Raw genomic sequence first — 122,724 nt, 5'->3', positions numbered from 1 at the left:
AAAACATTTCCTGTATGTGTTTGATTGCTGTATTCATCATAAAACGAAAGGGTGAGTGAAAAATAGAAAAATAAATTTGAAGCTATATTCTGCTTTTTGTATTCAAAATGCCACCATAGTTGTGAGGTTACATGACTCAAGAATTTAACTTTGCCTGAGTTGTTAAATGGATACTATACATCCTTAAAGATGCAGTCAGAACTTTTTTCAATGTTCCTGTGATGGGGTACTGTGTGTGTTTTATATTATTTTGTATTATTATTATTTAAAATGTATGACTTAGTGTGTAAAAACACAATGTTTTATTAATTATTTTGCAGCATGGATGGGGTTAAAATTCCCCATCCATGCTAAACTTGTGCAGAATGTGACCGTCTCCAGTTTGATTAATTTATTACTTATCAGGAGACGGTCACATAACATAAGAAAGTTTACAAACGAGAGGAGGCCATTGAACAAAACTTTTAACCTTGTAGGGGCAGCAGTGTGGAGTAGTTGTTAGGGTTCTGGACTCTTGACCAGAGGGTCATGGGTTCACTCCCCGGTGGGGTACACTGCTGCTGTACCCTTGAGCAAGGTACTTTACCTAGATTGTTCCAGTAAAAACCCAATTCTATAAATGGGTAATTGTATATAGAAAAACAAAACAAACAAAAAAAATAATGTGATATCTGTATAATGTATAAAGTGATATCTTGTAACAATTGTAAGTCGCCCTGGATAAGGACATCTGCTAAGAATTAAATAATTATAATACTAAGTTCTGTACTGCACATATAAGCACTCCTAAAAGAAAATAAACACATAAAACAGCAGAAAAGCAAACGAACATAAGCTATATTAGAAACTATATCTACATAAGTAAAGCATAATTTTAAAACGGAGGTATCCAAAGCAAGGTCAGCCACAGAGAGGGGATGCAATACTTTTATCATTCACAGAAACACATGCACACCTACTGTGTGTTTAAAAAAACTCTCTAATTGTGACAGATTATATTTTATATTATTACTTCTACAACTGTAATTGTGTTAAGCGCATGGTTTAACTTACTCATCTTTTACATACAGTACATAGTGCACATATACCCTTTAATAAAACAGTGTATTGTGACTTTGTCAAGCCTCTTTCTTTTGAAGTTGTTGGGTTTATTTACTAAGATTTAAAAAATATGTTTACCAAGAAAAAAGTTATGTGTGTCAGCTTGGAGCTAGGGCAGGGTGAAAGGAAGAGGAAGGACTTGGCAGTCACAGCGTAAGCAATACATTTGATCCACACCAGAATGAAAACACAGATGGCAGCTGACTATTAGAACAGCTTTATTGTCAATAAATGGCTGGCTAGGATTTGTATTGTGTAGTCAATGGAGATTTGAGGAGAGCCAATGGAAACATTAGATAAACATGTTCAGTATAATGCTCTCTACATTGAGAAACTTGAAATGGTTTCATTTGCTTTGTTATGCTTTATGGGGATCTCTGTTAATTTGGCTTTACAATGCACCGCTGTGATTGGAGGCAGACATATGTCACAATTATATGTTTGCATAGATCTGGAGAACTTGGTATTAACATGATTTAGATGAAGTTATTGAAAGTCTGTCAGTCCATCATCCATTGGTACGTCCCAATTACATTTTTGGCATGCAGTACCAGAGTTTGTTATAAAAGAGAATGAAGTACTAAGGGAGCTAGCAGCACTTACAATAAACAAATCCCCAGGGCCTGAAGGAATCTATCCAGGAGTCCTCAGGGAAACTAGATAACAGATTTTTAAACCAATATGTTATATATTCAAGATATCTATAAGTAAAGGAGTGATTCCACTGGATTGGAAAATTGGCAATACTGTTCCTATATTTGAAAAGGGAGATAAATTTGATCCTGGGAACTACAGACGTATACGTTTAACATCAATCACATGTAAAATCATGGAAATTAATGAGGCCCAAAATGGAGAATATTTATATAGTAACACGATTATAGAAAACCTGCATGGCTTTAGGAAGGATAGGTCTTGTTTAACTAATTTTCTAGATTGCTTTCAGGAGGTGCTTACTAGAGTCAACAAGGATAGTGCATATGCCATAATCGACTTAGATTTTCAAAAAGCCTTTGACAAAGTACAGCACGGAAAACTATACCTAAAGATTAAATCACTAGGAATAAACAGTAAAGTAGCAGCATGGATTCATAACTGGTTACAAGATAGAAAGCAGAGAGTTATAATTAGAGGCCAAGCATCAAGCTGGAGTAACGTAACAAGTGGGCTACCACAGGGATAAGTATTGGGACCATTGTTATTCCTAATCTATATAAATGAACTGGACCAAGACATAATCAGTAAACTATGCACATTTGCAGATGACATAAAACTGGGAGGGGTAGCCAACTCCCAATCAGCAACTTTAATAATACAAAGAGATTTAGACAAGATTCAAACTTGGGCTGACATGGTAGATTACATTTTATGTGAATAAATGCACATAGGGCGCAAAAACATTTGAAGCAAGTACATGAACAGTAATGAAATAGAGGAAACTATGTACAAAAAAGACTTGGGGGTAGTAGTGCATGAAACTCTAAAGTGAACTCTACAGTGAGGACAAGATATAAAAAAGGCAAATAGAATGTTAGGTTATATAGATAAGACAGTTGAACTGAAATCTAGATAATAAGTTGTATTAAAATTATGTAATGCACTGATATGACCACACCTTTAATACTGTGTGCAGTTTTGGTCCCCATAAGAGTTCTTGGAAAAACTACAGAGGAGAGCAACACAATTAATTCCAGGATTAAAAGGCATGTCATTTGAAGATAAACTGAAACAGCAGAATCTATATAGCCCAGAAAGGAGAGTCAAGGGGTTTAACAAACAACAAACTGCTGAGCATTTTTTTTCACAGGTCACAGAGAACAGAACCATGGGCCAAGGGTGGAAGCTGAAGAAGGGTATATTTAGAACTGAGGGGAGAAAGAGCTTTTTCACAGAAGGAGTGGTGAACCATTGGAACAGGCTGCTGGACAGAGTTGTTAAAGCAGAGACTCTCAGATCCTTCAAGAATAGTCTGGAAGCTGTCATGAACAATATTGTACATTATCGTAACCCTGGTTCCCAGAAATCAAAATGTACCCATAACCCTTATAGTCTGAATTAGTCCTTTAGAGCCCTGTACGCGTCAGATGTCGTCTCCGCCACCAGGAGATAAATACGAATGACGCATAAGGCTTAGCACCATTGTCTTTTCAGGCCTGCTGCGTTGGAATGAACGCAGTGACCTTGAAAGGTAATGGTTAAATTTCTATTTCAGAGAACCAGGGTTATGATAATAACCTAACATTCCCTTTCAAGTACGAAATGTAACCATTACCTGATGGGATAGAATACCCAAGCTGTCACAAATGAAGGACTTGCAGCACCGGCAGATGTGCTAAAAAGGAAGATAACTGCTTTGAGCATGCTGGCTGAGGACCAATGAGGATCCATGGCATATATTCCACAGTACAGTGAGGGAGGACCCTCATGCAGTGTATATGCTGCAAGGTTACACGGAGTAACCTCAGCCTCAGCATTTGACACCAGAAGTCCAAAAAAGGGTGTATGGCTACCCCAGGACTTAAAGTGAAACATAATAAACATTTGTTAAAAAGAAGAATGAGTGGCTGCTTTTAACACTCTGGGCCCCAAACCAGGGTTCTACTGATCTATGACATTTAGTCAGTAGAACCTGGTAAAAGTATGAGGCGTGGCCCATACTGCAGCATTGCAAATATCAGATGCGCACCTGGAATAATGCCCAAGAGGTTGCGAGGTCTCTTGCGGAGTGACCAGTGACCTTTTCTGGTGGGGCAGGTTGACTAGATCATATGCATTCCTGACCGTGTCTGCAATCCACCTTGACAGCCACTATTTAGACAGGGCTTGTCCATGGAACTTAGACCCAAGGTAAATAAATAAATAATTGCTCTGATTGCCGCCAACTCTGGGTGTGGTCAACATAATATCCCAGTGCCCTAACCGGGCAGAACATATGGAACTTCTCTCCGTCAGACTGGAAAGGAGGTGGATGGAAGTCCTCAAATTCCACTGACTGGTTGATATGAAAATAAATGCTTTTAGGGAGAAAAGCAGTATTGGTGGGCAGAGTAACCTTAGTTCTAGCCTCTGCAAAAAACAAACAAGCTTTCGTGTTGAAAAGGCTTGCATTTCACCTGCCCGCTTAGCAGAGGTAATAGCAAGTAGGAAAGCTGTCTTTAATGACAGGAATTTCAGCCTTGCTGAATGTAGGGGCTCAAATGGCAGTTCTGTAAGTGCATCAAGCACTACATTCAGTCACCAGTGAGGAACAAGGTCCTTTCTAGGGAGTCTTAACCTCCGAGCGCCCTTCAAAAACTCCCGCCAGGAAGTGTGCTCCTGGGGAGACTTACTCAATTTTAATATGGCAAGGTGAGATAGCTGCCAGGTAGACCTTAAGCATGGAGGGAGATTTCATCAAAAAGACCTGCAAAAATTGCAGTATATCTGCCCTGGGGCAAGTCGTGGGGTCCAGATCACATGACTGACACCACATCAGAAATACACCCTATGTATAGCCATACTGGGAGCATGTAGATGCTGCTCTGGCATTCTGAAGCATCTCAATGACTTTGTCAGATAACCCGAGATGGCTCAAATGTCTCTGCTCAGAGGCGATGGTGGCAGCTCCTCCCTTTGGCTCTGGCGACAGAGGGCTCCTGCCATCCAGCTCTGGAGACGGCAGCGGTGAGTCCCCGTTTGGTTCTGGAGATCTCAGTGGCTCCTCCCCTTTGGCTCTAGAGATGGCAGCAGCTCCTCCATCTTGAGCAATCAGGCAGGCAGCTTCGCCTTCTCGGGCATTCGGGCTGGCAGCTCCTCCTCTTGATATTGGAGTGGGGATGCCACCATGTCTGAACTCCCCACAGGGTCCTCCAGGTACCTGAGGAGGGTGTTTAATCCGCCAAAGGGCTTGGGATGCATAGGAGTCCTTCTCTTGCTGTTGGGCAACCAGGCAAAGCCACTCTTCCAGAGAACCAACCTCGTGTTTATGGTACGCCTTCTTCATATGGGTACTCTTCTGTATGGTGCCCAAACTCTAGACAAGCTCTACAAAGTGGAGCTCTTCAGCTTCCCATCTTCTTTGTTCTTCGTGCCAGTTGTCATTTAGGTCCATTGATTTTATTTATTTTTTCAACAGCAGTCCCACTGCTAAAACCATGTGTGACAGGATAGCGTCACGGCCAAGGCTGTTAACAGGCAGCAGGGAGACCCAGAGACAGAGAATTAACCCCATTCCTGCCAAACTTACATTCCAAATAATGTACCTTTATTTACTATATATATATATATATATATCGCTTCTGCCCTGTCACAATCATATATTAATATATTAATGATTTATTAAACAATATTAAACAACCAGTGGCAATGTGACACTTTTTTTTGCCTAGCCTACATTCCCAGAGAAACCTTTCTAAATAAGCACATTTGTTAACAAAGACCCAATCTTAACAGGAAACTGTAAATGGAATGCTGGTGATATGAGGAAGGATGTCTATCAGTTCTGGGTGTACTCAATTGACAGGAAGTAGCACTAGATCTCATAATCAGTTATGTTTTTAGAACAATTCAGATGTAGGGGTGAAGGCTGAATCCTTATAAAAGTGTACCACAGTATACGTATAGCACAGTTTAACAAAGCATAGTGAAAGCATGGTAAGGCATAGATAAGTATTGCATGGAACAGCAAGGTATGGCAAAGCATAGTAATAAACAAGGCAAACCAGGGTAAACTATGGTTTAGTATAACTATGGGAAAGGCATGGTAAAACTGCAAAAATATTGTGCAAAAATACCATGACAAACTATTATAAGGGAAGTCACTTCTGGGAGAATATCTGGGAATGCAAGAACATACTAGCTGTGGTTGTTCTGTGGTTATTCTGCTTCTTTTTGTTTAGAATCACTTTGTATATCACTTCCTTTTTCAGTAATTAAATCCTGCATGTAAAACACTACTATAATGGCCTTTATATGGCTGTGTGGCAAAGTGGTTAACTGTGTGCAGGTGAAGGTAATGCAGCAGTGATTAATAAACAGACAGACAATTATAATCCAGGTGCAATGTTGTTTAATGGTTTTTAAATCCAATGGCCTGATGGCTAATACAGTAAATAATAACAATGGTAATGAAGCAATACAGCGGCGTGTATTGCTTATTTGTAATCTGCAGGTTGGCCCCGAAATAATAACAGCCCCCTTTTTTAGTTTACCCACACGTAACACATACACAAACACAAACACCAGTCCACAGTGCATGCTCTAGTGCTGTGGTGAATAGTTCTTTAGTGACAACAAAAGTGCGGGTTTAGTGATGGCCTTTGGCGACAGCTCCGGATCGTGTTACGTCCCGGATCACTATGTCACCTTTTTATATTGTCACCCATGACCCCTTGGTCAACGAGCGCATCCACTCCTCCAATCCGCGGATGCCACGCCGTTTCCTGTCCGGGTCACTGAGTTTGAGTACCGTAGCTAAGCCCCCTTTCTAGATAGTCGACTTCCACCTAACAAACTGTCGTGCCATTTAGTCCAGGGTACTTTGTTCCTTTTACACAGCGCCCTTGCAGGTCGGGAGAGAGATCTAACACCAACAGAATCATTCGATCTCTGTCACAGGCTGTCAAACAGTTCTTCTCTCTATATACAGCATGTGCATCAAGGTGTAACCATTAACCCATTTCCCTGAAACACTGTGACCTGTGTATGTGTATGTGGTACTATCTCTTTCTCGTGAATTTGTTCCATCCACTGGGGGAAAGTGTTTCAGGGGGGCATGGGGCAGGTTTGTTGTTACACTCTGATGTACCATCTATACTTGGAGAAGACATATTTGCAAGGTCTACTTCGGCCAATGGAGTCACCAGGATAAGCGAAACAAGAAGAGGAATTTATTTGTAGATAACTGTAACATTTAATATCAATACCAAGTTGATATGAAAATACCAAGGTTCTACCAGAAATTATAGGTACCATAGATAAATAGATATTTCCTCAGTCCATAATTCCATACTTCACAACAAACCCATCATACACTGTAAATATGGTAAAAATATACAATATACTGGGCTAATACATGGGGGGAGGGCTATTAAGTAGGGCAGAACGGGCTGAACACCATCCACACTACCTGAACATAGAGACCGAAATATCTTGTTGAAATCCTCCTCACGCTGTGATGGTGAACCGGGATCGGAGCCAAAAGTAGAAGCCAAAACCGTGTAGCCGGAGTCTGGGTTTGTAAAGTAAACATTAGTTCGGGGATGGTAGATCTCCATACATTAGGGAGTAGCGAACGCCGTTTTTACTGCATATTTTATTTTATAGTTTTTGTACAGTGTTTTTGTTTTGCTTTACGTACATTCCCCTGTATGTCCTCAGTACGCTACCATTGCTGGTAGTGTCACGTGAGCTGTTCACTGTGTGTGTGTAAATAAACCTACGCGCCTGCGGGGCGTGTCAACTTCAACCTCCGTCTAGAGCTCCTGCCTGTCACTCAACAGCGAATGCACGCACCCACATGCCAGCAGCGCATTATACCATCCAATAGCAATTGGTAGTCTCTCAGCAGATCTATGGTGTTTGGCTAATTAAAACTTAAAAGGCATACCAATCACAGGAAGTGCTCTTTAAAAATAAAAAGAGATATATCATCAAAGGGTAACAAAGGATGATGTCATAAAAAAGTGGTATAAACAACTTAAGTGTTGTGTTGTATTGCTGCAGTGCGTTGATACTTTAAGATGTTCTACTTATTTATCCAAACAAATATATAATTGTTGTAAGAATAACACATTTTAGTAATGTAAAACAATAATTCCAGTGTTTTTTGTTAATCGTTTCTCAGTTAACTGGGAGACTGTTGGCAGTTGATAGCATATTTAAAAAAGTGACAGTAAGTCAGATTTTACTACAAACAATGCATGTTTTGATCACCAACATATTGAGCCGATTTACGGACGTTTAATTGTAATTTTTTCCAACAGCAAGTTTGGACTGTAGCTTTGCTAGTGAACAATGGTCTCATTGACTAGTTCTTGCCCACCCATTGCCAATTCTAATTCTAATGGTCATTGCATGATGCATTTCATTCTGCTAGAAAAGAAGTGAAGCCTATATAATGGCACTTTGTGTAGCAGACTTTCAATCCCTTATTCACTTTGTCATTCCTTTGAGATCCCTTACAGAACATATGGTACAGAAACCAACTATAGAATGTGTTGTTAACATGTGTAGCTCTCGACAATAGTGGAGAAATACTGTGACAATCCAACTATATTTATGGGGATCAGCCACGAACACTTAAATTGCTAGACTTCCCGAGTCTGCATTTTGTGATTATTGACTGTTAAATTCAAGATGTTTTTTTTTTCTGAAAAAATCGATCTCCCCTTAACCAAATGAGAATTCCTAAAAGGGTTGACCGATTTTGTAATAGTTTAAGCTCCATGCACACTAATGTCCAAATTGTTATGGGCAAATGTCCAGCGTCCTGATGCATAGAAAGAAAATCTCGATATTAATTCATGGAAATTCTTCACAGCTCTAAGGTGTTCTCTCTTGCGCCTGTAGTGCTTTTGTTCTTTTTTCTCTGCTTTTAGGGGCTGCTGATCCTTGTGCACTGCATTGCTTTGCAGGGATTGTGTTCACATGACTCAATCACAATTTTATTAGTATGCCATATCCAGTCATATGGAAAAGCGTATTGTTTCCTCACTGCTGCTGCTACATATATAATTTAGGAAATTGACTGGTGTCCTGCTGAACAGTTTCTAAATGTTGGCAAGTATGTTATGGTATGTCTTTGGGTGCATTTCACAATGGGTGGTATTTTTAAATAGTTACAAAACTATAAGGTGATATTTAGTTATTTTTGCACCCTTTAGCAGAACTGTTTTTAAATTTGATAGGACGATATGCAGGAGTAAATCTACAAGCTAACTACCCTGGCCATATCCTGTATGACACAGGCAATCGCATATTAAATGTAACCTCATTCCTATGTCATAAATAAGATATTGTAGAATCTAGAGGAAATTTGATGCACATGTATGCTTACAATTCAGTATATGCAGATCACTGGAAAATAGTGAAACACAGCATTTAAAACGATATACTGTGACAAAGTGACCCACATCTGAACCTGTGTCCTGAAATCCTTACTGAAATATGCATATGTGTGGTTACTATGTTTTACTGCTGTACCAAACTTCACAGAGAGATCATACAATAGACTAGGAAAATCAACTCACCTCAGCACTTCTGCAGTACATTAAAATACAGTCAAGTTTGTAAAAAAAAACCAACATTTATTCAGTAACGTAACAGCATACAAAGTTTACCTCCAAATTACTGTTACAGTACAATTTTATTTAGATTTATTTAAAAGGCAGTCAGTGCCTTTTTTGACTGTTAGTAGGAAGACTATTGATTTCCATTACACTTTTGTTCTTTTATTAAAATGTAAAATTTCTTAAAATTAAAAAAAAACATTTACAGGTTTAAAAAAAAAAAAAAAGAAGAAGATCTTGTAACCTATTTAAATCACAGCAACGCTTTGTTAATCTGTATTATCCAAAATAGTTGCCTTATGAAACACACATTTTAGAAAAGGCAATAAATATGTGTTTTTATGCAGGGTAATACTGTTCCTTTAAAAGTAATTCCCATGATCTTACACCATGACAAATATTAAATTTATTAAACTATGTGTTGTTTGTTTTCATTAGATTATGTGCTGTTAAGGTATAAATAAAAGCCATCTTTCATGTAATTAGACCTTCACAGACTACCCTTGTGTTTGCAACACAACCAACTGAACTGGAACACTTTCACAATTATCCAGATAAGTCCTTTGTGGGTCAGGTAGACTCTCAAAATATAAAATAGTGAATGCAGTGCACATAAATTGACTGGAGCCATGAAGGGGATGAATTTCTCTTACCAGAGAACGCTCCTTACAGTATATGCCATTAGCTTAGTTCTAGGTCAGTCATGATACCTGTCATTTCCCATAATATATTAGTTTGTCTTTATATGGGAAAAACACACAATTATAACAGAAGTAAACAAATAGCATACACGTAACTCCCAAGCACCCACAGATATTTTTGTTTTAAATATGAAAGGAAATGATGAGACTATCCCTCTGAACCCCACAGGTGCTGTTTGTCAAGATTATAAGGGTAACCGTTCATGAGCTCCATTGTGCCGTGCTGTTACCATACCAACAAAAAGCACATTTTGCTGGTTTGTTTCCTTCATATGAGACTCAAGGGTTGTTTGCTGAGGTATCTTTTCTTTGGCGTCTTTTCAGCTAATTGTATGTGGGTTGAACAATATCATCAGTAAGAAATATTTACATCTTTCAAAAAGTTGCACTTTAAAATAATAACTTTTTTTTTCTGATGATACTGTGTGCCTAGTGTTTGCAAGCAACTTTGAGTTATTTTCTCCTATGGTCATGCACGTAACTGTTCTCAACACATAAAACAATGAAGTTGTTGGAGCAGCTGCGTGTGTGTTGATCTAATAGTCTCCCGCTCTGCAGCAGGGAGGCCTGCCCTGTCACTGCCATGTCTCCTGCTCGCCAGGCTTCACAGTAATTGGAGGTCTGTCGAATTCCATTCCTATTCGAGCCATGCCATATCATTTTTTGAGGCCTAAAAAAAAGAAAGAAAACATTTAATCATTGTACTTTATAATAATTTTATTTCAATACCATTAGAGTTTCAAGCCATTTAGAGTTGCCTAGTACTTCCCTTATAAAAGTTTACCATAGTAAAAGCATAGCAAAGTGTAATAAAGCCTAGTGAAAGTATGGTAAAGCATATGTGAGCATTGTAAAGAATAACAAGGTACGGTAAAGTATATTAATAATATTGGCAAACCAGGGTAAACTATGGTAGATGTCAGGACTCCACATCAGCTGTATAATGGGTGTTTTACTCACTGAAAAAATATGAATTAGGCATTATATTTAAATTGAATGCGTAAAGAATGTGCATACAATGTGCATGTTATCAAGCTTCATATACTTTGTTGGCTCCTGGCGTCTCAATGGTCCATTGTGAATATACTACATGCTGTAGCTAGAGAATGGATCTGGGAACTCTCAGAAACACATGAACAATAATTATTTATTTTTTTCTGAATCCACTCCCTTGCTTTGTGATGGGTGATTAAGCGACTCGATTCTTTGGCACTGTCTTAGTCCCCCTCAACCTAAGCTACCAATTTGCCTATCTGTCAACCACATTTTTGGAAGGTACATCTATACAATATTCTGTGTTTGTAGACAGTCGGAATACTTTATATTATCAGGCAATCAATAAGGAATACAATATTAGTGCAGTATGGGTACATCTTATTTTTCAAATATTATAAATATATTGTATGTGATTGCAAGCCTTTTATTATTATTATTATTATTATTATGTATTTCTTAGCAGACGCCCTTATCCAGGGCGACTTACAATTGTTACAAGATATCACATTATTTTTACATACAATTACCCATTTATACAGTTGGGTTTTTACTGGAGCAATCTAGGTAAAGTACCTTGCTCAAGGGTAAAGCAGCATTGTCCCCCACCTGGGATTGAACCCACGACCCTCTGGTCAAGAGTCGAGAGCCCTAACCACTACTCCACACTGCTGCTTTTGTTAAGTATATTCCATCTGCAGCTTTGGAATAAAAAAGAAATCTGTTTATTTGCTTCACAGCTATATTGTTTGTGGTCAATAAAACAAATAAAAATCATTGTTGTTTTTGTTTTTATTACAAAATAATGTTACAGTTAAAATGTAAGGCTGTAGTTAATGCATACCCCATTAGTTAGCATTAAAGTATATACAGTATTTATTGAACTCATGACTAAGGTAATGTTGCATTATCCTCGCCCAAAATAAATTACTCAGTGACCCAAAACCTTACCTGGAGCGCTGGTAAATGCACAGTATAACCATGGGAAAAATACTGTGGTAAACTTTATAAGGGTGAGGTTGTATAGATATTTATTGTATTTTGTAGCAGCTATTTATTAATTAAATTATACATTTATGTAGCTGGTTTTAACCATTTTTATCAGCACTGTCAATTGTCCTTAAACAAATGCCACGCACACTGTTATGTGTTACTACTCACAATTTTGTTAAAAAGGCATATGAGAATGTGTGTGATTGTACAGGCTAATCTACAGTACTGTTAGCGATCCCTGCTACTTGTGTAGGTCTGTGTTTAATTCTATATACTCCTTATATTATTATATTGATCTTAATGTGGCGGGTCGAACATGCGCATTAAACAATTAAACAATTAAAAGTCACTTGAATGGATAAGCATGGTCGCTAGGACCAGAAATACACTCGCTAGTTTTCATGCAAACGTCGAATAAAATGTCGCTGTGAGCACAACATAAAACCACCTCTGCCGTGCAAGCTAGTCATGCGAGTAACAAGTCGAATAACTGTTTTCCACACCGTTTTTGGGTGAATTTGCTTGTGTGATAAGTTTTAGCGTATTAAAGTTTAGCAGAAAAAGAGCTAGTGTCTTGGTTGTGGGGGCAGGGGTTGTGGGAATGGTGCTTTTTGAAGCTCAGCTGAGCAGCGACGATTAACGTGGCCTGTTTGAAGTGATGGATTTTCTCACCCAGGCCCGAATTATGTATGAAGACATTTATTTATTTGTCTAGCTGCTCTGTCTCACTGTGTTTGTTATGTGTGGTGTCTGCTTTCGGAGCTGTAGTATTTGCTGCTTCCTGTTCTGAGTCCATTGTTTTGGTGTCATTCTCAAATTGACTCAGTTACTCCCCAATTTTCATTCTAATAGGTTCTAGGTGTATTGTAAGCATCCCAATCATGCTTAAAATGTTTAAAGCGAATGTTAAATAGTTTTGTGCGGTGAACAGACTTCTATTGTAACTAACCCACCGACAAGCATAACGAATGTTATATATACTGATCCACAATGAAAACGCAACAGCCTAAGTTTTACATCAATAGCTCATTGGGCACATACATAATGTTATTTACATTTTAAATAGTGAGCAGATAGGTTTGTTGATTGTTTCAGTAGTATTGTTCCTTGGGATAACAAAATACTGAGCTCAAGTCATGTGATTTCTTAAAAACGCCAGATGCTCAGTGTTTGGTACTTGAGTTGAGTTAAAATTGCCAAAATGAATTGATTAAGAATCTGTATAAATAGCCATTAAAAAAGACATGATTTTAATTAACGCAAGAACAGCGAAATATATATACGACCATGCCCCGCTTGAGAAAATGAAGATCGCCTGGTTGCTATCGGCATGATTGAAGGTGGACTGTCTGTGAGAGAAGTTGCCCGGAGAATGAGATGTTCCGGCTATGTGAGGGACAGGCCACGTCCTGGAAGGTAGAGGGTCACCACACCGGCCCAGGACTGTCACATCCGACTGATCCATCTGCGTAATCGTTTTCAGACTGCAGTGGCTACAGCACGAGAAATTCCAGGAAGAAATAACCTACGCATCAGCAGAATGACTGTAGCTCGCCGTCTGCATGAAAATGATTTGCATGCTCGGAGGCCGTTCAGGGGTAACATATTGACAGCTGAGAGATGAAATCGCCATCTTCTGTGGGCCAGAGAGCATCTGAGGTGGTGGCAGAGAAAGTGGTGGAGTGTTTTATTCACTGATGAATGCTGTTTTGACCTTGACAGACCTGACGAAAGACAACGTGTGTGGAGACGTCGTGGTGAGCGTTATGCTGACTGTTGCATTGTTCAAGCCAACTGGTGGGGCAGTGGAAGTGTGATGATGTGGGGAGGAATCTCCTTTAACACAAGAACACCTTTGGTGCAGATTGAGGGCAAACTTACTGCTCAGCGACACATTGACGAAGTCCTTGAGGCAACAGTTTTTCCGTTCCTGCAAGCCAATCCGGAAGTGTTGATTTTCCAGCAAGACAATGCAAGACCACACAGTGCTAGGATTACAATTGCATGACTTCAAGAAAACAATGTTGAGGTCTTGCCGTGGCCAGCTTTTTCTCCTGAACTGAGTCCAATAGAACATCTGTGGGACCAAATCGCCAGTGTCATCCACGGGAGACAACCGCAACCAGCCAACCTTCTTCTGGCAGCAGAAGAAGAGTGGCGGAACATCCCACAGCAGTCTATCCAGAGGATGATCAGGTCTATGCGTCAACGCTGCCAGGATTGTGTTAATGCTCGGGAAGGTCATACCCAGTACTAACTTTGTAATGTTTTCATTTTGCCAGTGTGTCACATTTCATACTGAATACTTATCATGATTCTTTGATCTGTATTTTTGTTCACATTATCTGTGATTTTGTTTGATATCTGTGTTTAAAATATTTGATTAAATCCATTAGACCCAAGTGTTGCGTTTCTTTTGTGCATCAGCATATATGCATTTTTCCATATTTTAAAAATATCTTTTTGGCATTATAACTAATCATTTTCAGCCAACCAGAACTCAGAACTTACTTAACTAAGGTTAGTACATTTGGTATATTAAACACCTACCATGAAGGATCTGTCATAACGTTTCTGCCATCAAATGAGTAGATGGGTATCTGGGGGTCAAACTGGCCTCCATTGCCAGAAAATATTGACATCCAGTTGTTGAAGAGCACTTCTCTCTATAAGAAACAAAACAGCCTGGTTGAGCAAGTATAGCACAAACATGTTTGGCACTTAATTTTAAAATGAGATAAACATTTGGCTAGTGCCTTCATTAGAATCCATCATTGATTCAAAGCATTTCCCAATTAACAGACTTGTAGCTCAGCCAGTAAGCTGCCAATGCAGTGAATTTGTATGCATCATTAGGTAGTTTGGGTATGGATTTTAATTACCTTAAGATTGACAATAGGCATGTTGAATCTATCGCCTTTCTTCACGATTGTGGCTAAATCCTGAAGGTGAGAAGAAAGGAAGGCCCTGTATGTAGCCATTAGCCCCATGGCCCGCGCTTGCTGGAAGCACTGGAAATCAGCTCCACGTATTCCTCGCATGTCCCCGGAAAACGGGGCATTCAGTGCAACTAGATGGAGCTGGAAACGACAGAAGCATGTCCACAATTTCAAGCATGGTAACATATGTGCAATAGCTGCAGATTTGTAGTCAATTATTTACTTACTCCAGGTTGTGTATGAACTGTGTGTGGAAGAAGATTGTATCCAGGAAGGAAACTCTGAATCTCCTGGAAAAAAAAAAAAAGATTAGCATTTTACTTTACTTCATAATTATACCACAATACAAAATAACAACAAACTTATGCAATAAAAAAAAAAAAGTATAGCGCTAAATTATAAAACATGTTAATGTATATATGTACTGTATGTTTCTACTGTAGCAGGCAATTTAAGATGACAAATTAACAAGCATTCACAACTCTTCAATACAAATTATACCAGTCGGTATCTAGTAACCTCCATTACTTGCATAGGTACATAAACTATTACCAGAGTCTGGTAATACAATATGTATTTAAAATGTTCAATTTAACTTACAAGGCCTGAAGCAGCTGGGGGTGGTGGGATTTCACTTGGGAAAGGAATTAGTTCACCTAGCTAAAGACAGAAAAAGGTTTTTAAAAGCATTAAACACAAATCAAACAACTGAACCTAGTTTGTTCTTCATTTAGAAAAATTGATGATCTTTCCAATATTTCCCAGTATGCATGGGAATTTAAGCATTTTCCAGGTATATTACATGGTTTCACCACTTTATCATTATTACAGCACACAACAATGTACACCTATAAAATCTAGTAAAAAGGAGACAGCAGCAGTATAAAATATGTATTCAATACAGCACATTTTTGGCAGTGTAAATATTTACCAGGACTTTTCTCCAGCCTTGTCGCACTCGGATGTAGACTTCACTCTTGTCTGTGACATATACCATGGTGCCCTCTGCTGTACGATATGTTTCCTTCTGCAGAGCGTCAATGTTTTTGTATGTGGATGTCTGTTTAGGGGTAAGGAGTAATTACTTATAAATAAAGTGAGAAAACAGATAAAAACTTTTGCCAGTGTGTTCTTTTTTTTAGGTCTGCTGGGTGGGTATTGGTTGGGAATTAGACAGGTAACACAGACAACAAAAACAAAATAACCGAAAAATGCACTTGAAAGATGTCCACAAAACACATATATTTTTTATAAGACATAACAATCCTCAGAAAACAATAGGAATACAGGATTCTGTTCACAAAGTTTCACAAGAACTCCTGAGACTGTTTTCAATAATAATAATAAAAATCCCCCATTTAAATTGTTTCATGTTTAACTTAAAATAACACATTAGTTAGAACTTGGTCCAAATTTTATATCGTGCTGTTTCGTTTTGTTTTTTCACTTACTGGATTACCAACTCCAGTTGGCCCTGGCTGTCCAGGAGGTCCCGGAGGTCCTGGGATTGCAACAGCTGACAAGAGAAACATCAACACGATGTGATTTATTTATTATAGTACGAGATCAGGCCTAATTCATAAATAAATACATTAAAATATACACTTCAGACGTTATGCACTGGTAACATGGTTATGATGTCTGCTCCCAAATGAAGGCTGTTGCTCACCTGAACCGAATATGGGGGGTGGTCCTGGAGGCCCTGGAGGGCCCGCTGGTCCTGGTCTTCCAAACCCTGGTTGTCCCGGCACACCTGGCATTCCTGGAGGCCCTCTGGGGCCAATAACAGATTCGCCTTTGGGCCCCTGTGAGGAATGAGATGTCATTATACAAACACAGAACAGCATGCTCTACAGTCTAAAGCCACCAATACAAAAAATGCTACAAAAAGTGAAAGATGATCGTAGTACAACTAAAATATTTCATTTATTTCCTATTTTTTTGTATCCTGTTAAAGGGTACATCAGCACTACATGAAAAATAAACTATACACAAACTATCCCACCTTGCTGTTCCGAATGTATTTGGTCATTGTATAATAATCTGTATGCGCCCAAACATCTGCATAATGCCACACTGCTATGTCCAAAATCACTGTTCTCGAGCATCTCTTCTGAGCTGTTTTTTTTTCTTAGATCATTATTTATCATGTTTAAAAACAAGTTTAGCAAAAATGCAGCTGAAAAGATGGGGAAGCATGTACAGGTAAAACATTGCTTAATAAAAGACTGTACAACACTGAGATGCTTCCCTGCCTCATTTCAAAAACTTTGGAGTCTTTAAGATGCATTTTTGCTGCCACAGTTAGAAAGCACAGAAGAAAAAAAATGTCATATGCACACATGGAAAACAACAAACCACGTGGGCCAAACAACAGTAGACTAAGAATGATTTGAGGGATAAAACAACTGTAATGGTAGACTAGCAATAAATAACTTCATTTCTGTTAAAATATTGTTTTGAGTAGTCTCTGTCTTTGCACATGCTTTAAATTATGGCCCCAATTCTACATTTATTTTAAGATAATGCTGATTTCAGCATCTCCTGCAGGAAAAAATGACTTACAACCAATCCAGATCTTCCAGGAAGGCCAGGAGGTCCAGAAACACCTGCTTCACCTTTCTCCCCTTTATCACCCTTATATCCGGAATCTCCCTTCTCACCCTGAAAAGTTGACAGTTGTCAGTTCCAAACAGATATATACACTACAGTACATACTATATAAGCAGGAAAGACAAACATTCTATAAAGAATGCAACATACCTTAAACTCGTCAGGATTCCACCAGCCTGTGAAAGGATGAACACATTTTGTAAAATGTTTTTAATAAAAATGTATACATCTGTCCAATGCTAATGGAAAAAAAAAAGGTTTTGCCAGTTCATGACATCAATATCAGAATCTAATATCAGACAGTAAATAAAATTAGTTTTTGGGGGATAATGAAAGGGGAATGGCATATGAGACCAATTGGTTTGTAAACAGAATTAAATAGCTCTGTGAAAAAGATCTGTATCATTCATATGACCAGAGGTTAAAACTTGTGGCAGTGAAACTATGTGTAAAGTATTACTGGCCAGCCCTGGTAATGAAACTCGACTGAGAAAAGTATAGAATACAGCTGTGCACCCAACATTAAGAAACTGGGCTATTCTGCTATTTTTCCAGGCCTTTAAAATCCCTGACATGTACAGCTGTTGAAGATTGAGAACTTAAGTCATAGTAAAGGTAGTGTAACAAAGTATTGTGAACAGCAATGTTACAGTCAGTTAAGTAGTTTACATGCTTCTGTTTTAGCATTTTAAATAAGACAGCTAATAGGAAAAAGAGGGTTAGTATAACAAAGCAAGCAGAACTAGAACAACTGCAAAATACAATGAAATGAGGGTTCTGATTTTAGGGCGGTAATATTATGATCCATGTTTAGATCATTAAAATAGATTGCAGTGACTTTTAGACAAGCTTCATCCATTAAGCAAAGTCATACACAAACACCACTACACATTACCTTTTGGTCCAGGTATTCCAGACAAGCCATTGTCCCCCTTTTCACCTTTAGAGCCAAACAAGCCTTTTTGTCCTTTCGGTCCTATGTAAGTAGGAAAGTTTAAAAAAAAAACAAACATGTTAATAAAAACTATGTAGAGGTTTTTGTATGATGTCAGTGGCTATAAGGGCAGGGCATAAATAGGCAATTATTACTACTGTACCCATTATATAAAAAATAAATTAGACTCTTGGCACAGGTGTCTATTACATAGGACGTTACTTTGACTTTTAAATGCAATGAATGTAAAAGAGAGCCGGGCTCCCTTGCAGCAGCAGATAACGGGCTTGTGTCTTCATGTTTTAGATTGTGTCACCTACCAGCCCTGACTCCTACCCCTGTGCATGCTACATTGTTATTATTATTATTAGGCTTCCAGGCCTATAGGGCTGGGAAGCCTATTGCTATTGCTAGGATTCTTCTACTTCTTCTTCTTCTTATTCTTTCTGCCAAAAGTTGCTCGAAAATTCGGTAGGATGGTAGATGCTTATGGGAAGTTGGTAAATGTTAATTGAACATATGTCGTAGGTCACATGGTTTGGCCGCCATATTGGATTGAAAAAGAAACATTTTGCCTAAATGTAAAAATCTGTCTTTCGAAAACGACTTATTGCAGAGTTTTGAAAGCTGGTGAACTTGCTGAGAGATAGTCCAAGAGTAACTGGTGTTCGTAAGAAGATGATAGGTTGTGTGGTATGGCGGCCATGCTGCATGATGTAAAAATTGCACGGTACAGACGTCATAATCACAAACTACAAAGATCTTCTCCCAAACCGTTAGTCCGATTGAATCAAAAATTGGCACACAAGATCCTAGTATGGTTCTCATTAAGATTTGGTCAAGGGAAGTTGCTACAATAAAAAACATGGCGGCCACGCTGGATGACATCATCAACAAAACTGGCTAATAACTCCTCATAGAGTGCAGATAGGGCCATGGTTACTATGGAACCCATATAAAGCGGCTGTAAAGCGGTAGCACAAATCTGGTACGGATACCTCCATAACAAAGAACGATTAAAAAAAAAAAAAACAGCACTGCGAGGAAGATTCTGTGTGATTTAAAGGCAGAATAATTTGTGCTGTGTCATGATGAATATGGAGAGTAATATTTTACATAAAAATTTAATGAACAAACCAAGAATTACAAGAAGTATAACGAATCAAATAAAGAAAAACTGCACTTTCAATGTTCAATTCATCATCTATAAAATCGAGTTATTATTTTTTTTATTTTTTTTTTAATTAATGCAGTTTTGGTTTTATTAAAAAAAAGTTACATGGAACTATTTTTTCTTAGCTCAGTTTTAGGTGGAAGGATCTTTAATAAAAATGACTTTTTTGTTAATTAAAAAAAATGTTTTTACTTTATTTTTTTCAATTTATATAGTTAACCCATTTTATAAGTGCTATAAGGAACTTCAGTGTGTGTGACCTGCAACGCCCGGGTGGGCGTGGTGATATTAGAGTATATCGCACACCCTGTTGTGCCTTATTTCTTACGTATAAGTCATCCTACTGTTATGAATTCTGCAGTCGCTGAGTAAGATGAGTAATGTAAAGCTACCTGTGCCAACCTGGAGACTGGGTTCAGTCACAACCTTCTGATGTGACTTCACAGAAGAACCTGACACAAGCCAACTGAACTCTTCAAGCTATTAGCTTGGAGTTTCAGGAACCAACAACATTCAAACATGAGTTTGACAAACAAAAGTGGAGAAACATTACTCACCATGGGTAAATGTGGGTTCATGTTCCGTTTCTTTATTTCCATTTACCTAGCAAAATACATAATCATAAATAAATAACAAGAATATCCAAATACAGATGTCAGTATGTCACTATAAAAGGTATTTTGTTTTGATCTGAAAACCCAACAGAAAATTCATACCTAGCGTTGCAGTCATGTTACATTTTTATCATGCAATTATAATAAGCAACAGATGCGCTGCATTTGATTCATGTTACAAATCAGTTATACAATATGATTCTCTATAGTCTAATACTGTTTTTTTATAAAATGGAGAATTATGTTGGTCTATAATTTGCCGAAAGTAAGGTTTTTGTTTTTAGAACCTCTGGATAAAATGTCAAACAGTTGTGTTTTCATGTGTCTAGTGCAATATGTGTACCATGACAGAAAAGTTTCAATTTCATTTCTTAAAAGTTCCTTTATTTATTTATCCCAATTTATCACACCCAATGATATCAATGAAAGGTATCACAATAATATAAGAGGGAGGACTGACTTGCTAAATCTAGTACGTCCACATAGTTTTATTAGGAAATGTCCACACTAATTATATTACTTACATATTTACTGAATGTTTCGATTGTTTTAAAGTACATACAATATAAAACAAAACAATGATTTTAAAACCATTACCTTATGCAATGTAACGAAAATTACACTTTTCCTTGTGTTAGTTTAAACTGCACTTTAAGGATCTGCATATGGCATACTGTAGTATTCTGTTCAGTTTATATATATATATATATATATATATATATATATATATATATATATATATATATATATAATGTGTGTATATACTGTTCATCATGCGTCATGCTTCTAAAATGTGTTAAATCATGCCTTTGGTTTAAGATCAAATGAAGCAACAAGCTTGTCTTTCCATTCTTTACTTATCACCTGCAAGGAGCAAGTCTGAATGTTCAGATAACAGATTTTAAGCTAAAACTGTGAATAGCACCTTAGAACATGTTTTCAATAAGCTGAAAACGTGTTCTAAGGATGTGTGCAGTACCCTAGCCCTTTTAAACAGACAATCCAAGCTACACTTTCTCATCATCCATCTTGATACAGGACAAGATTTACAATGCAGATACATGAGAGGATCTGGATGAATCTTATCAACGTTTTTTTTTTTTTTTTTTTTTGTTAATTCAGATAATTGCATTTGTTTATAAATACATTATATAATAAAACATATAATTTGAAAAATATGTTTTTGTACGTTTCACAATTTTCCCTTAGCATCTGTTATCTGCCCAGACATAATCGTGCCTCCTAGATTTAAAAGATGAAAAGAGAGAAAGAGCAAAGCAAAGAGACACACAGGCACAGAGAGATAAGAGATTTCCTTGAAAGTAATGCACTTGCAAACGTAATGTTGATATAACAGAGCGCCCCTTTAGACTTGAAAGGGTTCACTTTCACTTACGGGAGTTTTGCAGTGAGGTCTGGGAGGGACTGGAAAAACTGTCTTTAAAATTGAGGAAAATGATTGGTGAATAAAAGGTGAATCAAAAACAGAACACAAATAATAGGCTCTGAGGAAATAAAAGGTCGTAGACAAAGACAACAGCCACAGTCAACAAGGAACATAAAACTTACTCCTTTAATGGTGATTGCTGGACCTGGGGGTCCAGGTGGGCCAGGCAGGCCTGGAGGTCCCTAGAAATGGACAAGCGAATCACATTATTAAAAACACCGATACACTATTGTCTGTACTTGTTCATAACATATTTCTGAAACTCTATTGCCATGTTGAGCAGGTTTAACCTGAGTTGTATATGCTCATATATAATATTTACTTTCCAACTGTTTTGTATTTCCTTCAGTAAGATGCTGGTCTCTCATGATGGATTCACTGCACACGGCTCCTAAGAGGCTTTCATGCATATCATGGTTCATACTAAGATTGGACATCATTGGCGCAAACCAGGAAATTAATAATTCAAACTATTTGTAGTAGGTATTAATTTGAAACCTGCATAATTAGTATTCATTGTAGTGTATAACACATTGTACCATCTTGTGTTACTAGTCTAACAGCAATAAACCTCTATTATTTAGTAAAATGAAGCTGACCGACAATAATGTATTACCCCAATCAGGGGCGGGGCTCATCTTTCATGCCTGGGGGCACGCGAGTCTTACTCTAGGGGCCCATTGTTAAAATAGATGTCTTATCATTTACTGGTGTACTGATCGTATATCGAAGCACACGTAGCAGAAGTGATGATTTACTGTAGAGTGGAGTGCTGGTGTGCATAAAATAGACATTTATGCACTAAAATAAAAGATTTGGTACATAAAATAGTTGAAAACACAACAGGAGATGCAAATATTTGGCTCTAATTAATGCCCACTATTGAGGTACTAAGAATCCAGCAGTGTTTAGGAATACCATTAATGTAAACAGTGAAGGGTTTATTGATGAAAAATACAAGGACATTGAAAAGAAATTGGTTTTCCTCCAACTCCTTTAGACTCCAACTCACTCCCCTGCCAGGACTATTTAAAAAATAGGTCCCCTGGGGGGGCCTACGGTATTCAAACTGTCTTTGACTTTATGTCAGACACCCTGCAATGCACACATTTTCATGAACATGAGAGGAACAAATTAATGGCAATATTATATCAGAAGGATCTATTTAATTAAAAATAGGATTTGATATTAAATATGATTGGCAAGCAAAAAACTAAAATGCAAGATGTATTGTTATGAAATAATAATAACGTTCTTCTGGCTAGATAAGAGTAGTAACTGCGTTAAAAAAGAAAGAAAAAAACAGCCAGCGAAAAAATCCTCTGAACTGAGTTAATGATAAATTAGAAATAATACATTATAAAACTAAAGGTTTAACCTCAACCACCGTGTCGTTTCCTTGTGTTGAGGGGTGAAGGGGTAGCGATAATAACTAAATAAATTAATACACAAATTAATACATCAAACTGCCTCCATATGCATAACTGAGGTTGTATTTTTGTAAATGCATTTTTATTTGATGTTTTATTTTTTCCTAAAATTGAGGGTGGAAAATTTGGGCTGCGTCTTAAATTCGAGGGCATCTTCAATTGAGGGTGTCTTAAATTCGAAGACATATTCAAATTCTCATAGACGTAAATCAAATTAAAGTAAAAAATGGCTCAAAAAAGACAGCCTGTCAGTAACATACATCCTTGTCACAGCTCTAAATTCTAAATTAGAGCTATCGGTATAAAGAACAAGCGGACGAAATGCTTGTGTAAGGTGGTATTTAAGACCTTGGTGTAATCAGGTAAGCAAATGAGGAGTTCGTATCATATAAAGTATATTAAATTGACTGATTTACAGTATTTGGAATAACTTTTAGTTTTTTCAAGACACGTAAAAATGTAAGTGTGAAATACAGACCACAGAATGCACAGACAGACACCTCCCTATATCTCCACAATCTGGTATTCAAGATAACTTCTACTAAATCATTTTAAAAGCAGTTTTCATCACAATTTAATAAGCCTTTTTTCAGATACATATGTATGTACGTCCGACTGCCTCCACTATACCGAGGACTTCACCCCTGCGGGTGATAGGTACAAAATAAAATGGAAATGTTTAAAAAACTACAAAGAAACAATACGTGTGGGAATGTTAAGGAGTGTGATGACGTTTATTCATGAAATATTCGTACCCTTTTCAAAAAAAGCCTTTGCACTTGCTTCAAGATAAGCTTTTAGTTTTACATTTCTATACAGTTTGAGTAATGATTTATACAATCCAGTCCCTGGCAAGTTCACATCTGTTCTCTCAATGCAGAAATAAAACCAACATTTAGAAATGCAGAAGTGGCTGTAGTTTAGACAATACCAAAAGCAATTTCGATGGCTATTTTAAAAAATCTTTGGCAATAATTTGTTAAAATTCAGAATTTTAGTGCAAGCCCACACACACAAGTTACACATCCAATAAGACACTATTCATTAAAATGTGAAATTCAAACTTGTGCCTTTATAGCTCACTTACTGGTAGCGTCACAACTTCTCCTTTCTCACCCTTCTTTCCAGTCATTCCTGGACGACCCTATGAAGAAGAAAAAAAATCTTAATTGATTGAAATATTTTTAAAATACATTTTAGAAAGTTTGAACGCTGGAACATGCATGTTTCTGAAACATGGGGGAAAAAAACCTTGTTTCTTACTCCTAGGACTTTGTAAACATCTCAGATGTCTATAGCACTACAGTTATACCTCTATTATCCAATGTAATTAGATTCAAGGGGTGTTCATAAAATCAAGTGGTTGTATAATTAAATTACTGTAAAATTGATTCTATGACATTATTAAATAATAAACCTCCCTTACATTTAAAAATATGTTTTTTACATTACTGTACATGAATAGAGGGCATGTTAGCACATTTTTATGACTGGGCTGTTTGGATGTGAAAAATCTAGTTTTTGTTTTTACTGCTTTTTAATTGTTGTAGTTGCTTAGCTGCTTCTTTATGTGGAGAAAGTGTGACACCTGGTGGCCAAACGTAGAATCAGTCTGGCCTGCAAAATCCAAGTGTATGACAAACACAGCAGACCCAGTCACAGGATCAGCACTGATCTTTTTTGCTGTAAAGTCTTATTCCCAGCTCAATAATATCATCTTATTTGTCTTACAGAACACATGTTCCCCAAATGAGTTGAAATTTAAACATCTGACTCAAATATGTAATGTATATATAGTAAATATGGACTGGAGAGGAGGGCTATAGTGGAAGATGATTAACCCGAGGGAAGACTAGTGTTACCGACAGGGGGTATAATGTCCACAGGCTGAGGGCATTGCACCCTGGAATTAACACTAGTCTTCCCGAGGGGCATTTAATTTTCCACTATTAGTTGAGTCTGCAGTATATATTTAATATACGAGTCAGACAAAATAATATGAGGCAAGATTGGATAGTAAATATGACTTTAAATACTGTAAAGCCATACATATTTGCAAGCCTTTTTTTTATGCATTTTTCGCGTATGAAAAAAAAGGTAAGCATTTTTAGCATGAATATCTTAGTGCTGTACATATAATTAAGTAATACTACTACGACTACTACTACCAGTGCAACAGGTCGCCAACATTTCTGGAGCAAAATAGGTTTTATGAGTGTGATTCGCAAATATTTTGGTCGCAAATATTTATGGCTTTACAGTATTTAGTTTAAATATAGCTGATACGTCATCAGTAATAACTAAATAACAGAGATAAATAACAGAATATGTTTGTGAAGTTCATACATTTCTTTCTTTTGCAGTATGTTTTGTAATTGATTTTCTGTTAGGTCACAGAATCGCCATTCAGCAGTTTTTTCATGCAGCCATTTTATCTTCTTGTTTAGGAGCGGAGGTGGAGGGCGTTCCTTTGAAAGGGGGCGTGACTGACAGTGATGTGAACCAATTGTCCGGTGGTGTAAGAATGTGAGGGCAATAGTTCAATCTAATTTTCCTCCTGTGATGAGGTTTTGACCAATCACAGGCCACAATTTCCAATCACTGATATATTTGCATGATATAATTAAAATATAAGTTTATATAAAGTAGTGTTAATTAGAATTAATACAGATTCAAAGATAGAAGTAAAAATGATGTCACAATATATAGAACACCATTACATCATGTAAGAATAAATCATGAATTTGAATGTAAACAATAACAAGTAGTTGTCATGCCGTCAAAAACCTATAAATACCTCCAATGTTTGGATTCAAACACAGGCTCCCTTGAGAAAGATATGTACAACATATCGAAACGTTGGGCAGCTGGCTCTTTGAGCTAATATATATATATATATATATATATATATATATATATATATATATATATATAAAACACATTCTGTACTTACAGGACGTCCAGGGAAACCAAATTCTCCTTTTGGTCCAAGTGGTCCTTTTGGCCCCTGGAAAAAATAAATAAAACATTTACTTTAGGATCTAATGGGTACCTGCTCTGCATTGTCATTATATGTTCCTATTGACCGTTTCATTTCTATCATAACACAGAAGAAATGGTAGTCTAAAGGTCTTTGTCTTTTGTGCAAAAACATCTTCAAAGCACGTATACAGACGATTAGCTTATAAGTGTTTGAAAGTAAATCATGAAAATGTTCATGTAGAAGTGTTTATTTCTTTAACAAATTATTTAATGTTTATATATTAATTATATATTGTAAAAATGACACTAAGAATGAACAGTTTAATTTAATTATTTATCTAGAGGAAATCTATTATGTCTGGCTCATAATACATTGTACTCAGGTCAAATATATTTAAAAGCTATACCATTGGTCCTTGAGGTCCGGTTGAGCCTGGCTCGCCCTAGGGAGACAGAAATAATACAAGTTTAGAATAGACACCACCCAAAGGGGAGTACTTTGGGGATAAAGGGCAGAAGGATTCACATTTATAGTCACCTGAATTCCTTTTGGTCCCTTTGGTCCGGTTAATCCTGCCATCAGAGATCCATCAGCTGCAATGATAGACCCTGCTTCACCCTTTTCACCCTGTAAAAAAAACAATACTACTGATAAATAAATAACTAAAGCTGCAACAATGAATCAATTATTTATCACCATGGCTTTTATTTTGAGAGCCCCAATTAATCATTCATTTATCGACTAATCACCATGGCGCCACGTGTGTTTGAACATTTTTGGGAAGATATATATATACGTTTTTGTTCAAAAGAGCCAACTTCCCAATGTTTTGGTATGTTTAACACACCTTTGTTAAGGAAAGTGTGCTTGAAAACAAATAGTGGAGATACTTACAGGCTAATCGTTTTTGTACTTTGGGCCTCTTCTTTCCTCAATCTATCTCCTTCATAGGATTTTTTTTTTAAAGGTTCACACAAGAAGAAAAATAATTGATAAACTGAAAACTCACTATTTTAATAATTAGCTACTATATCTATCTATCTATCTATCTATCTATCTATCTATCTATCTATCTATCTATATATATATATATATATATATATGATATCTTATTGAATGCATGCATATGAAGTGACTGTTTGTTTATGATATATTGTGTACTTATTTAAATTAAATCCTAAATCTAACCATTGGCAGGTATTTTAAAATAGAGGTAAAACTAGAGCTAAGTTAATTAGACAATCAGTAATGTGTCAGCAGTTAATAAGGTTTGAAACGTTTGTCTTTGGGAAGGTTTGGTCAAGTGCTGACCGTTTACACAAAAAAAAAAAAAAAACATTTCTAGGAATTACCTTTGGTCCTTGTACGCCTGGAAAACCTGTAGCACCTTTTGGTCCCCTTGGTCCCTACACATAGAAAGGTTTGTTTATATTAAGAAATCATTATTGTATTTCAGAGAGAATGAACACAATTACCAAATCAAATGGCTGCCCATTGCTGTTTTTTTTTTTCCAGATTTAAATATGGCCAATTATTTTACCCTGATTTTCTCCCCAATTTAGAATGGCCAATTATGTTACCTCACTGCAGCCACATTTCCCACATAGCTCAGGAGAACTGAAGGTTCAGTTGGTATCCTCCAATCAAGTCAATTTCCTCTTTTACACCCAGGAACTCGGGAGCGGATTTCAGGAAGCTACCAGCCTCTGCAAGTGTCCCCCTTAGAGCTCACTGGGCGCCTGGCCAGCAGGGTTCGTTTTTTTTACGTATACAAAGACACTGCAAAATCAGTGTACCTCCACACATGTATAAAATCAACCAACATTTTATTATAGTGTTCTCGAATGCTATCCAAAAGGTTTTGAGAAGGTTTTGAGTCTAGTAAACATGTCCATTATACTGAATTACAAACATAAAATGCTCTTTATTTTCTCATTTTTTAAAAGTCTTGTAGTTGGAGCTCAGGATAGATATTTACTGTTTTCGTAACTCACCTTTTGGTTAATAGAAAAACAAGAAATAAATGCAGTATAAGAAATAGTGGCAGTATAGCATTGCACAGTATAGTACCAATGATCTGTAAGCAAGGCATGACATTAGTCTGAGGTTCATAGTAAGTACATACTGTATACTGCTGGCCACTTTATTAGGACCTGGATGGCTTACGGTATTCGTTAGACCTTCCAGGGTGATGCCAAATCCAATCAGGAAGTCCTAATAAAGTGGCCGCTGTACACTGCACTCCATTTTGTGGTTGATCTTTGAACTTTACAAACATAGTGTACGGTTTGAAGCCTGAATGTAAAGATACATTTCATATATAATATGAAGGGGCGTGTTTTGAATTTGATTATTAATTTTCTGTGGTTGTTTGCGATTTAGATACTCGGTACTATAACGTTTTATAAGGTTTTGTGATAAAACATTTAAAACAAGCTTACAGGAAATCCTGCTCGACCAGGCATGCCTTCAGGACCCTGTGACATGCAGAAGATAAAGAGAAGCAAGTAGAACAGGCAAATGGTTATGTTAAAATGTCTGTACTATTACTTGAACAAATGACCTTTACATGCATATATGGTCCATCTACAGGGCTGTCTCTATGAAGTTCCAATGTACAGATAAAGCCATGGCAAGCTTTTTTTTAGTTACTTGTTTAATATATACAAAATTGTGTGGATGTCCAGAAAAGGGACTTGACATATGTTCAAAAACTGTCGTAGAGATACATGAACGACAGCCAATCAGATTACAGGGATTATACTTGCAGTTATACAATCAAACTAAACTGACTTGTTCTTTGCTGCAGAATGGTATATATCCATACTTAAAGTAACATGCTGCTAGTTTGTGGCTTAACTTGAAAAAACATAAATACGTTTGTGACGAAAAAAATAATCATTCCTTTAATACAGAACCAATGGCAAGCTGTGCAAAATGGGCAACGCATTGGTGTTTTTGGGGAAGCATGCAGTCACAATTTAAAAAACATTAAATGAAAAAAATGTTGTGTGACCAACATGCCAGCACTCATGTGAACACAATCTGCTTTTAAGGCTACTTTACATAGCTGGGTACTCACAGGTGGTCCTCGGATGTCAGTGAAGTTAAATATTCCTTCAGTATCATTGAACATAAGCTGGGGGAAAAAAAACAATGTTACTTTTCGATAACTTTCCAGTTTCTGAACAGAAGTGTTGTAATTTTACGAGTACCCAATGTGCACTTGTGTATGACACTCATAACCAATCTTTAGTTTAGTTACACCTAGAAAGAGAGCAGTGGAGTAGCATTATATCATGTACAATAATATAGATTCCAGTAACAAAATGAGTTACTTACATCTTGCAGGGATATTATTTGTCCTGGTGGTCCGGGTAGGCCGGGTGGGCCTATTATACTCTTTCCATCCTGCCCAGGTTCACCCTGCATAACAAAAGTAAAGGATGTTGTTCAAATATCCCCTCTTAAATTATTTTAACCAGAGCAATGAAAAATGTAAATAAAAGGATACCTTTGGTCCTATATCTCCTTGTTCTCCTTTTTCTCCCTGTGTATAGAACAAAAACACAGTTTGGTAGACAGCACAGGTGGGGACAACAATCACTTCTGTTGCCATAGTCAAAAGATTTTTATTTGTAAGTCGCTTTGTGCACTTCATTAGCCACCATACACACTTGAAAACCTTCCTTACTTGTCCTTACAATGTGAAATGTTTACGGCGGAGTCTAGTCCCATCATGTGGCGTGTTTCAACCAAAGGACTGCTGTGATACCAACAATTTATGTTTATGCCCCCCCCCCCCCCCACCCCCCCTTAAAGAGTAAGTAGTGGGCTTCCCCAGGTAAATTATTTAACTGTTTAAATAATGTACCTGTAATTTTTCTTTTCATTGTTAACATCCTGACAAATGTTTACACTTATATCTTTAGGCTGTTTTAAAGCTCTTTTCAAAAAGGTTAACCTAGAGCAAAGGGGTTTGAGATCTGTCCTCTAAATCATTGCAGGAAGATCGATTTAAAAAAAAAACATAACAACAAGTGTTTTGGCTTTTCTGTTCCATACCACATCATGGATCGTTATTGCTGTGCTACCTGTTTGACAACGTGGGCAATAATCCTTACACTATCAGTGCGCTAGATCGGCCATTTCGGAAACAGCTTTGAAACAAACTTTAAAATCAGAAGTGTAAAAAGTTGTCAGGATGTTAACAATGAAAAGAAATTACAGGTACGTTATTTAAACAGTTGTAGCAACACCTGGGGACGTGTAACGCTATATTTTTCAGAACACCGCTACTTACTCTTCAAACTTAATAGTACCAATTCTGAGACAACACTGACTTTATCTGTGGTCTCTGGCTATTACATTTTACATGCATATGCTATACATGCATATGCTGCACACATTTAATCCTTGTTACAAGGTAGGCCTGAGAGTTACATAAAAAAAAACTACATGCATTAAGTTAAGTTTAGAATTTTAAAACAAGCCTATATGTAATTAAGAATATTTACCTGTGTAGCAAGAAGTTTAATTTTCCCCCCAGAAAACCTTAGGCTTTTTTTTTTTTTTTTTTTTTTTTTTAACAATAATTATATCTTTCTATGGAACAAAAGTATAAAATGAAAACGTGTCTGGTATGCCTTGAAATAAGAACAGGATTTCGTAAAGCGTATCCAACTTCTGCACAATTGGATTGGTGTAGGATAAGAATAAAAATACTGTTGTAATACAATTACCAGAAACTGCGTTTCTGACTGAAACACTTTTCCAATTTTAAAATGAAATAGTTTTATATCAGTATAAGAGAGGTGTGTATAAAAAAGGGAACAACTGATCATTTTTATCGTAGCGATGACAGCTAGGGTTGTGAGTTTTTGCACATTTATTTGAGTTTTCAATTGTTTCTTTTAACTCTTAATGGTATATTCGAGAAATTTCAGTCTGGTTTTTGTGCTGCACGTAGCATCGAGACAGCCCTGATAAGCTCCGATTCAGGCTTTCCATCAGTATTAATTCTTGATCTCAGTGCTGCCTTTGATACTGTAGACCATTCCATCCTACTGAATTGTCTTGAAAGCACAGTAGGACTGTCTGGCCTTGTCCTATCCTGGTTCAAATTTTATCTGTCTGATAGGTTTCAGTTTGTCTCTATTGGGGAGGTAAAATCGGCATTATCAGAAGTTGTCTGTGGTGATCCACAGGGCTCCATTCTAGGGCCCTTGTTGTTTTCATTATATATGCTACCGTTAGGTGACATTATCCGCAGACACGGAGTGAACTTCCATTGCTATGCTGATGATACCCAGCTATATTTGTCCCTAAAGCCAGGAATTTCATCTGCCTGGGTGTTATTCGCTACTTGCCTTACAGACATAAAGCATTGGATGTCACAGAATTTTCTAATGTTGAACTCAGATAAAACAGAGGTTATGCTAGTGGGATCACAAAACCAGCTAAAAGGAAATATGGGATTACATGAGCTTGACCCTTGCAGTCTCTCATCAAAACATAAACTAGAAATTAAGAGTTTGTGGGTAATCTTTGATCCTGAACTATCATTTGAGACTCATATTAGGGAAGTTACTAAAGTATCTTTTTACCATTGGAGAAATATAGCTAAACTTAGACCAATTATTTCTGTATCTGATGCAGAGAGACTAATGCATGCCTTTGTTTCATCTAGAATTGATTATTGTAATGCACTTTTTTCTGGTGTCCCAAAACGTGTGGTATCCTGCTTGCAGCTTGTTCAGAATACCGCCGCTAGAATTCTGACTAAAACCAGGAAAAGTTAACATATTACCCCTGTTTTGGCCTCTTTACACTGGCTCCCTGTGCAGTATAGAATTGATTTTAAGATTTGGCTGTTAACTTACAAGGCCCTGAATGGATTAGCACCTAGTTATTTGCAGGAGTTACTGACCCGGTATCTTCCAAACCGCACCCTGAGATCATGGGATGCGGGGCTGCTGGTTATTCCTAGGGTCAATAAAAGCAACATGGGAGGCAGGGCTTTTTCTTGTAGAGCTCCTAAATTTTGGAATGCTCTGCCTTTATTGTCAGGGAAGCTGGGACCGTTGCAGTTTTCAAGTCAAGACTAAAAACGCAGTTTTATAAAATGGCTTTCTTATCTTAGTGGGTTTTAATGTAACTTTAAAATTGCTGCTTTTGTATTAGTATGTGTATACTGTTATTTAAATGGTCTGATTGTGGCAGTTGTATGTGTGACATGCTATACAAATGTATTGTGGTTTGTTCTTTTTTTCTGCTATGTACTGTACAGTGCTTTGCGATACTTTTGTATAAAAAGTGCTATATAAATGCAATAAATAAATAAATACATTTTCTTAATCTATTTGCTGCCCATGAGGGGTGTATAGATAACTAATATAAAGTGGTCCCATAAACTTATATAGTTCTAAATGATGCAGATTTAACATTGATTTTATATACAAAGCTGCATTTTATCTTGTAAATTAGAGGTTCAGATGTTTTCATGTAACAGTACTACATAAAGGGGTAGATGTAAGGATATGTTTAGCAGCTGTAAAGTCTGATTTTAGCAGCGTATGTAAAGAATGGTGTTCACATTTGCACTTTGCGATTAATCCATTAAAATGATATTGAAATGCATTCAAATGAAGAAAAGAGCATGGAATAGGGTGGGATCTGGATACTAAGCGGGCGCAAAAATTATAACGTGATTTAAGGATTTTGCCTTGCACTTAGGCAATTGCTGACTCTCCAAAAACTTGACACCTCTTCTTACAGGTGCAAAATATTGTAGAAGCCAGTAATTAAGAGCTGTATAAAAGCACACACCTGCAGAGACCTGCCATTGGCTTCAGGATGGCTGCTGTGGTACACTTCCTGATGCGGTGACACTTGGCTCTTGTTGAGGAGAGGCAGGAAAACGTTCAGAGGAGGGCAAGACCCCACATATTCACTTTGTTTGGGATGCCGGAAGATGCGATGCTAAAGCGTTATCATCTCACTCTGCAGGTCAACCTAGACCCAATAGCTGAAGTGAGGGATGAGCTACACCCCAGCGTCAATCTAGGGACTGCTATCCCTGCACATGTGAAAGTGCTGTGTTCTCTGCACTATTTAGCCTCTGATTCCTTTTAGACCACAGTTGGAATGTCTGGAGAGATAGCCCAATCTTCCTTTTCCAGAGTGCTAGGCAAATTTCTGGATGTCATGCTGAAAAGGGCAGGCCAATACATATAATTTCCTAAGCATACTAGCATTTTTTTTCTTTTCAGTGTGCCAAGGACTTTGCTGCCCTTTCTATGACATATATTTTTTTTGGTTTGTATTTTCATGCTCCACAAATGTCATACTGCGCCTACTGCTCTCTGTACTCCTAACTCCGTCACCTCTGGGCTGCAAGTGCAGCCGTTAAATAGATCATTTGGGCGAGCTGAGTAATTTGAATTGCTCTTAAGCTTACATAGGGTGCAATTATTTGCACTGTGCCTATACTTACTCTTCTACCCCAAAATGTGTGCAGGGCTAGTAGTGCTATTGTCTATCCCTGCTTTAGTGAGCTCATATTTCAATGACATATGAAAATGTATCTTTTGTGGTTTATATGTCATGAACATAAGTACAAATGTTTTTTGCTTTAAAAATATCCACATGGGGGGGGGCTCTCGAGTGGCGCATCCAGTAAAAGCACTCACTAGAGCGCAGGATTCGAACTTGTGACATCCAGGCTATTCCACAGCCGACTGTGGACGGGAGCTCCCAGGGGGCAGCGCTCAATTGGCCGAGCGTCGCCCGGGGGGAGGGAGGGTTAGGTCGGCCAGAGTGTCCTTGGCTCACCGCGCACCAGCGACCCCTGCGGGTTTGCCTGTAAGCTGCCCAGAGCTGCGTTGTCCTCCGACACTGTAGCTCTGATGCGGTTGCACAGTGAGTCTGCAGAGTGTAAAGAAGTGGGCGGCTGACGGCACACGCTTCGGAGGACAGCGTGTGTTCATCTTCGCCCCTCAAGAGTCAGCGCAGGGGTGGTAGCGGTGAGTTGAGCCTAAAAATAATTGGGCATTTCAAATTGGGGAGAAAATAATAAAAACTAATTGGCAACGACTACATTTATTTAAAAAAATATATATATATCCACATGGTGACCATTAAATTCAATACTGAGAATAGGGGTCCTTCTTGCCAGTAAATCATTCAGTATCTATATCTTTATCTGCAGTCAGTATAACTGAGTTTGACTCCTGATTGCAGGCAATGCTCTCTTCTTTTTCTTTCTTAATTCAACATCATTCACTGAAATTAAAGTGTATTTAGTGTCATAGTCCATTAACTGTCTGGACATGTACTATTGTACTACTTTTAGAAGTTTACAAAAATACAACTAAGTGAAATATATAATTATTGGAGGTATTTATAGGTTTTTGACAGCATGACAACTACTTGTTATTGTTTATATTCAAATCCATGATTTATTCTTACATGATGTAATGGTGTTCTATATATTGTAACATCATTTTTACTTCTATTTTTAAATCTGTATTAATTCTAATTAACATTATTTTATATAAACTTATATTTATATTATCATGCAATGCTGGCTCTGAGGATCAGTCTAGATTTGGCCTCCCCAACACATCAGCATGTACAACTTTTGAATGAATTTTGTTTATTTATTTAAATGTTATATATTTATTGGAGTTAATTAGTTCATTCTTTTCTGTTGAGTCCCGCTGGCATAATCGTGTTCAGTCTATTTATCCATTTACTTTCTTTTATTCTTCTATATGTCACATTGTCTAATTTTAGCTGTTCTAAGACAAACTTTACATCATTTATGTCATGTCCTTGACTGGTGAAGTGCTGTACTATTGGTTCAATCATTTTTTTATTTCTAATTAATGAAAGGTGGTTCTGAATTATTTTATATAAAGTTGTTCCAGTCTCTCCAACATATTTGATTTCATCACATTTTTCACAGGCTATTCCATAAACAACATTGCTATTTTTACAGTAGGTATTAGTTTTTAGTGGATGTGGTGTTCTTATGTTTAATTATATTTTTGCTTTTGTCCATGTATTTACACACTTTACATCTACTGGTGCACATGTTCGTAGAACCTATTTTGTCAATTATTTTTTTATGTTTACTGTGAACTAAAATATCACCTAAATTAGCTTCTCTTTTGAATGCTACAACTGGGGCCTTAAGAAATACTTTTTTTTTAATTTTTCTGAATTATGTAGAATCCGCAAGTGTTTCCAAACTATCTTAGAAATATTGGGCAAAAGTTTAGAGTAAGTCATTACTGATGGGACTCTTTTGACCTTTTTATCTCTATTTCTATAATCTAGTAGATCATCTTTTTTTATTTTATCCACTTTTCTTAACTCCGTAATTGGTTTTTAATTCATTTCTTTGTTTTACATAGTCACTTTCTTTTGAGCATATTCTTCGTATTCTTATTCCTAGACCCTTTGGGATTGCCCTTTTAGTGTGTATCGGATGTGCAGAGGACATGTGTAAATACTGGTGCATGTCAGTAGGTTTACAGAAGAGGTCAGTCTCAATTGAACCTTCTTCAAGTTTTACTATGGTATCTAAAAATTCTATTTCTTTTCTTGTCCATCGAAGGTCCACCTTAATATTACTGTGTATTTCATTTGCCATTTTATGAAACTGGAAAAGAGATTCTTCTCCATGTCTGATTTTCTAAGTAATTGTTCTTCCCATTTCCCCATGTATGTACATAAGAACATAAGAAGAACATAAGAAAGTTTACAAACGAGAGGAGGCCATTCAGACCATCTTGCTCGTTTGGTTGTTAGTAGCTTATTGATCCCAGAATCTCATCAAGCAGCTTCTTGAAGGATCCCAGGGTGTCAGCTTCAACAACATTACTGGGGAGTTGGTTCCAGACCCTCACAATTCTCTGTGTAAAAAAGTGCCTCCTATTTTCTGTACTGGCAAAATGCATTCCTAATTTAGATCCTATTGCTGTACCATCGTTTTGTTTGTAATTCTTATTAACAAATGTAAAATAACTGTTTTCTAAAACTACGTTGATCATGTTCAGCACTTCTGCCGTGGGTATTGATTTATCTAGTCTATTATCTAGTGCTTTTTGACAAGCTTCTAAAGTTTCTTTACGAGGGACACTTGGGTACAAGGATTTTACATCCATGCAAAATAAAATTGTATTCTCTGGAAGGTTGTGCTTTAGTGATTCAAGTCTTTTTAAAAACTGTGTTGTATCTTTAACATAGCTTGGTAATTTCTCAACGTGTGACCTAAGTTGTTTTTCTGCTATTTCAGCTATTATGTGTGTTGGATTATCAATCGTGCTGACTATCATTCGCATAGGGTGATTTTCTTTGTGCATTTTAGGATTTCCTCTTGCTAGGCCTGTTCTTGCATTATGTGGCTGCATGTATTTTTTTTTATTCTTTTGATATAATTCCTTTATTGTATAGTCTCTCTGCAATTTCCTTAACCTCTTTTATCTATTTATTGATCTTATTGCTTTTAACTTCTTCATATGTATCTGTATTATTTAATTCACATTCTACAGATTTCATATAGTCATCTGTGTTCATTATCACTATTCCTGAGCCTTTATCTGCGGGTCTTATCATTATATCATCATCATTTAACAACTCTTCTTCAATATTGGTTAAATTAAGTTTACATTTTTTCTTTAGTCCTACTATTATTTATTGTTTAAATACTTCAATATACATATCTAACCATTTATCTCTTCCATCCGGAGGAGTCCATGTGCTTGTACTATTAACCTTAATCCCATGCTCATAATTACCCTCTGAATCTGAGATATTTTCAGTGAAAAAATATTTTGCTAATCTCATGTGTCTCTCCCACTCCTTTAATTCGGTGTCCAGTTTATCTTTATCTATTTTTAGTTGGTATAAACTTAAGTCTTTTACTCAGTACTGCTTTTTGGTATGTGCTTAAAGTTGTGGTTAAAGTTTTACTTGATAAATTAAATACCATTTCCATTTTCTTTAGTGCATTTGGTACCATTTCTATTTTTGGGTCTCCTATCTTTCTGTTTTGAATTCTCTGTCCTAGTCATGTTTAATTCTCTATTTTGCATTTTATTATTTACTTTAAACTGGTTTCTTTTTACTGTTTTAGATTTATTTTGATTATCTTTCTTATCTTTCTTAATTATGCCACAGTATTCCGATTTGGTTATTGTTGTACAAAAGATTAATTGGATCGTTCTTATTTTTAATAGTTTCTATTGTGCCTTCGTATTTAAAACAGTCCTTATTCTTTAAGTCTATGTATACGTGTCTGCTAAGAAATAAATAATAATAATAATATTTAGGAGGTCTACAGCTGCCAGAACTTCTGCCTCTGTAGCCCAAGAATCTATACTCCTGTCACTTAATTTCATTTTTTCAATATGGGTCACTGAGTCGATGTACATTTCATATTGTTTTATATTGCTTTCCATTAGTTCTGTTATATCATGTCTAATTGTTCGATGGTCATTTTGTGAACCGTATAAAACCACACCTAAACATCTAAAGAAACAGTTCCCGTCCTTCTTTATTTGAACTATGTTGTAGCCGTCATAACTCTTATACTCACATTACTCAAGCAATCTAATCGAAAGTGTTTCAGCAGTGTTTTCTTTATTTTCGGATTTGTTATGATTTGAAATTTTAATTTTTTCTAGACCTATTCTATTTTGTAATCCCGGCTGACCTATTAATTTGTGTAATTTCATTAACTTTGTGTTGTGCAAATGTTCTAGTTTTTGTTCTCAAGGTTTTCTACTTTACCAAGTAACTGTCTCATTTCTGATGGAGGGAATATGCAATTTATGTCATTTATAACTATCTCAATTTCATTATTTATTTCTCTAATTCATCTTGCCGATGTCAATTTAGCTTCCTGCATTACCTTAAACGAAGTCTCTTTCAATATCTGATTTACATTTAATCTTTCCACTTCATTAGTCTTCATGTTTACACTTAGTTTTATTTTAAAGCCAGCTGGAACTACTGCATTATCTATACAATTACCTATAAAGTTTAGATGAGAATTATACTTAGCTATTTAAAAAAAAAATTATATTCTATACTGATATTGATCTAAAATAATAAAATATCAGTTTTAGATCCACATGGTCATTTATGGGGATAATATGGGGACATCATCATTTTGTGTTCAGCTTGTATCATGATCTTATATCTCTGCAACCCTGCTTAGTACATACTCCCATCTTGTGGCTGAATCTCGTCATTGCATTTTATACATTCTTAAAGAGAATTCCAGTCTTTCTCTTGAAGGGGAAGTGTTTACTTTCATCTCAACGTCATTGTCACTGGTGAATAACACAGTGCAATAGCTCATATTGCAACAAATAGTACCACAACAGGAAAACAGCCAACCAACTAAGATGTAGAAACACAACTGACCCTTTGCCCTGGAAGTCCAGCCACTCCCGGCTGCCCTTGATTTCCAGGCAATCCTGCATCACCCTGAGGGAAAAAGAAGGGATGATTAAGACTGGGACTCAACAACCTGAGTGAATTAATAGAAATGTTCCTCTGTATTCCATTACTTAGAAGACCTCCGACACTCATTCACTCATTTCGATGCACTTAATAGATCTGAAAAAACAATCTAACACTTCTTAGAGTGTTGCTCTGGTCACAAATAAGACATAAGAAAGTTTACAAACGAGAGGAGGCCATTCAACCCATCTTGCTCGTTTGGTTGTTAGTAGCTTATTGATCCCAGAATCTCATCAAGCAGCTTCTTGAAGGATCCCAGGGTGTCAGCTTCAACAACATTACTGGGGAGCTGGTTCCATACCCTCACAATTCTCTGTGTAAAAAAGTGCCTCCTATTTTCTGTTCTGAATGCCCCTTTATCTAATCTCCATTTGTGACCCCTGGTCCTTGTTTCTTTTTTCAGGTAAAAAAGTCCCCTGGGTCGACATTGTCTATACCTTTTAGAATTTTGAATGCTTGAATCAGATCACCGCGTAGTCTTCTTTGTTCAAGACTGAATAGATTCAATTATTTTAGCCTGTGTGCATACGACATGTCTTTTAAACCCGGGATAATTCTGGTTGCTCTTCTTTGCTCTCTTTCTAGAGCAGCAATATCCTTTTTGTAACGAGGTGACCAGAACTGAACACAATATTCTAGGTGAGGTCTTACTAATGCATTGTAAAGTTTTAACATTACTTCCCTTGATTTAAATTCAACACTTTTCACAATATATCCGAGCATCTTGTTGGCCTTTTTAATAGTTTCCCCACATTGTCTAGATGAAGACATTTCTGAGTCAACATAAACTCCTAGGTCTTTTTCATAGTTCCCTTCTTCAATTTCAGTATCTCCCATATGATATTTATAATGCACATTTTTATTGCCTACGTGCAGTACTTTACACTTTTCTCTATTAAATGTCATTTGCCATGTGTCTGCCCAGTTCTGAATGCTATCTAGATCATTTTGAATGACCTTTGTTGCTGCAACAGTGTTTGCCACTCCTCCTATTTTTGTGTCGTCTGCAAATTTAACAAGTTTGCTTACTATACCAGAATCTAAATCATGAATGTAGATTAGGAATAGCAGAGGACCTAATACTGATCCCTGTGGTACTCCACTGGTTACCTCGCTCCATTTTGAGGTTTCTCCTCTAATCAGTACTTTCTGTTTTCTACATGTTAACCGCTCCCTAATCCATGTGCATGCATTTCCTTGAATCCCTACTGCAATTATGACATGAAATTAGATACTGTATGGTTTACTGTATAAATCATACAGTATCTAATTCAGACTACACATAGTACACATAGCGGTTTACATGACAAATCTGAATACATATTATTTATTTATTTCTTAGCAGACGCCCTTATCCAGGGCGACTTACAATTGTTACAAAATATCACATTATACATTATTTTTTACATACAATTACCCATTTATACAGTTGGGTTTTTACTGGAGCAATCTAGGTAAAGTACCTTGCTCAAGGGTACAGCAACCGTGTCCCCCACCTGGGATTGAACCCACGACCCTCCGGTCAAGAGTCCAGAGCTCTAACCACTACTCCACACAGTGCTAACATGTGCTGTTGTATGTTGTATTTTCAACAATTTATTACTAGATCAACTCAATATACCCTATCATTTTGGAATAAGGGTTTCCAGAAAATGTTACAAGGAAAAAGCACTATACTGTATTTAATTTGACATTTATGTTTTAGTGGTATAAGGAAAAAGACTTACCTTTTCGCCCGATATACCTGGAAGGCCAATAGTACCATTTTCACCCTGCAACAACAACAAAAAAATGACAACCATACTGATAAGCAAAATTAAATGTGTTTTTACTGATTTTAGCTTAAAGACCAAACAAAAAAGAATGTCTTTCTTTGCAATTTGCACTAATGTAATTACCCAATTCTTTAATTTTACAGTGTGCTGAAGTTAGATCCAACTTCGTTGTTCGTCATTTGTTTTTTGAATAATGAAAAATTAACTGGTATGAGTTTTTTTCAACTTTTGAATAAAGAAAAACAAACAACAAACCAGTTTGTTTTCCGTTGTTCGTTTTTCATCTGTTGAAGAGCAAAACTTGTTTTTTTCTCCGTTTTTTTTTACTTTTGATTAACAAAAAATGAATCGGTTCTTTTTTCATTTTTTCAAATTTTGAATAAAAGAAAACAGAATGGTTCATTTTAATTTTTTCTGTTATCAACTGTCAAATAATGTAAAACAATCTGGTTACAACTTAAAATGACAAGTGCCCCTGGGACAGGAAAGATATTTAAACACGTGCTCCACTTGTGACTGAGAGACTGGAAGAGAGACAGAGACAGAGACAGGTTGATTTTTGTTATTCAAAAGTTGTACAAGGAACAAGGAACAAGGAACACGAAAAAACAACATGGTTTGTTGTTCGTTTTTTGTTATTCAAAAGCTGAAAAAAAAAACTTAGATCTAACGTCAGGCTCCCTAATTTTACCTACTACTGTCACAAAAAGGATTTCTCTATCCAGTCCTACTGACATTACAATAATGTACCTTGCACACACAAAATCATTACCTATCTTCATCTGTCAAAGATTACTTGATAATTACTGCAGCAAGAATACACTCCTTGTTAGCTGATATATTAGTGGTTACAGTTTTAGTGATATGAATGTTTTTACCTTGGGCCCCATTGGTCCAGGTTTTCCCACAGCTCCCTGCACAACAATTAAGTTAGTATGTGTTTACATTTCAGTCAATTATATTTTATATTGTAAGTCGTTTTAAATATTGATGAGTATTTATCATACCTATTTTTGCAGAGAAAATGTGATAAAAAAAAAATGTTTGTGTGAATGACTATTCACACAAACTAAATAAACATTGAATTGAATTTATGTACACAATTATTCAAAAGAAACACATACTGTATTTAATGTAAAACAGTAAATAACCATATTATATTTATGAAGGTCACACTTCTCAGTATAAAATCATTTACAGCTAATCCAATCACAATGAACAGAATATGACTCGGTTCTTCAGGTTGCAACTAAATGTACTCACTGGCGGTCCTCTAGGCCCAGGTTCTCCGAATGTCCCAATTCCTCCAGATCCTTCCATATCCTGAAAAAAATAAAGACATATATTGTCAATCCTCAGGTTCAGAACTGCTATTATTGGTTTAAATAACTGTAATATTACACTATTGCAGTAAAATAAAAATAAAAAAACAACTTACCACAAATCCGGAGCTGAAGCCTTTCCCTGGAGGCCCTGGGGGGCCTGGTTGCCCTGGTAATCCGGGTATTCCAGGCTGGCCATCAGAACCTACAGCACCAGCTGGTCCAACTGGCCCAGTGTCTCCGGCATCACCCTGCAACAAAATAAACGGTCTGAATTTTTTTTTTTGCTTTACGCAAATTACAGTGCTAGACTGGCGCTGGTATCTACTCATTAGTCCAAAAGATATCTGATGAGGTCCAAAAGCCTTGTAACCCTCCCTAGTTCACTTTCCTGAAATGCATGTAAATAGGACAGGAGGCAGGGCAGATGGGTGAAGGCAGATCAAGGGGAAGCTACCAAATGTGACTGGCATGATGGTGAGTAAGGGTGAGTAACAGCAATAATAAGCTGAATAACATGAACTGTAATATGAATTGAATTGCTGCTCTTCCTATGTGATCTCATTGGAACAAAGGGATTTACCAGTATAGCTATGGTATATAGAATAATCATATATTCTAATGTATACATTAACAAATACAATTCAATTTCAATCATACAGGTATGTTTTTAGTACTGTTGGGTGTTAGTCTAAAGCATACCTTCAGGCCAGGAAGTCCTTGGTCACCCTGTAATTAAAAATACAAGATTATCAATGTACTTGTTTACTCAATCACTGTGATTACAATAATGGGGGGGGGGGGGGTCTATTTCACCCTTTATGCCCATTCAAACCATACGTGGAGTATGAGACTGGGATGGTGGTTATATGAACAGCAAATATGCTGGGAATTGGAGTGAGCTGCCTGTAAGTTGTAAGCTGCCCGAGAGCTGCGTTGTCCTCCGATGCTGTAGCTCTTGGGTGGCTGCATGGTGAGTCCGCAGTATAATATATTGTATAGATTATGTAAGTATTTAATAAATCTAACTGGGATTTTTCAAGACAAAATCTTTGACTTCCAGCTGTGAGAGCAAGCCAGACCTCAGGAATTGATCATAGAAGATATGTGCTTATAACGTAAGAGTAAGGAGATTTCTCTCGGCTTGCGCGAAGCCACCCTTGCGGAGGTGAGACCAAACCGTTTGGTCTCCAAGGCTGAGAAGAAACCGATACTTCCCCCAAGGGGGATCTAGAGGAGAGAATGGGAAGATGACAGTAATAGTTAAATTTGGCCGGAGGTCCCCCTTGACTCGTGGAGAACCTTCCTCGCGGAGGACGGATCCAGTGGCGGCTGGTGCTTCTAAGCTTCATTTACCCCCAAGAGGGAGACCATTGCAGAGGAGGAAAATGCAAGACAGAGAGCAAACTCAAGGTTTGGGGTTTAAATAGAGGATTAGCAGATGTTATTGGTAGGAAGGAAGTAGGGGGAGGAGCCCTCGTTCACCCCCCCCCCCTCCAGTTTACAAATGTATTCATTATCTTGTGCGATACTTGGGCATATTATGGCGTGCACTAAATTTACTGCTTCACACTATGGTAATCAGAATGCATATGTGATTTTATGGTAATGCATATGGTATGGTAATGTGTTTAAATGAGCATAGAATAATGAGATGAGCTGTATTCACATGGTATTTACTAAAGGGCGTTAATTTTATGGCGGGCATTAATTGGTGCTATGGAAACCAGGCTTTGATAGGCGCACTATTTAAACCTATTTTTCTGGTCTGAAAGTTTGATTCTTTTTACTGACTCGATTCGTTTGATTCATTCAGATTAGTGAATCAATTCAACAGATTTGTTCATTTGATTCCCTGATTCACCAACGTGAAATAAATAAATCTTGCTAAATTACTTGGTTATGAAAATTTGTTTGAATGGAAATAGTACAGAAATGATAATAGATTGTCTAGGCAGTTGTGCTTACACATGAAATGGTATACAGTTAAAATAAAATAAAAAATACTACATTTTAGTAAAAATCCTTAAGGAGAAAACTAAGTAGTAACCATTTATTTGTCATTCAGCTTTAGCTGCAACCTATTTAATAACCTGCAAAAAAAAAAAAAACAGCTATGAAATAACGAAGTAATAGTCAATTTCTTAATTTCCTTTTTATACAGGATTATAGAGAGGATCGCACATAGCAATAATATGTGTTATTTATTCTGCCAGCTGCAATTAAGTACATAAAGATCTTTATTTATGTGTCTGTCGCGGAGCAAGCGAGACTTCCAGGGTTCCAATAAATTTGCTATTGATTGTACTCATACAGCACTGTCACCCCGATCCATGGAGGCTGCTCTGCAGGGTGACAATGCCGACAAGGAAGAGAATTGAGGCTACGTCTCATCAATTAATATCACTTTTATTGTACCGGGTGATTAAAAAGTAAGTTTACCACATCAATGCACCATACATTGATGTGGTAAACTTGATTTCGAATCTCCCTGTGTATGCATTAAAGGAGAAAGGAAAAAGGCTTCTGTTCTTTTTTTTTTACATCAGATAAGGAATACATGTTAAAATTAAAAGGTAAGCAGTGCAGCTTCACTTTATGTTGCTTCTGCCTGTCCCCTGCTGAGTGCTGTGTCTGTTGATCGCTAATATCCGGTCAATGTAAGCCACCTTCACAATAAGCTACTGACCAAAATATACGCTTGGAATGCTGGGGCTTTTTATATGAAAGTGATCACGTGTAGTCTCGGACATTACCGTGTGCATTAACTTATTGCTCACAGTAAATTTAGCATGTAAATGATCCAAATAAATAGTGTGCACATAAATTAATCCGTTCTCTGTTCGTAAATGGGGCAGTAAATTTTGATTTATCGCGCACGTTAGGTTCACTACTTTATGCTCGCGGTAAATTTAGTAAATGAGGCCCTTAGTGTCTGTCAAGATTGTCTTTCAAAAGAGATATGTATTGGAGACTTTTGCCATTCAAACAGAGTAACAGTGCCCTCTGGTGGATGAAGGACAATGAATCAGTGAAACGCTTTCTTCAGGGAATGGGAAGAGCTATGGATCAAGAAAAACTACCCACTCTGTTTTTTCTAAACTGCCCAATCATGGACACACAATATGAGAGTTATAACCGAAGAGCGTTATAAACGGGGGAGGGGGTGGGGGGCGCCGCGGGACACACAACACGCACCTGACTAAAATACTAAATAAAATCCCTCTCTATAATGCACATATAATGAAGCAAAAATTAACTTTCTGTGAATTAATCATGCATAAAGCACCATGTAATCAACGGTATATTTTTTTTTTTACAAAAAACAAAACAAAAAAAAGGTAACATTCCTACTCGGATCATTTTAATTAGCAGTTTTTAATTAGTCTGGCTAAACGGCGGTCAGGAGTTCAGTTCAAAGCGACAGACAAGCAAACCAAGTGTGAGAAGGAGAGCTGAAGAGTCTCGTCTCCTGGAGAAAGCTGCAGCTCCTCTCGCAGCAAAAAAGTAAATACATTAGGAAAGATAACCGCGTAATAGGCCTAATATTTATTTAGTTATAAAACAAATGCTGAATAAGATGTCTGTGTTATAAAGTGCCAGCGCAGCTTTTCTTCAGTTCAGATACTGTATCAAAAGGGAGAGACAGAAACGGAAGTTAGACTGAGAAGTTGTTTACAGTTTGAACAACACCGGTACTGTATTTACTGTAGAAATATTGCATGAATCACAAGTATAGGGAATTAGGGCACATGCTGTAGGAGCGTTATATGCGAGGCGCGTTATAACCGAGAGCCTTATAGCGAGGGAGCACTGTGCTAACATCTGTGTTTAACTTGATTCACCCTATATAATCAATATTAAGTTATGCATATCCCCCACACTGGTTACCAAGGAACCAGCAAACCAGCAGTTGCTGGAATGTTCAGTAGAAGAGGGCTGGAATGGAGTGGGTGAGCAGGTTGCAAAGGGTTCATTGCAGGAGCTGTCTGTGCCATTCATTTCTTCAGGAAATTCGTCTGGACTTACCTTTTCGCCTTTCTCTCCCTGTGGCCCAGCAGCCCCGCCAACTCCTGGTGGACCTTGAGGACCCTGAAAGTATTAAGAATACATCAAATACTGCTCTGATAATACTGTTTAGATTACTTCAATGTTTTCACATGAAAGTGGACCTCAATTATGATGTGCAAACTACAGGGGTGCTACTCTTTGTCTCTAATCAGGGACAGGGTGTACAGATTCAGTTGTATATTTGGTGTTTTTAGAGCTAAAACTAGATGGTAACTATTCACAGACACTGTATACTAATTTCAAGCATTTCAACCTGTTGTCATATAAATAAAGTAACGGGGCAGCAGGTCATGTCACATGGAGGTCCTGTTTACTTAACACTTATACCCAGTACTGACTATTAACATCCATGCTTCACAAGCTACAATTAATAAAGTGAGGGGCTATTCAGTGTTGTGTCATAGACTGTAGAACATCTTCAAGTGAAATAACGTGATGGCTGTAAATACATAATATTATATCTATATAAACTTCAAAAATATAAACAACACAGATTGATACAAATAGGCTAAATGCCAGTTATGCATTGAGCAGTTAGTAGAAGCCACTTCCCGTACTCAAAAAAGGCAGATTCTATCCAACAATGCATTTAACCATGTTTAAAAAAAACAAAAGCTTTTAGCTTACATTTAACTTGCTATTGCCAGAAATCCAGGTCCAACAAGTTGCTTGTTATCTGGTTCCAGTGCAGTAGGTATTTAACAAAGCTGCTAAAGTCAAACCCTGTCTTTTCAATTCATTCCAATTGAGTTAGTAATGCAGCTCTGGCTGTGTGTGCTCATTTAATCACTAACAACCAGTTTTCCCCTCAGCAGGAAGCTCATTTTTAAAATAGTTGCCTAAGTTCAGGATAATTAAATAGAAATATTCAGTCATGTTATCCACTGGAAGAGTATTCTCTGTTTAATTACTACATAGGTTTTTTGTCCTCACTGTTTACGATTTAGACCACAGAGCAATTTGAAATTCATCACGTTAAAAAATAATTCAGAAATGTTTGCTTGAAACAGACAGTTCAGGCACTGAAGGCACATCAAACCATGGTGGATACTCCAAGCCAATTCCAGGTCTGACTTCTGAAACTCTCAATAATTAGGTATTAATGTTATTATTATCTGCAAATGTAAGCATATAGAACCCAGTAGTTCTAGCTGTATGGGCTACTGAAGACCACCAATATGGTATATGAGATAATAAACCTACTCGTGTATCGATGCAAGATCAATTTCAGAGGTCTTATTAATATGAATCTGCTTGTGTGCTGTCAATTCCACAGCAAAGAGTTTAAAACAAATAAAAAGCAAAAGCAAAGATTCTTGAGATCTGTCAATGAAGTGTACTTTTATTACCACTTATTATCAATGCTTTTTATGGCACTTATTATCAATGCCTTTTAAGTGGTATACATAACCCTCAAAGTCGTGCATTTGTTTTTTGCTAAAACTAAAATTAACCACATCTGAAATCTAACTGAGATGAACTGAATCCGTAATAGATATATTTTTGTTTCTACAGGCAGAAATAAAATATGTTCGCTTATTGTCCAAGCATTTACGCCAACCTTTAGTTAGCTCCTGTGTTTTTGAAGGAATAAAGTTTATTATTAATGTAACAAAACTGAGAAACCAACAAAAACAATTATTGTTTGGTAAACTCTTTGAAAATATGGCCCTGTGCCTCATAACTGAAGTTAATGTTGTTAATATGTGGCATTTTTAACTTTCTAAAATGAAAAAGTTCTGTATTTAAATATTTACAACCTGATTGACAAATCCTTTGCAAGAACCCATACTGCTACACGGCCCATTTTATAGAATTATGAACTGTAAATGAGGCTTTGCAATTAGAAACATGGTAGCTTTATTTGTTGGAGGAAAAATACTGCCTTTTATAGCCTACTCGTAAGACCACTGTAGGGTCCTGAACGAACCAGTGCAATACCTCGCCAGAAACACTAAATCCCACATCAAACACCTGTAAAAGGTCGAGTCAAAGCATGTCAATTATAAGAAACAGTGGAAACATTAGTACATATAAACAATTATACAATTGTATATTTACTGCATTTACTCCAATTAACATTTTAAAACTCTACTGACCTTAATGGAGATTTACTTCACCTATGTTACTGAGATTTGAAAATAAGGCCCTATGGGTTAAGACAATTCTTAGTAGTTCTTATTGCTAGAACTCATGTTCTGTGTTACTGTGATTTGACAAGGAGTTCAGGAGCTGCTTTTCAGTACCAGTTGCCTGCCATAGACATGTGCAATGCAGGCTAGCTTAGCAAAAGTGTCTTTATATCAGTTAACACCTGAATCATACAGAGCATACCAGTGTAAAGCCAGCAAAACTAAAGGAAACTTAGCTGATCACTAAAGACAATACAATACATACACATTTATTTTGTATAGCACCATTCACGCCATGGCATCCCAGAGCGCTGCACAAAATTAAAAACAAAACAAGAGGGCTCATATGTATAATACACTCCAGCTACAACCAATTAAATAAAAGCCCATTCAAAAAAGTATGTTTGTAATTTAGACTTAAAAGAATCACATTTTTTAACCTGCCTAATGTCAGACATAAAAGAGTTCCACAAACGAGTAGCACAACAGCAAAAGGCTCTGGCTCCAGTTGAGACAATTTTTGCAACAACTAAAACTTCAACATTTTGTGATCTCAAGGATCAAATAGGAATATACAGAGTTAGTAGTTCTTGGAGACAGGATGGCCCTCATCCATGAAGGACCCTAAGTTATCACAGCAACTTTAAAATCAATTCGGTAACTCACTGCTGGTAACCTATGTAAGGGCATAAGCACTGGAGTAATACGTTGAGAAAGACGAGTTTGAGAAAGCAGTCTGGACAAGTTGAATCCTTCCAAGTTCAGTGACAGGTATACCAACAAACAAGGAACTGCAATAATCAAGATGAGAGGTTATGAATGCATGTATCAGCATCTCTGAATACCTCATATCCAGTAGAGACTTCAATTTGGCAACATTTATCAAATTATAGAATGCTACTCTGATAACAGAATTGAGATCAAAGGAAAGGAAAGCTCAGGGTCCATGATAACACCCAGGTTTTTCACTCTAGTAGAAGAGAAGATGGAATTGCCATCAAAAGTAATACTGATGGGATCACATTTTGCTAGCCCAGTTTAGAGCCAATTAACAGAACCTCAGTTTTCATCTGGGTTTATTTCCAACCAGTTTATAGCATCCATGATCTGATCTCAGTTAAACACTTTGTAAGAGTATTTAGTGCCATGTCTGCCTGCGCTGGAAATGATGCATAGGTTGGTGTATCATCAGCATAAAAATGAAAGGCAAGATTGTTTCCTAATAATGTCCTCAAAATGGCACTTGCTCTTACTTCTGTAAAAACTTTTGGCTGATCCAGCCTATGTTGCAGAATATTTATGTCAGGTAGAATTGAAGAGCAGCTTACAGACTCATTTGAAAGCACTTTTCACATTTTCATTAAAAAAAATGTATTTGAAACAATTGCAACATGAACCACCCAGAATGATTGCAAACATCATAAAAAGGAAAGGGCACTAAACTAGTTAAGAAGATGTCATTGATGTAATTGCCAAGGGCACTAAACTAGTTAAGAAGATGTCATTGATGTAATTGCCAAGGGCACTAAACTAGTTAAGAAGATGTCATTGATGTAATTGCCAAGGGCACTAAACTAGTTAAGAAGATGTCATTGATGTAATTGCCAAGGGCACTAAACTAGTTAAGAAGATGTCATTGATGTAATTGCCAAGGGCACTAAACTAGTTAAGAAGATGTCATTGATGTAATTGCCAAGGGCACTAAACTAGTTAAGAAGATGTCATTGATGTAATTGCCAAGGGCACTAAACTAGTTAAGAAGATGTCATTGATGTAATTGCCAAGGGCACTAAACTAGTTAAGAAGATGTCATTGATGTAATTGCCAAGGGCAGTAAACTAGTTAAAAAGATGTAATTAGGCCAGTTTACATGTTGGTTTGTTTCACGTGAATGGACAATGCGTGTGAAACTTGGCAGGGAAAGCTCGTGAAAAATGTCCCAAACAATGTTCTCAGTATTTTACCGTGAAAGTCTCAATTTCTTGTGATTCCAGGAAATGCTCTTGAAATCAGCAAAATCAGATCTTTAATAACCATTTAAGTCACACACAATGACAGGTAGATTCTTTCTCGTGAAACTGTTCTCTGCTCATGTAACAGTATTTTGGGGACTTTCACGGTTAACAGCACGAGAATCTAAGTGGGCTGTCAGCATGGCTAATTTAAATCTGCCCCCCCCCCTCTCCTTCATTTGCATAGCGTTCAGGGAAAAGTAGGCATTCCAAAGGGAATGAGAGGCTTTACATGTAAAACACAAAAAGGCACCATGTCCACGTTTATTTCACGAGAAATGGATGTCTCGAGAAAAGTCAAACACTCATGTAACGTGGGCCTAGTTAAGAAGATGTCATTGATGTAATTTACTTTATGCTGGATTGGCAGCTAGAATCCTCTCTGTTTTTGTATAGAGCAACATTTCTCTGCAAGCTTACCTGCCCCGGAGAGACAGCTGACATCCTCTCTTTATAAAACTACCGACAAAGGTCAACTGTTCTGTGTGGCGGTTCTTAATACAGCCCACCAAAATCTAACTTTGACCTAAATCAGATTTAGACCCAGGACTAAAAGGCTTGTGCATTAACCCACAGGGCCACCTACCTTGTAACTATACGAAACATATTCAAGCAATATTTTACTTGGTAAAAACTTGATGGCGCTTACATTAATGAGAAATGTTTTCTACTGACTATTTGTCTCAAAACCAGACTGCTAATCCTATTAGGATACTCACAGGCAATCCTGGATCTCCAGATCCTCCGTCCTTGCCATCCTTTCCAGGCAGGCCAGCAGGGCCGGGTGGTCCTGGGATAAGTCGCTCTGCTGCACCGAGGGGGCCACTCGGTCCAGGAGGTCCTGGCTGTCCTGCAGGACCTGGGGGCCCAGGGGGACCCTATAAAGACAGTTACAGTCATTGCAGGGTGCACAATGATTTAAAGAAAGGGGAAACAACTTAAATTACAAATACTTCCAATAAGTGTAAGTGTAAAGCATCAGAATGCTAGAACTGAAACCTGTGCCTTTGTAATAGGTCTGTTACAAAGCAAACAGGGCCACCTAGTGGCCCGGTGATGTAATGGCTTTGTCTTTGAATGTGTTTCTTACAAAGGATAAAATGTAATAGTTGTTTTTTAACATAATTATGATAGCAAAAAGCTGTTGGCCAAAAAACTTTACTGGGAAGTCCAATTTGAATTAAGACCGGTAAAATGAAGACAGCTTTTACCACAATATTGTAAAGGAGCATTTTTGGTTGTAGCTACTTACTCTAATTAGTTCTGCATCACTGTCAAAGTCCCCAGAGCCTGACAGATAAGCATCATGCACATTCTGAAAAAGAATAGTATGTTGGTTTATGTTGACATGACGACATTACAAATCATTCAAAAATCTGTCAAGATCATTGTGCTCTTTTGTATATAAACATACCGGGTATCGTGAGGGCCCAGGCGGGCCAGGGGGCCCAGGAGGTCCAGGGAGCCCAACTCCAAGGTCACCCTGCAGCAATAAGAAACATTACTCATTTACAAGTGATGCTACTTTGCCAGGTAGATTATGGAAGTGTATTTAAATAATAGCAATTGTTGTATTAATCTGCAGTGAATGTGCAGTTATAGATACTCCACAGTAGTCTGTGGGTTAATTAAAGCAAACCCAGTTAAAAGTGACTTGCCCAAGATCCCCTAGTCACTGTGTTAGTTCCTGATTTTGGATCCTAGCATGGGTGAAATGGCACTTTCCCGATATGCATGTCATGATATCATATGTATCATTATACATGTTATGGAGCTGATACACTTTGCATTTAGTGTAAAAAGATCAATTCACTGATACATAATGAATCATCGTTACACCCCTAGATCACGCTCCACAATCTTATAGCTTACAGTAGCTAGCATTCTTACCACTAGACTGCACTGCTTCCCTTACATCCTCTTGTGAAGAGCAGCACAGTTTAAAAAAGGTTACAGACATTTGAAGTTCCCATATTTAAAAAATTGAGACAGCCAATGGTACTTAATTGACAGAGCGTGGTGGTTTAATGAAATTAATTACACTGTAAACTGAACCATTGATAACTCTGCTTCCAACAACCTGCATTTCTGGAGGAAAGACTATTTCAGTAGCCTGCTCTGCCACCTATGGTAGTTCTCTGATTTCCACTTATTTTATCTCAAGGTTTACATACCTTTTCTCCCTTAATGCCATTATCTCCGGGCAATCCTGGAAAGCCCTGGGGTCCCCTTTCACCCTAAAAGTAAAAAGCAAATTCAGGATAACAAACAAGAATATATATAACAAGTGCTATATTTTGGATAAAATCCTAATATCAATCCTAACATATTGCAATAGTTGCTCAAATAACCAAGTAATCAGAACATATCATTTGAAATGGGAAAGACAAGCATGCAAGAAACAACGACAAATGTAGCCTTTGTCAAATCAAACATGGTGAATTGTTTTGCATGGTGCCATCATTATATGAAATGAATGGAAAAGAAAAACAATTGTAAAATCTGAAATAAATTCTGAATTAAATGTTGGAATACTAAATATCTCAAATACTAATGAGACGCTGGATTGACAACAGGTGTGCATTTAGTTTGTTTCCCAGTGGGCAGCAGCATGGTTAATATGTAGGAACATTTTAAACAGCTGAAAAAGATTTAAACCTTAGTATTTTATTTTATTTGCAATAATGTGGTTGACAGAAAATGTTATTTTTAAATTTATGTTGCTGCCTAATTTCTTTTTTCCTTGGTCAGGCCCATACTCCTGGCTCCCATATGTGAACTTGTTTAAGTCAGCTGAGCTGCAGGTGGTAGCAACAACATGTACAAAAGTATGCTGGTAAACTAAATTCATAAACAAAAAAAATAACAAAACAATGGCAAACCTTTTTTAAAAAAATGTTCCATACAAACATACACTGGCCCCAGGCCTATTACATCCTAGTTGCTATTCTGTTTTAAATCGACTACAAACATTTGTCAGCATATTAAAGGTTTACAACTTGTATGCAATAGTATTACAACAGTTCATTGCTAATACATTATTTGGAAACAGTTATTCAAACCTGCAGCAATAGATCTAACTGATAAGAACTTACCGGCAAGCCATCTTTACCTGTAGCACCCTACAATGCAAACAGTAACGTTCAGTAAATTAGTAATGGAACAGATTACATGGTACATAAGGGATAAATAGCAATGAGGTATATCCAATTGATCTGAACCATGCAGAGATAAATACTGGCATCATTTAAATACAGCAGTTACAATACGAACCTCTAAATATTTTAACAGGCCTAAATAAGATAAAAAGACTAATATGAGCTATTGGATGTTATAATTGTTATAAATGTAGGTAATTTGTTAATGATGAATACAGTATTGAGAACTTCCCCTGTTTAGGGCAACTGCACAAACCCAGATACATGCTGAATCGGAAGGGCAGCCATTTAAACTATTTCCTCATGTATTTCTTAAGATCCATAGACATTACTAGTGTTGATAATTAAAGTTTGGAAAATAAACTATAATACAGTGAAACACTTGTTTTATAACTAGGGCTTCTGATTTTCGGTTTTAACCGATAAAACACCCCTGATACAAAAAAAATTAAATCAGTGGATAGCCAATAAACACCAGAAAACACCGGAAAAACTGTAGCAATGGTTAATCTATTCACGTTGACTTTAGCCTTTTCCCATTAAAAAAAAATAAAACCTACTACAAAAATAAGAATAAAGACATTTCCTAGTGCTGCTGGGCAATGCCCCGCCTTCCTGACTAGTATCTATCATTGATTCGTTCTGAATACTTTAAACCCACCCCAACTATTGAGTGACAGCACATTCCTACATTTCTACTGGAGACTCCGCTTGCGAGATTTAAAACGAGATTACAAACAGGATGGAGGCTTGTTAGCAGGATTTCAAGCTGTACTACAGTTAAGATATGGAGGATTTAAAACAGAATGTGCCCGTGACCATAGGGATTTCATTGTGGAAGACAGCAAAGAAAAGAAGGTAAAGGAAAGAAGTACTGTCGAGTTACTATGCATATGCTGACACACAAAAAAACGCTCAAGCATTTTGGAAAGTAACCGAAAACACTAATTTCATACAGTATATCAAAAATGAAAGCCCTGAAAAAAACGATTTACATAAAACTAGAAAATAGATAAAAATATGCACCGAAAAATACAATTAATAAAACCTGAAAAACAGAAGCCCTATTTATAATACAGCACAACAGCCTGTACAAACGCTTTATTTGAACTTTTATAGTGCAGCTCTACCCCTGCACACAATCCAATTTACAGCTTGGGGGAAATTACACAATTAGTAGAAATGTAAACATAGACGGCAAAATGTGCTAGTCATGTCAGTCCTCAAATGGCATTTCAGCATTTGCATGATTTAAACATTCTGCTGTTCTCACTTGGCCTTCCAATTCTACACAGGCTATCGGTCAATTTTTTTTAATAAATATGTGAATGATATATGTTGCATACCATTGATAAAGGTTGCGAATGGCAGGTGACACGCTGTAAAGTATTTTATAGCAGACCCAAATGTTAAATGTACATTCATATCTACTGCTGAACGAAACTGAGTAAAAAAAATAACAGTAAAATAAAAAGCACATACAGTTTCGCCATCTTTCCCGGGTGGTCCTGGTTGTCCTGATGGCCCCTCTGGCCCAGCAGGCCCTGACAGAGGGGTCGACACTGTAAGTGGGCCAGGGGGACCTGGTGGCCCTGGGGGACCTCGGTCCCCTTTTTCACCTTTTGGACCAAACCCAGAAGAACCCTTAAAAATAATTACACTGTCATTAAGTATAGTAACAAGTAAAATTGCTTACATTTAAGACAAATGCTGGAGCTCATTCTTTCATTACTGTAATGGTTGTTTAATTGTAGAAACTGCCGTTAAAAGCTGTGTCACGTGTTCTGCATAGCTCAGTTTAGTGAATTTATGTCACCCATTGTTTTAGAATTATTTGTTGCAGTATATATCAGATCTGTACATTTCCAACATGCAGATAAATGAAGAGTCAATAAAAGAAAATGCTTACACTTCCCACTCTCTCATTTTGAACAGCTTCTGAACCATATCCTCCGTCCCCTCTTTGGACTTGTTCATTTCTTAGACTAACTGATCCTGGATAGACAAGATACATTAACACATTCATTTAAAAATATGCAAGACATTTAGTTTAATAAATATACCATTTGAACATAGAAAATGATATAGCAACTGACAATTGATTTGAAAAGCTGTGACATTTCTTTAAACAATTATAATTTCCTTACAACGATGCAACAATATTATTATGCCACCTAGTGGTGCTGAATAAGTTCTGCACGTCAGTAATATAATAAACATATCCCTCCACATCTGTAAAGGAGCTCTATCAGTATCATGAAAAAGTAAATCACCATAACCTACATCCACAGCAAGTACATGTAAAAACGTCTCCATATCCTGATAGTCTCCATAACTTGTTTTAAAAATGTTCCTCCAACACATTTACACTAGCACAGGCCTCTCCAAAAATAAAATAATTGGTTCTGGGACACTCTTGGGTTCCCAGGAGATTCCAAGTTTGATTTTAGTTTTATTATTCTGTAGATGTCCTTAGAAGTTTATTTCAAAAACCTGTTTAGTCCACAGTCAAAAGTGCCACAAAGGCTTTCTTATTAAATGGAAATTGAAACCATTACATGGCACTGTTCTATACTGTGTACAACAGACACTATTGATAAAGTCTCCCGTCAGTCAGATGCTCTTGAGAGTGTTCTTTTTTTCCGAATCATTCTCTGGCACAAGTTCTGCCTCACATGTGTTGGCTTGTGATTTTCTTGGACTCTCTCAATTCACATTCCACCGGAGATTGCCTTAATTATGTAATTCTCCATGACTATTCCATGCCTTTTGCATATGGGCCATCTGTATATCAGAGATGTATGCAATTGTACTGTGCATAACACTGTTTGGAAAGCTGTTAATCTCTGAATAATATGTAAATAGATACAGATTAGCAAAGAACACACATTTGTTACAGCTGTCATCCAGCTTCCTCCTCATAGATCCAGAAGTCAAATAATGGTATTTAAACCCCTTATAAATATAATTGAGATTAATATCTGACTAGGTTTATGTTTTGCTAAGTGGTCACTTTACTGTAATACGGATTTCGACACATTTCCAGGCAGTATTAAAAACAGCTGTAGTACACTGTGGTGAAAACACAGCAAACTACACAATAATGCCATTTAAATGCGCTGCAAAAGTGTCTGGAATATTAGTACAGTTACTGTATCTGAAGATACATTTAATTGTTGCTTAAAGTGCAGCTAATCCAAGGCAGTTTCTTTTTCATTGGCACTGCAGTTTATATTTTTTCAAAGCGTTTATCAGAGCAATTCCTAATAACCTCAATGCAAACCTTCCCCCAGTTACACCTGTACATCCTATTGACAGCACTGAACTAAAAATGAAGTGCAGTAGAATTACCCCTTTCTTCACTAAATGTAATGTCCTCGCTGTGTTGCTCTAGAGGGATGGTTGAAGGTCGGTGCCCTGAGAAGTCTTCTGTTTCTTCACTATATGGCGCTTCTGTTGGAGGAGCTTGGACTGGCCTGCCTAAGCTTTCACCAGGCTGTGAATATTACCGTACATAAAATCAATGAATAAAACAACCTGTATAAACGTTTCCCCTAGTAAAAGCATAGCAAAGTGTAATAAAGCACAGTGAAAGTATGGTAAAACATAAGTAAGCATTGTAAAGCATATTTAAAAACACGACAAACCAGGATAAACTATGGTAAATATAAGTATAACCACAGGAAACGCATGGCAAAACTGAAAAAATAAATATGCAAACATATTGTGATAAACTTTTATAAATATTTTAAGAAATCTGTAAGATGTTGTTTCAAAACATATGATATAGTTATACACAAACCAGCTTTAAATACCAAATCAATCATAAGCCTTTTTTATGTTTTTGTTGATTACCAAGGGGGTTCCAGGAAGTTAGAGGGTTGAATCCATCTGATGTTCCTAAGTTTCAGTCAACATGCACCCTGCTCCATGACTTCACAGACTGTTCTGTGGTTGTGACTGTGCTAGTGGAACTCCCAGAATGATGAAATACATGGATATAAAACAGGCCTACGCAGCAGCCTTGTGTGCTCCTCAGACAGACACTTACAAAAGTTTTCTATGGTAAACGATTAGTCTATCCTTTACCATAGTTTACCATGATTGACCTTGCTTGTTACCATGTTTACCATGCCTCTGTGTTTCACTATGATTTCATATGTCAGACCACACCATCCAACAGGGGAGTTCAGGGATCGGTGGCTTCTAATAAATTGGCACATGCATGTGTGATTATGCTTTAAAAAAGATCATACTAAATACAGTAAGTATTAAGCCCATAAAAGTGATAGGAAACACACCTTTCCTTTTAAACAAATGGGAGCACAGGAGGTATATATTGTTCATGTTTCTAGCTGACTTTGTTAATAAACGTAAAAGCCATTAATGTGATCTGATTATAAATTGTATTTTTTTTTCTTTACTGTCTGTTAACATGTTTTTTATAAGAGCTCCTGTTTGCATTGGAATTGGGCAGATTTCCTTTCAGTGAAATGCACACCGATAGTTATGTAAGGTATTGCATGTTGTGCTGATGCTAGCAATTTATTGGAATCATTTAAATGTGGTTTAGCATAATACAATTCAGAACATGCTGCTGCTTCCAAGAAATGATTACAATGTCCCTTTGTTTCCACCTAAAAGTGGGCTGTGGGAACTTGTTACAAAAATCCTGAATCTAACGCTTCTGCAAACAAGTAACGGGTAAAAAAAAAAAAAGGTTGTGACTTTCTTTCGTAGTTGAGTAGAATGCAAATAAGTAGGCTACAATAAAGCATTTACAAGCTTCTCTGTTCAATTTTCTCAACCTTTAATTTATTAGACAACCCAGCAACCAAAATCAATGTTATCATAGAATTTCAATGAGTCTGATATTTAACTAGACCAAAATAGCAGGCAATGGAGGTACTTTGAACACATAACATGCCTGATTTCCTTTCTTATACAGTACCTGGAGAGATGCTGTTCATACAGCGATACAGACACGCTCAGGTAACCTGTTGAAATGTAATGGTTATTTGCTTTCTACTTACTAGGGATGGATTATATTCAACTTGTTCAACGCGCTTTTTGGCTTCGTCCACAGTGTCCTGTTCTTCATGGGTACCGTCCCCACTTCCTGCTCCAGATGCCTGAATTGAAACACAGCCCATTTCTTTTCATTTACTACCGATACATACTGTAGCCTTTTTTTTTTTTAACTAACCATGATGACCAATTATTAATACAGACTAAAAAATAAAAATAAAAGATTATACAGTACATACACATATTGAGAAAACAATGTGTTATTACTGTACAACCAACATTTAAAATCAATTTATGCCTAAATTACGCAATTAAATCTTTTTTATGCACTGCAGAGACATTTTGGCACGACACTACAGTATACAGTATGGTATTGTACACCCCATCCCTATAGACTGAACAAGACAGAAACACACATGGTGATCTTAATTGTGTTTTTTTTTTGTCTTGGTTAATGGCATAGTGGACAATTATGAGTTTTGTCTGGCTGGGTTTACAATATACTGTTTACTTAAATATGCCATTCTCATTCTAGTGCACATCCCAACACGCAGTGCACTGCATATGCTTTAGATTAAGCAGTACTACGTAGATGCTAATTGTTCCAGCTCTGTCCCTCACTTGAGGGGGAATCGTAAAAACTTTTATTAGAAGCAGCATCCAGGGTTTGCCAGGGCTGACGTGACTTCATTCAATTTGATAAACACTGAACTTATAATAAAGGTGATGAATTTATTTGGTCTTGCCACTTAACTGCCATTTGCACCATTTCATTAATGAAAGGAATTGTTGGAAACATAATAAACTTTTAAATTAACAATGACATTTTACAGTGACATAGAACAGTGCAAATTGCTCTTCAGAGTAAAGACAAAAATGTACAGAAATGACAGTTGCTTTGTAATTCAAATTAAATACAAACTGTAAAAGGCTGAAATGACTGAAAATGTTAAAATAAAATGAACATCAATATTTTCTTTGCTACAAAATCCAGTTCCTCTAAAGATCTGTGAAAAGGGATCAAGTTGGCAATACAAATGCAATAAAAGTTAATAAAGTGCTGCAACTTACCACTAGAGGGAGCAATGGTACATTGTGAGAGGACTATCTGAAAATAACACTGTGTAACAATTTTTTTTTTTTTTTTTGTTCCTGGGTATTAAGTGTTATTTCCTAATTGCTTATGCCTCAAAAGTATAGAAAATGGCTATTATTCCCCACAAACTTTGCTTTTGTGACCAGGACAGTGACTAGAACTTTCTAGAACTTTCCAGTAATATAAATAGTAGTACAAATACAGGGGCCTTAAGCCCACCAGTTCAGTTTAGTTCCAGCTGCCTAAGTGGATACATATCTGCATTTTTCTGAGATGGCATCAAGGTCATAGGAGACTTCAAAATGGTGGCATTCCTGATGGGTCTCCAAGACGGTTTTACCAAGTTTCCCTGCTATCTTTGCCTTTGGGACAGCAGGGACACCAAGGCGCACTACCACAGGCAGGACTGGCCACAGGCAGGACTGGCCACAGCGGACCGAGTTCTCTGTGGGGAGGAACAACGTCAAGTGGGAGCCACTGGTGGACCCCCGGAAGGTGCTGATGCCACCACTGCACATCAAATTGGGCCTTATGAAACAATTTGTCAGAGCTCTAGATAAGGAGTCGGCAGCCTTCAAGTACCTTCAAGACTTCTTCCCTAAGCTGTCTGAGGCAAAGGTCGAAGCCGGTGTCTTTGTCGGACCACACATAAAGAAGATCCTGGAGTGCAATGAATTCCCCAAGAAGCTCACTAGTAAGGAGAAAGCGGCTTGGAACAGCTTTGTTGCAGTGGTTGGGGGCTTCCTGGGCAATCACAAGGCCGAAAACTATGTGGAGCTGGTTGAGACTCTGGTGAAGAACTATGGCACAATGGGCTGTAGGATGTCCCTCAAAGTCCATATCCTTGATGCTCATCTTGATAAATTCAAGGAGAACATGGGAGCGTACTCGGAGGAGCAAGGCGAGCGCTTCCACCAGGATATACTGGACTTTGAACACCGCTACCAAGGACAGTATAACGAGAACATGATGGGAGACTACATTTGGGGGCTGATTCGTAAAAGTGATTTACAGTATAATCGTAAATCTCGAAAAACTACTCACTTCTAAATCTGTTGTAGTATACATGTTAATTTGGATTCATATGTTGTTTTTTTCTGACTTTATGTGAACAAAAAGACACAAATTCGCCCGTTTTCTCATTGGAAATAAGTACATTTCAAAATATCACTGTCCTGGTCAAAAAAGCAAAGTTTGTGGGGAATAATAGCCATTTTCTATACTTTTGAGGCATAAGCAATTAGGAAATAACACTTACTACCCAGGAACAAAAATTGTGTTACATAGTGATCACAGGCTCTCCAGAACAGCCCATTTATTTGTATAAAAACAGACAGGAGTTACAGTCAACTCTTTTTATACCGCCTGGTAAGGGCCATGGGCAAAAACGGGCAATAAGCGAGGGTGCTTAGTGAGGGTAAAAAAAAACCAAAAAACTTCTATGTTTGCAATCAATTCAAACGTTTTATTTTTTTAGTTATACAATTATAGTATCTCCAGGCCATTTTAATAAAACATTAAACTTTTTTAAAACTACAGTACTAGTTCTTAACACAACAGTAGGTATACTAGTGACGTTTTATCATCTTTTCCCATCTGTATGGCACAACTGTAAGCCTGTCGAATCCCCCATTGAATGATGCCATCTATTTATTTCACAAAGCAATTTAAGCTCAACAGCATTCTTTTTTAAGCAGTTAAGAAAAAAAACAAAAAAACATTGACTATATACAGGCATACACTTTTTTTTAAAAGAAAAGTAAAAATAAAAAACTATTCTGCTGTTTACAAAACTGATACTTTAGTTTAAGTCAGACTTCATGTTTGCAAAACTTGCACGTAAATAAACAAACCTCTTACCGTACTTTAAAAAAAAAAAAAAAAATTTATTATGGTTTATAAAAGTCACTTATTTTAGACTGTGTCAAGCCTTTTTCAGGTTAAACAAATTAACCCGTTCCATCAAGGTAAGCCATTTGTTTTTATCCATTAAATTTTTTATCCATTATTATTTTCAGATGCATACATGCACATTTTTTTCTTTTTGGTGTTCAATGTAGGGTCGACTCGCCATTTTGTACTTTCTATTATGCTTTGGGAGCGGGAGTGTTGATGACATTGGTATGAACGTTCAGTTAACAACGAATTAGGAAAGCGAGTCAAAGGTAAAACTGCATAACGTTGTTGTGTTAATTGACCATGATTATTTCACTGGCGCTACAATGAGGGAAACTACAATGCTTATATTTACGTTTGCTTGGCTTGGGAAGTTGGCGGATGGCGGACAGCGGGTGGCGATATAACGGGTACAAATAGCACTGTTTTATATTGATGACATTTGTTCAGAGAGAATAGCTGGCGGTATGCGAGGGTGGCATTATAAAGGGGGGTGGTATAACGCGGGACAACTGTACTTTTATTTTAGTAAATTTTTACTTACATAAGGGTCGTCATCTTCACATTGCTCTTCTGCAGCTCTTGGATCAGGTTTTATTAACAGCTGCTGTATTGACCCCTAAAAAGAAACAAAATGACAATGTTTAGTTTTACTGACATGAACTACAGCGCATACCCATTACAGAAATAAACCTCACTGCACACCCCTTTTCCATTACTGTTACACAGTGATATGCCATGAAGAACCATTGGCATTCCCATTGCTCTGCCTTCTCTGTGCAATATGAAAGTCAAACAAAACGGAGCTGCCTGGAATCTCACTCAGTATACAGTATACAGATGAATACAATTGAATGACCAATACAACCGAATGACACAAACAATCCGGAGTACTTCGAAGATGTACAGCTATGACCAAATGTTTTACATCACCTTATAGAATTAACAAATGTTTTCAAATGAAACCTGCTCAATAATGTTATGTTAACATATTGAATGACATACCGCTTGTAGTTTTCCATATACTTAACAAAAAACTGACAAAAATTGAAAAATGTGACATTTCAAAAACTAACATGAAATATTGTATTATGCCTAACTTATTCCTTTTGCGATATCATTTTGTAGTTTCTTCGATTGCCTGATGTTAAATAAAAGATATAAATTATGTTCATATAGTTTTTGTTTTAATTATGTCTCAATCCTAAAACTCTAGGTGATGCTAAATTTTTGGCCATAGCTGTATTTGTCAATAGAGTTTAACCTGAATGTATTTCTTGGAGCTGTTCCTAGCCTCTAATCAGCTCATTTCTATGTGACTGTGAAAGCTTGGTCTTGCAGTACACTGGTGAGCTCGTAACATCTTAACAGCCCTTTTCAACCACAACTTTTCAGCTCTTGGCACATACACAGAAAATGGGTTAAGGTGCCCCAGCTACCTGCTGCTTGTTTTGCTAGTCCCGCACTGCTTGGCAGCATGGCAGCCCAACATTTTTCATGACAAGTAACAAGGCTTACACTTCTGGCAGTTCACTTACATACCCTACTGTGTGGCAACCATGAAATGTGTCCACATTTCTTTGTGTATAAAACTCTGGTCAAAGAAAAACCTCTAGTGGAAAAATGCTGTGCCATTTATTAAATGTAGCCTCCATACAGCTCCAAGTTTTGACATACTATAATAATGAAATTTACAGACCTGCAGTTGCGGGTAAAGATCATTAGGAAGTCCTTATAGACTTTGATTTAGGCAATTAAATAGGTGATTAATATACTAGAACTTAATTCTGTATTCATAGAAAAATGACGCTGCCAGAAACTGAAGATGAAATGTCTGAAAACGTTGGAAGACAACAAATCCGATCAGAACCAAGCCTGTTGCATAGACATCATGGAGTTGCATTCCAAACACTGTACGGTTGGCTAGAGATTAACAAAAAATAGATATTAAATCAAGAGGCTGTTCGAACCAAGACAGCGGACTAAAGCCCTTAAAACACCAGACAGCTTTTAGGCACACGTTGCTGCTAGAAAAGAGAGGCTCCCCCACAACATACTGAGGGTAGTGAAACTTCACCTCAGTGTCACTGTGACAGAAATACAATGATTCTTGGTTGTAAATCTCCCTCCCAACCTGTGAGGGCACTAAGCAGCGAGAACAGAGTTCCTTGGACGGGCTGGTCTGAAAGTTCTTTCCCAGGGTTCAAGGGAAGTCGGCCAGCCTGTAAGGGGGGAAACGACATGGCAGTCGCAGATTGGAGAGGCGATTGCACTCGTTTACCAAGGGGTCATGTGTGACAGCATAAAAGGGGACGGAGAATCGTAATCTGTTCCTTCGCATTGGTTTGTTTTGAATAGAACCGAGAAGGACTGTGAGAGACCCTGTGAGAAATTGTGAGTGTTGTGTTTTGTTTGTTTGTAATTGTCTTTGTTTGTTAGATGACTAGACGGCTAAACATGTTTCCGGAGCTGTCGCAGAGGGCCAGCACTAAGCCGGAACATCACTTCATCAATGTCACTAAATAAACTTGTATCACCCACCACGAGCACTGCTGCACGCACCCAGGACTGGTGACCGTGTTAGAATTATTGTGGGGCGGATATCATGTTCATCATTTGGGACTGTAATCCCGTTATTGTCTACCCCGTGCCGTACACATTGTTGTGTATTGCCGGGGGATTATTGTTTTGGTCACCAGACCTGGATAAAAAAGAAATAAAGTCTTTCCAAACAGGATTACAAATCTCTGTCTGTTTCTTTACCGCACTGCATCACCTCTGCACCTGCATCCACTTTGCCACAGTCACTCACTGTAATTGTTTGTAAATGAAGAAAAACTAGAAATGGAAGTTTCTGAGAAAAAAAACAAAGCACCAGCTGTAGCACAGCATAAGGGATATGCCATATCAGATTGAATGGTTTGCTAAAAAACGTGGCACTGAAACAGTTAATTTTCACTGGACACCACCTGTAATGGAACTTTATTGACAGAATCAAGGACTAGAACGGTGTACTAGCTACAAAGACTCTATGTCAAAGCATGTAGTCTGTACCACTCATATAGCCAGAAGTTAGCAATGTAGCAGTGAAAAAAAATACGTGACCCCAATATGTCATCCATCTTAGGTCACAAGTCAAAGTGAAAGGAGCCATTATTTTCCAGAGGAGTTTCCATAACACTGAACATTTGAAGTTGCCATCTTAAATAGTTCATGAGATATTAGCAGTAATAGGTGCAGTGGCATTGGGTTTAATAATGTTTTAAAGCCATGTTTGCTCTTCTAGGATATTGTATCTGATACGAACCTGCTGCACTGTCAGCACTTACTAAAACTAATAACATCATAAAATACTGTCTTACTGGTTTGTTCATTTGAGAAATGTCATGCAGCTCATTTGCTGAATAGTTACGAAACAGCTATTGTTTATTTAATACTACAGAAACAAGAAAAAATAATGAAAGTATTACAGCAAATTGGCTGGTCACGTAAAACATGTTCTTTTCAAGTATTTTAATATGCCAGCTTTGGAATGCATCCATTGTTTTAACAACCTGCCATAAAATGCTTAGCTTTTTCTTTGGCTAATTAGAACCTGCTACATTAAACAATCACTATAGATTAAAAAATCTAACTTCATATTCTGAAGTTCTGTCAAAACCTATTCTTGAATATATTGAGTTTTCATCATAATTGTATGCAACTTTACAGCTTTAAGCTATCGGTAAGTGATCTTGAGAGAATCTATTACAGCTAATTCTATAAAGTGGCTTTGACTAGTTACTTGAATGTTATTATTGTTGTTTTGTTATGCTGTATGAATAAATCATTAGAATTTAATTAGAATATATATATATATATATATATATATATATATATATATATATATATATATATATACACACACACACACACACACACACATTTAGCTATATATACATGCTCCTTTATACTGCTTGTTTTTCGTGTAAAAATAGAACAATACAAATTTGATAAAAGCTTCAGACCTATAGCTGAGGTTCTAGAATTAGTGCAGTAGAAATACAGACACTCCCCAGGTTATGCAAGATCCGACTTACGCAAATTCGACCTTACGTAAAAAGTTCCATAAGGCATAAATAAAATTTTCGAGTTGCTGAAAATATTGCTTAGCGTACGGAAATGCAAAGTAGTGTGGGGTGCGGAGGAATACAGCAGTAGCATCTCCTACAAGCGAAGGCTTTGGGCTCTCACAGCCTCTCAGTCTCGTGTTCTTATTGTTTCCGATCAGATACTCGCAGCATCGTGTTATTTCAGTGATACAGTATTTCTGTTATTTCACCCTATTATTTCATTCAAATCATGACTGGAAAGCGACCAAGTGATAGGGTTAAGGTAAATGCAATGTTTTTGTTGTAATTGGTTTGTGAATGACATTTTTTTTCATGTTTTCATTTTCCTTTTTTCATGTTGTATAAACATACATACTGTACTGTACACACATACATTTACATAGCCACACATACAAAAAAACATATATACTGTACGTGGCAGCAGTGTGGAGTAGTATTTAGGGCTTTGGACTCTTGACCGGAGGGTTGTGGGTTCAATCCCAGATGGGCGACACTGCTGCTGTACCCTTGAGCAAGGTACTTTACCTAGATTGCTCAAGTGAAAACCCAACTGTATGAATGGGTAATTGTATGGAAAAATAATGTGATACCTTGTAACAATTGTAAGTCACCCTGGATAAGGGTGTCTGCTAAGAAATAAATAATAATAATAATAATGATGATAATAATAATAATAATAATAATAATAATAATAATAATAATAATAATAATATATATATATATATATATATATATATATATATATATATATATATATATATATATATATAGTGAGATAGCGGTTTGTGAGAGACAGCAGGGAGGGGGTTAAAACCTCCCTGCAAGAGAATGCACCTTTTGTTAATTGTTTGGATTGGTTGCTTTATTGTTTCATTTAATTTGCTAATTGTTTTGTTAATTGTTTTATTGTTTAGTTTAATTGTTTAATTGTTTTATTATTAATTATCATCCGCACCTGGCCGTTATTGGAAAATTAGATCCAGGTGCGGGGTTTAAAAGGAGAGCAGTCAGTCTGCTCGAGGCTGCTGAGTAGAAGGAGGCAGAAGGAAGGTGCTCTGCTTCCGAGCAGTCCTGAGAGTAAGTGCTTTGTTAAGTGTGTTAGTGTTTGTTCTGTGGTGACAGGTAAACGGCATAGCCGTCCTGCAAGTTAGTCAGGGAAATTACCTGTATAGTAAGTGCTCCAAAACGGAGTTAGGTTTTGTTTTGTATTTTCTTTATTTTTGTGTGCATTAAAAATGAGCGCGTCAGCGCGGAAAAACTCAATTTCGTTGTTCTGGGTCGTATTTTTAAAGGGGCAACGAACCCGAGTGAGTGCAGCTGGTTACATATGGTGTCAGAGAGTGTGGGCGCCCCTACGACCCTAGAAATGGAGATCATCGAAGAGTTGATAGATAGAATCAACCGCAATACTGCTGCTCAAATAGAGCAGTCCGCGAGATACGAGAGGTGGGCGATGGAGATGGGGTTGGCACCGCAGAAGAGACAGAAGCGGGAGCCAAACGAGCTAGAGCGGTTGATCCAGGCATGGAAGCTGCCGCTGCCAGAGCCCAGAGGGGAGGAGCTGCCGCTGCCAGAGCCCAGAGGGGAGGAGCTGCCGCTGCCAGAGCCCAGAGGGGAGGAGCTGCCGCTGCCAGAGCCCAGAGGGGAGGAGCTGCCGCTGCCAGAGCCCAGAGGGGAGGAGCCGTCGCTTCCGGAGCCCAGGGAGGAGGTGAAAAGCATACCTCCACCACAGCCCCGACCACCACCCCTACGGTCCAATTCGGCACCGCTGCATCCAGTCCCTCACCCCTTGCTCCTGGACACCCTACCGGTCTTCCTGGACCTCCCTGTGCTGGACCTAGGGCCCAAGAGTCTGCAACACTAGCCACAGCTCTGCCCCTGGTTCCCTGCTCCGCTCTCCCCGAGCACCCAGACGTCGCTGGGCTGCTGCCAGATGTTGCTGTTGCTCCCCCTGTTCGCTGCTTCGCTTCCCCTGGGTGAGCAGACATCGCTGCGCCAGTTCCCAGGGGAAGATCTCTGCCCAGTGATGCATCCCCCAGTGCCCTGGTCTACGCTCCGGTTGCCCTTGTTGAACCATTGGGTCCCCTTGTCGCCGGTGCGCGGTCCTTACCTGGCGGGGCCGGGATGTGGACCGATCCACCCTCATGTCCGCCCGTGGAAAAGGGCGGAAAAGGACATTGATGGACTTGAGGGTGGGTGGTTATGTTTTAAGGGGGGAGGTGGCCGTCTCGTGGCCTGTGTCTTGTAAAGACAAGGGGGGGGATGTGTGAGATAGCGGTTTGTGAGAGACAGCAGGGAGGGGGTTAAAACCTCCCTGCGAGAGAATGCACCTTTTGTTAATTGTTTGGATTGGTTGCTTTATTGTTTCATTTAATTTGCTAATTGTTTTGTTAATTGTTTTATTGTTTAGTTTAATTGTTTAATTGTTTTATTATTAATTATCATCCGCACCTGGGCGTTATTGGAAAATTAGATCCAGGTGTGGGGTTTAAAAGGAGAGCAGTCAGTCTGCTCGAGGCTGCTGAGTAGAAGGAGGCAGAAGGAAGGTGCTCTGCTTCCGAGCAGTCCTGAGAGTAAGTGCTTTAAGCGTGTTAGTGTTTGTTCTGTGGTGACAGGTAAACGGCATAGCCGTCCTGCAAGTTAGTCAGGGAAATTACCTGTATAGTAAGTGCTCCAAAAAGGAGTTAGGTTTTGTTTTGTATTTTCTTTATTTTTGTGTGCATTAAAAATGAGCGCGTCAGCGCGGAAAAACTCAATTTCGTTGTTCTGGGTCGTATTTTTAAAGGGGCAACGAACCCGAGTGAGTGCAGCTGGTTACAATATATGCATATATTGCCTTGCAAAAGTATTCAAACCCCTGACCAATTCTCTCATATTACTGAATTACAAATGGTACATTGACATTTCATTCTGTTTGATATTTTATTTTAAAACACTGAAAGTCAAAATCAATTATTGTAAGGTGATGTTGGTTTTATGTTGGGAAATATTTAAGAAAAATAAAAAAACTGAAATATCTTGCTTGCATAAGTATTCAACCCCCCCACATTAATATTTTGTAGAGCCACCTTTCGCTGCAATAACAGCTTTAAGTCTTTTGGGGAGTGATTTTGGCCCATTCTGAGTGATTTTGGCCCATTCTTCTTGGCAGATTTGCTCCAGGTTGTTCAGGTTGGTTGGATGACGCTTGTGGACCGCAATTTTGAAATAGTGCCACAGATTTTCAATGGGATTGAGATCAGGACTTTGACTGGGCCACTGTAGGATATTCACCTTTTTGTTCTTGAGCCACTCCAATGTTGCTTTGGCCTTGTGCTTGGGATCATTGTCCTGCTGAAAGGTGAATTTCCTCCCAAGCTTCAGTTTTTTTAGCGGACTGAAGTAGGTTCTCTTGCAGTATTTCCCTGTATTTTGCTCCATCCATTCTTCCTTCAATTTTAACAAGATACCCAGTCCCTGCTGATGAGAAGCATCCCCACAGCATGATGCTGCCACCACCATACTTCACTGTAGGGATGGTGTGTCTTGAGGCATGGGCAGTGTTAGGTTTGCGCCACACATAGCGCTTTGAGTTTTGGCCAAAAAGCTCTATAATGGTCTCATCTGACCACAAAACCTTTTCCCACATCGCAGCTGGGTCACTCTCATGCTTTCTGGCAGTAACGGCTTCATTCTTGCCACCCTTCCATACAGGCCAGTGTTATGCAGAGCTCTTGATATGGTTGACTGGTGCACCATTACTCCCCTCCCAGCCACTGAACTCTGTAGCTCCTTCAAAGTGATTGTTGGCCTCTCTGTGGCTTCTCTCACAAGTCTCCTTCTTGTTTGAGCGCTGAGTTTTGAGGGACGGCCTTTTCTTGGCAGTGCCTGGGTGGTGTAATGCAGCTTCCACTTCCTGATTATTGATCCAACTGTGCTCACTGGAATATCCAAACACTTGGATATTATTTTGTACCCTTTCCCTAATCTATGCATTTGTATTACTTTATCTCTAACTTCTGTAGAATGCTCTTTGGTCTTCATTTTCCTTCAGATTCACAGCCTGACCAATGATCCTTCAACAGTGGGGTTTTTATCCAGAAAATGTGACAGCAACTTTAATGGTTCACAGGTGGAGGCCAATGGTAAGGTAAATGTGTCCTCGTTTGGGAAATTTCTTTCATCGGTGTAAACTGGGAGCTTCCACAGCACAGGGGTTGAATACTTATGCAAGCAAGATTTCAGTTTTTTATTTTTCTTAAAAATATTTCCCAACATAAAACCAATGTCACCTTACAATAATTGATTTTGAGTTCCAGTGTTTTAAAATAAAATATCAAACAGAACAAAATTTCAATGTACCATTTGTAATTCAGTAATATGAGAGAATTGGTCAGGGGTCTGAATACTTTTGCAAGGCACTGTATATATATATATATATATATATATATGTATATGTGTATGTACTGTACAGTATATATATACGTTTCCGACTTACGTAAAATTCGGGTTACGCAAGGCTTTCTGGAACGGAACAATTGCGTAAGTCAGGGAGCGTCTGTAACTATAAAGTTAATTTAACATCTCTTTTGACGAAAAAACAAACAAAAAAATTATATATATATATATATATATATATATATATATATATATATATATATATATATATATATATATACAAACACTTGGAAACAGTTATTAGTATACTCACAACAAACTTTTCTAATCCTGTTCCTCCTGCATTTCCAACAAAGATTCCTGAGCTTGATTCGAACTTCAGTGGGCGAGACGCGCGCTGGAACGTTGTCCGGTGGTATTCCTCACAGTCCATATACAGAGTAATCTCATTGTCTTGCACACCCAGTGTAAAACGGTTCCATTTATTTGTCATCCCAGCCACCTTGAAAGAAGCCACCTGCTGAGACCTTGAAGAACCCGGCTCTGTGTAATACATTATAATCCTCTGGGTGTCATCCTCAACCGGCGTCAATGCAAGTCCTAGGTAAATGACTTTCTGGAAGGCATCCGTAATGGCAAAGAGCACGCCACCTCGGTTAGTGGTTGGTTTTATGGTTATTATGACAGCAAAATCCCTGTAGAAAGTCTCAGTTATCAGTGTTTTAGTCAGCCGGCCTATGTTAGCATCTGGTCCAAAACTGTAGGCTGGGAACCCTTCAAATCCAGTGATAAAGGAAACCGATGGAGGAAGTGGGACTCCTATTAGCTCTGTGAGATCAAGAAGCCCCTTGGAGCCTCGCTCTGTAAAAACAAACAAACAAAAAGTTTTGTACATGCTCAGCTAGCATTTCATCAGGAAAACTATAGAAATTGTACTGTACATTGTAAAGATAATGTCTACTAAATATAATGGGAATAACAACTAATCTGCCATTTGGAGAATTTTGGATTCGATATATGGTTACACCGCGGGTAATGTTGATTGTTTCTGTACCTGAATTATGTGCGCTCATTGGTTTTGCTAAATCACATCTGGATAACACTATGGTTTTCCTGTTTGCATTGCCATGGTTTTGGCATCAACTTCCCTCTTATCCTGTGGTTGTATTTTGCATATATTGTATGAACACAGTATTCTTCAAGGTCCAAAACTCTCCTAATGATCTATCATGTATACAGCATTTATAAGGGAAACTACCAAACAAGTCTTCCTTGGCTTTTTCTGTACAAAATGGGATGAGGAGCATGTTCAAATACTGTATTTGCCATTATGAGCTAGTCAATGAGCGCAGTACACTTCTTGTGTTTGATTAGCTAACCATGTGAAAGTAGATCCTAAAAGAACACATGAAAGTGAAGAGGCCCCCTCAGACATCATTAATCACGTTGCTGTTTGTCAAAGACAGGCTGCTCCCAGGACACAATTTGCTGTGTGACAGCAGCACAATGAACAACAAGCTCTAGATTCAGTCACGGTGCATTCTTGCTTCCCCTGCTCTTATTGGAATAGACTGGGTGCATTTCAAAAGACAAGAGAGAGCTGTGCTAACCTTCACACTGCCCAGAAGCCCCTTCAGAGGAACCTTATTAGGACCAATTTGTTTTATAAAAACAAACAACTTTTCTGTAGGTGCTAGTATGGGATCAGGATATAGTGTATGCTCCTTGCTAGTTTCGTAACATTAACTTTTGCAGAAAAGATGGAAGCGTACTTGGGTTGGGTTGCCCGAATTGTACGTACTATATATTCTCTGACCCCACAGAGACCATACAGTATTTTGAGTCAGAAACACTAAGCATTCTTTCACTGAAGCAGGTTGAAACAATATGAACCAATATCAAACTAGAAAAGAAACACTGCATAGTTTTTCAAGATGAAGAACTACAAACAGTAATTGGAAGCGATCATGGTATTTCAGCTAAATCTATATTGTGCTTTAAGTTTCTGGTGCTGAACCACATAGCTAAAAAATTTAGAAATATCCACAGCCAAAGGACCCTCTGCCTTCTTAGCATACACTGTCAATGGCAACGAGAATCAACCGACAACACTGCGTTTGCTAGCTTAGGTACTGATTAAGTTCTTTTAAGCTAATTTTATACATGCCTGTCTCTTTGTTCCGTTGGTTTTACTAGATTAGGCAACAGATTCCAATCTTTCAATCTCTGGTACTTTTCATATTATAAATTCTTAGAGTGGTGTGCACATGTACAACTGCTGCCAGCTAGAATGCAAGAAGGACAGCACTGCCGTTCATCAGTTCATATTGTGGAAGTAACTGCTTCTAGTGTAATCAGGGTAGAATTCATAACTCCACTGCTTATTAGAAAACATCAAACAAGTAGCTTCACAGACAGTTAAACTTTCAGTCAGACTTTCATCTATCGTGTTAAACATGGATCAGCTTGGGATTCTAAAACACTCTCCATGCTGAGATCTCATTTGCTGGTATTACCTTGACCCCCTGGTAAGGTCATCTACTAATCCTATTACCAGTACGCTCAAACATCATGTGATACAGCTTTTCAAGTTGTTGGGGCCATTAGTTTGATGAATTGTGAATACATTATACTGCATTCAGAAGTTTCAAACAATTAAATAAAAAATAATTAAAAAGCCAAAAACAATATATTTTTATTTGCCAGGCTTATGAACATACTATATTTTCCACCAAACCAATAGGGGAGGGATAATAAAAATTTTTTTACTTTTATACATGTAGGTCGAGCACAAGAATGAGGGTTACTTCGCTTCAGATTTCCACCCTAGACCATTGAAATTCCCTTCAGACAGTCATCCTGCCTGCCCGTGGTATTGGTGCTCGAATGACTAGTGTATCTGTATCTGTTTTTTATGGCCTCTAACTGAGCTTCAATACCATATTCTTTTTCTATTAACTAAAACTTCAGTTTCTTTTCAAATGAAATGGAGGGATTTCACAACAACCCTAACTTTGTTTTCAACAGCTTCATTTTAAAGGTGCTTAAGAACACTTTCACACCTAGCTTGTTCGACCATTTGATCATACTGAAGTGTGGTTCGGTTCGCTTGGATTAATATGTGAAACCTCCGAGAACCATGTAATTGCACCAGGATGCGCATCAAACCAAGTGAACCGAGATCACTTGAAATGGTCGTCTCGGTTCGCTTTGAAGTGCTCCTTTTTAGCTCCTTTTCAACTTTTTGCAATATGAAACCAAACGTACTCCAGTTCACTTGGAAACGAACTGCTCCAAGCAGCGAAGCAGCTACTTCAGCAAGCACCAAGGAAAGTGACTCGCCACTGTCACACATACGCAAAGCAGGACTTGTCAAAAACATGTCTTCACAAGGAATGATTGGGGTACTGCTGAAACTGAGGCACATTACATAGTTTTACAGTAACAGATGTCAAAAACTACACACACACACACACACACACACACACACACACACAACACAATGACACATACACACCAGACAAGAACACCATAATGTCACATGTACATAACAGCACATAACAACAACAATACAATGGGGCTGATTTACTAACTGGCACAACCTGAGGCTAATACGAGTGTTTGAGATTTACTATTGCAGCATGCATGCTCTTTAAGCATAATAGCAAAACTGTCACAATGCAAAGAAAAGTTAAAGGAAAAATCAAATGACAATTGAATAATTATTTAGCGCTTGTATTGCGTCTGGACTTGCAGGGAAAACATTGTGCCAAGACAAAATGGAACAGTGTTGCATTTGCGCATCTTCACCTGAGTTTAGTAAACCAGCTCCTACGTTGTAGCTGTATCCCACCACACTGTCACACGTACAACATTCTCAATAAGCTATTATTATTATTGTTATTATTATTATCAATAACAGCTAAATTGCAGTTTGTTGAATGTACAATACGTCAATCTTTTTCATAATCACCTTGTAAGGGATGATTGACTCCAGTAGAAAGACACCGTGGTCAATAAGGCACGTTGGCTTCACTTGAAATGTCTTCTAAACACCAGATGTCGTTCTTGATTTCCTCCTTTTCACGACAAATACATGACGCTCTTTCCACGTCTTCAGAAATGATTTAATGTTGTAAGTGTTACGGTAAAAGTCTGAATATTGGCAAATCTTTCGATTTACTGGTAAATGTCGACATTTACCAAGCAAAACGGTAAATATCCGAAATAAATTGTTATTTACCGGTAATGTGCCTTTGTCTAATGACCGAATGTCTTGCTTTTGCGCATTGTAAGGCTACAGTCCTATGTAACTCTGAGTGCCACAAGAGTACCATACTGCAATAAGTAAGTAAATATATCTATTCAGTGCCTGTATTTGTCAAGCTTTGTGTCATGACCAAAGTGTGATTTTCTGTTGAAAAAATGAAAGTCCTAAATGATTTAATTGAACATAATTTTATTTTTCATCAAACTACTACATATTTGGAGGACAATATCCTTTCACACCATTATGAATTGTTTAATATGCAAATTTACCAGAATGTTGGTTGTTCTACATAAGTGGATCACAATGTTGTCTAGTATCATGTTGAATTGCTTAATTGTGCATTACTGTAAGCTCATTAATTATTATTTTGTTAATGGAAAATGTGTATGCAGAAATAAATATATTCAACATTAATGATTATTTTGTTAATTGACCATTTATATTCAGGAATAAATACATTGTTCGATGATATACCTGTATTTACCAATACGCTTCAGAAAATCGATTAATCGGTAAATGTCTGAAGTTTCTTCATAATTTTGGACATTTACCAATAAACTTTGGTAAATCATAAGATTAACCGGTAAATGTCTGAATAGCTATTTATTTCTCAATAATACCTGACATTTATTACCTTATTTAGTAAATGTTGACATTTCCCGGTAAAATGTTAGATTGACCAGATTCTGACTTTTACCGTAAAATAAGCACCAAATAAACCAAAAGAGCACGGACAACAGCACAGCACGTAAAATATTTTCCATGAGTTTCTCCAGACAGAACTTCCACTCTAGTAATCAGCAAGAGAGCCGAGTGTGTTTGGAAAAGTGCAATGTGAAAACAATAGAACTCTAGTCTGGATGAAGCTGCAAGTGAACCAAACAAACACATTTGAATTCGAATCACTTGCAAGTGAACTAGGTGTGAAAGTGCCCTGAAAGGGCTTTAACCTTTAACTCACATTGTATTTTAAATGTTGGTGCTATGAACACCCCAAGGTATCTTCAGGAACAGTAAATAAAGGTTTCAGAAATATTTATTTAACAAAACTGGCTTTTGAAAAGCAGTGATGTGAATGTGACCTACTGTACAGTCCAGTATTCATTTGACTCACACAAATCTGTCATTTGAAACACATAAGCAACTTACCAAACTTTATCCTTTTTAAAAGACGTTTAACATTCTTTGATTTATTAGCTGCAAACTTTGTTTCTACAGAAACAGGAGACACTTCCTTTTGGATTGTTAACTGAGACGAAAGTCTCCTTGTTCCAGTCATGCCATCAGATATGTCTTCTTCCGTTCTGGTGGTTACCATGTCAATAATATCTGGAGGGGCCGATGTTGTTTCAGGTGTGCCCCAATACCGAGACCACCACCACTGTCCACACACTGGACTAACTAGAATCAGCAAGGTATAAAAGCAAAAAATCCTTTGTGCCATCTTATGTTTAGGACTACGGTAACAAGTTCATGCAACAACAAAATACTGTAATTTAATCAAAAAGCCTGTTTTCTTCTAATGCTCCTTCTTCTTAAGTTTTTCACCGCCGTCTGTGGTAATATTCTTTCTTTGACAGACGTTAACTTGAACTGTATTGCCAGATTTTCAGCATCATGCAGATTTAGGCATTTAAAAGGGCAGCTAAATAGCTGTCTCACATCACAAGAATTTCCAGTGAAATGGTTTTGTTAAGTAAATGTGCCGTTAACTGCTAGCCCCTTTATGATGGAAATTAAAGGCAGCTTAGGCACCATCAGAAGGAGTTGCCTTGTTTCGACCAACCACAAAATTTGCTCACGAAAAAGGCTGTCTCAAGAAACTAAAAGAATGTATAACAATAAAAACTTCTGCCTTGACTTTCCCCTCCTCAATAGAGAAAAAATAGCTTGTTTACAAGTAAGTGAGACATTTCATTTGCATATTTTGGATTTCCACTAAGGATAGGATGTTGTAAATAGGATTTCCACAAATTATTTCACAGTAAAGCAAAGCAACTGGTCACAGTCATTTAACTGACACTACAAGCCTTGGATAGGTTCCTATTTGTAACTTTTACTTTAGGCCTGCAGTGCATAAACTGGTCATATTGAAACCCTTTTGGAATATCAATCTGTTTTATTTTTAACAGAGCCCCACACCTTTATGAAGGATATTTACTAACAAAGGTTTAAAAGAAAATAATTATTTTTGGAGCGATCATTAGCATGCACAAAATGTCCACAATGGCAGCCAGGCAACCATATTGTACAGGAAGTCAAGGATATTCAAGAAATTCCCAAGAGAAATAAGTAAGTTCAACAAAAACTCCCAGAGATATATCAATTAATTTTGCAACATACACCGAGACATGAACAATACTTATGGGGAATGATTTGACTTCAGGTAGAACAGTAAATATGCACATCATTGCAATAACTGCTGATATAAATTATCAGTTGCTAATGGAAATGTCAGAATTTTAACAGAATATGCTGTGTAACTTGCCTGCTTCCTGCTACAATACCAAAGCCAAAAAAGGTCTACAGATAATTTGGTAACACTTTAAAACAATGCCCTTCAAATTAATTTCTGTAGAATTGTAGTACTCCATGGGAGCAGAATCTGAACAGCAAATGTTTGCTGTTAATTTGTAAGGTTTTGTAGTCCTGAAGATAATTTAACAACAGCAGCTACAGTAATGCATTGGAATTTGCAGCCATCAAATGTAACCGATAACCAAGTGTAACCGATAACTCTTAATCACTTTGGTAAAATCCTCAGAATCTGAATGTGTGGAGGATCATCTCTTAATTGCCCTTGTGGCGGAGTGTCCCGCCCCTATTTATTATTATTTGTATTTTTGTTTGCGGCGCGGATAAAAGCGCCGCATCTTTTATTATATTTTAAAACCCCGTGAGGATGCATGGCTGATCAGCTACTGATTATTTAACTAGCTGACAGTCATGCTGGTTATGCCTCAACCGCTGTGGGAGGATTGCTTGCCCCTCCCACCTCCACCAGCAGAGGGTGAATACCTGCTGGTTCCGCCTCAACCACGAGTGCAGAGAGCTGCAGGTTTATATACTCTGGCCGAGGGATTAACTAGTAGTTAATTATCTTATTATCCCTCGGCCAGAGTAAAATTGTGACTAGTTCAAATACCATCTAACAATTATTTATTCAAGTTGTACAAATTGTAAAATAATCAAACCTTTTGATGCTTGTACGATACGTACAGTACCAATGCAGTGATGAAAATAGTTGATGACAAGGGAGTTATTGTTCAATCTTTCTTTAATCAACAGAGCAGCAGTTCATTCCAGCGATCAACAAACATAACACAATTATATATTTATGACATATAAGAGCTGTCAAAGCTGAAAAAGACAGGAAATTTAAAAAAATAAAATAAACACCACCACTGCACTCTCACTCGACTCATGTTCTGACAAGGCTTTCCAGCACACACTGCTTAGCTAACTTCGTTTTCAAAAACAAAAATTATTACCAAGTATTCAACCCTACAATCCAATACAAATACATTTTCAAGGATGGGAGGACATAATTGAGTGACATTTTGTGAGAAATAAATATACAGGGACAATTATAATGATGCACAGCTAGGGCGGTCTTATTTTCTTCAATGAAAATCATTTTCAGCATTTTCACCAGACTTTTTGTTGTTCTATGGCAATTTTATTTGTAAAAAGTTATCACAGAAAAAGGCAGTACAGCCCATGTCTCTCTGAGTCTGAGGGGGGAGTTTGGTTATGTACCTGTAAAGTTTCCCACGACACTCTTCTGACAAGCTGCACGCAGTCATTGAAAACTGACTACATTATTTTCTTGATCGGTTATCCAGCAATACTATCTTATTGACAGTTGTTTATAAAAAAATCCTTTTATATTTAATTAAATATCAGAAACTAACCTCAATTCTTAACGAGAGAGAGATACAGAGGAAGCAGCACCTCCTTCTATGTTTTGTTTGGCTGTCAGCAACTTCACTTTCAAATGTGATTTGCTAAAAAAAACTTGAATGACAGCATATATTCAATAATAGATCAATCAAAAGCAGCAGTTGTGCTGCTTATTGTGGTGACATTTTTTCAAGTTTCTTGTTGTTTTAGTCAACATTTTCTATTTATAAAAAGGTACAGCTGCCTGTCTTCGTTTTGCACCACTGGTGCAGCCCCGCTGGGCACCGAACAGTGATGTTGGCATCCAAAGTGTTAAATAGAAAACATAAATTTAAGACCTTAAGACCTTCAGCTGCAAATCTGTCATATTTAAGACCTTTCAAGGCCTTTAAAATGGAAAAACAAATATAAGACTTTTTAAGGCTCCCATGCAACGAACTAAGCAGCTCAAGACAGTCCCCAGCTGCGTATTAAAAATGTTCTCAATTGCAGCGAAATCAAAGTAACTGCTGTGTGGTAAGTTTATTACAACTGGCCACAGATGTAAAAAGGGTGTTTCCACTGCTGGCCACAACAGAATAAATAAAATAATAAACTTACCACACGGCGTTGTGGCAGCGAATTAAATCATCATCGCGATCTTCCAATTCAGAGCTATCAGATTCACTTTCAATCCGTCGTCTTTTTGGTTTGGAAAACTGGGTCTTGAGAATGCTGTCTACAATCGTATATAGCACAAAAATAAAAATAGTGACAAAACTTTTTTCAATTGCAGCATCCATGGCTCGGGCAGTTTTTTTTTCAGAATTTCTAATACTACTGTTTTTTTTGTTTTTTTTGTAAATGCAGCACAATACTTTCCCAGTGACTTGATGATGCACGACAAGAACTTCAGAATTTGGCCACATTAGGAAAAAACACAGAAACACGTTTCTGTTGGCCTGGGCCGGTCAGTGGAAACGAGGCATAAATTAGTCCAGAAATTTCTGTAGACTAAAGACTTGTGGTAGCATACTTACGGGAACAAATACGAAAAATCAGCTTCATTTTTGAGCAATCCCATACGAAAAATCCCAAAAATGTACTGCCAAAAATTATATTAAATGATTTGAATTTGAAAAAAACAACAAACAAACAAACCGAAAATAATAAAAATAATTGACAACGACTACATTTATTTTAAAAATATAAAAAAAATAAAATATATATATATATCTATATATAATACGTTTCATATTAGGCACATAAGTTGTTATCCTACCTGTCATTTCATCTGAGTGCTATTTGTATCTGAGTGCAGCTTGCCATATTCCAATCAACTTTCAAGATTAAATATCTCCTTCTGATATATTCCCAGTTGCATTTCTGGAACAAAACGAAGGATTGCTGTCTCCTAGGTACATTGAAAAATAAGCAACTAGGCTTTCACTGAGTTTGCATCTTGACAAATCCACAACCATAGCAATCTCTTTCTCGTAAGCAGTCTACAAGCAAAGAAATGCTTGAAATAAAAAAAAAAACATGTGTGCTAGGAGGAGGAGACGTGTCTTGTTTGCTGCATTTACAAAAAAAATAGAATATCTTATGTTATATAAAAAAAAAATATATATATGTATTGTAATGCATGGGTCACTTTGACCCACGTGGCGGTTCTAGGTAGAACTGTTTAAAACTTTATAATTTTTGCGATTCTGGCTATCAAACGCCGAAAGGAAATTTAATTTATATATTTAGGAAAAGTCAAAAACTGACATACACATACGATTTACAATGGAAGAGTAATAAACATTTTAAATGCAAAATGGGCCAAATTGACCAGCATGGCAGTTCTAGTGTTAAAGAAAACCATACTTGGATCACAAATGCCAAGTTTTGCTTCGATCAGATTAGCGGTTTTGGAGAATTAGGTTATCCAACATGACTACCATACCACTGAACCAATCAGCTTCATTTTCGAGCACTGTGCATCTTCGACAATCCCTAACCATGTAAACCAAGTTTCACAACTCTGCGACAAGTGGTTTCCGACAAGAAGATGTTTATAAATTGTTCAAAATTTATCGTAAAAATCCAATATGGCTGCCAAACCATGTGACCAATCACATTCATTCAGCTGTGGACATTAGTTCCCATTGGCATTTACAACTCTGTGAAATTTCAAGAGTTTTCGTGCTATTCAACTTTTAAGGTCTTGTTGGCAGAAAGAATAATAATAATAATAATCTTAACAGCAACAATAGGCTTCCCAGTCATGGGCTTGGAAGCCTAATTAAGATATTAGGTTTCTTAAAAGAAAATAACAAAATAAAATATTTCGATCTTGTAATGAAAAATAACACTCTTAAAATATAATTCGCTGGAACCAAATCACTCAGACTTTGAGCCCCACCCCTTTCAGTTCCTGTTTGGTAGCACACTACAATAAAGAGCTTAATCCTGAGCTCCATACTAAAGCTGGGGATCAGCTAGTGCCCATCTTTGTTCCCCATCTTTTTTCGTTGCAATTTGTACTAAGTTAGTACGCAGCTGAGGATGATCCTGAGATAGTATTGTGTTAGCTAGTCCGCAACTTAGTATGCAGCTCCATACTAAATCTACAAGTTCCTTGCAATTGACCTGTAGTGTTTGCCTAGTTTTAAGTAGTAAATAGTTTTTATAAAGTTATTTAAGTGTATTGTATTCAATAAACTTTAATGATAAACCAGGATGTGAGTTGAGAAAACAATGTGTACAACTTGTGAGCTGCAGTAATAAAACGTTAAGATTGTAATATGTCTGCATCCAGCTGAATTGTTGACATATGAGTTATTTCTTCACCATGTACGAAACCCAACATTACAGTGTGCAGATACGTGGGCGGTAATGGGGTGTAAAACTAAATATTTCTCACAATTCTCGGATTCCAATTGCATAAAATGCATAAAAAACGATAAAACATCCCCGATACAAAAAAAATGAAATCGGTGTTTAGCAAATAAACACCGAAAAACACTGGAAATGGTAACTCAGTTCACGTTGACTTCACACACAAAAATCCCATAAGAATGTGCCTGTGACCATAAGGATTTTGTTGTGGAAGACAGCAAAGGAAAGAAGATACAACTAAGTGTACAAGTACTGTCGAGTTACTACTATTGTGACAGAAAAAACTACCCAAACATTTTACATTTTGGAAAGTAACCGAAAACAATAATTTCATACAGCATATAAAAAGCGAAAGCCCCGAAAAAAACAAAAAATGAAATTAAGTATATTATTGTTTATTTATTTACATTTGTGCCGTACAGTTTTTTTTTAATATAAGAAATATTAGTTTGTGCATGCAGATCTTTTGTTAAGTATATTCCATCTGCAGATTTGGAATAAAAAACGAGTTCAGTTTCTGTGTTTTTTATTTGCTTCACAGCAATATTGATTGTGGTCAATAAAGCAAATAAGAATAATGGTTGTTTCTGTTTTTATTCTAAGCCCAAGTTTTTGTACAGTAGTTCAAAATAACATTACAATTCAAATGTAAGGCTATAGTTAATGCATACCCCATAAGTTAGCAATAAAGTTACGTACAGTATATATTGAAAGTACTCACATGTCTAAATTAGAGAGTAAATTACTCAATGACCCAAAACCTTATCTGCAGCACTGTGTCTACTGTACTATAAAACCTCATCACAACAGTGATAAATCAAAGTATTAGGAAGCATCTGAACAAGGCATCTCAGTTTGCCAATGTGTGTCAACATACTTAGAAATGCATGTACGTATCTATCTATCTATCTATCTATCTATCTATCTATCTATCTATCTATATATATATATATATATATATATATACATATAATAAATATATGCTTGGTAATATTGTGAGGAAAACCACAACATAGTAGGCATTTGTTGTTCAACATAGTTCAGTTAGTGCTTCACTTCAAGAGAGATTTCCCGAGAGTTCGCTCTGGCCCAGTCGCTCTCATGGAGGAAGTTAGTGAATGTGAGTCCAATGCGAAATGCACTGGTGGTGCGAATCAGTTTATACTCTCAAGGAAATAGTGGAGATTGGTGAATTAGTTTATAAATGGAAATTATACGAAAAAAGATACATAGAGAAAATGTTTCACCTTTGTGTAACATCTGGTTGCAGATTTCCTTGTAGACATCATCAGCCCAAGACTGTTTTTAGTCTAATTTAAAGATCAGGTGGCTGGGGATTAGCATCAGAGAACTGGAAGATACATGACGTGACAGAAGGTAAAACACCATGAAGAATTAAGATAAGGATTCAGAACAATGACTCATTTTAGCTCGTTTTTTAGATTTCACACCTACCACATGTATATCTGCAGCGACTGATTACATTTAAAGCTATTCAACAGACCACAATCACAAATGAAAGGTCCAAGTTCACTTTACTGATCTGTTTACCAGCCATTAACTGATACACTGTCTGGTTCACCTAAATCATCCACTTCCACTTTTAAACCCAAGTGACTAACCTACTGTGCTTACAGTCTGGCACTATGCCCTGTTACTCATCCATTATTTTGCATGGCCTTCCTATTGAGATAAACTGACCAGGATGACATGATTCATGACATGAACCAATCACCATCACTTTGTTTCCAAATAAAGCCAAACTACAGCTGCTGAACCACAGAGCACTTGTGGTAATTAACAGTGTGATTAGGGACTTCTGACTAAACAGCAAAATATTCTGAAACCAATTTGTTGCAGTTCAATGCACAGTATATACATGATCGAGCATTACTTGGCAAAGCATGAATAAGGACTAAGAAACAAGCATGTGCAAAAGTAAACTCCTAAATAATTCCAAGTGGTTGTTTGATGCAAGTAGCAACTTCAAAATCAAAATACCTGTTTATTCACAAATTTATATTCTTTGTTTAAACTTTCCTAAATTTACATGACAAATGCCTTTTTTAGGAATACATAAACATACACTGTTGCAAGAATAGTATTATTACTTTCCGGACCGAGGAGGGCTTGCATTATATCAAATGTTACTGTCTAGGGAATGGCAAAGTCAGAACATGTGTTAAGCATTGTCAAACGATGAATGTAGCTTTGGTTTCAGAAAACAGTTTGGAATATTGATATTAAAACCTAGATTGTGGTATTCAACAAATATTAAAGTACCTAATCATTGAAAACATTTTAAAACTGTAGAAAAGCAGCCAAAAAAACATCTATCCTCAATGATATATGAGGTATCTTCAGAAGTACAATCTCTACTTCCACTCAAACTAGTGATAACTTATTTGTGTCTGTATTTGTGTCTTTCATGAAGGAAAGAGCATACACAATGAAAACATCAAGGGCAAGGTAGTCCCAAGACCTGCAAACAATTGCTTCACATCAAGCTTCCCACTTTATAGTCTTAGTGGGGATTCACGGTCTAGGGCAGGGGAGGCCAACCCTGGACTTGGAGAGCCACAATCCAGCAGGTTTTATAGGTAACCCTTAATCATCAATTTCTGAAGAATGCAAGTTGTTGATCAATTTAGCAAGTTAATTTGTTCAATTAAATACGGAGTGCTCAGCTCTGGTCCATGAGAGATGCAGGGTGTTCAGGTTTTTGTTCCAAATGATCTCTAAATTAATTAACTGAACAAATTACTACCTAAATTGAACACATGACTGGTTGTTAACTAGTAGGGATGGGAATTTTAAACGTTTAAACGTATAAAACTGTAAAGTGGTTAAACGTTTAATAATATGCTAGACGTATAACCGATCACGTGACAAATGTCACCAAACGTATATTTTCTTATGCATTAATTTTAGTAATTTATCATCAGTAGTCCGTCGCGTATCAGACTGCTCTAGTGCCACAGTAAGGGCAGATATTATAAAAGGAAGGGGTTTGGCAATAGCCTCCAAGTAGCTTTTCTAATTGCTTCACCATTTGAAATGAAAACATTCAGAATTATTGTGGATGGAGCTACTGATGACAATAAAAAGCAAACATCCATAACAACATTTGCTATAGATTTGGCCAAACAGGGCATGATCACGTTATCCTCTATGAGGACAGTGCGTGTGAGTCGTGAATGCTGTAGTTTTGAAATCGATGGAAGATTATCCCAATACTATGCCGACCCATAAAACAATAACAGTGGGGCTGGAAAAACTTAAAGAAAATCGTGCTGCAGCTGTTCATACAAAACTTTCAAAGGGAGAAAAAGTTGCAATTATCACAGAATTGTGGACCCCATTCCCCAATCTTCCCATAGGTGGCTTTCTTCACTTGAAATTGTTCTGTAAGCTTTTGGACCGAACGGCCGTAAAGGACCCCTGAGACACAGTTCAAACAGGTAGGCCAGGCATCTCGTTTTTACAATTTAATGTAAAGTTGTGTGGAGATGTGAATTTGAATACTTTATGTTATTTAGTAATACTTGACCATATACAATTAACTGCACAAGAAAGAAAACATTATATTAATTACTTAATATATAACTTGATTGTGTGTTAGTTTGGCATTTAAAATAGGACTTGTGGCAAAGTTTGGGAGGTTTATGTACACTAGTACGGTATGTAGAGGAGAGTGGTGTTTGATTCGAGTACTCGGAAGTTGTAATGCTCAAGCACTCGTCTCGAGCAATAGATCTCAAAAATCCCACTGTTACTATCAAAGACCGCAAACTTTTAAATCTCTAAGGCAGACTTTTTAATATCAGTGCTCTTTACAATTCCAAAATATTGTGCTATTTTATCCCTGGTAATTACCTTTTCCAGAAGTGAAAGTATTTCCAACTTTTTTTCAATTGTAAGCACAACTCGCTTTCACTTTCCTGTAGTCATTTTATATTGGCGCTGTACAGTGGGTGATGCTCGTCTCTTTTTTATTTTTATTTTTATTTTTTTAAACCATATCATTTTGGGCAAAGTTACTTATAAAAAAAAAATACAACAAAAAATGGAACAGGTTCCTGTTTTTTTTGTTGTTAAATGAACCTTTAAGAAACACACTATTGTAAAAAACATTATACCATCTGAAAATGTGTTCAATATGTATATAGTATGTAGTTACATCTCCACTAGCAACTTTAATTACAACCATAAATATAAACATTTCAATATATACTTTGATGTGTATGTGTATTTTTATTTATTTATTTATTTTCTTTGTAGTTAAGTCTTTGCGATGTTAAAACGTTATTTGCTTATTTTGGGTTCATTTGCTTAGAAAATACTAACCAGGGCTGTCAGTATCAGAATGTAATATAAAGTGTGTGTGTGTGTGTGTGTAGATATTATTATTATTATTTATTTCTTAGCAGACGCCCTTATCCAGGGCGACTTACAATTGTTACAAGATATCACATTATACATTATTTCACATACAATTACCCATTTATACAGTTGGGTTTTTACTGGAGCAATCTAGGTAAAGTACCTTGCTCAAGGGTACAACAGCAGTGTCCCCCCACCAGGGATTGAACCCACAACCCTGCGGTCAAGAGTCCAGAGCCCTAACCACTACTCCACACTGCTGCCCTGGTTATGGTTTAGATGTTTAAATGCTGACACTGCAAAGCGTTTAAACGTTCATAAAAATGTACCAAAAGCACACCCCTATTAACTAGTCAAAATTAAATTGTTCCAAGTCTTTAGAAATTGATGATTAAGGGTTACCTATAAACCTGCTGGATTGTGGCTCTCCAGGACCAGGGTTGGGATATTTGACACACCATAAAGTCCAAGCCACAGAGGCCTTTGCCCTTCCCTTTAAGATCAATGCAAACTGAAACAGCCATTACAGCATTCAGCCATTGGGTGGCATGTGTTCTATGCAAAATCCCACCCACTTACATTTTATACTAGTCCAGATCCTATTAGAATTGTTAAATGTTAAATTAAAAAATGTGGGTGAATTAAGTCAAAATATTTACTACTCCCAATAAGCCCCTAAATATTTGTAAATTAATAAACAGTCCCAAAAAAATGGTTTACCTATAGCTTTAATATAAAAAACGGTTATTTTAAGCATGTCTGGATGTCATAATTAAATCTGTACATAATTAAATGTCATTTAAGAAAAATGATCCAAACAAGGTACCTATATTATACAATGGCCCTTTTAAGGGCATATTATAAAGTCAGCCCAATGAAAAAGTATGTTACCGTACCCTTAGAGAATGTAAGCAGCATTACAGAAACCTATATGCTACAGTTTACTATTAACTATAACGCCATTGGTAATAATAAATACCAACTGTCTAATGGGTGAAGAAACAGCTGGAAGTGAAATAATACAATGTTAGTATTTATATGTATTTAGTGATGAACTACTCTCGATGATCGTCAGCATAAACTAAAAAGGTCTACTCAGCAGACATTCCTGCAGCCTCTATGGCATTTATGATATTAAGAACTGTCACATAAATTGCCAGCTCTTGGCCTTGCCTTACATGGAGCCAATATTTATACCACAAGTATTTCAATTTGGTTTTGTTCCAGATATGTTAAATTACTTGGTTTTCTAGGAGAGTTTTTTTTTATGAAGAGGTTTTTATTTTACCTAACATTTTGGAATCTCATGGGTTACCCAGTCAAAATATAAACTGAAACAAAGCTGTTGCTACTAGCATTGAGTGCATTCTTCATGCTTGGGTTCTTAAACCACAAATGAAACTAGAACCCAAGAAGTGGTTTTATCTGAACTGCTTCTCATACATGTTCTCACCAGCTACCCAAGAGTATTTACCAGGGTTTCCCCTGGGTTCTAGATTTTTGTAGTCACTAGTGACTAATCCTTTCTAAAAACATTAGTCACTCAGATATTCAGTAGTCACTACTGGCGCACAGCTCAAGTCTTCAAGGGTGTTATGAATCCTGTTTTTATTTTATACCTTAAATCACTATATTGACCAAAACAATTATTTAATTTAAACCGTTTTAATAATGCTCTACAGTTTAAATAAATTGGTAATGTACAGCTGTAAAGTTTTAGAACATTAAAATTCAAGAACCAGATTTATTTGCCCTGAAAAGCTAAATACAGACACATAATGCATTATGAATTACTTATACCATGTATGTCTTTTTACAATAAAAAGAAGAAAAAAAACAGTGTTAGAATATTATATACAACCCATGGAAACAGAGTTTTCCAATAAGGCTGAAACTTTGCTGCTTGTTTTCTTTCTTGTTATCTGACACGTGTGAGCTTTATTTGTTCTTTTTTTCTGATGTTCCGAATCCAAGTCTTCATTTTCTACAACTTGTTGTTCTGTTTGTTCTGTTTCACTCTGCTGTGGCCGCGCTGAAAAAACGAGTGGATTTTCTTCTGCTACATTTTACAGTATTGGCTAACAGTTTTGTTTTTTAATTCGCGCGCACAAGTTTACCGCAATCATGTATTTATATTGATGATAAAGTTATAGAAAAGAAGGCAAAGTTCACTATCTACGCATCTCTACAGCTGGCCTCAATACGAAAACATATTACTGGCATTTTTTTTAATTATTGGTGACTAAAACGTACAGTACTGATGCTAATTAAAAAACAACAATAAAACGCTTACCTAGTATCAGTGTCATAGATGTCCCTGCTTGTTACCACACAAATCACTGATAATGGCAGGGAAATTGGAGAGCGCTTCAGTCGCAAGACATTTTTGGCGTTTTTAATCTTTGATGGTATTTCGCCTTGATCGCCATTTGCTAGTAATGTACTAGTATTGAGCAAACAATCCACATTTTTTTCACTGGATTGAAAACTAAAACTACTCTCTCACACCAGACGTAACGGCTTGTCAAACTAGACCGACAATACTTTGGTTTCTGATTGGCCATACATTCTGTATTTTGAAATGTAGTACTTAAGTTACAATAAACTTTAATCGGGTCATTGAAAATAATAAAATATCGACTTGCAGGCATGAACGCACACAGGAAATAAAACGAGTTAAAGACTAGGCTTAGTTTTTTAAAATGTCTTTTTTTGTATCCCAGACAAACTGCAGTAACCGCCCAACTGTTTATATTACATTTAAACAACAGGGCTTATTTAAAATGTACATATTTAATATGTAAATTAGCCATGTGTGCACTGAACGCTGTCACAGCGCGTCAGTCTGGTGTTAGCGATTAAACGCTGATTACGTGACAAAAGTTTGCAATAGATTGGCAAGTGGTACTAAATAAAATGCGTTGTCTGCCATTTCAGAATTTTTCTCGAGTACCCCAGTTTGAAAACTGCTAGAAGAAACCACATTACTAACAGATACAGTTTAATAGTAGTATTTAAATGCTGTTGTCCTGAATGGTAAATTCTTCCAGTTTCCCCTTTTACTTTGACAATTTCCATATAAAAAATGACATTTTTATCTTGACATTTTTCATTTTTAGCCACCAAGTAAATGTTTTGGACAGTTTTCAAAACAATTGTTGCTTTATTTTTACACGTTGGTGTTGTTGATAATATGATAAACGAGTGTATCTGCTTCAGATTAAACGATGGCCCGTGTTACACAGAACACTACAAATAAAATGTCAAATATACACTATGTATTTCGTTGGTTTTGTGGATTTGCTATGTTTTTAACTGATTTTAATACTGCACATAATTATTTAGTTTAGAAAATGATACTTACCAAAACCATGCTGCACGTGAACTGTATTACATAAGAATTTCCTTTATTCCGATTCCAGTGGTGTTTTCTCAATGCAAGATGTATTGTAGGCATATATACAGTGCCGTATAAAACCACATACACTGTATATATACAATATTATCATGCTCGTTATAGGCCTACTGGCGAAATGGTCAAGAGACAGTTGGTGCTTAACACATACGGAATACTTTCGGCCCTGAATTTTAGCATTTTTGGTCATAGAAAAGACACATTTCACATATTTTATAACGTTACCGTAGGCTACTTTTTTTCTTTTTTTAGGTAATGATGCGTTTTCGTTTCACAAATCTTCTGCACAGTATTTTTAAGCACAATTTAATAATTTGCGCCGGGCCATGTTGTTAGCAAGCCTGATGTTGTTGTCCATGCTTTACTGTGAAACTGCCTGAGTAACCAGGGTGGGTGTGAGCGCATTCTACTGGACTGGAGAATAAAAGCACGGGAGTTTAATTATGAAAACGCAAGCGTAAACAAACAAGTAAAAAAGATTAGCCTGTCGTCAGACATGTCATGGTAATACAACATGCATTAATTTACTGCGTATTGGTATTGATTGCGTCTGGTCAGGGAAGGGGGTCACACGAGCGCGTTAAGAGAATTTCAGCGGGACATTGGCGCACTGCGGATGCAAAGGTTTGAGCAGAACTCTCCGTAGTCTTGAAAGCGCAGCGGCAGAAGCTATCTGGTTGCAAAGAATAATGCGAGACTGAAAGCTACAGCAGCACCGAGTACAGCCTCATAAAGCGGTCTGGGTTACCATGGTAACTGACACGCAACATGAAACTGAGGCGCTGAATGGCTGACTGCATTTACGTCGCTTACCACGGGATGAGAACGTTGCAGAGTCAATGAATCGATGAGGCCGATCAGCAGCAGTGACTCTATGGTTTAGCGATCCATTCTTTTAAAGAACGAGACGTTGTGTGTGACTTTAAAAGGGATTTTTTTTATAATACAAACAGAAACGATCGTCACTAGTGACGATTCCACATTTTTTTTTGTCGTCACTTTCAAAAAACATTCGCAAATTACGAGTGACGAGCGACAGCGAAACCCATGGAATTTACTGTTCAAGATGTAGATGAAAAATAATTTTATGTGAAACTTGAAACTAAATATTTTAACTCCACTTACCGTCTTAACAAAAAATTAAGAAATGAATATATTCTGCACAAGTTCAATTAAGAATAGCATTTGCACACAGCCAGCTTTAAACAATTGTACTCTACATTATCCAAGAAAGTAACTATTGCCTTTAAATCCAATGCTTGCAGCCAGAAAACATTATTTCCCAGCATAATCAAATAGGCTTTGTTGTTCCTAATAATTTCATAATACATTGCATGACTTGTTACCATGCAGGTAGGATGATCAGGGGTTTCAGCTTTGTCAAAGTCCCTTTTCAAGAGACATTTTTTGTTTATTCTGTGGTATGAGGGAACCACAAGCTACGCTCCAAGTTGTATCAGGGAACCAAATGATTAGGAAAAAACATGTGCTCCTCAGCTCACATCAAAAGCTTGTCTCCTGGGAGCTAAAGGAGTGAATTTGCTATGAGGGGAGTATTGAAACAGCAACGAGTAGATTCCAATGATTCACAGACCACTTATTTTATGCTGGTGGGAAAGGAGTAGGTTAGTTAATGCTTGGGTCTGCCACACGCCTACACACATGGTTGCACACCAAGGGAATGAACTACGTAGTCAATGTAAAATGCAAACTTTTCCATGAGGCACTTAGTATACTCAATTAAAATACTGCATTTTATAAAAGCAGGCAGATACAGTCTTTGGCAGACTGAGGCCCCTGTGAAAACGCCAAGCTAATACGTAATTGAAATTTCCATTGCTCCTTTTTGCATGGTTGCCGGAAAATGCCTTGAGAGCTTAAAACATTATATACATAGTGGGGTAAATGTAAGTGTTCCTGTAGGTCACCTTAAATAAGTTTCTCTACATAGTACAGGGAAATGAGAAGAAAACATAATCAGCAACAGTTCTGCAATTTAAATAGCTGAACATGACATTCCTGAAATTCCCACAGAGACCTGGGTAATTAGTGTTGAACCTTATCTGGCTAAATTGGTCTTTTTCCATCTTGTTAATAAGGTTAAACAGGGATAACTTCAAACTAGGTCCAATAGCTATTTAAAGTTCAGACAACACCCAGCTGTATACATCACGCCAGAGCTACATTGGAACAGGGAATAAGCCATTATTCACTTTCTACTGAGATTGCAAACCCATGCGAAAGTCTACCAGTCTATTTGGTGAATGTGTACAGAACACCAGCTTTATTTGCGATGCTTACAGATATCTTGGTACTGTTGAAGTTTTTCATTTGGGTTATTTTAATTCTGGATCTACTGTAAAAGTGAACACATTCGTATGATGTTTATCACTAAAGTAAAGAATAAGGCTTAGTAAAAAGCAACACCCATTAATGATGTGCAGTCTTTAGTAACTTAGATTATAACCAGGGAAACAATTCTGTTTTAGAACACAGAAGCTTGAATCACTTTCTGACTGATTTACATGTAATGTTCATTAATGTACACTGAGGAAGTTCATTAATAAAGTATCCATGACGCTCATCAAAGACTACATTTTTAAAGCATTTTTAGCAGTAGGTTTAAAGGAAAACAGCTTCTAGCCATATATTCTCTTTAGAAAATCAGTTTTCTATGCATCAGCCATTTTCGATTTTTCTGCGGACATTATTAAAGACAATTAACAATGTATTTCTACAACAACAAACAAGAGCTGCAGCTGGTAAAAACATGAACACATTAAACTGGCATACTGTAATACATGCAGTTTATGTGAATACAGTATTTGTCAATTCGTGAGTTCAGATGGGGAAAGTGACTGAATGAATCAGAAGAGTAGTCTACCAAAATAAGTTATCTTACTGTATTGGAACTTATTATTTTCTTGATTATTCTTCTAAACTGTTACTGTATGACATAAAATAAAGGTAAGTGCCCTGGACACAATTAAATCAATAAAATTGAAAAATGCAATACTGTGTATGACTGTGTATCTCTGACATAAACAGATGCTACTCCATGTTTTTGCTCTGTTTACATTGTTAACACATCTCTTGTTTCTTGTTTATAACCTGTGAAGAACAACTGCTCTGTTCCCTATGAAATATTGGACATACTAAACAGTGCCTTAAAAAGCAATGCATTTTAGAATATAGTTATTTCATAAGAATGTCTAATATTTCGGTCAGTGTTGAATTCTCTTTCTCTGAACTGTTCTACAGGTCACAGATTGTGTAAGCATTCTGGCATTTCAACATTAACTACATACAAAACAGGCCAATTACAAACTTGTGGCAGGGAGAGCAGCTGGGACGTGGAACAGGAGACGCGTTGCTAGGTAACTAATTGAGCAGGTAGGCTCATCCAACGCGAAGCTATTTGGACGGTCCGGATTTGCCTGGGGGTGTGCCTGGGGAGGCTGCACGGAGCTCAAAAGTCGTCTCCGCCACAGCTCAAGGCTACTGCATGGCCATAGCCATGCAGATGGGCGCTGAGCGAAAGTTTGCTTTTTGACATCAAGGAGGAGAGCATCCGCTCCATCGAGAGAACTACTACACGAAACCCTTCCACTCCAAGACAGTGCTCGTGAAGGCATTGAAAAGGCTATTTGAAGAGGCCGGAGTCACCGTGAGGCTGCCGGGATTCCGGGAGCCCAGAAGTAGGTCTGTTTATGGGATATTGATCCCAAACAGTATAGAGAGGGTTTGAGTAGTGTAGTAGGTTCCTGGAGCGGGATGTTCCTTTTAGCGCTTACTTTGTATGGCAAACTTTTATTTTTAGTTTTGTTTAGTTTTGTTTTCTTTATTAAATCCAGCGCTACGATTACCATTGTTGGTACCCTAGTGTCGGGCCTGTGTTGTGATTAAATCTGCACGCCTGTGCGGTGTGTCAACACCCAATGCTCTGTATCTGACTCAGTATTATTCAGTGAAGACCCACGTATGGAGCATCACCCTGTTACACTTGGATTAACTCCATACAGTATATAAGAATCCCCTTGCTACAGCTATTGTCCAAGAGCCATGACGACTGTGTTATCAACATACAATACACTGTTACAGAAATGTTTTTTGCAATTTGAGTTTTATGTGCAATAATTAAGAAGAAAATCAACTGTCTCTGAGACAGGGCTCCCCGGAATTCCACACTTGAGATTCTCTCGATATGTGTAAAACTGTATGACAGGATGTATAAATGTGAAGTATCGCCTACTCTACTATATTACTGTTGCATCCTCAGTGGAACCATCACTTGTTGCTTGGTCTAACTGTTACAGATCTGGACAGTGAAGAAGGCGCAAGCAATGTAAGCTCATAAAAAGACAGCATGCTGCACTCTTGACAGAGCATACCGGCCATTATATTAAACAGCTGCTGCCTTAATTATTGTTATAAGAAAAGCCATATGACTGCATCAAAGTTGAGAGCTCACACCTGGTAGGAGTCGCTGTCCTATGAACTATGAAGAGATTAGCCAACTAAATATATTGGACATTTCAAGCACAGAATGACCAAATATAATGGGGAGACTTGTTTTCTGTATCACCTTAAATAAAGAGTCATGGTCCAGGCTTTTCAAGCTAGTTTCTCAATAGACATTAATGCCATTTAAATCCACTCTTTCTAGCGTGTCGGTCTGTGTTTTGATAACAATGCACATGGCAGGATCTATATTGTTCTATATGTGCAGAATTCAGGAATGTGGTATCTGATATATGTTAAACTATGTCTAACCTTGGCAGGCTGAGGTATGTTTCTAATCCGGGACCAGATAACACAACCTGAGACAACTTCTTATTGACCAGTGACACCCAGATATTCTCATCACATGGAATGGCATCATTATATGTAGGGGGCTGCCCTAATAGAGCTGGCTATGCTTTGTGTAAAAATAAAATTAAGTTGTAATAAATCTTTAGCATGACAGCTCTGCTCTGATCACCAAAGACCAAGCATAACTGAATATTATTAAACACATCTTTCTGAAGTGTAACTAGATGCGAAGCAATGAAACTTAAATCTAGAAACATAAAAAAAGTTCAGTGTGAAGTACAAAGACACATTTCAAGCATTGCATTCTAAACAAATGGACCATGTAGAAAGGGTGGTATGCATCTAGAATTGCTTTGTTGTAATTGAGAGCTGAAATGGTATGCTTTAGATGGAAAGAACTTCCCAGTGTAGTTCTGGATCTGATGTATTTGGATTCCACAAATCAGACAAGAATGGCAAAAGACAAATTACAGCAAAGGATGATAAAATCCATGTTAAAGTTCAGGGAAAAAAACATGCTTTTAAAACTTAAGGGAAATTAAATTTCCACAGACATTTACCATAATAAACACGCAACAAATAGCATATGGCTATTTCCATGTTTAAATCACAAAGCATCTTTTTAATATGCATCACAAATGTATGCATCTCAGAAATTGTGACACAACTGATGTATATTTTACACTGGAAAATATACGGGCTATAGATAATTCATTTGAAAGTGAATGCTGAATAGCTTTGTGCAGTAGGTCATTGGGACAGATGGCAGAGGTTTCCTTTACAGTGTAATTTACAACTTCGAAGACTTCTTTTGTCAATTGTGCACATATTTGACCTAGCTGAATGAGGGGCCTGCAATTACATCAGAATAAAGACAGAATGATATGACTTCTTCATGCTCTGGAATGTAATGGCTGTTTTGCCTCTTACTTAACCACTGCTATGAAGACACTTTTCACTGGGTTGCAAAGGACAGCCAAGCTAACTGGAAAGTTGACCCCACTTAAAATCAAAGAATAAATGAACTGTTCACATATTGTTCTATATTAGAAGCTTCTAGGTATTTTAGGCTGAATAAATACTTTCTGTGTGGTATCACTTGGAATTCAAACAATAGCATTCTGAAACTAGACACAGTACCAGGAATAAATGCATTTTATGGTAATGAAAGGCTACCTTGAGGCTGAGGTTTAACTCCTACCACTGATTCAAAATAGATACATTTTTAAACATGATCTTGATGTAACACTAAGAAAAATGTTTAACCGTCTGGAGCATTAACAATGCACTGCTTTGATTTCTTTAAAAAAAGGACTCTCTTTAATCCTGATATATTAACTTATGTATTTTATACACAGACCCCTGTGTTTAAACAGCTGTGTGCTGTGCTGTAAACAAAGTGTAGCGGAAATGTTAGTGTGGCTCAAATTGTCTTTTATTTAACAGTTTGTTTCCACTATGTAACTTTTTTCTTCAGACTTTTCTATATCAAGTGTCAATTCCTCCATCTGCTTAGTCATGTGGCTTTTTTCAAGATATAGAAATGGCTTTTCATGTAGGGAATGAACTATGTGAAGCTTATAGGCTTATACTGTGCTTGGAAACCAAGTCAAAAGATTAGAAACTAATATTGTTGTTTGTAAAATAACCTTAAAAACCTGAACTAAGCCTTGACTACTTGGGAGGAAAATGTTGGTAATGTGACAGCAGACTTTCTTCCTGCAATAATAAAATGTAATATATGGATAGAACTAAATAATACAACTGTGCGTCATAAAAAATAATTCTTGTTATACCCCTAAAAGTAAAGTGATAATACTCTCATTGCAAGGTGATAATACTATCGTTCACACCCAATAATCCTATCGTTGGGCTTATCATTTAAACACATCAGAACATGTGGCTCGTGCAGAGAGTAGCCAGCTTTCAGTCTAACCACCACGTACACCCGAAAGCCGACTCCCCGCTCTAGTAAAACTAACAACGTGAAGAAATGGCTCTCTCAAAGGGAAACAGTACACCGAAGAAAGACTGGACGAACACCATAAAGAAAACGTTTGTCTACTGCAGTCCTACCTGTCAAAAATTGGTGAGTCACGTGCAATAGAAACCAAACCCATCACACAGCTCGACAGAATTATAGCAATTAAAAAAACAAGCTCTGAATACGATTTTCATCTTCAGTTCCCATTGCAACTTCTTTGGAGACATTTCAATTAACATAAGGCAGTTTCTATCAAAGCCAATGAAACACAAGTACGTCATCTACTCAGACTTGGCGTCTGAGTAAACAAAGCAAAGTGCCAGCGCCGATCAAAAAAACTTCAGTTTCACAGCATTTCTGAATTTCGAACTCTGATTTTTTTTAAGATTCTCCAGCTCTGCTGGTGTTACTGGGAGATAGTGTTGTTTTGTCTTTTGTCTATTTTTTTTTAATTACAGATAAGAATAGTTAGCATTGTTCAATTCTGCATTGTTCTCTAAATTCACTTTTCTGCTGTATGCAGATCTGCCAAGTCACCCGATTTCGTCATGAGACTCCAGATGTAGAGCTTGATCTCCTTTCTCCCGGTGAGACTCAACAAACTCCCGATAATTTAGATTGCCAATTGTAATGCGTTATTAAGTTAATTTAAGTTAACAAGCGGCATATTAAATAATTTGTTTGTAATTGTGTTCAAGAATTCTTACACGTTTAAATGTTTGGAATAATTGTTTAACAGTAACAGTTAATTGATGAAAACATTAAAAATAATAATTAAAAATATGATATTAAGCCCCAAAGCACTTTACAGAAGAAAAACATTACTTATTCAAGTACTGTACTAAAACCTCCCGAATTTGTATTTTCAAAAGTTGGCAAGTTGCTGTATGGTGGGTCTTTCAAAAAGTGATTAATACCAGCTCGCAGACTTATAAATAGGGATCTACCTAATTTACTATTTCCCGGATTTCACGAAAATTTAGAAATTGAGGGGTCACCGCAAAATTCCCCTACGTAGGTGCCAATGCACACTGAACTATTGATTTAAATGAACTAATTCTGAGAATAGGCTTTTATTTTTATTTTTATCCCTTCGCCTTCTGCTGTGCATTCTCTTAGGCAAATAAAATAAAATAAAAAATACTCCAAAACAGTTAACTTTCTTGTTTACTGTGATAACTATGTTTAAATCAGTCTATCAGTGTGTCTGTACTGTACAGTAGGAGGCGGGACAAAGTCAGTGTTGCATTATCATTTTGATTTAGGTTAGGTCTACTCTAATTTTCAGCATTTGATGTAAAATAACAAAAAAGGACAAGAAATCAAAACAAGCAACTGTGTCAAGCAATTTCCCAAAGAAACCTTCCATGCTAATTGAGGTAAATTGTTTTGCACATCTTGTAATCAGAAAAAATACATTTAGCTTCAGAATCACACATTAAACGAAAGGCTACTACAGGGGCTGCTAAACAGATTGTAAAACAAACAACAGTAACTTCGATGTTTAAAAGAACCACTGAAAATAGTGTAGTAAGGAGAGATGCGACAATGGAACTGAGGCTTTTGCTGCTGCCAATATACCGCTGGAAAAAATGGATAACCCTAGACCATGGGAATATTTTAAAAGGCATGTTCCAAATGCTGGTAGTTTTCCATGTGCAAACAAACTTTGGCGGGATTATCTACCTAAAGTAGTCACATCACATGTGGAGTCTACAAAATCTACACTCTCGAAATGCGACTCATTTTGTTTGTACCTGGGACGTGGAAAGACGATGAACTACCGGGTTTTCTTACAGAACCTGGGCAACTTAATTCTGTCCACTTTTCTACAGTAGCTCAAGCCATTGTCAAGGCTGTTGTAAACTATGGCTTAGAGTTTAGCAAAGTTGCAGCTTTTCTTTCTGACAATGCAGTCTACCTATCCAAGGCTTTCTCTGATGTGTTGTGAGGAATAATGCCAGATGCCATTCATTTTAACTTGCAATGCACATATCATTGCTTTGGCAAGTGATATCAGGTGCACAAGTTTCCCTGATGTGGATATGCTTGTGTCTTGCTTCAAAAAAGTGTTCAAGCATTACCCAAATCGCAAGTTGTGATATAAGAAATCGGTTGCAAATCAAAGTGAAAATGTAAACGTTTCAGTTCCGCTTCAACCTGAACCAGTCATTACACTGTGGAATTCTTGGTTTAATTCTGTTAGCTACCACGCAAAACTATCAGCTTTCAATTCTACCACCAGTTTATTTGTGACGGACACGAAATTACACCCGGAACACAATCTTTACTCAAACTCCAAGGTCTATTAAAAAGGGCTGACATTGAAGAGAAGCTCAGGTTCATGTCAGAGAACCATTTATGCAGCTGTTGACCTGGTATGAGTCGTACAGGTAAGTGGCAGAGGAATATGAATCAAAGGTCTGTTGAAAGGTTGGTGGGATTAACATATGGTTGATAGAACGCAGCTAACCAATCAGAGAGCTGGATTTTTCCAACCAGGTTTATAATAACTATTATAATCCAAGGCTAGCAATGGAAAGTGAAACAAGCAATATGATTGGTCGAGCAAGATTTCAGCTGTCCATATATTGGATGGATATGGACAGTTGGAGCCTTGTCACATATTCTAAATCACTGCGCTGCCTCACGGAATTTAAAGTATCTTGCTTTTACAGTTACAAATGTACAGCCGTAACTATGAAACTGACACCATTTTCACACACAAATACCGCTACTGAGCTGTCTCAAATCTTTCAAAAATTCTTTAAAATACCCATTCACACAGCACGAAATTGCACAATCTATGCCGGTAAAATACCGTCATAACCCTTTCACACAGCCAAAGGGATCATGTCAGTACAACTTTCAAACCTGTCTGTCAACAGATTGTTTTTGTATGTTCTTCAAAAATAAAAATGTCACCTTTGTACTACTACTCAGTGAAGAAATATAACAATGGTTGAAATACAATGTACAGACATTTAATCTATATTTTCTGTCTCCCTTAGGTAACAGAAGGTACCATATTTCAGTCACTTTATATGATATACCATTCTATTTATCATTTTTTATTTACAAACTTTACATTAAAAAGTCTGTTATTTATAATATCTTCTTTGTTTGTTTATCCGAGAATATAATTTCCAGTGTATGTATGTCTTCATATAAGAAAAGTAGTTGTGTGTTTATTTAATTTAAATGTTTTTTTTCTGTTTTAATGTTCTTTTTAATCTTTTTTTTAAGACTATTTTATAAATATTCACTAATCTTTTCAAAGTTAAAAGTTTGCAAATGTTTTATGTTATAATTCCATTTACTGGGACGTTGTTTCTTTTATGACCAAAAGTAATTGGTGGAACACTTGTAATGACAATAGTATGCTAATTATATAAATACATTTTTTGAGATCATACCATTTGCTGTTTTGTTTATGGATTTATTAACTGTGTAATGTCTATTTTAAAATCATGTTTCACAGTTGATACTTATTTTTCTCTTTCTTTCATCTTTCATTCATAATAATTTGATAATTGGCTAGTCCATTATAACTCCACGGACACTGGTGATCTTCATCACTATTACTGATGTGGAAGGACAGTTCTCTCTGTCTGTATTACACTGATCAACTACCAGATGCTTTGGGGCCAAGTTATGGTGAATGATTTCCCATTGTTATGTTCCTATGGCCAGTCTTCGGGCAGCATTTGTCATGTGATTAGTTATGTCACTGGAACTATTTTCTTGTACATAGTGACATTTACTGTTATTGGAAAGATGTGTTTTAATTGCCTGTGTTAATTTAAAAAGTAAATACATCTAATAATGGTATAATCATTTTAAAATGGGATTAAGGCACTCCAGGGAATGGGTTGACATGATATAACACTTAAAGGTCAAAGGCACTCAGCTTCGCCTCGTGATTACATCACGTCAACCCATCCCCTGTCATGCTTTAATGCTTGAAAGCTATTACAAGGATCTGTGTGAAACCTCCCTTATTTGAAAGAGAGATAACTTTAGACCACCTATGATGTGTGAATAGTGTGTGTTTGTTTAAGAGAAACTGACTCTTTTGGCACTTTCCTGATGATTTTGTGTGGAGTAACATGGTCAGCAAAAAATGTCACAATTTAATGGCACTTCACCATCCAATTACCAATCAAGCGAGATTAAAAAATGTGATCAGTGTTTGACTACCAGCTCTGCAAAGTCAAAATGAATTAACATTTTGTCAAACATAAAAGGTTTGAAAGATTTGTAACAACCATGCTGTAATTATACATTGCCATTAATAGGTTGTTTAAGGAGCATGACTCAGTGTAGTAAATAAACTATACAAGCAGGTATAATTATGCATTAAACTGCAATTGCCCCAGATTTCAGTCTTTCTCCCTGCAGGTGTCAACTGAAAACCCAACATATTAAAATACTGTATTTAGTGGAATGATCACATGATGCATGCAAATGATTCAGTTATTTAATGAAGCCATTATTTATTTACAGGCGTTTTTGATCAGAAAGCAGTTCTTCATTTTCCATTTTACAAGCAAGCAACCATCGAACTGTAAAGGTACTGTATACTCTGTGATTAAGGCTAGTCTTATTTACTTGTTAAAAAGTTACTAACACAACAAGAAATGCATGGTTTACTGCAAGTTAAGCTCAAGGACACATTTCTTTAGTCTGCCAAAGAGGAAATGGGGATAATTGGCAATTATTAAACAGTTAGTTAAAACATTTAGGTGCGTTGAAAAGATTCTTGTGTAGGACACAGAAGTCATTTCATCAAAACCACCATTTATAGCTCTCTGCAGGGAGTGCCGTAACTCAAACATTAAGCCAACTTATAAGTAGAAACATTTTGACTGGTGTGTATATTGGAGCCATGAATCAAATATAAACAAGTAGTTATGGTCACCAATAAATTATGCAAATGAGTACCATTGAAGGTTCGAACCTTCCTTCGGTAATGTGTTCCGAACCTTCAAAGGTCAAAATGTACCCTTCGTTGCAGCCCTAATATATATATATATATATATATATATATATATATATATATATATATATATATATATATTAGTGCTAAAATGTTTCTTCCTCTTATGTTCTTAGCTTGTTTTTTTTTTGCCAGTATTTTCTTAAACAAAATAACATTTGTGTGTCTTTTTTGCTCCACGTCTGCCAACTTGTTTTTATCATCAGAGCATGCGCATTATTCCAGTAAAGGTGCTCCACATGGAGTGCAGGATGCGCTCTATAGCTTGGACGTCGCGAGTTCAAGTCCAGGCTATTCCACAGCCGACCGTGGACGGAAGCTCCTAGGGGGTGGCGCACAATTGGCCGAGTGTCGCCCGGGGGGAGGGAGGGCTAGGTTGGCCAAGGTGTCCTCGGCTCACCGCACACCAGCGACCCCTGTAGTCTGGCCGGGTGCCTACGGGCTTGCCTGTAAGCTGCCCGAGAGCTGCGTTGTCCTCCGATGCTGTAGCTCCTGGGTGGCTGCATGGTGAGTCCGCAGTGTGAAAAAAAAGCGGTCGGCTGACGGCACACGCTTCGGAGGACAGTGTGTGTTCGTCTTTGTCCTCCCGAGTCAGAGCAGGGGTGGTAGCGGTGAGCTGAGCTTCAAATCATAATTGGCCATTCCAAATTGGGCGAAAATAATAAAAATAATTGGCAAAGACTAAATTATTAAAAAAAAAAAAAAAAAGTCGTTTTAAAGCAACACCAGTGTGAATGATGATGCAGTAAAATATATATCGTTTTTTTTTATATGCAAAAGTGCCTTCTCTTTTGCCATTCCCCCCTAAAATTGTGGATCCCCCCCCCCCATTGGCTGCAGCATAGGGAGGAAATTCCCCCAGCACACAAAAATGAAAAGTCGTTTTAAAGCAACACCAGTGTGAATGATGATGCAGTAAAATATATATCGTTTTTTTTTATATGCAAAAGTGCCTTCTCTTTTGCCATTCCCCCCTAAAATTGTGGATCCCCCCCCCCCCATTGGCTGCAGCATAGGGAGGAAATTCCCCCAGCACACAAAAATGAAATTCAAGCTGTGCCGGTCTTCTATGTTTAAAAAGAACTCCTGAACTGAATGTCAGAATCTTATATCTAATCCTAACTCAAATATTACTATCCTGTGATCCCCCAGATCCATTTTCTCATCTGTAGATAAAGCTCTACAGCACTATATTGTAGTATCTTGCATCAGCTAAGCCTGTGTAGGCTAACTCGAGGAATGCCACCTTTAAAAAACCACTGGAATTTGAACTGATCCCAAAAAGTATGTTATGAGTTTCCCAAACCAGAAAAGTAGGCGCCAATTGTCTGCAAAGTTTTAATAAATTGTATTTAATAAAGATGTGCTATAATGCACTGTTTGCTGGTGTCAGCTCAAAAGTGTCTGGGTGTCAAAGGAACGGTAAACGAGATAAGAGTCTGAACCCCAAAAAAAGCAAAAAAGCTTTGTGACAATTGTTTTCATTTAATTTTTTAATCTTTTTAGCATGCCCAATTATTTTACCCCAGATTTCTCCCCAGTTTGGAATGTCCAATCATTTTTCCCCTCACCCCTGCAATTCCCCACACAGCTCAGGAGAATTGAAGGTTCAGTGGGCGTCCTCCGATCCCATGACCGAGCCAGCTTCCTCTTTACACCCAGGAACTCAAGAGCAGATGTCACTGAGCTACCAATCAATCAATACATGATAGTAGCATAATACATTAAATAGTAGCAGCAACACAGCAACTAATAGCAGATATCAGGCTTAAAGAGCATGGAAAGCAAGAGAGAACAGGTGGGTCTTGAGAGCTGATTTAAAGCGAGCGATGGTGGGAGCATCACGCACTAAAGCTGGGAGAGAGTTCCAAAGAGTCAGAGCAATGAAGCTAAACGAGCAAAAGTGTGGTGCACTTTTGCTGGGGGATAACAAGCAGTCCAGAGTCGGAGGACCTCAGCTTGCGGGCAGGGACATAGCGGGTCAGCAGGTTGAGGAGGTACTCGGGACCTGGGTGATAAAGGGCATTGTAGGTGAGCAGTGAAAATAATCCTGAGCTTTACAGGTAGCCAGTGCAGCTGGGCAAGACGGGGCTGTGATGTGATCACGTTTTTTACATCTGGTAAGGACCCTGGCAGCGGCGTTCTGAAATAGCTGCAGTCGGTTTATGGTGCGTGCCGGGAGACCACCAGATAGGGAGTTGCAGTAGTCAAGTCGAGAGGCGACAAATGCATGACAAAGTATCTCCGCATCTGGGAGGGAAAGGTAGGGACAGCCTTTGGAGATGTTTCAAAGATGGTAGAAGGAAGATTTGACCACAGAGGAGATGTGGGCATCAAAAGAGAGGTTTCTGTCAAGAAGTACACCAAGGCTTCGTACTGTGGGGGAAGGCAGCAGCAGACAGTTTCCGAGGTTCAGGGCAGCTATATTTAGATTCATAAGTTGAGTTTTAGATCCTACTTGAAGGAGTTTAGATTTGCTAGTGTTCAGCTGAAGAAAACTGGCACACCAATCAGTATTAAATAAATGATAGTAAGTATAGACTGCCAAACACAGAACATCAAAAAATACCACGTCACTATTGTCTTTTTAATAAAGAATGAAATTATTCATTGCCTCTGATTTGATGTGGTTTTTTAAAAAAAGAAACACTTTTATCAAGGGGTTCGTGGTTCACCTTGAAGCTAAACACTACCCATTAAAGTCTAATCTGAGATAGGCATGTCAAAGGGATAAGGGACAGATGAAAGAAAGACACCAAATGCCTTATTTCAATTGCAAGAGGACCCATTCTTTCCACACAAAAGAAATTATTTTCATTCATGTCTCAGGATTTTGGTTTTTCACCTTAAAAAGCTGGGCTTTTGTTTGCCTAATGTGTAAATCTGTTTCCTTTAGTTTTTCTTTACTCAGCTGATGTAAAGTAATTCTAGCAGAACATTTTATTTTATTTTGTTACAAACGTAAATGTGTAAAATTCCCAAACTGTCTTTACATGCTTAAAATAAGTATAGTTCTTTGGTTCTTATTTTCAGCAGAACATGTTTCACTATTTTATATTTAATTTTGCTCTTGTGTTTAGTTAATGACCTATAACTCCATTATCTGTTTTAGATAAGTATATAATAATTATTATCAAGAACCCATTCAGAACAATAATTGAAGACGTTGTTTTTGTTAGATTTATGCCATTAGAATTGTTTTATTCTTTTCAGAAAATGTTACTTTTAATTTGCAAGGACAGGGTCCTGGGTGTGTCATGGACACCAGTACTATAGTATAGTGCAGTACTGTTAAGTATACTATTCAGTGTACAATTTAGCTGGACAGCACAGTTACATTGATCAGTGTGAATATAATATACTTACTAGAATACAAAGTACCATCCAGACAAAAGGATGTAATTAGTTCCCCTGTTAATTTGTTACAGTTGAATTTTGGATGTTTCCATTCACTCATTGTTTTTTAAGACAGAAAAAACAAATAAATAGCCATGAAAAGACCTCCCCTTCAATTAGGCAATGGAGCCAAGAGTGTCGCAACTCATAATTTACATCATGCTTCATTCACCCTCACCACCCCTACCACACGACCATAAACAGGGTGTGGGAGGGGGAGAACACTGAACACAGTGATTACCCTGTGAGAATTAATTGGTGATCCACGGCCAATACCCCACGAACCTTAGGTTTAGGGTGAGGTTATTGTTATGAAATAAACTTAGTTTTAGTACCTAAATTCATCACCCTTATCATGTGATCGGGCTGTAATATATAATGATGACGTCTACTACGAGTTGCGCACGCAGCACTACCCTGTGTGAGCTGCCTGTGAGAGCTACGCTGTGCGAGTCTGCGTTCTGCAGCAATACCCCTCTCTGACGGCCTCCATAGTGCCAATAAGTTATCCATTATGTTACACTGCACATTAGGTATCACACATGTACTGCACAAACCTAGCTCAACAGGACACTGCAATGTTATTAAATTGCTAGAAGCAACATCATACTGACAGTCACTTTGTATACTTCTAAATAAACTGCTGTATACACCAGAAATATAATTTTTCCCAATTAAGGAGACAGCACACTGACTGTTTCTCTGTTTATGCCAGAAACCTGCTGCAATCCCCTGATCAAATTACTTTAAAAGCTGTCTAAAACCTCTATGCTGTGCTTTAGAATAAGGTGATAATAGCTCATCCATTAAGTTCAAATGTCAGTGCTCTCAAATTACAACTCTCAGATTCCAAGGATGTTATTCAGTTTATGAAATTTTCCACTGTTTTTTTTCTGTTGGATTTCTTGGAGAAAAAAGGAAGGATTTAAGCTAAAAAATGTATACCCCTTACTGACATGTCTGCAATCCCTAAATGACTTAAAGCCAAGAGTTACTGTAACGTTGTGAAAACTTTTTCTCTGCCTATAATTAGTCGAATGATCATGTTCACTCATATCTTATTCACAGTGCAGTTCAAGTTATCCTTTTGTATCTGTGTATTTAATCTCTGTAGCTTCTCGATTGATTAAGTTCACACACACTTTTCTCATTTGCTCAAAAGTGTGCAGCTCAACATGTAGGTTTTTATTCTGGGTTTTCCTATCCAGGGCCTTGACATAAACGAGCCTGAAATACAATAAAAACTGATAGCATCAACTGTAATCTTTGAGAGAGAAGTAAGAATGGTACCTGGAGTTGAAAAAATTGTAAGGAAAATGTTTTTTCGATCCACAGATGTTATCTTATGTGTTTACTGAGTGATCCAAATGGACTCTTGGAGCAACATATCGTACAAGTAAATTGAAATCATTAAGCAATTTATAATAAACAAGATAATAACAGTCAAAGTAGAAATGTTCATATCATAACTAACAGTTTGTAAAGCTATTTATCAATGCATCACCACTAAACAAGGAAAATATGGAGCACATCCATACAAGAAAAATATCCCTCATCTTTTTTTTTATCACTAATTATGTAGTAGTTAAGCTAAACTCCCACTTCAGGGAATGGTAAGGGACGATCAAATACCAATCCCTCAGTGAAAACCTCCCACTCAATGAGGCAGGCTGGCTCCCCCCTCTTGGGAAGTAGTCATCACAACCGCCCCTGCTGAGCTCTGGTCGCTGTTGCTGCTTCCTCCTTTCCATCCTTATCTTCCCTTCAAAAAGTATTAAAAATAAATAAATAAAACACCTGCAGTACTTGCTTTGGTCTGAGTCCAGGAGGCGCTGGTGATCCCACGATGACACCACGTGTGACAAGGCAAAAGGCAAAGTACTGCGGTGCAAAGGCGCTGCGGCGCCGTTTATTTAAACAGAAAAATAAATAAACAGTTTGAACAGAAAACACTGCTCACAGAGCAAAATAAACAGTCAAACAAAAACAAAATCTCGAACACTAAAGAACACTAAGGTCAGGCTGAGCAATTGCCTTCACTGATCCTTATACATGTAAGTTAATCCAGTTTTCTTACTTTTAGTTTAATTTTTGTTTTTCTCCTCTGTCTCTCTCGCACCCATTTCTCCTTCCAAACCCACACCCCGAATGCAGAGAGCTGCAGGCTTTTATCCAGGTGACCATCTCCCGATTAGCAACAATTAATCAATGAATTAACTCTGGAGATGGTCACCTTCTGCACAAGGTTTTTAAATGGATAGGGCTTCCCCCTTCACACTGCCAAACAATAACAACACTGCTTTTCGCTGTCTTTTTAAATACACAATAAATACATCATAATAATAACAATAACAACAATAATAATACAAATGAAATGGCTTACACACCAAGTATTGTTTAGTTAGTGCTCCAACTGAGAGCTAGGTTTGTTTTGTTTGTTTGTTTTATTAGCAGTTGTTTCCCCATCGTAAGAAAAAAACAACAACACCTGTTTTAAACTGTAAATCAAGACTCCAGCCTGATCATTTACACTGCCCTTGGCCATGTCACATTACAATTAGCAAAAGCGCCTCCGCGTGTCAACAATTGAAATGCAGTATACAAATGTCAATGGTGCTCAGTCACTGAGGACAATACATCAAAACAATCAAAACAAGTCCTTGTGGGTAAGCAACTTGTTATATGATCATGATTATGTTTACTCAAGGCTGCAGAATCCTATTTTACTACAGTATACTTGAGAAGCGATTGTCTCGTGAGGGTGCCTAGTTTAACTGCCGTGCTGTGTTATGTGTAATGGCCTTTGAATTAAAATGGCATCACAGTACAGTATTTTACTGTCAGGACTACCACTGCATTTAAGCATCTGTGGCTTACTTATTTTCAGTTGCGATGCAAATCTCACAGTTTTTCACTAAGCGGAGATGCAAAGCTCTGCAATTCTCCCCCCTCACCGCGCCACGCCACAATCCCACTTCCTCTACATGCATATCACACAATAACCGTGCTGTACTCAGTATGTATTCAATGAATGTGTATTCACTTTATTAAAACAAATTTTCACTTATGGAGAACACAAAAAAACATACCTGCACAATGCAGTGGCACACTCAATGTCTGATTACAAACAATGCAGTGTTTCCTGCATCACCGCACGATCCACACACATATATTACACAGGACTTAGACAGTTAAATAATGTTCATTCCTAGATCACCGGACCTAAGCCAAAGCCTTCCAGACTAAAAGATGTAGAACTCATAAAGCTGTTTATTCTTTCAAAGTGCCCCTAGGGTCATTAATGAATGGAACCACTGCTGTTCATAACCCCCTTCTTTAAAGAACATGTCATTTAAAATGTACCTATGTACAATCACATTAGTCTTCATAATGTGACTGATTGTTGGGGTCTCGCATACTTAATGCCAATTCTGAAGCAACACCTCAAAATGCAACAAACACTAAATATCATTGTATTCAATACCTATAACATTATTACTGTTAGCCTACTAAGGGGCACGAAGGGTTAAAATGTATACATCACAATTTAATTTAACCAAAGGATGTTGCAATGCATGACATTGTGGCTATGTGACACATACAGTTCGTGACGAATCATGTTTTATAGATAGGCTTGCTACTATTTGATTTTTATCTTTTTGTCAAATCGATGATTAATACTGACGTTTATTTTAGAAAGAATTTACAGTTTTTTTCGATCTTTATTTTTCAATTCAAGCAGAGAATGGGTGAAATTGACCTTTATGCTTTAAAAAAAACACAGACTTTGAATGCCATTGAGAAACATCTCATTTTGTGAAACCTGTTTATCATATTCAACATGCAACAAAACCATGGTTACCAACATTCTAATTGAAATAATGTTTGGTTACAGAGGACCTATACCTTGTAAAGATAAAGATCCTACACAAATTAAAAAAAAATGTCTCAAATAAATCGTAGAAAACACAGCATACACAGACTTTTATAGCATACATTTATGAGTACAAATATGCACAGAACAAAACATTAGATAGTTTAACAGAACTAAGTTGCACTTATTATTCGGAGTCTGAGCTCCCCCTCTCCTGCTTCAACACAGCTGGACTCAGAGTCACTGGAAGGCAAGGCAGACGGGCCTGCTTTGTCCTGACGCGGAGACTTCAGCTGTCAGTCAGGGTATTGTGCACAATATTCATTAAGTGTTTTCCTATTGTGAATGCAGGCGCTGTAGATGGCAAATTAAAGTGCACAGTCAGTGCAGGTCTTGATGATTGACAGTCATTTAAACAAATGAGAGCATTCTAGCGCTGCTTCAGTCAACGATGTCAGAACAGGGTGAAAGTGACAGTGAGAGTGAAACTACAGTACTAACAGACCACTGAGATGACTGACAGCAACCCCTAGCCATTCAGAGCGGAACAGAGATGGGACAGACAGTAAGTATAAAAACTACACAAACTAGAGATGATTTCTAAATGTTTATTTTTGGTGAGAAAATTAAAAAAATAGCGAGTGGTTTTACCGACGTTTATCGTATATAAATTTATTTCAGTCAAACTCATATTTTTTGGGAATTCGACTTTTAACAAGTTTTAATGTCGAAAAATAGTAGCAAGCCTATTTATAAAGAATGAAATGAACTGCAGCTACTGTTTGATTACATTCTTAAGTGGGTTAAATAATAATAGTGAGTGCAACAAAATATTTTAGGCTTGAATAGAGCTAAACAAAATGAGTGCTGGGGGTTGCTTGAGCAGGTTCAGCTCAATAGAGTAAAGTTTATGTCAACATCCTACTAAGAGACTGATGTATACAGAGAACAAATATTTACTTGGGTAGACTTCGGCTCCATATTTTTTCCTTCACACAAAAGAATGGCTACACTTATCTCTGTGAGAAAATGCACTGTCCTGAGAACATACTCTATTGTAAACTGACCACCCTGAAAAAAGGAGACAGATGTCTCTGGGGAATGAGAAATATACATTTTTAAAGTAGCTGACATTGTGTTTGACATTGTGGCAAATTCATTCAAATCTTTCCAATTAATGATTTATAATTATGGATGGTCAGATTAGTTCTACAAGTAGTGAACCATGGTCTTGGATGTTTAATATACATACCAAGCAAAATGATGATAGAGTAAATGAGTAAATCTGTCAGGATGTGACAGGGCTTGAAACTCCCAAATATAAAATGTACACGTTTTTCTAATATAATAGTATAAAAAACCAATAAACAAAAATAACTCAATAAATAACCCTTTCATCATTTAATCATTTGTTTATAGTACTAATCAAGTGAGGCTTTGCTCTTTCATAACTTTTTCATTCAACAGGTAATTATTTTACTTAATATTCTTTTGAAGCCATTCAGCTTGGATTTAAAGCCAGGTTGGCTCTAAATGTAACCTTTGCATTTCTGATGATGGCGAATTCAAAATTAAATCTGATGTATTTACACATTGACAGAAATCTAAAGCACTGCTTTAAGAAGCCAGGTGATGCGATTATGGTCAGTCCTGTACCATACACTGATGATAGCTAATCAAAATGAAAACTGTTGTCATTGATTTGAATGTTAGTCCATTGCTAGTGTCAGCATGACAAGAGCCGACCTTAGTAGTAAACAAGAGAAGTTGGGGGGTCATGTTGACTGACCCCTTGAGCTCTTAAAAGTACATCAGAAGTATTGCTCACTGACAGAGGATAATGTGCCCTCAGGTGAACTTCCCTCTAGAGTGCTTTTGACAACCTTCCCTAGAATTACAGATCTTCACACATCTAAACGAAATATGAAGCACTGCTCATAACTTCAAAAAGTCATATGATGAGGGCGGAGAATGATCTGTCCTGTACCAAACATCTGTTGTCTAACAAACTAAATGCATCATACAAGAGCTTTAAAAACCAACAAAACCAAGAAAAAACGCCCTGAAGCATGTTTGGTGACAAGAACACGTCTACAGTAGTTTTAAGTATTTTATATATGTGGTTTGCTGTGTTTATTTTATTTTTTTAATGTTTTTTTTTTAATGATTAATTTAGATTCTTACAGCTGACAAATAAAGAAAACGGAGAAGTCTGCCAGACTGTCCTGTCTACCAGAGTTCCGGTTTACTGACAATGTCCAATGCCGTTATACGGTACCGGTAGGCGTTAATTACAGTTATTTAAATTAATTACGCTTTCGATGACTGAATGTGCTTCTTTTCAGAGTCGTTATGGAAAACCATTACAACACGTATTAGCCATAGGGTTCATTCGTTTATTTGGCCAATCTCCATTGCACCTAAGCAAGTGATCGATTAGGGTTAAAGATTACCCTTAAACATAGACGCATTACTTTTACTACAAGAATGCGTCCTTTTGATCTGGTTATAGGGGTGCTAAGAAATGTAACTCGCTTATAAATTGCCATTTTCAAGCGCTTTCAAAAACAACTCCAGAGGGAAAAGGCAACTGCACGATGCTGTAGTCATTTCTACAGAGATTCCCAAAAATATATTTTTGTTGCTGAAGTGTGCACTTAACTATTTCGACTACTTAGTTTTATTTCAAAACGACAGGCATTACAAAGAAAAAAACATGGGTCATACTTCTATAATATTTTCCACAGATGTATATTATTAATCTCTTATATATTATCAGCACTGAGCCAGCGACATCTCAATTTCCAATTATTTTAACAAATACCCCGCACTAGCAAATTCAAGCAAAATCAACAATCAGCAAACAACAATAAACTTTTTTTTTTTACTGATTTCCAAAGACTGAATATTTTCGAGTATCTTTGCATGCAACTGTTAGAAGCATTTATAGCTTGCTTTGCTTCTTTGCAAACAAACACAGCTTGATATTTATTATATTTGTCATCAACATTCTTTCATTATTAATCATATAATTTGATATTAAGCTACAGCCAATGACTATACCCTATGCATTCTATATTTTCTTTTTGCTAAATGGGAAATTAGCAAATGGCATATATTTTTTCCCGTATACCTGTCATGAAAGGGTTTGATTGAAAATACAGAAAATGAGCAGGTCATACCTTCCATAACCTGAGCTGCTGCGGAAAGATGGCAGTGGCAGAGCAAGACCAGCAAACCCAGAGGCCACCGATACAGCCTGGGGAGAAAGAGAAGATGTAACAGTGCCCAATAAAGCGGGGAAAGTCGTGTAAGTGTTGTAAAATAAATTATATGTTACTTACCCCAAAGTCATTTTAAATTACTGATTGTAAAAGCTTGAGTAAAAAGTTGTCTTGTGCTTGTGGTGAGAGTTGGAGCTCTCTCTCTCTCTCTCTCTCTCTCTCTCTCTCTCTCTCTCTCTCTCTCTCTCTCTCTCTCTCTCTCTCTCTCTCTCTCTCTCTCTCTCTCTCTCTCTCTCCTGCCTGCCTGCCTGCCTGCAGTTCAAAATTAAACAAAAGCAGCTCTTAGTCCTTTAGTGACTCAACCAGCCCTCAAACACTGAAACCTGACTCCTCTGTTGCTCCAACAGACCACCGCCTTAAACTTCTTAAACTAGCCTGCGCTCCCACCTAACTACAGCAAAGACCCCGATCACCCCAACCCCATCTGCGATATCTTAACCCACTTTGTGACTTGCAAGTTGAGTCTGAAGAGCAGTACAGAAATGTCAAACTCGCGTGAAAGAAGATGCTGTACTCTTTCAACCACTGTCATGTCACTTCTGAAACTCCCACATGAATACTGCTACAATTTATATAGTTATGTCATATATCTAGATGGTTTTGTTTTCAAACGCTGATGTGCACAAACGTTATTTAATATAGGATACTGTAATTTTTTAATTTTTTTTTGCAGTACCTTGGACCACTACAGTCTCTAGATTTATTTTTCGATAGGCTATATAGGGAGGGATGCATTGGCACAGTTTACAGTATTATCTTGTTGATGTTTCGAAGGTCAAGTAAACAGATTTGTATTAATTAATTAGACATTTAGCAGACGCTTTTATCCAAAGTGACCTAGAGAGACTAGGGGGTGAACTAACTGTGCATCACAACTGCTGCAGAGTCTCTTACAAAGGACCTCGGATTTACGTCTCAACCGAAAGATGAATCATTTTTTAATACTTTGTATGCCCCACGCACATTCAATAACTTTAACATGCGTGAACTTAACTAATTTAATAAAATCTTCTTAAACTGTAATGATATTAGGACATTGTATTATATTATTTTACTGTGTGCAGTACTTTTTATTGCAGGATATTGTTAATACCGGTATTTAATTTTCATTAACCTTGAGTGTCACATAAAAATCGGTTTTTAGATTGAGTCTATTTGCTTGCTGGTGGTGCGACAGCTGTGTTTTGATGCTTTGGCTTTCTGAAAAAGTGAATTTGGCATTTATTTACAGTCGAATACAATACAATTTACATTTCTATAGCGCTAACTATGTAACCCTCCTTCAGCACAACGGGGCGCAGTAAGGAGTTAGCCAGAGTAAACTGCAGAGCTGACTCAACATGTATTTTATATGGTTAGGCGTGTCACTGGATCTTAAAATAAGTTATAAGGTATATATATAAGGTATATATATATATATATATATATATATATATATATATATATATATATATATATATATATATATATATACACATATATTTTGCTGGGGAGTATACATATGATTCCAGAGTCTCTTCTGCCTTATGCATTCTAATTCGTTTGTGTTTTGAGGTTTCTATGACAAAGGTCAACAGGGAGAAAATGCAAAAAGTAATCCAAAAGTTTAACATATCTTCTGCCATAGACATGCAAACTTTAATTCCAGCATTGTTGGTTTATTCTCAGTGTTCAGGACAAATTTAATTAAAATGGTTTGGTTTGAGTTCAGTAAAATTAAGAAATATTTTCTCTATTTCAAAAAATACAGACCCATGCAGTATTGTAGAATTATTTATTTATTTTTTTTGCCTTTGTTAAAAATAATTTAAATAGGACTGGCGTTAAACACTGTTTAGATCAGTGAAATGACCCCATTATTTCAATAAAGTACATTAACATAACCTGTCAGGTTGTATTAGAATTAGAGTATTAACTGTTTAAGTATACCTGATATGGTTCGACTGGACGATTTCAGTGCAGTCAGAAGTAGAAATGTGATCCAACATAAATTCCAGTCAAACAAACAATGTGCCATTGTAAATGTGATCTTTCTCAGCCTGTTTGTGTGTTACATTTTGTCTGGCCTAAAAAGATTTAAATATATTTTCTAGTGATCTATACACCTTTAACTAAAAGGGGCATGTATATTTTAGTGACACAGGCTTGACTAGGACTTTTAAACCACAAATATGGCTTTGCAGATGCTATGTAATCAAAACTATTATTGTATTGCTAAATGTGTACTTAAACATTTACAGACAAGAACTGACTTGAATAGCAGACCTGGGATGGCCTAAAACATTGAAGTGGTCGGCTATGTGTGGGCTCCAGCAGTGAAGGAAGAGGCAGACAACAGCGTGCAGTTCAAACAGGACTGCTGTTTTTATTTCCCCCTCTGTGCGGCAATGGATTGCACTCTTTCACAATGATCTTTCTCATTGATCGCTCTTTTAGACTCCTTACTCACAACTCATGTTAACCTGACCTTCTATTCGACGCAGCTTGCTCGTTTGGTTGTTAGTAGCTTATTGATCCCAGAATCTCATCAAGTAGCTTCTTGAAGGATCCCAAGGTGTCGGCTTCAACAACATTACTGGGGAGTTGGTTCCAGACTCCCACAATTCTCTGTGTAACAAAGTCCCTCCTATTTTCTGTTCTGAATGCCCCTTTATCTAATCTACATTTGGTCCTTGTTTCGTTTTTCAGGTCGAAAAAGTCCCTTGGGTCAACATTGTCAATACCTTTTAGAATTTTGAATGCTTGGATCAGATTGCCACGTAGTCTTCTTTGTTCAAGACTGAATAGAATAAATTATTTTAGCCTGTCCACATACGACATGCCTTTTAAACACTGAATAATTCTGGTCGCTCTTCTTTGCACTCTTTCTAGAGGAGCAATATCCTTTTTGTAGATGAGGTCTTACGTATGCATTTAAGTTTTAACATCACTTCCCTTGATTTAAATTAAACACTTTTCATTATATATCTAAGCATTTTGTTGGCCTTTTTTTATAGCTTCCCCATATTGTCTAGATCAGGGGTGCACAATTCCGGTCCTGGAGGGCTGGTGTCCCTCCTGGCTTTTGTGCCAACCTTGCCCTAAATTACTTAATTGGACCAATTATTATCAATTATTGGTCTAATTAAGTAATTTAGAGCACAGTTGGAACAAAAGCCAGGAGGGATCCGGCCCTCCAGGACCGGAATTGTGCACCCCTGGTCTAGATGATGAACTCCTAGGTCTTTTTCATAGATTCCTTTTTCAATTTCAGTATCTCCCATCTGGTATTTATAATGCACATTTTTATTGCCTGTGTGCAGTACCTTACACTTTTCTGTATTAAATGTAATTTGCCATGTGTCTGCCCAGTTCTGAATGCTGTCTGATCATTTTGAATGACCTTTGCTGCTGCAGCGGTGTTTGCCACTCCTCCTATTTTTGTGTTGTCTATAAATTTAACAAGTTTGCTTACTTGTGTGTTGTGTGTACTGATGTGGACGACTACTACCGGGTTGTCTCCTGTTCGTTCTAGGAGCCTGTCCACATTGTCAGTGATGTGCATGACAGAGGCTTCCGGAAGGCAGCACACTGTTGTTGTAAGGGGGTCCAGACTGCACACTGAACTTACTATCATCATGGCTATACAGTGTGCACCATAAGTATGTGAGCACTAATTACATATGTCAACCTTTGAAACGGTAAGTAGAATTAAAGTTTCTGATTTTCGGTTTTTACCAATAAAAACCGATAAAACACCCCTGATACAAAAAAATTAAATCGGTGGATAGCCAATAAACACCGGAAAACACCGGAAAACCTGTGGAAATGGTTAATCAATTCACATTAACTTCACCCCTTTCCCATTAAAAATAAAACCTACTACAAATAACAAAATACATTTCCCAGTGCAGCTGGGCAATGTCCTGCTTTTCTGCCTTGTATCTATCATTGATTCATTCTGAATACTTTAAACCCTCTCCAACTACTGAGTGACAGCACAGTCCTACATTTCTATTGGAGACTCTGCTTGTGAGATTTAAAATGAGATTACAATTAGGAATGGAGGCTTGTTAGCAGGATTTAAAGCTGTATTACAGTTAAGATACAGAGGATTTAAAACAGAATTGCAAATTGTGGTGAAATGTAAAAAAATGCCTACACACAAAAACCCCAGAAAAATGTGCCCGTGGCCATAAGGATTTCGTTGTGGAACACAGCAAAGGAAAGAAGGTACAATTTAAGTGTGCAAGTACTGTCGAGTTACTACTATACATATTTTGACAGAAAAAAAACACTCAAGCATTTTGGAAAGTAACCAAAAACACTAATTTCATACAGTATATAAAAAAATGAAAGCCCTGAAAAAAAAAAACGATTTACATAAAACTCAAAAATAGCTAAAAATAAGCACAGAAAAATAAAATGAAGAAACACATAAAAACAGAAGTCCTAAATATATGTATTAAACATCTCAAAGCATCAGTAGACCCAGGGTTGCAGAAACTTATGGAGATATACTACGTTACGTTATAGAACTACCGTCATTGTAAAAACCGTGGGTTTGACTTACTGCATGTGAGATCGATCACATGATCGAGCTGCTGAACTTGAAAGCTTTGGGTTTATTTTGAATAGCTACAACAAGAGACTTTTTCAGACATGATTTATTTATCAACAACTGTAAAAATACTTTAATATACTTATTGTCTAGTGAAAATGAATAGACCAACACAGCGTAGGACTGCACAACAAGTCTTGCAGTACTTTCAGGAGTTATCGGAAGACGAATCTGGACACGAAAATGTGCCAGACCAAGACAGTGATGAAACTTACTGTGATCACAATGAGGTTAGGGATAGTGACAGTGAAAGTGATAACGAAGTTGCAGAAATTTTGGGACAGAGACAGACACAACAAACATATACGTTTCCATCTTTTGAACAGTTGTACGTTTCACCTTTTGAACATTTGAATAATCCAGATTTTTAAATTATGCATTCCATTTCTTGAACAGTTTAACAATCCACGTTTTGACTAGTTGCAAGTTCCATCCTTTGAAGAGTAAGTTCCATCCTTTGAAGAGTAAGTTCCATCCTTTCAGCTTTTGAACATGTTAATAAACCACTTATTTTTGTATTTAAACTAAAACCACTTTTTTAACGTAGTCCTATTGTGCATGAATATATTGAAAAACAAAAACAAAGTTAGGGAATAATAGTATAGCAAACCAGCTATTGCAAGATTAGAGATGGAAATTACTGTTGAATAGCCAACAGATTTGAACTGAGGGCACAAAATACAAAATGGTTAAACAGAAAACACTTGTATAAAATAAAACAGTCAAACAAACAAATCTCGGTCACTGTAATTCTGTACTGCTCCACAGAGTGTCGTAAGCTCCCGCTGCATCCAAAGTCGGCTCTGAGCTGCTAAAACCACCCCATTTTATAGCCCAGCTTTTATATAAATTTGCAACATTTTAAACAATGCAACCAATCATAACCCCTTTCAACACCACCCCCTCACGTGTACCAAGCAGGCTGCAATAACGATGTCTCAAACATAATCCCGAAGGAAAACAAACAATAACACAGAACAGTTTCAGAGCATGTGACGCAACAAATGTTTTATACATATTATAAGGTAGTGGTTAAAAAGACCGCTCCGGTAGTTCTAGATATATATGTATGTCCTTTAGTTCTAGTGTTAACCAAAGTCTTACTCAGTTCCAGTTTGTCTGTATACAGTATCGCAATCCCGTTGGTTCAGAAAGTGAACAGAAATCCCACAGGGTGTATGCACGTCTCCCTTGACTCACAGTACCCATCTGCCCTGGCTCTGCTAGTGGGAGAGAGAAAGAGAGAGGAAACACAGCCGTTTAGCCACCAACCAATTGCAAGGCTAGCTCCTTGTGGTACACCTCCACCCCCTTCACCCCAACTCTGGTAAAGTGGTATAACAAATCGATAAGCACGACAGATCTATGCCTCAGCCATATAGTGCTCCCACACCTACTGGCTGGATTAACGGTACTTAACTCAGACCAGAGCGGGGTTAGCCTTGGGGGTAATCGCAGTGGTGGCCAACTGCGGTCTCCTTGGCAACGTGTCCTCTCCCTCATTCTCTCCCAATACTCTGGGCGGGCCTCCGTGGGTACTGTGCTGTTCAAGAGAGCAGCAGTATTTAATCAAAAACCATCTCCAGCTGTCTAATGGTTATTCACTAACTTCCTGGCAGTTCTTTGCTCGTCAGCTCGCTGCCTTCGCTGCCCTCGCTGCCCTCACTCACTTTCTCTCTGTTTTTATCCGGTTTATATAAGCGGGTCTAATACAACTGATCTCCTCCAGGTGTGCTGGAATGCTGCACCTGAAGGTGATTGATGGTGACTGGTTCCAACTATCCCTCATTTAACCCAGTGTCAAAATACAAAATTACTAACACAAATCAAATAATTCAAAGAAAATAAATTAAAACAATACACATACCATAAATCAAAACCAATGATTGTGTCAATCTGCTAATTAATGAATTACATAAACCCCCAATCCTTTGGAAACAGTTGTTATTATTATTATTTGTTTATTTAGCAGACGCCTTTATCCAAGGCAACTTACAGAGACTAGGGTGTGTGAATTATGCATCAGCTGCAGAGTCACTTACAGCTACGTCTCACCCGAAAGACAGAGCAGAAGGAGGTCAAGTGACTTGCTCAGGGTCACACAGTGAGTCAGTGGCTGAGGTGGGATTTGAACCAGGGACCTCCTGGTTACAAGCTCTTTTCTTTAACCACTGGACCACACAGCCTCCTATGGAGTTGATCTCTTCGTGGATCCTAGTTTGCCTCCCCACTTTCTAGTAAGCGCAGACAAGTATCTGGTGGTGGTGGCGGACCCCATGGTCCATATCACCATCCCCAGGGAGTGCCCCCATCACCAGGTCTACAGGAAGCCGAGAGTGTCGGCCAAACATTATAAAGAACGGGGTCAACATAGTCCCACTATGTACCGTGTTGTTATAAGCATGCAGCATTTAGGGAGGACGTTCTTCCCACCGACGGTTTCCCTATTGCCCTAGCATACTCAATAATGACAACTATGTCTGGTTAAATCTCTCACATTCCCTTGGGGGTGATAAGGAGTGGTCCAGCTTTTGGCCGTACATAGTTGCTGTATCGTGACGGACTCAAACCCAGCTCCCCTATCAGAATGAATCCGTTCAGGGCACTCAAAGGGCTAGATCAGAGTGTGCCACAGTGCTTTAGCAGTCGTCTGTGCCGATTGCTCTTTCGTGGGGACAGCCCATGCGAACCGCGAGAACATTGACCTTAACCAAGCTATTCTGATGAGTATCTGCAGGACGACCTAGCGACAAATAATCAATTGCTGTAACCTCCATAGGAGCAGAACTATGAATTGACATGAAGGGGACTCACATCCTGCTAGGCTTTACTCAAGATGCAGCAGGGGCACTCCGCCATCCAGGTCCGAGAATCCATCCTTATCTGGGGCCAATAGAAGCTCCTCCCCATTACCAAGCTCACCTTCTCCCAGCTCAGATGGCCTACTGCTTGATGATATCTTTCCAACACCGTCCATGCTTGATCCTGTGAGACAAGAATCTGTGAGTGTATCTCACCTGACTGGAGTTCTTGATATTGTCGAAGGACTTCTCTTAGGATCATATGATTCCATCCTGGAACAGGCGCTGAAATCCCGATGGGGAATAGTTCCTCGCTCCAGGCAAGCCTTGACCTCTCACAGAATAGATCTGTTTGTTGCCACACCAGCCACTGAGCATCTCCTTCCTGTCCCTCCCCATATTCCTCCATGGGGGGTCTCACTGGTGCCGGGAGTGGATCCACCAACACAGGGTTGAGCTGGCCCATCCTTTCTTCAGGTAACCTGGAGAGAATATCTGCATTCACGTTAATAAATTTTAGACCAGGAATTCTGTCTTATACAATTGTATTACAGTAAACACATATAATACATGAGTAATCTAGAACATTTGGAATAGTTTTGTTTGCAATACTTTGGTATTTGTATGAGCTTAACTACTGTACCACAGTCCTGAATTAGTAAATATCACCATAGAACTCCCAATGCGTTTGCCTGTTCAAGAAAGTCAGTATTTACAGAATGGGATAATTGATAGCAATAAAGATCCATTGTCGTCTCCTAACACAGCTTTTAACTGGGGAGTCTCTTATGTTTCCCATTTGAGCTCTCATATATTCTGACTTTGAAGACAACCAAGCAGTTTCACTTTTTTTACATATGATTATGTATGTCTTTGAAATAAATAAAAGCACCATTGTCTTTGAGACAGCACATGGGATGGCTATGCCTGTACAACTTTTTGTTGCCTGCTAGAATCATGTCATGAAAAGGTCTGGAAGTCTGCGTCTGTGATCATGTAGGAAGAAAACTAAATGTTAGGTAAATATATACCAGGATTTTTTTTTAAATCAGATCAGATGCATTCAATTCAACAGAAAAAGTTGCAGAAGAAACCGAACACTGCTTGTTTAGACTGAGGAAAAGATTGAAGGGTGGCTTAACAAAACCTGGGAGTTGGCTGTTATAAAACTTAGGCCACAAGCAGTAGATGGGCATCATGAAAGGTACAGCACCAATACAGTGTGGAAAGAAAAGCACACTTAGAACAACTCATGATCCAGTGGTTAAAAAAAGGACTTGTTATCAGGAGGTTCCAGGTTCAATACCAGCTCAGCCACTGACTCACTGTGTGTGACACCCAGCAAGGTCACTTAACCTCCTTGTGCTCAATCCTTCGGATGAGATGTAAAGCCGAGTGACTCTGCAGCAGCAGCTATGATGCATAACTCACCCCAAGTCTCTGTAAGTCGCTTTGGATAAACGCGTCTGCTAAATAATAATTTTAAAGGGTCACCTAAATTGTGAATGCCATTAATGTTTCCTGGTACCAGAGAAATCAGGTGAAATCATCTTTGAACTCTGTTGGCCCCACCTGCTTAATATGCTATGAAAAAAGTGCAGTGTCTTACATGATCAAGAATAACGCATAGTTAATACGGTTAATACTGAAGCAGTAATTACATTCAATGTATGCCTCACTGCTGCAATAAAAAGCTTTGGATTTATTCATTTGGACTTTTTCACTAGGTTTAATTTCACAAGATCAGACACAGATTGGTTTAAAGCAAATTACTGAAATGAACAGAACAGTACCTTCCGCCTTAGAATGAATTGGACAACCCCCTGAGAAAAGATTTTTGAACAGGAGACACAAATAATTTATTTCCCACGGACATCACCAGATCTACTGTGGTTTTTGGAAGCTTGAAGAATAACTGAAGACAAAAGAAGGATAGACTAAGCCACAACTAAGACATTGAGTGATCATTAGAGATAAGTTAAGGGAAACCAAGTCTTACAAAGTTCAGCTGGGCTGGTTTGTTATCAAGCCTGCATGATAAGAATGGTGTTGCTCAACAGACAAAAAAAAGGTGTTTCAGTTACTGCTTCTTCGCTTGTTATCGTACACTGACAGCAGGAATGTCAGTTAATAGGAAAGTAAAGCTATATTAATGGCTGTAGATCAAGTTGGGGTAATTACCCACAGTAAACTGTGATTTATGAGAATAGCAGTTGTTACATTTTATTTATAGACATTCAATCAGCAGTGGACAATTCTATACGGTTCTGACCCCAAAACGGTTCCAGGTTTACAGCTCACTGAGACTGACTGTGTTTATTATACTAGTGCCTTTGAAATGAAAGGTGTCTTCAATTCTATCACTGTGTTTGTTCTTGAAGTAAGTTCAAATTACAGAACCCCTCTAAGGAACTTGGTCTTCCAGTATACACTAACTTCTAACAGCCCACTGTCCCAATACTGTCTCAATATACCTTTTAAAGAGTAAGTAGCAGGGTTCCGAAAAATCTAGCGCTATACGACCCTACATGTTGGTACACTCTAAATAACGTACCTGTAATTTCTCTTTTCATTGTTAACATCCTTGCAGCATTTTAACATAACTTGGAACTCTATTTTCAAAATGGCTGCTCTTGAGCACTGGGGTTCGAGATCTGTCCTCTAAATCACTGCAGGAAGAGCGATGTAAAAAAAAAAACAACATAACAAGTGTTCTGGCTTTTCTGTTCCATACCACATCATGGATCGTTATTGCTGTGCTACCTGTTTGACAACGTGGGCAATAATCCTTACACTATCAGCAGACATTTTGAAACAGACTTTAAAGTTATAAGTGTAAAAAGTTGTCAGGATGTTAACAATGAAAAGAAAAATTACAGGTATGTTATTTAAACATTTGTAGCAACACCTGGGGACGTGTAACAGTATATTTTTTTGGAACCCCGCTACTTACTCTTTAAGGCAGTGTACAATGTATCTGTTTTTGTTTTTAAAGATGCAATGAAATACAATTTTGTGTAATATGCAGACCATTTTTGATATTAACATGGCATCTCTAATCGAATGGTTTGTAAAGATGAAGTAAAATGGATAACTGAAAAAGAATGGAACTTGACTAAGAAAACCATTGAAAACAGCTCTGTCCCAGAATGTCAAAATGTGTAACAGTGATCAAGTATGTGGCAAAACAATGTGGCAGTATTATTATTCACTGGGCAACACTGGATGGAATATAGGGTAACTGAAAAAATCATAGACAGCAGCTGCAGATTGTAAAAGTAAGGCAATGCAAATTTGGTTACAACTTATTTTGAGTATAAATAGTAGTTTCATTAGTATTCCATTAACCCATAAATTGAAGTTTTGTGACAACTGTTAACAGTTATTAGATATACAATAGAGATACTTACTGTAATTGTTTTTTTTTAAATACTTAAGAATGTAATCCAACATTAATTAACATATTGTATATCCATAATGACTATCAATAATATGTTTGTTCAGAAAGGAGCCATCCACCAAAAGATTTGAAATGAACGATTATTGTATTTGATAGATGGCCATGCCCATGAAACGTAATATATTTTGGCCCACGGCCTTGTCCATTAGAGCTCGATAGCCACCCACCCCATGAGCTGGCTGAACTGTGATGTAATGACTATTGATTGAAGACAGTTATAGCCAGCAGGCAGGACAAGTGGCACTCTGGACCACCACCCCCCCCCACCGCATTTGCGGCTAAACTGGGATGCAATGATCACTGACAGCTATAGCCAGCAGACAGGACAAGTGGCACTCTGGACCCCCTGCCCCCGCCCCATGAGCTGGCTGAACTGTGATGTAATGACTATGATTGATGCTAGCTATAGCCGCAGGCGGACACCTAGTTCCCCTGGACAAGGCAAAGGGGAGGAGGACCAAACAAAGAAATGACAAGGAGGAATAGGCGATAGGCTATGTATGGAATGGTTTAATTACGTATGTGATTAGAGGGAGGATCCTCCTTTCAGAAACACAACATAGTTTCCAAATAATGTTTGACGGACCTTTGGTTGAAGATCAGTTGGTTTTTGTAATCATTTAAGTACCCTTGTTCTATATCTATTGACTGTTTATTAACTTCAATTTATGGGTTAATGGGATATCAGTGAAATGGGGTGCGTATTTATGACAGTGGGAAAAAAATATAAATGTGTTATGTCAAGATCAGGAAATAAATTATCTCAGGTTCTCGACATTTCAAACCGTTATGTTGACTTACAAACTTTGTTGAATGAAAATGACACATTTAAAAAGAGTCATCAGACAGTTGTATTATGATGGTATTATTTAGATTATTTTTGTTTTGTTTGTTTTACTGTAAATGTATTTGAATAGTTTATATCAGCATCCTAATTAGCTTTAAAACATAAAGAATAAGCCCACATGGTAAT

General features: G+C 37.4%; 1 protein-coding gene across 5 annotated transcripts; it reads right to left on the bottom strand.

Annotated features, from left to right (window-relative positions):
* Window positions 1–9,365: 9,365 nt before the first annotated feature.
* Window positions 9,366–111,095, bottom strand: LOC117400366 (collagen alpha-1(XV) chain-like). Of its 5 annotated transcripts, XM_059022646.1 has the most exons (43): window positions 110,951–111,095; window positions 110,789–110,865; window positions 70,019–70,566; window positions 61,761–61,835; window positions 58,230–58,328; window positions 56,548–56,692; window positions 55,106–55,191; window positions 54,679–54,840; window positions 53,134–53,160; window positions 52,213–52,275; window positions 51,453–51,521; window positions 51,291–51,353; window positions 50,758–50,916; window positions 45,853–45,915; window positions 42,526–42,552; window positions 41,940–42,074; window positions 41,765–41,824; window positions 41,380–41,415; window positions 40,454–40,498; window positions 38,628–38,690; window positions 29,704–29,739; window positions 29,532–29,615; window positions 29,272–29,328; window positions 28,631–28,666; window positions 27,542–27,595; window positions 26,727–26,816; window positions 26,596–26,631; window positions 26,160–26,213; window positions 24,294–24,350; window positions 21,899–21,958; window positions 21,726–21,767; window positions 20,273–20,318; window positions 18,503–18,583; window positions 17,758–17,783; window positions 17,560–17,658; window positions 16,664–16,799; window positions 16,446–16,510; window positions 15,926–16,054; window positions 15,595–15,654; window positions 15,222–15,284; window positions 14,938–15,135; window positions 14,606–14,721; window positions 9,366–10,739 (listed from the first exon to the last, which is right to left on the bottom strand). In XM_059022646.1, the coding sequence occupies exons 1-43, from the start codon at window positions 110,959–110,961 to the stop codon at window positions 10,523–10,525; spliced, it is 3,855 nt and encodes a 1,284-aa protein (XP_058878629.1). In that variant the 5' UTR covers window positions 110,962–111,095; the 3' UTR covers window positions 9,366–10,522. The 5 variants fall into 5 exon arrangements, with proteins under 5 accessions (XP_058878629.1, XP_058878625.1, XP_058878628.1 ...); XM_059022642.1 differs by lacking the exons at window positions 110,789–110,865; window positions 110,951–111,095 and adding an exon at window positions 75,125–75,674; XM_059022645.1 differs by lacking the exons at window positions 21,726–21,767; window positions 110,789–110,865; window positions 110,951–111,095 and adding an exon at window positions 75,125–75,674.
* Window positions 111,096–122,724: the final 11,629 nt, after the last annotated feature.

Source organism: Acipenser ruthenus, chromosome 4, assembly GCF_902713425.1.
Source record: "Acipenser ruthenus chromosome 4, fAciRut3.2 maternal haplotype, whole genome shotgun sequence".
Classification (NCBI taxonomy): Eukaryota; Metazoa; Chordata; class Actinopteri; order Acipenseriformes; family Acipenseridae; genus Acipenser; species Acipenser ruthenus.
The sequence above is the reverse complement of the archived record's forward strand: the minus strand, read 5'-3'. Positions and strand labels throughout refer to the sequence as shown.

Excerpts from the sequence above, each read along its gene's own strand:
- LOC117400366 (XM_059022642.1), bottom strand. The coding sequence starts at position 75,419 with ATGGCACAAAGGATTTTTTGCTTTTATACCTTGCTGATTCTAGTTAGT. Across the intron at positions 29,740-38,627 it reads CTGGACTTCCAGGGCAAAGG|GGAGAAAAAGGAGAACAAGG; the intron begins GTCAGTTGTGTT and ends TTCTATACACAG. Across the intron at positions 20,319-21,725 it reads GACCTCACTGCAAAACTCCC|GTAAATGGAAATAAAGAAAC; the intron begins GTAAGTGAAAGT and ends GTATTTTGCTAG.